Source organism: Populus nigra, chromosome 18 (assembly GCF_951802175.1).
Source record: "Populus nigra chromosome 18, ddPopNigr1.1, whole genome shotgun sequence".
NCBI classification, from domain to species: domain Eukaryota; kingdom Viridiplantae; phylum Streptophyta; class Magnoliopsida; order Malpighiales; family Salicaceae; genus Populus; species Populus nigra.
This window is the reverse complement of record NC_084869.1, coordinates 3,372,256-3,500,126: the sequence shown is the minus strand read 5'-3', so window position 1 is coordinate 3,500,126 and position 127,871 is coordinate 3,372,256. Positions and strand designations below refer to the sequence as shown.

General features: G+C 33.1%; 13 protein-coding genes across 19 annotated transcripts; 7 read left to right on the top strand and 6 right to left on the bottom strand.

Annotated features, from left to right (window-relative positions):
- Positions 1-14,673: 14,673 nt before the first annotated feature.
- Positions 14,674-15,544, top strand: LOC133678826 (strictosidine synthase-like). Its single transcript, XM_062101342.1, has 3 exons — positions 14,674-14,921; positions 15,075-15,344; positions 15,496-15,544. Exons 1-3 carry the CDS (start codon positions 14,674-14,676, stop codon positions 15,542-15,544), a joined length of 567 nt encoding a protein of 188 aa, XP_061957326.1.
- A 12,109-nt stretch (positions 15,545-27,653) lies between these two features.
- On the top strand, positions 27,654-32,731 carry LOC133678273 (uncharacterized). 4 transcript variants are annotated; one of them, XM_062100550.1, is made up of 3 exons: positions 27,654-27,928; positions 28,272-28,497; positions 32,522-32,731. In XM_062100550.1, exons 1-2 carry the CDS (start codon positions 27,697-27,699, stop codon positions 28,493-28,495), a joined length of 456 nt encoding a protein of 151 aa, XP_061956534.1. In that variant the 5' UTR covers positions 27,654-27,696; the 3' UTR covers positions 28,496-28,497; positions 32,522-32,731. The 4 variants fall into 4 exon arrangements, with proteins under 4 accessions (XP_061956534.1, XP_061956533.1, XP_061956531.1 ...); XM_062100549.1 differs by lacking the exon at positions 32,522-32,731 and adding an exon at positions 29,368-29,670; XM_062100547.1 differs by lacking the exon at positions 32,522-32,731 and adding an exon at positions 29,326-29,670.
- Positions 32,732-34,479: 1,748 nt separating this feature from the next.
- LOC133677971 (uncharacterized) lies at positions 34,480-37,203 on the bottom strand. The gene is made up of 5 exons (XM_062100116.1): positions 36,988-37,203; positions 36,841-36,890; positions 36,338-36,464; positions 35,341-35,445; positions 34,480-35,240 (listed from the first exon to the last, which is right to left on the bottom strand). The coding sequence occupies exons 1-5, from the start codon at positions 37,094-37,096 to the stop codon at positions 34,618-34,620; spliced, it is 1,014 nt and encodes a 337-aa protein (XP_061956100.1). The 5' UTR covers positions 37,097-37,203; the 3' UTR covers positions 34,480-34,617.
- Positions 37,204-44,170: 6,967 nt separating this feature from the next.
- LOC133678171 (DEAD-box ATP-dependent RNA helicase 21-like) lies at positions 44,171-46,792 on the bottom strand. Its single transcript, XM_062100402.1, has one exon. It carries the CDS (start codon positions 46,630-46,632, stop codon positions 44,491-44,493), a length of 2,142 nt encoding a protein of 713 aa, XP_061956386.1. The 5' UTR covers positions 46,633-46,792; the 3' UTR covers positions 44,171-44,490.
- Positions 46,793-53,559: 6,767 nt separating this feature from the next.
- LOC133678257 (uncharacterized) lies at positions 53,560-57,665 on the top strand. The gene is made up of 4 exons (XM_062100521.1): positions 53,560-53,799; positions 56,019-56,464; positions 56,545-56,770; positions 57,010-57,665. Exons 2-4 carry the CDS (start codon positions 56,033-56,035, stop codon positions 57,516-57,518), a joined length of 1,167 nt encoding a protein of 388 aa, XP_061956505.1. The 5' UTR covers positions 53,560-53,799; positions 56,019-56,032; the 3' UTR covers positions 57,519-57,665.
- A 1,273-nt stretch (positions 57,666-58,938) lies between these two features.
- Positions 58,939-60,319, top strand: LOC133678182 (uncharacterized protein At3g17950-like). Its single transcript, XM_062100414.1, has 2 exons — positions 58,939-59,389; positions 59,662-60,319. The coding sequence occupies exons 1-2, from the start codon at positions 59,306-59,308 to the stop codon at positions 60,163-60,165; spliced, it is 588 nt and encodes a 195-aa protein (XP_061956398.1). The 5' UTR covers positions 58,939-59,305; the 3' UTR covers positions 60,166-60,319.
- Positions 60,320-65,252: 4,933 nt separating this feature from the next.
- LOC133677962 (uncharacterized) lies at positions 65,253-66,186 on the bottom strand. The gene has a single exon (XM_062100107.1). It carries the CDS (start codon positions 66,019-66,021, stop codon positions 65,524-65,526), a length of 498 nt encoding a protein of 165 aa, XP_061956091.1. The 5' UTR covers positions 66,022-66,186; the 3' UTR covers positions 65,253-65,523.
- Positions 66,187-67,860: 1,674 nt separating this feature from the next.
- LOC133677785 (signal recognition particle 19 kDa protein-like) lies at positions 67,861-71,465 on the top strand. Its single transcript, XM_062099906.1, has 5 exons — positions 67,861-68,034; positions 68,414-68,606; positions 68,700-68,799; positions 70,352-70,507; positions 71,250-71,465. Exons 2-4 carry the CDS (start codon positions 68,427-68,429, stop codon positions 70,480-70,482), a joined length of 411 nt encoding a protein of 136 aa, XP_061955890.1. The 5' UTR covers positions 67,861-68,034; positions 68,414-68,426; the 3' UTR covers positions 70,483-70,507; positions 71,250-71,465.
- Positions 71,466-78,615: 7,150 nt separating this feature from the next.
- LOC133678532 (uncharacterized) lies at positions 78,616-87,318 on the top strand. Of its 2 annotated transcripts, XM_062100865.1 has the most exons (11): positions 78,616-79,226; positions 79,555-79,812; positions 81,530-81,772; positions 81,959-82,108; positions 82,423-83,810; positions 84,639-84,712; positions 84,824-84,905; positions 84,991-85,116; positions 85,289-85,395; positions 86,127-86,284; positions 86,645-87,318. In XM_062100865.1, exons 1-11 carry the CDS (start codon positions 78,627-78,629, stop codon positions 86,891-86,893), a joined length of 3,435 nt encoding a protein of 1,144 aa, XP_061956849.1. In that variant the 5' UTR covers positions 78,616-78,626; the 3' UTR covers positions 86,894-87,318. The 2 variants fall into 2 exon arrangements, with proteins under 2 accessions (XP_061956849.1, XP_061956850.1); XM_062100866.1 differs by lacking the exon at positions 86,645-87,318 and having other exon boundaries at positions 85,299-85,395; positions 86,127-86,265.
- Positions 87,319-89,986: 2,668 nt separating this feature from the next.
- Positions 89,987-95,246, bottom strand: LOC133678078 (surfeit locus protein 1). The gene is made up of 6 exons (XM_062100262.1): positions 95,010-95,246; positions 94,794-94,894; positions 93,031-93,269; positions 91,260-91,434; positions 90,897-91,180; positions 89,987-90,283 (listed from the first exon to the last, which is right to left on the bottom strand). Exons 1-6 carry the CDS (start codon positions 95,173-95,175, stop codon positions 90,214-90,216), a joined length of 1,035 nt encoding a protein of 344 aa, XP_061956246.1. The 5' UTR covers positions 95,176-95,246; the 3' UTR covers positions 89,987-90,213.
- A 5,631-nt stretch (positions 95,247-100,877) lies between these two features.
- LOC133677927 (ABC transporter G family member STR-like) lies at positions 100,878-104,080 on the top strand. The gene is made up of 4 exons (XM_062100067.1): positions 100,878-101,576; positions 101,669-101,848; positions 101,947-102,215; positions 102,326-104,080. The coding sequence occupies exons 1-4, from the start codon at positions 101,220-101,222 to the stop codon at positions 103,956-103,958; spliced, it is 2,439 nt and encodes an 812-aa protein (XP_061956051.1). The 5' UTR covers positions 100,878-101,219; the 3' UTR covers positions 103,959-104,080.
- Positions 104,081-104,263: 183 nt separating this feature from the next.
- On the bottom strand, positions 104,264-108,871 carry LOC133677925 (TPR repeat-containing thioredoxin TDX-like). 2 transcript variants are annotated; one of them, XM_062100065.1, is made up of 10 exons: positions 108,721-108,871; positions 108,582-108,620; positions 107,635-107,781; positions 107,443-107,530; positions 107,278-107,358; positions 107,081-107,145; positions 106,796-106,936; positions 106,614-106,727; positions 105,845-105,875; positions 104,264-104,880 (listed from the first exon to the last, which is right to left on the bottom strand). In XM_062100065.1, the coding sequence occupies exons 3-10, from the start codon at positions 107,761-107,763 to the stop codon at positions 104,552-104,554; spliced, it is 978 nt and encodes a 325-aa protein (XP_061956049.1). In that variant the 5' UTR covers positions 107,764-107,781; positions 108,582-108,620; positions 108,721-108,871; the 3' UTR covers positions 104,264-104,551. The 2 variants fall into 2 exon arrangements, with proteins under 2 accessions (XP_061956049.1, XP_061956050.1); XM_062100066.1 differs by having other exon boundaries at positions 108,587-108,615; positions 108,721-108,832.
- Positions 108,872-112,484: 3,613 nt separating this feature from the next.
- On the bottom strand, positions 112,485-116,674 carry LOC133678697 (protein TIFY 6B-like). 2 transcript variants are annotated; one of them, XM_062101146.1, is made up of 7 exons: positions 116,396-116,674; positions 114,496-114,698; positions 114,025-114,329; positions 113,835-113,925; positions 113,397-113,703; positions 113,217-113,277; positions 112,485-112,889 (listed from the first exon to the last, which is right to left on the bottom strand). In XM_062101146.1, exons 1-7 carry the CDS (start codon positions 116,481-116,483, stop codon positions 112,766-112,768), a joined length of 1,179 nt encoding a protein of 392 aa, XP_061957130.1. In that variant the 5' UTR covers positions 116,484-116,674; the 3' UTR covers positions 112,485-112,765. The 2 variants fall into 2 exon arrangements, with proteins under 2 accessions (XP_061957130.1, XP_061957131.1); XM_062101147.1 differs by lacking the exon at positions 116,396-116,674 and adding an exon at positions 115,068-115,134.
- Positions 116,675-127,871: the final 11,197 nt, after the last annotated feature.

Here is a 127,871-nt window from a genome sequence, read left to right as displayed (position 1 = left end):
CAATGATATTCATTTGCAGCAACTCCATGTGTTGGACATTTAAACTTGTAGCACTAATGTCTCGAAAAAATACTGACAATTCAGTTAATGACTCCCACAGTGGTTTAGGCAAGTAAGGTCGAAAAGCAATTGGAAGAAGTCTTTGCATAAAAACATGACAATCATGACTTTTCATGCCTGAAACCTTACACTGTGCCTCTTTTACACACCGTGAGATGTTTGAAGCATAACCATCAGGAAAAGACAATTCTTTCATCCATGACAACACTTCTTGTTGTTGTTTCTTGAAGAGATAATAAGTGCCTTTAGGTTTGTAAACCCGACCACTTGCATCATGTTGCAAATGTAAGTTTGGCTTCTTACAATACAACTGAATATCCAACCTAGCCTTTAAATTGTCCTTGCTTCTATCAGGACAATCCATTACTGTATAAAAAATATTGTCAAAGAAATTTTTTTCAATGTGCATAACATCAAGATTATGACGAATTAGATTTGTATGCCAATACGGAAGCTTCCAAAAAATGCTTTTCTTCACCCAATTATGCTTAACACCAAAGCCTGAAATTTTGTCATTATGAGATGAACTTCTAATATGTCCCATTGTCAAATTAGACACTTCAAATAAAATTTCTGAACCAGATCGACGAGGTAAAGGAGGGAGCCATTCTGTCACTCCTTTCAAAAACTTATCTGATTGATATCTATATGGGTGATCCATAGGTAGGAATCGTCGATGACAGTCAAAAAAGGTTATTTTCCCCCCATGCTTTAATCTAAAGGCTTTGCTATGCTCCATACAATAAGGACAAGACAACTTCCCATGAGTACTCCAACCCGATAACATACCATAAGCTGGAAAATCACTAATGGTCCACATCAAAGCTGCCCTTAATTGAAAATTTTCCTTCCTATATATATCATAGGTATTAACACCGTCAAGCCATAACTTTTTCAACTCATCAATTAACGGTCGTGGGAAAACATCAAGCTTTTTCCTCGGATTCTTTGGCCCAGGAATAATCATTAACAAAAACATGAATAGTCGAGTCATACACTTCCAAGGAGGCAAATTATAAACAGTCACAATTACTGGCCAACAAGAGTAGACATTTGAAGACATGTCAAATGCACTAAAACCATCAGTGCATAATCCTAATCGAATATTTCGTGGATCGGATGCAAAGTCTTGATGATCTTCATTAAACTTCTTCCATGCTTCCCCGTCAGATGGATGCACCATAACTCCATCATCTGACCTATGAAAATGATGTCATGTCATATCTTTGGCATGATGTGGAGACATGAATAGCCTCTAAAGTCTTGGTGTCAAGGGAAAGTATCGGAGTTGTTTCTCTGACTTATTAGAACCTTTACTAGTGGGATTTCTAGGTTTGTATTGTAAACTTCCACAAAAATCACAACTTGTTTTCATTGCATCTACCCCATAGTACAACATGCAATAATTAGGACACACATCATATTTATCATAACCAAGTCCAAGTGGCCGCATAAATTTCTTGGCATCATAGAAATTTGAAACCAAATTTTCATTATCAGGCATGCAACTTTTTGTAAATTCAGTGAATTTGTTGAAGGCAGTCTGAGTCAAATTTAGAGTTGACTTCATATTAAGCAATTGTACACAAGTAGATAGTTTAGATTGTTTGGTACACCCATCCCATAAAGACTCCTCTGCAGCTTTAAGTAATTTATAAAATTTATCTGCCTCCGGATTTGGAAGTTCCTCTGCTACCATAGGACTAGAAACCATATCATTAGAGTATGCATCACCAACCCTCATTGCATGCAGAACCATATTCCTATATGAATTTTCTTTAAAAACATCATTCACAACATGACTACACCCAACTGATGAAGGTCCAGCTATTATCGGTTCTGAAACATAAGGCTCTCCATGTACAGTCTAATTTTCATAATCAGGTAAAAATCCTCTTGAAAATAGGTGCTTATAAACATCTTCTTCCATTAAAAACTTTTGATTTTTGCACCTAACACAAGGACATCTAATTTTACCTCCAGATACATTTTCATCAATTGAAAATGCAAAATTAATAAATCTCCGTACACCCGCAATAAATTCTGGACAAATATGACCATCCCTATGACGACGATACATCCATGATCGATCGTCCATATTAATCTAATTAACATAATTAAAACCAAAAAAAGAATTAGAATATTATTTAATACATTTCTTAATCTATATTTAAAACTTTATATAATAAATTATCAAAATAACTTCATTAATAACTAGCTTATAAGTATCAAAGGGAAATATAATACGTTGTTTTGATTGTCCATTGGATTAGTAAAAATGATGTAGGCAAAATAGCTAGCTAAATAGGATACACTAAGCAATTGCTCTGTTTATTATTTCTCACCATAATTTTTTTTCTTCAACTTTAGTAATATAGACTATTCTATTGGAAAAAAAATATAATCGTTTTCATTGTCAAGTAATATTGTAGAAATAAAGTTTGCATGCAAACATATGCCATTATTATTATTTTTTAACCAACTATTAAATATTTATTTCATCAATAATTTATTACTTAAGATCATCACATTAAACAAAGAAATACTAACAAACTAAAAACACTTTGGAGACAAATTATACCATTATTAGCAAACAAAGGCTAAGATTTAATTACAATGCAATTTTTCTACAAATCAAGTTATCTTCCAAAATTAATAAAAAGTTTTAAGCTACATTGACAAACTTGGAGGACCAATATGCACAACCCAAAAACTTGGCAACTCCAAATGCAGATAAGTAATGTGATGATGATGGGTTCAACAATCTGAAATTAAAAAAATAAAAATAAAAATAAATAAGAATAATAGTGTTAAAAAATTAAAAAAGGAAATTAGCATGTAATGAGCAAGAATAACATTGAATAATGTTTCCAACCATTTTATTTATGATTTATCAGGACTTTATAAAATAAAAGTTATTTAATAGGCTAGATAATAAAATCATTTAATAGGCTGGAAAGAGAATCCCAACACTGCCATATCCTTGCCCACCCAAAAATAAAGTTAGAAAATAATCATTTAACAGGCTGGAAAGAGAATTGACAATCACTGGGGAATGGAATTGGAGTAGATTTCATCAACTCACCTTTCCGCTCAACCTCAGGTAGAATTGACAATCACTGGGGAACAGAACTATGATCTTGATCAAGTTAGATGTATAACCTAAAATTAGTATTCTCTGCTATACAGTTCCTGTCACCCACTTGTTTTCTCTTATTCATAACTCTTAAGCTTGTAATTGCAGACAGTAAGAAAATTACTTTATTGTTATTCGTGTGTTTTTGGGTTTAGATTAGATGCTAGAGATGTCACTGGTTGATTGGTGCACATTTTTTGTGGATAGATAAGAAATTAGAAAGCCTATTTCATGGGCGTTGGAAGATTACAAGAATGGAAGTGGCATTTCTGTACACATTTTACCTTTCTAGCTTTCCATAATTTTCAAGAGAAAAGGAACGATCACCATCCTCTGCTGAGTTGGTTTCTGGCAGTGTACATTAGTTATCTTCCCTTTTCTGGTGCTTGATTTCAATTGAGTGATGGGAGTAGGATGAGTTGAGGATGGAAAGAGGTGGTAGTATCACAGCACACTTGGCTTCTCCAGATGTACCTGCAGTAGGATGTTTAGAAGGACAATAACTATGATAATGAGCTGTCCTAAATTAGAGCAGTGTCGATGATTGATTTGTCTACATCCCACATTGTTATTTTGTTCCAATTTCATGTTTTTAGGTTTTGAGTCATTAATCTTCTCCCTGAACTGAAAACTTTAAAATTTCTCCTCTCTCGGCATGCTTGGACGTTTTAGTTCATTAAGTGTGCATGTAGTATCGATAAAGCTTTGAAATTAAAAAAAAAGCCTTCAAATATTAATTAAATAAAAAAAATCAAATTAACTGATTATAAAATCCAAAAAAACTATTATCCAGTTCATTTTTAATTTCAAAAACTTGAAATTGATTCAGCCAAAATTAAATCTAAAATAAAAAAAATATTAATATTTTTATTAACTCAAAATTAATCAAACCCACAGGACCAATCAGCCCTCTTTTGCATTTCTACTGCCTAGCCAACCTTCCTAAGACACATTACCCAAACTTTGTATTGAGAAGTTGGGAAGCTTTGCTAGGAAGCCGGCTAACACACATTCCCTGCTGTCATATATAGTTTTTACCATAAATTTTGCACAAACTCTACCATCTTTTCTAAGACACATTTCCCATATTTCTCCCCCAAAAAACAACACACATACACCCAGTAAAACCCAAAAACCCAGAACCCTATAAAAAGTCTCACTACTTCAATATTTAACAAATAATTTGAAATAGATCTACAAAATTATTCTCTCTAAATTACAAACATAATTTTTTAAATATGGGTTTTTGATTATACCTGCTATCACACCATGTTTTCTCCCTGCAAGATTGAATTTTTGAAAGCATAAAGCAACTCTAAAGTAACTGGAGAAAAAGTTAAGAAAACCACAAATTATGTTTGTGGACGCATGACAAGGATATGTAGATTTGAAAAGGACATATGGATTTGGCTCCTGGAAAAGGAATAGAAAGGAAGAGAAATGGGTTAATTAGATTTTTGAAGAATTATAGAAAGGGACAGAAGATGAGGTTCTTTCGGAGAATGAATAAAGTTTGCAGCTGTGGGGTTTTTAATTCTTTTGTTGTTTTCAAGGTATATATATATATATAGACCAATAAAAAAGCGACACGTAATTATTATTATTTTATAAAAGTCAAAATTTAATTTGTTATTTCAACAACTATATTAGCAACGGCAAATCCGTTGCTAATTCTTAATATATTAATTTTTTTTTCAGTATCTGATTTTTTGTTGCTGAATCTGTTGCTAATATTAAAAAATTAATATATATTTAATCCGTTGCTAATCTGTTACTAAAATTGCAACTAAATTATTCTGATGCTAAAATCTGATGCTAAATACCCTTCTTTTTAATAGTGTAAAAAGCTCTTTTCCACCAGTAAGTTAACTCGTGAGAATAATTGCATAATGTTCTGGTTTTATCATACAGGATCGATCTGGCAACAAGAATGGTGGTGGGAATCAGGCACTGTGAGAAAGGGCTCTATATTATTGACTGTGGCCACACAAGTTTCATGTCAAGTATTTCTCTAGGTTGAGTCCTTCTCCACGACATGCTATCTCATCTCCCCTAACTAGTTCTTGATGGCAAGACTCCTGATCATGAGATTTTATATGGTAAAATTCCATCTTATTCTTTACGTACTTCCTACATTTGGTTGTTTTTTATTTCCTTTTTTACATTATTATATGCCCCATAAATTATCACCTTGATCTCTTCCTTGTGTTTTTATTGGATATAGTCATAAGGGTTTTCGTTGCTTGGATAAGAAAACCAACCGAGTTTATGTGTCTCGCCATGTTTAGTTTTTTTAAAATTATTTCCCCTATGATAACTCCTCTATTTCTTCTTTGATTGACACTGATTATTGACTCATGTGACAGTTTTGTTCCTACTGACAGTTCTTTTCCTATAAGTGTGACCCCATCTCTTAGTTCAGCCTTCACCTCTTGTGTTCCTTGTGCTGATTCAATTCCTTTAAATCACACTCTTCCAGCCTTCTTCGTCTGAACTACCCTTGGAAATTCCTGCACCTGCTTCTTCTGTCACTGCCCAACCGCTTACCTCTACTCACCCCATGATTAACTGTGCTCGAGATGGTATATTATTAATAAAACCCACATTATAATTCATTATTGTTGGTGGGAGGAACCACTGGTGGTGGTTTTGCAACACTCAGAGGGGATAAAACACAAAGTTTTATTTCAAAAATAACAAGCTTACAAACAATGAAAAGCTTACAATACACACCCTCTCTTTCTCTCTTTCTTTCTAGTGTTTCTCTCTATCATCTCCCACACAGAATAGCATAAGTTTATTTCAAAAATAACAAGCTTACAAACAATAAAAAGCTTACAATACACACCCTCTATTTCTCTCTTTCTCTCTAGTGTTTCTCTCTATCATCTCCCACACAAAATAGCATAAGTTTAGCTACCTATTTATACATGAATTCAAAACAAGATAATTCAATATTTAAATGTGAAGGCGGCTATGGACGATGGTGTGAAGGAGACTGACAGCTGGTGGCTGGTGGCTGGTGGCTGGTCGGTGACAGCTGGTGGCTGACTGGGCAGTGGTTGCCTTCCTTGACCTTCTAGATTAAGTTTATTTCAACAAATTCCCCCCTTAAACTCAATCGAGGGATGTCATGCCAAGCATGAATTTCAATCTGATAAATACTTCTCTCTTCAATGGCTTTGTAAAGATATGTGCAACTTGATCATTTGTCTTGCAGGATATCAGCTCGACTTCTTTGTTCTTAACATGTTCTCGGATAAAGTGATGACGTGTATCAATGTGTTTACTTCGTTCATGATATACCGGGTTTTTTGCCAATGCAATCGCGGATTGATTATCGATATAGAGCTCTGTAGGACTTTCTTAAGGAAATCCCAAAAACTTCAGCAAATTCCTTAACCATATTAAATGGCATACAGATGAGTTGGTAGCAACATACTCAGCTTCACAGCTTGATAACGTGACAATCGATTGCTTCTTGGATGACCATGTGAAAGATGTATCTCCCATGAAAAAGACAAACCCTGTTGTGCTTTTTCTTTCATCTAGATCTCTACCCCAATCACTATTCGAGTAACCAGTGAGATTGAAATTTGTACTTGAGGTATAAAACATACCTTTATTTATTGTGCCTTTGATGTAACGAAGAATTCTCTTGGCTGCATTCAAGTGAAACTGGTCTGGTGTCTCCATATATCGACTGATAAGTCCAACTCCATAGAGTATATCTGGTCTGGTACATGTCAAGTACCTTAAGCTTCCTACTAAGCTTTTGAAGTAAGTTGGATCAACATTTCCAACTTTGCTTTTCCTCAATTCTACTCCATTTTCAACTGGAGTTGATACAGGATTGCAGCTTTTCATCTTGAACCTTTCAAGAATATCTTTGGCATAACTGCTTTAGGATACAAAAATCTTTTCTTCTTTCTGCACCACTTCTAAGCCAAGAAAGTGTGCCATCAGACCAATGTCTGTCATCTCAAACTCCTGTACCATGCTTTTCTTGAAGACTTCAAATATGGTAGGGTTGTTGCCGGTGAATAGCAAATCATCAACATATAAGCACGCAAATAATATTATGCCATCTGCTTCTTTCTTCACATACATTGCGTGTTCATATGGACATTTGTCAAATCCATTTTCTTGAAAATACCTGTCAATTCTGGTATTCCAAGCACGCGGAGCTTGCTTCAGACTATAGAGAGCTTTCTTCAACTTGTATACTTTGCCTTCATTTCCAGCATCAATGTATCCAAGTATAGATCTCTTCTTCTAGGAAGCCATTCAGAAATGCTGACTTCACATCAAGTTGATATATCTTTCATCTATGTTATGCGGCTAATGAGATCATCAGTCTGATTGTCTCTAGTCGGTATACTGGAGCAAATACTTCTCTATAGTCAATGCCTTCTCTCTGTTTGTAGCCTTTCGCCACTAATCTTGCTTTGTATCTTTGCACTTCTCCTTTTGCATTCTTCTTTGTCTTGTAGACCCATTTGACACCTATTGCTTTCTTGTTTCCTGGTAGATAAGTTAGCTTCCAGGTATCATTCTTCTCAATGACATGTATTTCTTGATCCATTTCTTTTCTCCACTTCTCTTCTGTGATAGCTTCATTGAAGCTAAGTGGGTCACTATCTGCAAAGAAACAAAACAGAGTTGTATCTTTCATGACTTGAGTGGCGTCATACATCTCTTCTAGATTTCTCATCCTTCTTGGTCTTTCTGATGAGGATGCTGATGATAGTGTTGATGATGATTCTGGTGTATTCCTCCTGTTGAATATAGGGAATCTGTGTTCCAGACTTTGTGGTGGCTCTGCTGGTACTATTGTACCTTCTGCAAGTACTGGTGGTACTTCCACTTCATCTTCAAGGATCAAATTAGTGTTGATCCATCTGACTGCTTCTTCATCATCAGTCCATTGCCAAGATTTATCTTCTTCAAAGATAACATCTCTACTCATGATTACCTTCTTTGTGATGGGATTATATAGCTTGTATCCCACCCTTCTCTCATCTTATCTGACAAAGATGCATTTCTTGCTTTTATCATCGAGTTTGGTCCTTCTTGCATCTGGGATCTTTGCATATGCCACACAACTAAAGACTCGAAGATGAGTAATACTTGGTTTGTGACCACTACATGCTTATTGTGGAGTGACAGCTTGCAAACTTTTGGTTGGGCAGTGATTCAGTAGATACACTACACATGATACAGCTTCAGCCCAGTATTGTTTGGGCAACTTCTTTGCTTTGAGTAGACTTTTTGCCATGTCAAGAATCGTTTGATTCTTCCTCTCAGCTACACCATTCAGCTGTGGTGTATAGGCTGGTGTTGTCTGATGTCTGATGCCTTGTTGTGTATAAAAGACTTCAAAATCACTTACTGTATATTCTCCACTTTGATCAGATCTCACAGTTCTGATCTTATAGCCACTTTGCTTCTCAACCATTGCTTTAAAATCTTTAAAACAATTTAATACTTCTGACTTCCTCTTCAGAAAGTATATACATGTCTTCCTGCTGAAATCATCAATGAAAGTAAGGAAGTACCTATTTTGTCCATTCGACATAGGCTTTATGGGACCACACACATCTGTGTGCACTAACTTCAGTTGCCTTTTTGCTTTCCAGTTAACTTCTTTGGCAAAACTGGATCTGTGATGTTTGCTGAGGACACAACTCTCACAGACTTCATCTGGATTGTTGCTACCCAATTTTTGACCCATATTTTGATAAATTTTCAAATAAAATAATAAATAAAATAATAATAATAAGGGTTTACATGTGGCGATAACATAAAGCATCAAGGCTAATATCAAGGAAGCAATATGTCAAGGAGATAATTACTGAATCATATATAATTATTGCAATATAAAATACCATAGATATATGATTTGATTCGTGCTGGTTATGGAAAATAATCAATGCAATATAAAATACTATATATATGGGATTTGTTGGTGATGGTTATAGAAGACAATCTCTGCAATAATTATTGCAGTATTTCCTTAAATAACACACATGTAGAGATTTTCTATATAAATGAATCAAGGCTAATATCAAGGAAGCAATATGTCAAGGAGATAATTATGAATCATATATAATTACTGCAATATAAAATACCATATATATATATATATATATATATATATATGATTTGATTCGTGCTTGGTTATGGAAAATAATCATACCATAGATATATGATTTGATTCGTGCTGGTTATGGAAAATAATCACTGCAATATAAAATACCATATATATAGGATTTGTTGGTGCTGGTTATAGAAAACAATCTCTGCAATAATTATTGTAATATTTCCTTGAATAGCACGTGTAGAGATTTTCTATATAAATAAACCTCCAGCCATAATAATAGGGGAGGGGAAAAATATTGAGAATGGGGTAATTTTTCAGAAAAGAGAGAAAACACAAAGAAAAACCTAAACCTATCCTCTCTAGCAAAGAAGCCGTAGCCCTCCCCCCTTCTCATCTTTTTAAAAAAATGAAGCAGCCACCCCCTTAATTTTAAAAAGAAAACAGAGATCTCTCTCTCTGGCCGGACACTGTCCCCTCTCCCTCTCATCAACATAGACCTTTTGCCCTGCTGGTCTCCGCTCACTCTGCTCTTTTGAGGACACGGCGTCCCTGAGCCGCATCCGTAAGGCTGCAAGAATGTTTCTCACCCTGGATGAGAAGAACCAACGCTGAATTTTCGAAGGTGAAGCCTTTCTCCGCAGGATGAACAGGTTTGACTCCCAGAAACACATTGATTTTTCTCTCATAAGTCCACTTGGAGGTGGCGGTCCTGGAAGAGTGAAGAGAAAGAATCAGAAGGCTACTGCCTAGTGGATGCTTGAGGCGAGAAGGCAGAAGCTCTGTCCATCAGTTTGCACATCATCTTCTACATTTAAAACAGGCCATATCAGCAGGTATGAGCCTCAGTTTTTTTCTTCTTTGCCGTATGTATATTTGGGGTTTGTTGTTCGTTCTTTTCAAGAACTTGTTTCTGTTTTCTTTAAAACGAGGTAGCTGCCATTTATTTCTTTAGTCTTAGTCTTTAACATACGGGGAATAGAGCATGCTGCCCAGGTTCTTCTCCTTTCGCATGAAATTAGTATGGCTGCACTGCATCAGTTTTTTTTAGCTCAAACTTTGGTGTCAGAACCTTGGCCCCCTTTGCGCATACAGAAGTATTCATTTTCCAGTTATAGCATTTTAAGTTAGTTGGCTTTTGAATGGGTTTTTATGAGTTGTTTTAAGTTTTTTTGTAAATCTTATAATATATATGATGGCTTGCTATTTTTTTTATCGTAATGTTTGCGTTAAATTGCGATGCTTGTGATTTGGGCTGAATACAAAAAATGTTTTTTTTTGTGTGTTGCATACGGCCAATACTCTAACATGTTTTGAACGCTCTTTTTATATAAAAAATATTGGAAGTTTCGAAAATGTGTTTTCGCATGGATTTCTTAAACACAACAAAAAATTATTTTCTTGTATTTCTGGATTTTACAACATGTTTGTAAAACTCCAAAGGGTATTGGCCAATATTCCAAAAAATATAAAAATCTTATTTTTGGGGGGAATTAATCTATTATTCACCATTAATGTTTGGATAAAGAAACCCCAAAGGGATGAATATCCAAAATATTATTGGGAATAACTTGTTATTATTCACCGTTAATGTTTGGATAAAGAAACCCCAAAGGGATGAATATCCAAAATATTATTGGGAATAACTTGTTATTATTCACCGTTAATGTTTGGATAAAGAAACCCCAAATGGATGAATATCCAAAATATTATTGGGAATAATTTGTTATTATTCGCTGTTAATGTTTGGATAAAGAAACCCAAAGTGGTTAATATCCAAAATATTTTTCTAGGAATAATAAGTCATTACACATCCTTGAAAGAAGCCTTGATTGTAATCGAGGACATTTCAATTTTTTTTACTCCGCGGTTTACGAGCCGTAAGAGTATGAAATACTAAGGGAAAAATGAGCTTTTAAAGCACATGGAATCTCCTTGGATTTCTATCTTAATAAATTTAGTTTGAATCAAACCTAGGAAAATTGATGGGATTAGAAAACACCAACACCATAGCAATTATAAGACAAACCAAATTAACACCAAGCAGCTTACCTTAGGTAGGGCGTACTAGGGGTGCTAATACCTTCCCTTTACGCAACTAGTCCCTTGCCTTAGAATCTCTGAAAGACCAGTTAGGTTTCCTAGTGACCATAATACTAGGTGGCGACTCCCTTTATCCACAATAAACAAACAAAGATCCCGAAATCAATCGATGGTCACCGCGATGCCGCGCTCCGCTCGCGAGGGTGCGACATGGATGATCAATGTGGGGCATACCTTTGACCATCTTTTTGTTTGCTAGCATCTTCAGACTTGTGAAATTCAGATGTCCAAGCCTCAGATGCCAAAGCCACTCTTCACTATTGGTGATGACACTCAAACACTTTGCTGCATCATATTAAATGTTTAAAGGAAACATCCTATTCTTGGACATCTTCACATAGGCAATTAATCTCCCATTGTAGTCTGTAATTGTCAAATGACAATTCTTCATGAAAAGTGTATAACCTTTCTCCAAAAGTTGACTTATGCTCACCAAGTTCTGCTTTATGGCTGGGACATAGTAGACATCGGCGATGTAGCTATGATCGCCATTCTTCAACTTGATTGGGATGTTGTCTTTACCTTTGAATGAAACTTTTGAAGTATCTCCAAAGGTGACTTGACCTTGTATGGTCTCATCTAAATCACCAAATAGATATCGTTGGCCACACATGTGATTGCTGGCTCCAGAATCTAGATACCAAATATTATTTTGATTCTCGCCAAGTCCTTGTTCGACAAATAATGCAGCTGCTCCTTTGCTGTTGGTATCCTTCTCTGCATAGTTGACTTATTCACGTACCTCTAATGGAGTTTTCCTTCGACATTCAGTGCTATCATGCCCAAATTGATTGCACCTATAACACTGGATGTTTCTCTTATCACGGTTATTGTAACCGCCTCCTCTTCCTTTAGGAGTGAATGTTTGTTGTCCTCAGCTCTGGTGGTATTTCTGCCACCTCTTCCTCTGAAACTTGTATTCTAAGATCCTCTTCCTTGGAATTGCTGAAAACCTCCTCGTCTTTGTGGACTTCTTCCTTGAGTGGTATATCCACTTGTTGAAGTCTCTCCTTGCTCATATTTGTCTTTGAGAGACAACTTTGCTTGTAAGGCATGCTCAATTGCCTTATCTCCATTTCTTTTCACAATCTTTTGCTTATGAGCTTGCAAAGAACTCATAAGTTCATCCACTGTCAACTTGTCCACTTCTTTGGACTCTTCAATAGCGACAACAACAAAATCAAATTTTGGATCTAGGGATCTCAAAATTTTATCAGTAATTCGAGCATCTATGAGGGCTTCTCCATTTCTTCTCATCTGATTGACTATCACCATAATTCTTGTGTGATAATCAGAAATAGATTCTGAGAACTTCATTTGCAATAATTCAAATTCACCTCGCAAAGATTGGAGACGAATCTTCTTTATTCTGTCAGCACCTTTGTATTTTTGTTGGAGAGCCTCCTATATTTCTTTTGATGTTTTTGTGGAAGCAATAATCTCGAATGTAGCTTCATCAAGACCTTGATAGATGATGGTCTTTGCTTTGTTGTCTTTCTTTCTATTTATTTTGAGGACTTGCTTCTGTGCCTCTGGTAGAGCATCTTCTGATTCTTTGGACTCTAGTTCATCATAACCATATTGCACAATGTCTATACACTCTTGTGAACCAAGGAATGCCTTCAATCTGATACACCAACTATCATAGTTGTCTTTGGTCAGCTTCGGGATAAGTGTTTGTGCATTTTCTGTAGTCATTTTACTCTTTGAATGACTATATCACCTTCTGGGAGTTGAATTTAGCAAAACGAACACTGTAGATTGATCCGAAATGGTTCAAATAGTAGGGAACCGGTTTGACTTTGTAGAAATCGGGTCAGCAAATGGGTGAATCGGTCCAAAAACCGATTTTGTACGTCGGGCGGTTCGCTGGGGTTGAATCGGGAATATTCTGGGGAATATTCTATTGACTCGGCTGCGGCTAATCTTTCGGCTCGTCTTGAAATGGGAATATTCTTGGGAATATTCTTCAGCGCGGCTTACGGCTCGGCTTTGTGTCGGCTTAGGCGGTTTAACCAGCTCAAATATGGCGCGCGTGGACGGCACTCGTCTTCTTCCTCGGGGCGCGTCGTCTGCGCGTGGGCAAACAGTGCAGAATCTTCAGGAGGAGCGTGTGGGCTACCTCCGTCTCCGATCAAGCTCTGTTTTCTGACGAACGGGGCTCTGATACCAATTGTTGGTGGGAGGAACCACTGGTGGTGGTTTTGCAACACTCAGAGGGGATAAAACACAAAGTTTTATTTCAAAAATAACAAGCTTACAAACAATGAAAAGCTTACAATACACACCCTCTCTTTCTCTCTTTCTCTCTAGTGTTTCTCTCTATCATCTCCCACACAGAATAGCATAAATTTAGCTACCTATTTATAAACGAATTCAAAACAAGATAATTCAACATTTAAATGTGAAGGCGGCTATGAACAGTGGTGTGAAGGCGGCTGACAGCTGGTGGCTGACTGGACGGTGGTTGTCTTCCTTGACCTTCTAGATTGAGTTTATTTTAACAATTATGTGCTTTCACTGCCCCGCTGTGGTGTCAGGTTCATCTTGCGGTTAAAGAGCCTCGTGGCTTTAAATCAGCTGTCAAGCATACAACATGGCTTTCAGCAGTGGAAGATGAAATTAGCACTCTCAAGCATAAGAACACATGGCAACTAGTTCCTCGTCTAGCTAATCATAATGTTATGGGTTGTAGATGAATTTTTAAGACCAAGCTTCATGCCGACGACGGATCCATTCAGCATTCACAAAGCTCGTCTAATGCAAGGATTTTCTCAAAAGCATGGCACTGATTTTGACAAAAATAGTTTGTTAAAGCAATCTAAATTAACACAAAAAAATATAAACATAAAAGAAAAGAAAATTAGGGTTTATCTTGATTCAGAATTTTTTATTTTAACCTAAATATAAATACAAAAAATTATATATAAGTTAAAAATACTATTTTACATTTAACAAATAAAATAAAATAAATATATTTCTTCAACACAGCTAATTAACAAAACAGCTAACTTTCGTTGACTTGATCCTGTATGTGGATAACTATTTTGGATCAGCAAAGATTTTCTAACCGGTCACCGAGCTTCTGCCACTTTTTCGGGTAAAGTATTCTTGGAAGTTTTTGCACCTCCATATTGCAGCCCATGTTAATGGTTAGTGCCATACTCCGGAAAGGACATGGTCTTTGATTCTCAAATCTCTTTCTATACGAGCTGTAAGCCTATAATGCCTATAAATACTAGAGCACAAGCATCATCACTCTTCATTCCAAACAATGGCTATTCCCCCTAGCTCTGCAGTAGCTGTAGTATCAGTACTATCCATTTTTGTCTTCTCTTTTCCTGCTACTGCTCTCTCAGAAACCTTCAGACAAATTTTCTTGCCCCCACCTGCCTTCGGTCCTGAGTCCATTGCCTTTGAATCTCCTGGCGGAGCATTCTATACTGGTGTTAGTGACGGTCATATTTTTAAATATCAACCACTTACTGGGTGGACAGTTTTTGCCTTTACCTCTCCAAACCGGTACACTCCCACGTCAAATACACCTAATTAATTGGTCACAAGTCTGAAATTTTATTGATCAATCTTTCTTGAATATCATAGCACTAATATTTATTTCATTTTTACAAAAAAATCTTGGAATAAATGCTTATTAAGTGTTATTTAATTCTGCAGGTCTGTAGCGTTTTGTGATGGCACGACCGATCCCAATAAAGGACCTATCTGCGGAAGGCCTTTCGGTTTGGCATACAATAGTTTCACAAGATTGCTCTACATAGCTGATGCATATTATGGACTCCTAGTTGCTGATTCAAATGGAAGGCTTGCTAAACAAATTGCCACTAGTGCTGAAGGGCAACCCTTCGTCTTTCTTAACGCCATAGATATCGACCCAGTAACAGGAAATGTCTATTTTACAGATGCCAGTGCGGTCTATGATCTGAGGTCAATTTGTTAATCTAAACTACATGTGTAGCAGTGTTAATTCCTTTTGTTTTTTCTGCGTGCGTTCTTTCTGTTAATCCTTGAAATGAATTAGAAATCATGACCAAAACAGAAATGAAGTTTTAATTTGCATCTCAATATTATTCTGCAGGAATTCGTCGAAAGCTGCTCAGGTTAACGACTCAACACAAGGTTATTGAAATATGACCCGAGAACGAGTCAAGTCACCGTGTTATTGAGAAATCTTTCAAGGGCAGTGGGGCTTGCAGTCAGTCCTGACGGTTCATTTCTCCTTGTCTCAGAGGCTATTGGTAATAGGATTCGAAGATACTGGCTGACAGGACCCAAAGCCAATACTGCAGAAATTTTCTTAAGCAACATTAATGTTGTGAGGCCACAAAACATCAAGAGGACCCCGTCGGGTGGTTTTTGGATAGCAGCTGCAAGTGTTAAGCAAGATTCACAAACACTAGTTTCCATAAGAATTAGGGTTGATGGTGTTAGGATACTAGCATGCAAACCCGACAAGATAAAAGACAAGAGATAGGATAAAATGAGAAATGAGACACACAAGAATTTACGTGGTTCACCCAATTTGGCTACGTCCACGGGCAAGTATAGAAGGATTTTACTAAGTAATGTGAGAATTACAACCTCTCTCAAATAATAGGAGAACAACTAAGAATCTCTCTATTACTAGGAGAAAACACCTCACTTACTCTCTCACAAATACCTCACAACTTTGTGGGATTACTCTCTCTTCACTCTCCTCTTCTTCTTCTCTAACTTGGTGTGCAAAATAAGCTTGAAGGCATTGCCTATTTATAGGCAAGAGTGAGGGGACAAATGCCATAAATCATGGCACCAATTATGCCACAAATTATGCCATAAATCATGGCACCTAATTATGCCAACAACTCCACTAATATTTGTCTTCCACCAATTAATTAAGTGGTGGCTTCACATTCTCCCACTTGAAGACTTTGATGATTTAATCAAGTCTTCACACTTGATCATCTGTGATTCTTCTATCCTTTCTATACTTGCCATCTTCATGCTGCTTACGTTTCTGCTAGGCCAAAAGAGGATCTACACCATATATACTTATCAGTGTTGACTGGTTTGGTCAAAGCATCTGCTGGGTTTTCCTTTGTGTGAATCTTTTGAAAGTCCACACTTCCATCTTCCACCACTTCGCGAACAAAGTGATACTGAACATCTATGTGTTTTGTTCTTGAATGAAACGCTGGATTCCTTGCAATATGCAAGGCACTCTGACTATCACAATACAAAGGAATCTTCTCTTGTTTGTGCCCGAGCTCCTCCATAAGTTTCTTCATCCATATTGCTTCTTTACAAGCTTGTGTAGCTGCCATGTACTCAGCTTCTGTTGTGGACAATGCTACAACAGTCTGAAGTTTAGAGATCCAGCTCACAGCTCCTCCTGCAATTATGAACACATAGCCTGTAGTGGATTTTCTTTTCTCAAGGTCACCAGCAAAATCTGAGTCAACATAACCTCTGACAGTAAATTCTGATCCTCCATAACATAATGCAACATCTGAGGTACCCTTGATGTATCTCAAGATCCTCTTAATAGTATTCCAATGCTCTCTACCAGGATTTGCCATGTATCGACTAGCTGCTCCCACTGCTTGTGCAATGTCTGGTCTTGTACATATCATGGCAAACATTAAACTTCCCACTGCTGATGCATACGGTACTCGAGACATCTCCATCCTCTCTGCTTCATTGCTAGGAGACATACTTGAGGATAATTTGAAGTTAATAGGAAGTGGGGTGGAAATTGGCTTACAATCTTGCATGTTGAAGCGACGCAAGATCTTCTTCAAATAATTCTTCTGAGAAAGCCAAATCTTCCTCTTACTTCTGTCTCGGTGAATTTGCATCCCTAGAATCTTGTTTGCTGGTCCCAAGTCCTTCATATCAAACTCCCTAGCCAACTGTGCCTTCAATTCTTGGACTCGATCTTTGTTGGGGCCTATCACCAACATGTCATCCACGTACAACAACAGAATGATGAAAACATCATCTTCTTCAAACCTCTTGTAATACGTACAATGGTCTGAACTGAGTCTGTTGTACCCAAGGCTAATTATGAAGGAATCAAATCTCTTGTACCAACACCTCGACGCCTGTTTGAGACCGTATAGAGATTTGTTCAACCTGCAAACCAAGTTCTCCTTGCCTGTTTCAGCAAAACCCTCTGGTTGGAGCATATAAATTTCTTCTTCAAGTTCTCCATGAAGAAATGCAGTTTTCACATCTAACTGCTCTAGGTGAAGATCAAATATAGCACACATTGCCAAGACTACTCTGATTGTAGTAAGTCGTACCACCGGAGAAAATATCTCATTGAAGTCTATTCCTTCTTTCTGAGCATATCCTTTCACCACCAATCTTGCACGATACCGCTCCACTTGATCATTGCCATCACGTTTTATCTTGTAAACCCATTTGTTGCCAATGGCCTTTCTTCCTTGTGGTAGCGGAACAAGATCCCAAGTGTTATTCTTGTGCAGAGCTTCAATCTCCTCTTGCATTGCTGTCATCCACATAGATACATCTGTGCTTTTGATAGCCTCATGGAAAGTTGATGGCTCTCCATCCTCTGTTAGAAGACAATATGCAATATTGCTCTCAGTACTATATTCTGAGTGCCAAGCCGGTGGTCTTCTTTCACGAGTCGACCGCCGAACTTCATGAGTTTCAGACTCTATTTGTTCTTGCTCTTCATGCTCTGGTGCATCTTCAGAAGAAGTATGATTCTGAGTATTTTCAATCTGGATTGCTGTAGTCTCCTTTAGAATGCTATTATGTTCTTCCATTTGCATTTTACCTTCTGCAAATATGACATCTCTGCTGATGACTACTTTGTGGGCAGTGGGATCCCACAAGCGATACCCCTTCACTCCATCAGCATATCCCAAGAATACACATTTTCTGGATTTTGAATCCAGCTTGCTAACTTCTTGTGTATTGTACATCACGTACACAGGACTTCCAAATATATGCAATCGAGAATAATCAGCTGGCTTCCCAGACCACATCTCCATCGGTGTCTTCAGCTCAATTGCAGTTGATGGAGATTGATTTATCACATAACAGGCGGTATTGACTGCTTCTGCCCAGAATGACTTTCCTAGACCTGCAGCCTTCAACATTGCTCTTGTTCTTTCTAATAGAGTTCTGTTCATCCGCTCTGCCACTCCATTTTGTTGTGGAGTGTATGCCGTTGTGAACTGCCTTTTGATACCTTCATGTTGACAGAAGTTATCAAATTCATCACTGGTATATTCTCCTCCATTGTCAGTCCTCAAACACTTGATCTTCTTTTCAGATTCAAGTTCCACTCGCGCTTTGAAAGTTTTAAAGACTGCGAACACATCTGCCTTCCTTCTAATTGGATACACCCAACATCTCCTGGAGAAGTCATCTATAAATGATACAAAGTATCTTGCTCCTCCCAAGGATACAACCGGTGCTTGCCAAACATCAGAGTGAATCAGGTCTAAGATGCATTTGCTCTTAGTTGTTGATGTGCCAAACTTTAACCTGTGTTGTTTACTTGTAACACAGTGCTCACAAAAGGGTAAAGTAACCTTTGTAAGCCCAGGGAGTAACTTCTGATCAGAGAGAACTTTCAAACCTTTCTCTGACATGTGGCCTAGTTTTTGATGCCACATCATCGTCTTCTCTTCTGCAGGATTGGCTGATGCGATTGACGCTTCTGCCCCATGATGTGTTTCTCCCATTAATACAAACATGTTTGCAACTGTCTTTCTTGCCTTTAAAACCACCAGCGCTCCTTTGACAATTTTCATTATTCCATTGTCTGTTCGGATCTTACAGCCAAGACTATCAAATTGTCCTACGGACAAAAGATTCTTCTTTAAGTCTTTCACATGTCGCACTCCTGAAATAGTGCGAATCAAGCCATCATACATCTTCAATTTGATGGTGCCAATGCCATCAATCTCTACAGCATGATTATCACCCATGAACACTTTGCCTCCAGAGATGGGTTCATATGTATGGAACCAATCTCGATTAGGAGTCATATGCCATGTTGCTCCTGAATCCATTAGCCAGACGTCAGTAAGCTCTTCTTTATCTGTAGAGATTGTCGCTGCTTCACTATATAAAACCTCCCCATCTTCTGAGGTGCTCGCAACACATCCTTGAGGTTTTGATGACTCTGCAGTGTTCTCTATACCCTTTTTAAACCAACAATCCCTTTTGAAGTGCCCTTTTCTGCCACAGTTGTAGCATTTCACAGTCTTCTTACTTCTTGATTTGGACCTCCCTTGCCTTTGACTCCCACTGGAGCCACGCTCCGTTAATCTCCCTCTTGACACCAATAATGCCTCTGCTTGGTTTGAACTATTTCTGTCTCCTTTATTTTTGCGCCTATTTTCTTCTTCCAAGATGGCGGCTGCAACATCATCAAAGACTAAATAGTCTGTGAGGATATTATTGGTCAAGTTGATAATGAGTTGATCATACGAATCTGGAAGACTTTGAAGTAGAAGCTCTGCACGTTCACTTTCCTCTATTTGTTGACCCAACGTAGTGAGTTGTGAAAATAGAGTCCTTATTGTGTTGATGTGGTCAGTCACCGCCGTGGTTTCTGCCATTCGAAGGGTATAAAGTCTCCGCTTTAAGAAAATCTTATTGTGCAAAGACTTGGACTCATATAGCTTTGTTAGAGTCTCCCATATCTCCTTAGCTGTTTTCTTCTCCGCCACACTTGATAATACTTCATCAGCTAATGCTAAATGTATGTTAGCAATAACATTGCCATCCATCTCATTCCATTTTGCATTATCAGTGATCTCCGCGGGTCGATCCCCAATTGCTGCCAAGCAATTGTCTTTCCTTAAGATTGCCTTGATTCTCATTTTCCACAATGAAAAATTGCTCCCCTTGAACCTCTCAATCTCGTACTTTGCTGCCATTTTATTCACCGTGATCTATTCAGCTATCACCGTTTCACCGATCTGTAACGTATATAGAACTAGTATCGTGTAAATAATACTTCACTAAGTAAGTTCCCAGGAAAGATTGGAGGGGTCACAAATGGTCCCGCTTAAAACCCAATCTCCTTAGACAGAACTTCCTAGCCTGTATTTATTTACCGCACTGATTTTCTATAGCGCCAACAGTATCGTATGTAAACAGTATCGTATGAATGAATAGTGCCGTAGACGTGAATAGTACCGTATACACGAATGACTTTTGTGTATTAACAACACCAACCAAGAAGGCTCTGATACCACTTGTAAGGACTATGGACACCACCTATCTCCACATTGGTATGATATTGTCCACTTTGGGCCTAAGCCCTCATGGATTTGCTCTTGGGCTATACCCAAAAGGCCTCATACCAATGGAGATATTTGTCCATCCTTATATACCCATGATCCTCCCCATTTCTAGCCAATGTGGGACTTTGGTTGTATACCCAACAAAATGTGAAGCCACCACTTAATTAATTGGTGGAAGACAAATATTAGTGGAGTTGTTGGCATAATTAGGTGCCATGATTTATGGCATAATTTGTGGCATAATTGGTGCCATGATTTATGGCATTTGTCCCCTCACTCTTGCCTATAAATAGGCAATGCCTTCAAGCTTATTTTGCACACCAAGTTAGAGAAGAAGAAGAGGAGAGTGAAGAGAGAGTAATCCCACAAAGTTGTGAGGTATTTGTGAGAGAGTAAGTGAGGTGTTTTCTCCTAGTAATAGAGAGATTCTTAGTTGTTCTCCTATTATTTGAGAGAGGTTGTAATTCTCACATTACTTAGTAAAATCCTTCTATACTTGCCCGTGGACGTAGCCAAATTGGGTGAACCACGTAAATTCTTGTGTGTCTCATTTCTCATTTTATCCTATCTCTTGCCTTTTATCTTGTCGGGTTTGCATGCTAGTATCCTTACAAGTGGTATCAAAGCCAGGCCCCGGAGTTAGCCATGATGGATGAATCCTCGGAATGCCGAACAAAAGGTGGTGGGCCCCTAATCACGATGTAATCCATGGATCAGCTCTATTGGATAGGCGGTGTGCTCCCTTCATGGACGTGTCCTGATCCCAACACGGTGAAGAGGAGTTGATCTAGAAAGAGCAAACTCTCAAGTCAGGTAGTGCTCTCCGGATGCTTCATGGACGTGTCCTGACCCCAACACGGTGAAGTAGAGAATGAAGAATCCTGGTTGGTTGAGAGTGGATGGATGAATGATCGGTTTGAGGGGAGGCTCGGTGGTCCTTTGTTTGAGGGGAGGATTGTTGGGTATACAACCAAAGTCCCACATTGGCTAGAAATGGGGAGGATCATGGGTATATAAGGATGGACAAATATCTCCATTGGTATGAGGCCTTTTGGGTATAGCCCAAGAGCAAATCCATGAGGGCTTAGGCCCAAAGTGGACAATATCATACCAATGTGGAGATAGGTGGTGTCCATAGTCCTTACAGATGGATCAGGCAGAATTACGGCAATGGCGTCTCTTGAGGGACAATATGGCAGTACTCTTATAAGCGAAGTTCAAGAGTCCGGTTTGTCGCTATATGTCAGTTCAAGAAATGCAAGTTTTATTGGTGTTTATGGTCCTTAATAACAAGGCCCTCCCTCGTATAATTAACACCAGCTAATTGATAAGAGCATGCATGCACGCTAAGTGTGATGCAGATATCAGTCTATCTATCTTCTAGCTGTGTACTGTATTGTTGTTTTTATAATAAAAGCAAACCAATAATAAATATATATATTGGTTTTCACTTCTTGTTGATCAATGGTGCTTAATTTCTACAAATAAAATCCCCTTTTCATGTTGTCTATCTATCTCCGTACGTTTTGTGTTAACCATGCTTTAGTAAATATGTAATTGCAATTACCCAAAACAACTAAATAAACTGGATTCTTCTTCTTCTTCAATTTAATATATCTTTAGTCTAATGGGATGATGGTAGTTTTTAATCCTCATCTTCCCAAAAAAAAAAAAAAGATTAGAGCTTGAAAAGATTTGTGGTCTCATTTTAATTATTTTTCTATTTTTAACCTATTTTCTATACTTTAAGAGCACAAGCAAGGTTATTGAGGTTTGTTGAGTGTGTTTTTAGGGTGAAAATAAATTATTTGGTTAAAAAACAAAAGCTCACTTTTCAACCTAGTTCTTAGCCACTTTGAATACCAGAAACTAGACAAGGGATTGTGATGTCTTTCTATGGACACGGACATGTATGACGTAGAAAACGACTTGTCCTTTGCTTTAGTTTTTTTACAAAAAAAGGGTAGAGGTAATAAAAAATTTAAAGGAAGGTCAAGAGTGTGGGGCTTTTTCTGTCTTTTCCTTTTTTTTTCTTTGGTTTTTTTAGCACTAAAAAAAAATACCATTCTAGGTTTTTAAATAATATTATAAAATTTTATTTGAATTTTAATAAATTTTTTCAATTATAAAAATTTGATTCAAATAGTTTATTTTTGTTTTTTAAATTTTTAAATAGATTTTGAACATGATTTTATTACATGCATGATTTTTTAAACTTTCAATCACACTTAAAATATGAACATGCTATTTTGATAGCTTTTTTTTATAAAATAAAATTGCTTTTAACAATCATACTTTTTTTTAATAGAAACAATAATTCTAGTTAAAAACCTTGCATTTGCTAAGATAAAATCATCACATATAAAGATTTTTTCATCAAAATCTTCTCTTTTAATCATTTTCTTTATTCTCATTGAATTTTGGTGGTTGATTTCAATCCACGAAAAGATTGCAATCATAATAAATTTCAGTTTCAACATCATATTCATTTCGATGACATCATATTCAATTCGATGAAGAAGTTGTCTACTCACTTATGCTCTAATACCAAGTTATGCAGATAGAAACAATATAAGAAAAACAATAAGGTTTCGCAACACAAGATTATGCTAAATAGAATCACCAAACAAAAACTATAATATTTTCTCTTCAAGTAGTTTCTTGAAATACAAATTACACAACAATAACAATCATATTTATACTTGCCTAAGCCTAAATTTAATAAGAAAAAATAAAATTCCTTAACTAAATGATTCCTAAATTGAATAAGAAAAAAATAACTGAGGAAAATAAGATTCCTAAACTAATCAGGAAAAAAAACACCATAAAAAATATATTTTCCTAAACTAAATAGGAATAAAAATAACTAAGAGAATAAATAAAACTCCTTAAAAATCCTTCTACACTGGTCTTTATGGGTTTAAAGGAACTTATCATTAAGTTTAAATTATTTTTGTCTTGATCTCATGGATATCCAATCAATATCCTCGAATCTCTTTTCTTTCATCATTTCAAAAGTATAACAATTTTGATGATCAAATGATTACGAGTTCTAATCTTAATATTTTTATTTATTTGATAAAAATTAAACACAAATAATTTAAACCTGTATAAATTTCAAATTTAAAAAACTTTTATATTAAAAAATTGATTAATATAGCAGCAATAGCATATATCGACAGCAAAGTGATTAACCTACTCCCAAAACTTACGCATCATTCAAGGGTAAGAGAAAAGGGTAAACCAATTTAACTCGTAAAAATCCATCATAAAACTGAAGAAACAAAACTCTGCTTCAGAAATGAAAAGAGAATAACAGCATGAAGATGTTTAAAGCATATTAATTACAGATCGACCATAGGGAATTAACAATGGCTGCCTTCTAATGTAATTAAATATTTAAACAGGCTTCTTCTAGTTTTATATTTCTTAATTACATCTAGAAGTATAATCAAAGAAATTGTATGATGATGATGTTATTGTTGATCATCAGAAAGCTGCTTTGCTGTCTATAGGAAATCATAATGTTGGAAATTGGAAACAACAAATAAAAAAATTCACATGACACAATCCCGTAAGATCGACGTTATTTCATCAGGAGTTAATTAGCTTCCCTTACTGATCGGAAAGTAGTCTGAAGCACAACATTCCGTTCACCCAAGACATTCCGATCCCCTTACCGGCTTGAATATCTCTAGGCAAAGCAACCTGATCCCAGTCCTCCAGTCTGTATCGCCCGTTTTTCTTTCTTACAAGCTCCATGTTATACCTACGTTCCTTCTCAACATCATACACATCAATGACAGTCCTTCCACAGTGCTTGCTTAGTCTTTCACTCTTATCAGCCGGCAGTCTTGGCATGATGTAGTTCTCAACATCATGAACAGACAAGATGAGTCGTCCGCTGGTGACATCCTCAGCTGTTAGTTGTTTCTTGATGGGCCAATTATGCAAGGCGTTCAAATCCAGCAATTCATCAAAGCGACTTACGTAATTCATTGTTCAAGAATAATTTAAGTCAAATTTGGAGAGGATGCAACAGAAGCAAGGATGAGATGAGTTTAGTTGTGGGGAAACATTTCTCACTTTATGATTATATTTATATGCCAAGCCTTCTGCTGATTTCTTGTTCAATAACTTTTTCTAGGTTGTTTTTGTTTTAATGTTTCAAAAAATTTTAAATTTTTTTTTATTTTTTTAATTTTTTTATTTAGCACTTATAACGAATAATTTTAAAAAATAAAAAAATATATTATTTTAATATTTTTTAATAAAAAAACACTTTAAAATTTTTTAAAATAACATCAATCACATTTTTAAACAATTTCTAATTTCAAAAGATTTTTTTTCCCGTTTGGCTTCAAGTTTTTCCTATTGAGTTTGTAATTGTGGAAAATGAATGTTGTCTACATAGATTATTTCATTTATTTATTTTTTCTCTTTTTGGCTTCAATTTTTTTCCTATTGAGTTAATTAATTATTGCGGAAAAATTAAGTTGTCTGCGTAGATTATTTCATTCATTTTTTTTCCTCAAGTGGGACGATCATTTCTAACCTTCCTATTTTAATAAATATTATTCAAATTAATAGAATTCTTACGTGACATCCTATACTTAATGTTGTGCGTGTAAATAATTGAATAAATAATCATCTTTAGTAGGTCCATGATAAATTCTAGTCAGGAATAAATTAATAAAGATTCTAACATCTATATATATATATATATATATATATAGAAGAGAAAAATAATTACTTTTTAGATCTAATAATTAATAAAATCTCACCAACTATATATTTTTCTTCATTATAACTTTCATTATTATTCCTTGTCATTAATTAATATAATTCAATCTACGGTAATTAATAAAAAGAATTTATATAATAATCATATGTTTTTTCTATATTTATGATGAGAGTTTAAAACTTAGGCCATAGGTTATAATTGACCCCTAAACAACCCTCTATTAGCTAATTATAAGATTATTATTTTTATCGAAAAATATATTGTTTAATTAATTCTTTTTCCTTCAGTTAGAACTAAACCTACGTTACTTAGTTTTATTTTTTTTTCCTTATATTAGTTTTCGTTCATTTTTTTCTGTTTGGCTTCAAAAAATTTTCAAATTGAGTTCATAATTGTGGAAAAAGTTGTCTACGTAGATTATTTAATTTATCTATTTTCTCTCTTTTATTAGGATGATCATTTCCACCCTTCCTATTTAATTAAATTATCTCAACACTCCCTCTCGTGCAAATATTCAAAATAGAATTTTTACGTGACATTCTAGTTAATGTTGTGCATGCATGTAAATAATTGAGTAATTAAATTATCTTAATTAGTGGGTGCATGATAAATTCTAGTTAGCACTAAATTAAATAAAAAAAGTAGAGAAAAACAATAAGCTTTTAGATCTAATAATAATAATAATAAAAAAAAGATCACCAACTTTATATTTTCTATCACTATAATTTTCCTTATCATTTTGTTTCTCTCTGGCTTCAAAATAAGAGATCGTTCCTTGTTAATAATTAATATAAGTTAATCTATGGTAATTAATAAAAAAAAAATTATATAATAATCATATGTTTTTTCTATATTCATTATGAGAGATTAAAACTTGGACACGCACGTAGGTTATAGACCACTAACAACCCTTTATTAACCAATTATATGAATATTATTAATTTTATTTAAAATATATATAGTTTAATTCATTTTCCTTTAGAACTAAAATATACGTAATATAATTGAGAGTCTACAAGGTATTTTAAATGCCGATAAAAATTTAATCAATGATTTAAATGTCGATAAATGATTTAAATGATAATATATTGATAATATATTATTTTATGAACAATGATTTAATCAATGATTTAAATGTCGATAAAAACACCAATAAAATATTAGTAAAAAAATAAATGTTGATTATTTTTTTAGTGGTCAATATATTAGTACATATTACGATGGATCATCAATAGATTATCAATGGATTAACTACCGATAATAGATTGTGTATCACCAATAGATTGATTGATAGAATTATTAACACACAAGTTTTGTTAATACATTCGTCGGTTTATATTATAATAGTTTACAACTCTTGTAATTCTTTGATAAAAATAAATTTATATTATCAAAAGAATTAATAATAATTTTGTTGGTATTTAATTTTGAGAGAAGCAAAGAATAAAGAAGAAAAAATAAAGATTAAAAGTTACGTTAATCTTACTCGATATACATTATTATTTATATACAATTAATCTCCCACTAGCTAACAATTTCGGCTAACTCGTTGAATTGCTTTTAACTGATTCTTATAAATTTAATAGTTATTTTTAAAGTATTTTTTACTTGAAAATATATTAAAATAATATTTTTTATTTTAAAAAATTTATTTTTAGCAACAAATATATCAAAACAATCCAAAAATATAAAAAAATTAATTAAAAGAAAACTCAAACTTTTAAAAAAAACACCATTTGAGGCACAAAAACAAACATGCACTTATCCACCTGTTAAGCAAGCTTCCCAACTCAAGCTAACTCTAAGAAGCTGCTTCCAATATTAGCCATCCTATTCTGCATTATCCCTTCTTGATTGATGAACTGTAACACTTTATTTGCCCCCTATTTCTCTTCTGAATTTTTATATAACAATATTCTTTATAAACGCAATTGTCAAAGTATTGGTAATTTATTTAAGACCCGATAATGCTTTCACCATTAGTAGAAAAGAAAGATTAAATGAAGTTTTGATACATGCACATACTCGGTTGAAAAATGCAATGAAAAATAAAACAGAGAAGAAAAGGATATAATGTTATTTGTGTGAGGCTGGGCTTTCATGCCTAGTTCTCACGTAGCTTTGTGAAGTATAGCACCCAAATTTTCGAAATTGAAGCTAGCCCAAGATTTAAGACCCACAATACTAGAGTCATATATTTTTAAAAAACCCTTAAATTTGCCTGAAAGCCCTAATTTATTGTGGCTCCAAAATACCCACCATGAAGAGAGCTCTGCTGACAAATCTCTCTGTCTGCACTCGAAAGCTCCTTCTATCTCCTCCCAGATTAAACCCTAACCCTAGCCCATCACTTGCTCAACTCACTGTCCCCACTCGTTCTAGACTCAGCAGGTTCTACTCTTCTGAGTCTGACTCATCCTGTGAAGCAAGATTTACCCAGACCCAGAAGTCAAATGGCTCCATTGAAGATGCTGATGAGCTCAGCACTCAAGGTAGGGTAAAATTGAAAATGGGTTTTGCTTTTTGTGGAAAAATGCTGGAGAAGGAAAAAAAAATTGGACTGTAATTGTACGTGCATGAAAATATCTCCTTGTTTTAGTTTCAAAAATATAAAGATTAGACTTTTAGGCTGAATTTTGTTAGCTTTGTAATCTTGTGTTTTTGCATTTTCAGTTCAATTTTCATCGATGATTTTGAAAAAGAATGACTCTTTTATGTGTTCAATGTTGCAAATCTGTGACCTTTTGAGAATGGAATGCATGGCCATTTGTTTTGGGTTTGTGGATTGAAAGTCATGTTGTCAAAAACTGAAGTGTGAGATTATATGGGTTGCAGAGATAAAAAGGCTGGTGGAGAAGTACTACGAAGGTGAAGATGAGTCACTACCATTGATTTTCGAAGCAATTATAAAGAGGAAGCTGGCAGGGATCCCGGATGAGAAGTTGATAGAACAACTTAATCTAGAATCTCCTACAAATGGTTTTGAGGACAAAGAGTTTGATTTTGATTTTGAAGATAAATGGAGTGAAACTGATGAGGATGGTGATGACTTAGATTGATGGTATGTTAATGCTGTTATTGCGAGAATTATAAGTAATGAATGACTAATGTGCCTATTTCAGGGAATCTTGTGGTTGAAAATTTGTAGTTTCTTGTTATGCAATGCCTACAACTGCAGGAGCATAAGAGCATAATCATAGTGATGTAGGAGGTTATAAGGAAAATTATTTTCTTTAATAATTTTTTTTTCTATTTAGTTTAGGAAATTAAATGTTATGTTTAATAATTTTGTATTATTTAATTAAGTATAGGAATATTTATAATTATAATAACTTTATAATTATTTATTAGTTTATTTTTTTGTCCTTAAGGTAGACCAAGATTTGGTATAAATATGGTTGTTTAATTTGTATTTCTGCAAACTACTCAAAGAGATAATATTTAGGATTAAAATTTTGAATTAGGATTTTTGTGTGGTGATCTTATTTGGTAGAATTTTGTGTTGATTGTGTTTGCTGTTTTTTTTGTCATTTTTGTCATTGGTTGGTATTAAAGTCCAACGATTCCTGGCGGTGCAGTTTGTGTTGTGTGTTGAAATAATCATGGCTGAATTTTGTATAATAACTTCATAATTATTTATTAGGATCTTTTTTCCTCTTTAAGGTAGACCTAGAACTAGTATAAATATAGTTGTTTAGCTTGTATTTCAGCAGATCACTCAAAGAGATTAAAATTTTGAATTAGGGTTTTTGCGTGGTGATCTTATTTGGTAGCATTCTATGTTGCTTGTGTTTGCTGTTTTTCTTGTGTTGTTTTTGTCCATGTTGGTATTAAAACCCAATGATTTGTAGTGGTTTGTGTTGTGTGTTGAAATAATCATGGCTGGAAGATGACGGAAGATGACGCAAAACAAGAAGTGCTTGTGCTGTAGGGATGAGGAGATTTCCCCTAGGGAAAGACATTCAAGAACTGGCGATAAAAGATATGCAGAGATAGATTGTAAAATTAACCCATCAATTAGTGGAAGTGATTAACCCGAGGGATCATGTGGAGAGTAATCACGGATCCATGGTCAGCTTTGAAAACTATTTTAGAGGTGAGAGCAGAGGTATACTATACTGATAGGTTCAAATCATGGGATTTCTTATAATGGATTTTGATCTCTGGTTGTTGCTTTTGGTCTCTATTCTGATGTGGATTGATGTTCTCCAATAATTTATGATGTTTATTTTAATGGTGATTATGATAGCATAATAAACAACAAGAGTAATGGGATTGATGATGTCATCAATAATGTTCTTCTTGATAAGTGAAAGGTTAAGTGAAAGGTTGAGTGTAAAGAGAACAATGAAGGAGCTCAACAAAATAAATAGAATTGTATTTTTTTTTTATTAGGCATCCAGTAGTAATTTAAACTAGAGGGTGAGCTTTTTCAACTTGATGACGCTGATGTAGGAGGTTTCAAGGAAAATTATTTTTCCTTGGCTATTTTTCAACAATATATAATTGAAATGAAGGATTTTGTTCACATGAAAGGCCTGAGGGCAGAGCATATGTGCAAAGTGTTGCTGCAAGCTTTGGTGCTTTGATAACTGAACTCTTTGTTTGAATCTCAGTTGCACTACAGTTCTAGTTGCAGGATGGAATCTCTCTTTTAGAAGTTTTCTTTTCATGTATGTTCATTTCATCCTCTCTTCTTAAATCGGCAAGATCATTGAGAAATTTTATATTACTTCATAGCAACTACAATCACTTAATGAGTCCATTTAAAAAAAATACATAAACTTGAAAGAAAAAATCACATCAGGTCTGTTGTTTAAATGATAAAAAAAAAGTCGTCGAAGGCAAAATCATCGAGATAATAGATATATTTTACTAGTGAAATGACATCAATATCTTTCTTAAACAAAAATAAAATTACTTGTTTTTGAATCAAATGTATTTTTATCTTTTTAAATGATGCATTATTCATTATAGGTTTATTTAAGAGTATTTTTATCTATTCCATATTTTTATAAATAATAAAATAACAAAAATACCTTTAAAATAAAAAATAAAATAAAATTGCCAGACGGGGTGTTTTAATCCCTTTCTTTTGTTGTGCATAGTTAAATCACACGAAAGCCCCTAGAGCCACACACACACAAAAAAAAAATTTAGGGAATCACGGTTATTATGGTCTTTTTGTTGTGGGTTTTTTTTGCTAATTGTTTATTTCCTTAGGGGTAATAGTGTAAATTACTATTTAATTTATATTTTAATTGAGAAAGATGTTGACGCGTGCTGTGCTTACGTTAGTGCGAGAAAGATGTCACACTCTTTAGACAACACTTGTGACGCCTCCTAGTGGTTAAAAAAATGCCACACTCATTTCATTTTATTCTTTGATGTCTTATCTTTTGTTTTGGATATGTCATCTTATGTTCATCGGTGGCCTTGTTTTCTTTTTATTTCTCTCACTTACCTAGAAAAACGAACTATAATTCGCATTGTTATTGGTGTTTTAGATTATCCTTTTAGTTTTGATTTTTTTTATCTTTTTTTTATTAAAGTTTTATTTGTTTCCAATTTTAATTTGTATATATAATTTTTCTCGATTTGGTCTTACTTTTTTTTTCTTTTGCTCTTTTATCAAAGTTTATGCCTTTCAATTTTATCTTTCAATTCAAGTTTATGGTTTTTGTTTTTTCAATAATGATATAAAAATAATAATTTCAATTTAATCATTTTTCTTTTAATTTCTTATTGTTTTCTTTGCCCTTTTTATCAAGTTTTTATAGCTTTTAATTTTATTCTTTATATCAAGTTTATGGTTTTTGTTTATTTAACAGTTGTTGTAATAATAATATTAGTAGTCGTGGGGGTGGGGTGGTGATAATAATAATTTTTATCCTTACATTGACCTAGATTAATACTAGTGACCCTCTTAATCTGTGACCCGGGTCTTGCCCAGATTGACTTCCAAATCAAGTTTTAAAACTATAATAATAATTTTTTTTATTTTATATTGACTTAGGTCAACCTGGATTTACTTTCCTCATATGTGACCCTAGCCTTACTCGAATCGACCTTTGAGTCGGGTTTGAAAACTATGATAATAATCATTTTTGTTCTTGTGTTGACTTGAGTCAGCGGTCAACCCCACTCATGACCCTGTCCATATCCCGGTTCAATTCCTGAATTGAATTTTAAAATTATGATAATAATCATTTTTATTTTTATATTGACTCTAGTCAATCTAATCCATGACCCAAACCTAAGGATTAGGTCCTTATGGCTGAACGGGACGGATACTTTGCGGAGAATAAATGCTGCTTGCTCGGAAATTTGGTTGCTTGGTTGCAATCACAAGAGTAACACCGGCAGCGAGGATAAGAAACAAAAGTATGGTGGATTTTGACACAAGAAAAGGAGGTCTCTTGAAGATACTCATCATGGTTTTGATTTAAGTTTCAGAGAAGGATGTGAAATATATTGATAGCAAGGGTTTATATGGGGTTCGGCCAAGGAATTTTGTGTTCTGTAAGAGAGGCATTTACTGATATAGCCCCATTGTGCAATGATATTAGAATTACATAAATAGTCAGACATCCAAACGTCTGATTTTGAGGGACCGAACCTCGTACTCGCATGGCTCCAAAAAGAAATGCCATGTAATTCTTTTTCTTTTTCTTTGCCCCGATCTCCCAAAAATTTGTCATAAAACCTTGCAATCCCTTCATTGAAATTCATCACTTGAGGCTAATTAAGGTGTTATATACAGCCTCGCCTCGCCTAAGTTGTATCAACTTGCATAAATTAACGCGTTTTGACAACACATATATCTTAATGAGCACAATTAACATCTATAATCCTTCTCTATAGAGTTTAAAGGTTATAAAAACGAAGAAACATTGAAATAAATTCATAGATAACATTGAATCCATACACATATATCATTCTTAAACCACCAATTGAATCCATTACTCCCTACAAGTTGGGATGAACAATATATATAGTAGATAATTATCATTTATTAACCATTTAAGAGGTGGTTCAGTGGTAAGATCTTGGGACTAATAGATTTGTTTTCTCTGTAATTTCAGGTTCGAACCCTGTGGTTGCTTATATGATGGTAACTGGAGGTTTACATGGTCGTTAACTTCAGGGCCCGTGGAATTAGTTGAAGTACGTGCAAGTTGGCCCGAATATTCAAGTTAATAATAATTAAAAAAAAACTATCATTTATTCAGACTAATACTTGTTTATGATCCCCTTCTTATCGACCTTAATTAACATTTACAGTATTGAATTAATTTTCCTGGCTTCAGGGGCTTAGCCCATCATTGTCGGATAGAAGTTTAAAAAAGAAAAAGAAGAGATTATTCAGTCTTTATACTTCATTTTGTTGCTGCCTTGCTGAGAAATTTTTTTTTTTTTTTAGTTTAATGTGAGTGTCCGGGCTAGCTTGCGCGCATCTCGACTAATCCCAAGGGCCTTGAAGTTAACGACCATGTAAGCCTCCAGTGGTCATTATATAAGCAACCACAGGGTTCGAACCTGAGACCACAGAGGGGCCACTACCTAGATGGTTGAAAACATCTAATAAAATTTTTAAATATATTATATGTGCTTTTAGGGTATGTTACTGTGTGGTTGTTTTTTTAAATATTTTATACTTAAAATTATATTAAAATATTTTTTTTAATAAAATACCATTTCTTTAATTTAAAGCAATAAAAAAAATAAAATTTCCGAAAATTTCAGCATGACAGAAAAGACAAAGAGACCTTTATATAAATATATAATTCATCATAAAAGTTATTTAAAAATTTAAAATTATGTACAGCAGTCAGGGTATACTAATTCACTCCTGCTTCTTTTGGCAGCCCATAACTTAAATCTTGTGAAAAGAGGTTTTTTTTTTTTTGCCAGTCACTGCAATCAGAACTCTAATCTTTCTAATAGAATGAAACTATATAATTTTATTGGTTTTGGGGCCAATTTTCCTCTTAAGTTTTCTTTATAAAATCCATTTTAGCTCTATTAATTTTAAATTTGCTCCTTTTATTTTCTGGACATTGGCCCTCTATATTTTTTAAACTTTTTTTTGCCACCAGTTTTGAATCCCAGTTTTCATATTTATCAAGCCCTTTCTTGCCTGTTTGATCCACTTATCGTGTTTTATTTCAACTATATGCTAGTAAAGAAAGCATAGTTAGAAAAGGAAGCCCGACAATCTTTTCGGTTATTACACCACCAATGTGATTATTTGAAAGCTTCAATACTCCTAGCTTAGTGCAATTAGCCAATGAAATAGGAATGGTTCCCCCAAGAAAATCTGCAGCAAAGGTGAGATCTTGTAACTGACTCATGCTTCCAAAAGTTTCTGTGCGAAAACCTCCTATAGACTTTCTTCATTTCCGTATAGAACTCTTAAATTGGAAATTTCTCAAATAGAATCACGTATACTCCCTGTGCGAAAGTTTCTGTGCTAAGCAAGACTTTCAAGCTTCTTGAATTTCCAATATCTTGAAGATTTTGTAGTTCTCTTAGAATTCTTTTGCACAGGTCCTTTCAAAACATGGGCTCCTATATCAAGTTGAACAAGTCCGAAGGAATTTGCTGAGGATATAGTATTGCTTTTTGGGAAGGGTGAAGCCCAAATCAAGTGAGAGGATACCAATCAATTCACTGAGTACAAAAAAAAATATTCGATGAGATTTTATAGAGTTGTTCAGGAGCCATACCTGACAGATTGTTGACAGACAACTGTAGAATCATTTGTTTGGAGAGATTTCGAAGTTGTAGTTCATTAGGGATGATTCTTTTGAAGTTGTTTCTATATAGACTTAGAAGTCTAAGACAGTAGAGGTTCCCGAATAAAGGCGGGATTGAACCTATCAAATGGCTTTTGGCAAGAACAAGTTCACAGACCTGACGCAGCGAGCCAAGCTCGCTCGGGATTTTCCCTGTAAAACTATTTTCACGTTGATGAGGCCAAAATAAAAGGCCTGTGAGCAAGTGCGATTGATGATTGATAGGCCTGTTTAAAAAATACATAAAGACTTGAATCTCATCATTTTATTATCTGGGGTGATATATTAGATGGGCAAAACACCAGGTTTCACACTCGTTGGTAGTCTGTAAAACGTAATTAATTACTTATTCTGACTTCTACCCTTCAACGGGCTATTGTTTCTCACTCGATTGAAAACTCGAACAACATGGTGTGCTCATACTTCTCGCCGGGTTGAATAACCACCGACGGGAAGTTTGGTTGGTTGATGGCGTTGGGAAATCCCTGTGTCTCCAAGCATAGTCCTGAGTGCTTTCCATAAACAGCACCTCCTTTACCAACAATTCCATTCACATAGTTTGCAGTGTAAAACTGCATCCCGGGAGCATTAGTCCACAAATCAAGGACCCTTGAACTAGATGGATCCTTGACTTTTGCAGCATGCTTCAAACCTTCCTTTTCCTCCCCGCAGTCGAGCACATAGTTATGATCATACCCTAAACCAACCTCGTGAATTGAAGCACCAACCTTCTTTTCGGTGGTGAAGTCAAAAGGAGTGCCCTTAACTGGCATGATTTCACCTGTTGGGACTATGTTCTGGTCTACAGGAGTAACATGAGATCCCCATATCTGAACTGATTGGTCAAGTATGTTCCCCGAGTTGTGGCCAGCTAGGTTCCAGTAAGTATGCTGAGCTAAGCTCACTGGAGTGGCCTTAATCTCAGCCACTGCTTCCATGTCAAGTCTCATTGTCATGCTTGAAGTTAGTGTGTAAGTTGCAGTTACAGAAAGATCCCCAGGGTAACCTGTTACAGGAGAAAGAAAATATCAATATCACACACACAACAAACAAAAATATATTACCGGAGAGAGGGGGAGAGAGAGAGAGAGAGAGAGAGAGGATACCTTCCTCTCCATCACGGCTGTGGTATTTAAAAGTAATGGATGGTTTTTCTCCTTTCTTATACTCTGCTACCTCCCATACAACTATATCAAAACCTTTATGCCCACCTAAAGCAGAGAAAGTAGGAGAAATGCTTTATGCAAGAAGACAATTTAAATAGGCATTTTATAGATACCAGACAATCAAATAGTAAATAACACAAAGCTTAAGAAACGATCCCACCATAGCTATTAGACATTAAAATCCATAAGAAGAGAAAGTTGTATTGCTGATGTAATTTTTTCTATATGCAGATTTCCTGACTCTTAAGAAAAACAATGCAATCAGAAGGAGATATAGAGAACAAACTTAAACTCAAATGTTCCATCCAGAAAGAAAAAGAGAGAGATGCTGAGACCTCTTAGTTGATGAAACAAAGAAAACACGGAATTCTTTTCTACACTTAATGTTAGAAGAATTCATTTATGTCGTTGGTTGTAGCAACTAGAAAACATCAACCAGTGCAATTGACCTAGAACGGTTTCATCCGTAGATTAGAGAGAAGAAAAACAAGGGGAAGAGGAGCCACTGAGACAACCATGAGGAAAATCCGAAATCACAAATCTTATGCATCGTGTCTAACAGTGGTTATTAGTTACCCATTACACCATTCGTCTCTTACAGCCAAATATGTTTTCTTTCCTCCAAATACTGTACAGATATAAGAACTGTGGTGCCGGTATCATATTTTTGCATAAAAACTTCTGTCTACTAAAATTCCTTTCACATACAAATTCAGTCTGTTTATAGTGTAACATTTACTGATGGATGTTACAAATAAAACTTCCATGAACAAAAATGATTTTGTCATGTTAATAAAATTTTCCAAATCAAATAAGAAAATGGTATACAGGACTAGATAATCTAATCTAATAAAATTACAAATCAAATGACTGATTGGCAGACATGGCTGATCAGAATAGCATCAAAGTTCACAATAATTTGGAATTACAAGCATACCATGAAGACTGTTTGGAGGCCTGTTGACGGGTAAGGTGTAATCTACCCCATTAAGAGTGAACTTCCCATCTTTGATCCTGTTCGCCACTCGACCCACAATGGCACCAAAATAAGGTGCAACACGATTCTGATCAAGCATAAATTTACCCAGAAAAGGATTCAGGCACCAAATATAAACACAGGAAAAGAAAACTAATCACGCGAAAATTAGTAAAGGTTATTAATACTATCATTCCTCCAAACTGACATACCAATGACATATATGGCAAATTAAAAAAAATCAGATAAGTTTGCAAACAAAAAAAAGTTTTTTGGTGATGAATTGCAAGCAAAGTTGACAGGAACAATAATAATTCCAGAATACAAAATTTAGATGATGAACTATCAAAAAAACATACATGGAATGCAGAAAACATCCAGTCAAATCATAAATGAATACAAGAAAGAACCAAACTTTGCATTAGATCACAACAGATGACAGAAAATCAAGTGACTAGAATTACCAAATATGGCTCAACAGAGTCAAATCCAAGAACCACATCAGCCAAATTACCTACAAAAGTCAAGAGAGCCCAACAATCAACAACACCTTAAGAAACAACAAAAAGCGAAACAGATTGATCGATCCATCATTCATAAGAATTGGTTACCATTTTTGTCAGGTAAAGACAAGGAGGTAATGGTGCAACCCAGATTGGTGATTTTGACCTGCATGGTCCCATTGTTGAGTTCAAAGATTTGTGGCTTCTGATCTGCCATCACTCACTCACTTAACACGAAACTGAGACTTCGAGAAACAGTTTTTCTTTCGCTTCTTTTGTTGTGGTTGGCTTTGCTTTGTTTTAGAGTACTTGCTAGTTTTTTTCTGTTTGATTGTCCTTTTATTGTAGTGCACAACTACAGCTGGTGCGCACAAGGTTAAACTTTTTATAAAATAAATAAAAATATCTAAACAATAATAAAATTAATTTACATTGAATAACACGTGAATCAGGATATATGAGATGAGAATAATTTTATAAAAAATTAAAATATAAATTATTAAATTTAAAATTTAATAATCAAATATCAAATGATAAAATAAAAAAATTAATTTAAAAAAAATATATTAAAAAAATACTCAAGTTAAGTTTAATTAACTTTACAAACTCATCAAATATAAAATCAGATCCGGATTTAAAAGTTAAATTTGTTGAAAACAGATCTAGAAAACAAAAACTGAAATTCAATAAAAAAAATTATAAAAAAACAAGCCAGCACTAGAAAATGAGTAATAAAAAAAGGATCAAAATTGAAAATAAAATAAAAAATAAAAAAAATGCAAATGATAAAAAATAGCAATCAAAAGAATAAATACTAGATTGGATATAAAGATTAAATGAAATTAAATATTGAGGGATGAAATTAAAAAAAAAATTAAAATCAAAAGAAAATAAACCAAATACAAAACAATTACAAAATAAAGGACACCACTGAATTTTTAAAGGCTTGGCATGAATACCAAGGCCAAGGAGAGAGAAAAGAAAGGGAGGAAAAAAATTCATCGTTGTTAAACCGTTGCTAGCTTGACCAAACGCGTCACTCCAATAGCTATACCACCACCTTACAAGTCAGATAAGATGGCGGTCGGTAGTTTTTGGACACTGGAATACTCATGTGCCTCTAGAATGACACAGGAGACAATGACGTGAGCACGCATCAAACTTTTTCATTGATTTATTAATATTTTAATAATACAAATTACTAAACCAGCCTTAAGGGCATATGAATATTACAAAAAAAAAAACCATGTTACAAAGATGAAAATATCCTCATAAGCCACTCTTAGATTTTTTTTAAGTCAAATATTAAATATGCCATTTTACTATACAAAAAATATGTAAACACAACAAAACCTCTCTTTGCAAGGTCAATATTTTTTACCTTTAAAGGATACCAACATTATTTTACTGTGCAAATAAATGGAAAAAGACACAAAAGTGCCTAGAAGAAAGGCTTTTTTTTTAGCTTTCAAGGGCAACAGAGTATTTTTATTGTACATAAAAAAATAATGAATGACTAAATTGTTCCCGATCAATTGACAAAAAGCATTTAGATCCCCTGAAAAGGATGATTTATCCTTGTTGCCAAAGCAATTGTTAAGTGTAGTGAAGGATAAAATGGTCAATATACTGTTTGAATCCACAATGTTTCTCCTCACATGCCGCATGAAAACACTAAGGCCTTTTAGTTTTTTTTGTAATAGAGGGGTGGCTCGTTAAGGTTTTTTTGCAGCATAAAAAAAAGATCAAGAAAAATAATAGAAATGTTTTTTAAAATTTTTTTAATGAGAATAGGATAATTGTATAAAAGAAAAATAAAAATAAAAATATGAATCTTAATTGCCAACAAATAAAATATCAAATAAAGAAATTGAAAAGAAAAAAAATTAAAAAAAGAAAAAAGAAATTGATATGAGTCTATCTAAACCAACACACCAAATTTATAACATCGTCGTGAGACCAAAATAACCTCGTGGAAAGTAAATTGAATAAAATTCTAAAGCTCAATTCTCAAACCAACCTAATAGTAAAGGGAGAAATTAAAAATAAAATTAAAAAAATAACAAAAAATAGTTTAAATCAACCTTGGTGAACCCACCAAGTCCATGATGACATGTGATTGAAATAAACTCACAAAAATAAAAGTTACAAAATAATGAATGTCAATCTCTCATCGCCAGAATCATATTATGTTTCATTTCTATTAGTGGGATTAGAAATGACATTAGGCCAACATTGAAAATATTAAAACCTATAACACTTATACAGGTGTTTGATCAAGCAATATGGCAAGAGAAGTCGGATCTGGCAATATCAAGGAAGAATAAATTTATTTCCAGGGCATCTCCTTCTTTTAGTAGTGGTAAACCACCAGGTAACCCTTCTTTTAAAACTTCACATATGAAAAACGATTTACTACTTAGAAAAAAAATATATGCCTAAGACATTATACGAATAAAGAAGAAGGTTAGGTTAGTGTCTCAAGTGTGGAGAGAAGTTTACACTAGGTCATCAAGGTAATAAAAAAGAATTTAAATATGATAAATAGGGAGGAAAAAGAAGGAGAACAGTTTTTAAAAGTAAAAGAATGAGATAATAATATGATAATGGTAGAAAAAGAGCAAGTAGAAGAGTATAGGTTATCTTTTAATGCATTGACTGATAATTAGGCACATAATATTAGGGGTGTTCAAAAAAACCGAAAAACCGATTAAACCGAGAAAACCGGAAAAAAAATAACCGAAAAAACCGAACCGTGAAAAAAAACCGATTAAACCGATTAAAATTTTGAAAAAACCGACCGGTTCGGTTCGGTTTCGGTTTTTTAAGTCTGGAACCGGAAAAACCGAACCGAACCAAACCAAACCGAACCGAAACCGAAAAAAACCGGGAAAAAACCGAGCCAAACCGAGCCAAAACCGAGCCAAACCGAAAAAACCGAGCCAAACCGAGCCAAAACCGAGCCAAACCGAGCCAAACCGAAAAAACCGAGCCAAACCGGTTTGAACCGGTTTTTGCTCTAAAAAACCGAACCGAACCGAACCGAACCGAAACCGGTCGGTTTGAACCGATTTCGGTTCGGTTTCGGTTTTTTTAAAAAAAAAAAAAAATTTCGGTTTGGTTACTTTTTTTGATAAAAACCGAACCGAACCGAACCGTGAACACCCCTACATAATATAATAAGAATTGGAGGAAATTGTCGGGACCTTATAATTCTTATTAATAGTGGAAGTACATATAGATTTATAGATGGGCAAGTGGTTAAGAAGATTAGGACCACCATAAAAAAAAAAAACATTGTGTTGGCAATAATTGTGGCTATTGGAAGTGTCATAAAGTGTGGTGTATTTTTTTTAGGGCTTGCATAAACTTCAAGCTAACTTAAAAATTTTGATGAATGGGGTAATACAACATATCATCAGTCTGTTTGCATCCTCAATATTATTAGTTAAAAAGAAATACAGTAGTTGGAGATTTGGTGTGGACTATTGACAATTAAAAACAAATTTTCAATACCTCTAATAGATGATCTTATGGATGAGTTGCATGAATTACAATATTTTTCTAAACTAGATTTGAAGTCTAGATATCACCAAGTTAGGATGCAAGCATATGACATTAAGAAGACAACATTTCATACTCACTATGGAAATTACAAACTCAAGTTTATGCCTTTTAGTTTTATAAATGCTCTAGCAACATTCCAGGCTCTAATGAATAATGTGATGGAACCTTTTCTCATAAATTTATATTGGTTTTTTTATGATATTCTGATATATAGCTCAAGCTTGAAGCTACACATCAATCATCTTATAAATGTGTTACAAACATTAAGAAATCATCATTTATTTTCTAGAAAATCTAGATGCTCTTTTTATGAGTCTTAAGTGGAGTATTTGAGATATATTGTATCAGCTAGAAGGGTTGTAATAGACTCAAATAAGACTGCAGCAATAAGGTATTGGCTTACTCCACAAACAATGAAAGAGGTTAGAGGATTCCTAGGGTTAGCAGGATATTATAGGAAATTTATAAGAGGGTTAATATCATAAGCAATTCATTGGTTGATTTGCTAAAAAAAAATAGTTTTAGTTTGGATAGCACTGCCCAAAAGGCTTTTAAAGAGCTTAAAATGGCTTTGTGTGAAGCTATAATCCTTGCATCACCTGATTTTACTAAGTTGTTTATAGAAGGATTGTCAAAATCTGAAGGGAATGATATTATTATGTTTATTGTGGATAAGTTCACTAAATAAAATCACTTCATTGCTTTATCACACATCTTCATTGCCAAGACCATTACTTAGATTTTATGGAATGATTTCTATAAGTTTCATGGCTTGCCCTTTATCATTATTGCTAACAAGGATAAGGCTTTTATTAGTGTATTTTGGATGGAGTTATTCAAGCTCTACGTGAGTATTATCTATCACCCTCAATCAGATGGACAATCAAAAAGAGTAAACAAATGCTTTAAGGCTTACCTAAGATTCATGACTATGCATTCCCTAAACAATGGCACATGTGGTTATCTAGGACGTATTGGTGGTACAATACAAATTTATATCCAACACAAATGAGCTCTTTTCAAATAGTTCATGGCTATCCATCTCTTGGTGCAAAAACAGTTCGATCTAAGATGATTTATATTGTTGTTGTGGAAGATATGTTACAAAATGGGAAAGAATTGGATCATAGTCTATAGAGGCAACTGGATATGGCTAGAAACAGGATGAAACAAATGGTTCACAAAGGCAGAATAGAAAGAGAATTTAAGGTGGGAGAATGAGTCTTTCTTAAGTTATAACCATATAGACAGACTATTATAGCCCTTAAAAATAATATAAGGTTGAATCCAAGGTGACCTTATAAGATAATTCAGCGAATGAGGACAATAGCATGCAAGTTGCTGCCAGAATGAGTCCCAATTTCACCCAGTGTTTCATGTCTCTTTGCTGAAGAGAAAGATTAGTGACCATTTAAGGTACATGCTATAGGGACGTAGCTATTACAGCAGGGCTAATTCGATGGTCAAATTTGTTTGTTTGATGAAGATTCTATCTGGGAAGAACTTTAGTTGCAATTTCCACTTTGAAATTAGTTCCTGAGGTCAAGAATTTGTTAAGTAAGAGGAATTGTTATGAATAGTTGGATAACGTGAGAAGAAAGGAAGCTTCAGCAGGGGTGGAAAGAAGAAATAATTGTACACATTTTTTGTATTTTACAAACAAAATTCTCTCTCTTTTGTTTTCTTCTATTTCTCAGCTTATTTATTGCATTGTCAAGAGAGATTTTAATAGTGTGTATATATTAAAAAAAACACTATATTTTGTTGAGAAATGTTCCCAAAAAAAAAGAAGCAAAGGCACTGTCAAACTCGAGCAAATTTGATTTATCGGCCTCGGAGTTGGAACGACAGATCCTCGGAGTTGCTGCAAGACCTCGAAAACCAATTTGCTTCACAGAAGCGGATTTGGCTGTAAAATTGGCAAGGCCAGTTGCTCCAGGCTGTAGGATTCTGCATTGGCTAGAGTACATTTTCCCAAACCTGGATAGCAATTTTACAATGAGGACAGCCAAACATCTACCACGCTAATTGTCAGCTTTAAAAACCAAGCCACAACGACCTGTGAGAAAATTAACAACAAATACTGGGAGGTAAACCTTGAGCAGTGACATCATTAAGGTGCAGAAACTGAAACAATTCAAATCCATATATCTTCATGTGATTTTTGAAGATGGACAAACCTAACTCTAAAGCCAGTATGCTTATTTGGCTAGACTTTGGGACTTCCTAATTGATGGATCTTGGGGCGTAAACTGTCACGGGCAGTTCTGTGATTGTCTTAAACAGGGGTAATTTGTAATATTGACCATTCAACTACTACACTATTGACTACTTGAAAGCCCAGCTGGCTCCACCTTTGGAGCACCTCCTTAGTGCACCTCTATCAGGGTACCCCCAAATTAGTCTCGTATACGCTAGTAACCCCACACTTTTAAATGAATTTATCAATGAATAAGAATTTCAGCATATGTTTTGAGACAGTGTGGTGCAACCTATCTTAGGTGTGGAGCAACTATATTAGGTGTGACGCCAAAGAACCTTAGGTGTTATGCGGTTTTCTATCGTCTAGGTATTCTTCATTTATTTTACCTAGTTTAATCACCCTGCCCTTAAAACATACCAAAACCTTCATCTATAACCTATTATCTGAGTTCCAAACAATCATATTTGATGCGATTTGTAATCAGATTTGGGTGCTGTAAATTGATGTGAAAGGGGAGATATTCTTTGAGCAAGAAACTAATTGATTAAATACTAGAACAATTCACACATCACTGTAGTAGTTTTACCGAAACAAGCTGTTGACAAGCTGCATCCAAAAGTCGAAGAGGAACTCAAGTGATTTGGCTATTTCCAAAAATTGAAGATTGCATGAAGTATTGCATAATAGATGTAAGCAAATGCTTAAGACCCCACAGATTAATTCAGATCACTTGAGCATCAATATGGGCTTAATTAATTTGGAAGCTAGTGCAACAGTCATATTTGCCATAAGAAAAAATCGATAGGTCGAATGAGAGAACTGCCAATGGCTAGAAAGAACATCATATCTGAATACTATGAAAGGATACTAAAGGTACCAAATTTGAATCGCATAAAATATATATCATCTTAGTATAACTTACCAAATTTTGGACCAAAGTACCATGGGATGATGGGAATGAGCTTTGGTATCACCTCTCAGAAACTGGGGAACACAAGTCTCGAAGACCCTGCATCCATGGAACAATTACCCCAAATTGCCACAGCTCTCCAAAACAAATACAAGATTATGATGTTATTATATAAAGTAAGCACAGCAGTCATAAAGACATAACGGGCAATACCAAATAGATGGGAAAACTAACAGATAAGAAACTACTTTAAAGAAATTTTACAAAGAATTGAAAATTCTGGCTGTCCCTTGTCAGGAGAAGGGAGAAGAGGGAAGAGGAAGGGCATTTTCTCTCCCTAGAACATCTGGAACGAAGACACAATTCAAACGTGAGTTTGCACTAGTATTCAGAGGCCCAGTCTCAACAAAAACCTCTTTTTCTTAACAAATATAAACATTTAAGCTCCACTGGTAGAATTCAAGTTCGGCGCTACAAAATTGTACATTGAAGTTGTTAATCTACTTCAACCTAGTCTTTCATCAAGCTCAATCTCCAAATAAAACCAAATTATCAAAGTCGGTGTATTCAATTACAGAAAATAAATGCAAGTAATCAAAAAATGCAGCAGCTAAAGAAGTAAACATCAGAAAATGCAATATTTTAAGAGTGTCAACGCTTCAAGCTGGGTACACAATTATTCAGGAAAAAGAAATGAGAGTTCAAATATGACACTCAACTAATATCAACGTGAAATCTTCTATTACCAGATAAAGGCAGAAACTCTGTATCAAGAAAATATATGGAAACGGAAGTTTGTTGAATAAATTGAGATTGTCAAATCCCCGACTTAAACTCAGTCCCATTGGTAGAGCAGTAACCACCGACGTTTCTGATACCACTATATTGCACATAGATTTTGTTACATGGTCTTCTGAAACTCCCAAGTGCCTCAGTGAGCAAAAACAGTGTCATTTCGTCTAGGAGGTCTATCAGGAATTCCTCCTGGCTTGAATTTTGAAGCCTCGTGCTTTGCCAATTCAGGAGGCACGGGACTGTTATTCTGAATAAGCATTTGCTTGAGATCATAAAAGACATCCGAGTCCCCATGAGTCAAGAATGTTGTAGCCACACCTGTCTTTCCAGCACGGCCTGTTCGTCCAATACGATGAGTATACATTTCAATATTTCCAGGCATATCATAATTAATGACATGGGCCACATCAGGTATATCAATACCACGACCTGCAACATCTGTTGCGACAAGCACGTTGTATCTTTTGGTTCTAAAACCTTCAAGGCTAATTTCCCTCTGCTCCTGGGACTTCCCACCATGCAAAGTTGTGACACGAAAACCAAGCTTGTCCAAATTCTTGGCCACCATATCTGCATTCTTTTTAGTATTAACAAATACAATTGCGGTCTTATCTCCAGCTTCCTCAAGCAATCTATTCAACCTGTAGGACTTCTCTGATTCCTTCATCATTATCACATGTTGAGTTATCAAGTCGGTGGCCTTTCCAGCAGTACCAATAGTGACCACAACAGGATTTCTCAAGTACTTCCTAGCAAGTCGCTCCACAGCAGGTGGCATAGTAGCACTAAACATATACGTGGTGCGATAAATCTTTTTCTCATCAAGCTCTTCATCCTCATTTTCTGGCTTCAAATTACTCGATGGCATTGCATCCAACACACCCATAACCTGAGGTTCAAAACCCATATCAATCATCCTATCAGCCTCATCAAGCACCACATAATTACACTGATTCAACACTGCATAACGCCTCTCCAAACAATCAATCAAACGACCTGGAGTAGCAATAACCACCTCACAACCTTGCCTAATCCTAAACCCCTGCTCTTCAATAGACTGCCCACCAACGATAGAAACAACTTTAATACCCAAATAATGTGCAAACTTAACAGTCTCATCCTCAATCTGCTGTGCCAACTCACGCGTAGGTGCCATAACAACTGCATAAGGCCCTTCAGCCTCATTCTCCTCACTCATTGGAGGCAACCTAGAAATATATGTCAGCATAGGCAAAACAAAAGCACAAGTCTTACCAGAACCAGTCTCAGCAATCCCAATAACATCCCGCTGTTGCAATCCCAAAGGAATCGCTGCCATTTGAATAGGTGACGGCTTCTTATACCCGGCTCTCTCCACTGACTTCAACAACTCACTACTCAACTTACTCTCTTCCCAACTCCTCATCGGCCGCGGAATCTTTGAGCCCTTATAAGAAATATTATAATCTTCCCTAAATATCCTCCAATCTCTCTCAGTCATTTCTTCAAGCTTCTTCTCCGACCAATGTCTATCAACACGCATATCAAAAGTATCATACATATCAGCAGCTTCTTCCTTCAATTTTTGAGCAGCCGCCTCTTCTGGCTTTTCGTCTAGGCCTTCTTTTTTCCGAAATTCATTTCTCATGTCCTTCTCATTCTTTGCAGCAAGTTTTTTCTGCTCTCTCCTATCCATACCAGCCCGAAACCCTCGACCGAACAAAAGCTGTGCCTCATGAGGGTTTTGATACAAAACATTCATATCTCTAGAAGTATCTTCCGTGTTTTCCCAATCGAAAGAGAAGCGAAACTTCTCACTAGGTTTTATTACTCTCTTTTTAGGCTTTTTGGACCCTAAATATTGCTCTTTAATGGCATCCAGCTCCTTCTCTCGCTCTCTCTCGGCTAATTTCTCCAATCTGGCTTGTTCACGCGCCTTTACATCCTCTTCACGTTCGCGCTCTCTGTTGCGCCGCGAGGAGCGCTCGCGCTCGCGCTCTCTTTCTCTTTCTCTGTCTCTCTCCCGATCGCGCTCTCTGTCTCTGTCCCTGTCTCTGTCTCTGTCTCTGTCTCTGTCACGGTCTCTGTCCCTGTCACGGCGGTCAGAATCGGAGGGAGGTTTTTCAGTGTCAGAACTGGAGGGGCGGGATTGGGAGAGGATGAGTTGTTGGCGTTTTTTCTGTTGTTCGATTTCTTCTTGGCGGCGCTGAAGGGCTAATTTTTCACGTTCAGCTTTGGTTAAGAAGACGGGTTTGCTTTTGCTTTTGGAGACGCTAAAATCGTCGATTGAGCGTTTCATGGTGGTGGCGTTGTCGGCGGCGGTAGGGTTTAAGAGTAGAGATCGGGGGTTTGATTGATCGAAAAGCAAGTGATTCTCGATCGATCGAGACGAGAGATATTTCTCTTCTAGAAATTATTCTCTCTCTCTCTCTCTCTCTCTCTCTTATAATCAATATTTATTTAAAAACCAACTTCGTGCCCTTGTGCTGCTTTATAATCAAGTTTCACTAAATTTTAATTTTTTTATTTTAAATTAATTTTTTTATATACTAATATTTATAAATAAAAATTATTTTTAAAATATAACATCAACTACACTTTTAAAAAACTCACAAAAAATTATTATGTTTTTTTTACCATTTTAATATTTAAAATTTGTAGTTTTTTTTTACCATTTTAATATTTAAAATTTGTAATTTTTCTAATTCAGTCACATCACTTTATTTTTCAATTATATATCTTAAAATTATATTTTCATGATTTTACTTATTTGAATATATTTTTTTCTTTATCTTGCTTTTTTGTTGTATTAGCTAATTTTATGAAATATAATTTTAGCTTCTTTTTAAAAATAAAAATTAAGAATTACAATTAATACAAAAATAAACAAGCTTTTTTTTCTCATATGACATGCAAAAGTTTTATTTGAATCTCTCAGGTTTTTTTTATTTATTTTCCAACCTTGTTCTTTTAGATTATTACTTTTTAGTTTTCATTTTATTTTTATTACATTTTAATTTTTAAAAATTAAAAAATAAAAGAATTTCTAGAAAAGTTGAAGAGCTAAAACTCTTAGATAATCAGACCTCAGCCATTTATAACTTTGATTTTACTATTATAAATGCTGTTTAAAATTAAAAAAAATAATGAAGATGCTATTTATTTTTAACTATTTTAGAAAAAAAACAAATCTTTAAAATTTTTTAATTTGATTTTAAGTTTTTATGCATTTTGGAGTCTTTGGGTGTTTTCTAGTTTGATTTTTAGGTATTTTTATGTGAAAAATGAGTTTTTAGGAAAATCTATGACAATTAAAATAAATATTATTTTAATTTCGTTTGCTGAAATTCAATTTTTCAGAAACTTCCGGTAGCCAAAGCTTGAGCTAAATGATGACAGGTGGTCTACCCCCATTGAGCATGTATCCTCTCCTGCTTTTTTTCCCCTTGAAAAACATGTTGTTCCCAACTTAAAAATATATATATAAGATAAAGAAAAAGAAAAAGAAAAAGAAAGGGCACTTTAACTTATAGTGTGGTTGAAAATATAACTTGGTTGTTTTTTAAAATATTTTTTATTTGAAAATATATTAAAATAATATATTTTTTTATTTTTTAAAAATTATTTTTAACATCAGCACATCAAAAATAATCTGAAAATACCAAAAAAATATTAATGTGAAGTAAAGAAAAAATTTAAAAAATAATTTTTTTAAAAACACTTTTAAAATATTAAAATAAACATGACCTAGTTTGTGGGGGACAGGTGCCTAGCATTAATCTTTTTTTATTTGTTTTATAATATGATTTTTTTAATTAAAATTATTGCAATAAAATTTAAAAATTCATTCAAATATTGCTTTTTTAAAAATAATATTTGGGTTTTTTTTATGGTAATGTTGTTAATTAATTTATAAAATAATTTATATAAATCTAATATGCAGAATTTTTTGAAAAGAATTGCTCATGAATATTAATAAAGAATATTTTTTTATTATTTTTTAACTTAGTTTTTTATATAATTTTATCAAATTAATTATTTTATATTGCTAGGTCAAAATTTTCCTTTTATTATTTTTTTATTTTCTTATTAAGATTTTCTTTTTATATGAGATTAATTTTTTAAAAAAAATCTTCTAATAAAAAAACATTTTTTTTGCTAGAAATTTTAAAAAAAAAAGAATAAAGAAGGACGGTTTTGGTAAAGAAAATATTTTTTCTCATTTATCTCAATCATCTTATTTTTTGTGAATATTTATTTTAATTGTTTTAGATTTTTATTCAAAAAATCATGTTACTTTTAATATATATATATATATGTATGTATGTATGTATGTATGTATGTATGTATGTTTTTGTCAAAAAAAATGCATTTAAAAGGAAATAAAATTTATATTTATATAATATTTTATATAATTTTAATTGTTTGAATTTTTAAAAAAATTATTCTACTTACTGTATAATTTAATAAAAATATATTTCAATAATTATCACATGGTCATGCGCAAATATAAAAACTCAAACATAAGTTAATTTGAAATGATTATAATTGTTTGCAACACCCACGTTAAACTAAAAAATATATAACGTATTAATTAACATAAAAAAATTATGGATTTTGTTCAAAATAAAATAATATTTAAATAGATATTAATAATGATTTCGTAAAATATATATATTTATTCATTATATTATATTTAAAAAATAAATTAAATTTTTAGATTAAAATATATATTATAATCTACACTTTAAACATTAGATAAGATAATGATATTATTATCATTACAATATATAATTTTATCTTGTTCAATCTATACCAAACACAAGACATGATATTTATTTATTCAGTTCAATTCAGTTACATCTAGTCTAATCAAGTTAATATTACCCAACATACTAAACACTATGAAATATACCTTGTGGATCACTCATCACCCTCTTCAACATGAGGGAAAACTTTTTACCTTTGGTAGTGTTGGGAGTGATAAACAACCAGGATGTGGGAAGGAATTAAGGTGTCCATCAAAGTTATGAAAGGATAAGGATTCTCATGGTAAGTTTGTTTTTCAGCCATGAGTTGATATCATAGCTTTATGTTTCTTAAAATAAGGAAGAACATTTCATGATTTAGAATTTTAGCATTTAATTCTATTTGAAGTCTCTTATTATCATCCTCTCTAATACAGTTAACTTAGACTCGGTGGATGCAATGTGTTAATTTTTCTAATTAACATTTTCTACTATAAATGTTAGTTTAATATATTTTATAGTCAATCAGTTGGTTATACGTGACATTATTATATTAATGTAAATACATGTTTATTATTAATCAAGGCTTAATTTATCTTAAATATTCATATAATATTATAGTAATGAATCTAATATTTGATTTATGAAATTTAAAGTAAAAATAAAATTCATGAGACAAAAATGATTTGCAAAGAAAATTATAAAGTTATTATAATTATAGGATTTCTATTGCATCAAAACATTATTTCTAAAATGTTCTTAGTCGATGCTCTCTTAAATATTGAACATTCATTAAAAGCCGTAAAGACTAGTACATATTATGTTCTTTTTTTTATGAAAGGAAGCAGTTGTTCCTACAAATTAAGGTACAATAGATATTTAAAACTAATATATAGATTCTTATCATAAGACATGTACACTAAACTAGCCCACATGAGAATTTCATATGGAGAGATTACATATGTCTATGGTAAAATTCATGTTATGGTTATATAAGTGACCTTAGACTTGAAATCATCAAGTTATCTTATATAGATAATGTTATGTTTTGATCATGTTGCATGTTATCTTAATCGAGGTAACGAAAAGGCATGTATTGAGTTTAGCATGAACTATATGAATGTACTTAGAGTAATTAAAAGAAGATTCACCATTATAGGTATTTGAAGAAAATGTTACATTTGTTTTCAAATAGTATTGACTAAGAAATTCTTAGCAAAAGTGAAATGAGATTTGAAAAAGGATTTCTAATCTTATTCAAACGATTAATGATTATTATGTAGAGAAAAAAGATGATTTAACATGACAAATATACTTCATGCTTTAATTTTAAATCGAAACATTATTAATGAAAAGATTTTAATTATATTTAGAAATCAATCACTAAAAAGGTTTAAGTTAAGCTACTAATAACTTTTCTAATATTTAGAGGATTATGACACGTTGCTAAATGATACACCTGATCTTTAAATATAAATTAATCAATTTTTGAATTGATAATAAATTAAATTATTTAATTTATTTAATTATAATTTATATTTGGGTTAACATATTAGGAACTCAATTGGTCATATACATTAAGAACCATTAGTCAGAAATTAAAATGAGATGATTTAATAAAATATGACTTGATTAAAATATATTTTAAAAATTAAGGAATAAAATATAATTAATACAAGGATATTATTGATGGGGAAAATTCATATTTTACCAATTTATAGGGTTTTTTAGATTTCAGGTTTTTTTAGAATTGTTGATTGCGGACTTTTTTTTTTACTTTTCATATACTATTAAACAATAAAAATATTTTTTTACCCTCCTAGGATCAAACAAATGTTAGGCTGTCGGACAAGGTTTTTTTGGTTATTTTTCATGTATAGTTAAAATACGTATTTGACCTTAAAAAAAACAAAAATAAGATTTACATATGAGGGTGTTTTTATATTTTTACGCGGGTTTTTGGGTTATAATTAGGGTCATGAGAGACATTTTGAAAATTTTCATGTTGACTTTTAAATTTTTTAATCAAGAAAGCTGCTAACGCAAGCTAATCACGTGTTAGTGAGTGGGTGACGTCTGCACCTTTTAGATGATGCGTTCAACACCACCTAACGACCAAACCCGACATTCCAGCATATCTTCGAATGCGCCACCATATTCTCTTTCACAAGGTGTGGCACGTGATGATGTATGGTGGTTAAATTGTCGCTAATTCTTTTTTTCTCATGCCAAATAAAGTGTACAATTATTTTATTTGACTTTGGTTTTTTAATTTAATTTGATTTTTTATTTTGTTCATATTACTTTCATAAAAATTTTGTTTATTTTCAATTTAGTTCTTCAATTACAATTTCTCATATGTTTTTCTTCATTTCAGTCTTTATTCTTTTGATTTTGATTTTTTTTCTTGGCCCTTTTGTTAATTGTTTCTTGGCTTTAAATTTCATCATTCAATCAAAGTTTTTGTTTTTTTTTTATTTAACCCTCATTATTTTGATTTTTTTTCTTTTTGTTAAAGTTATTTTTCAATTCAATTTAACTGTCCAATTGAAAATTTTTGTTTTCCCTCTATTTTTCCTTTAATTTTCACTCTTAATCTTTTAATTATTTTTAAAATCCTTTTGTGTATTTTTTTTTTAGTTTCATTTTTGGACATTCGATTTGTTGGGGATTTGGCTTTATAGGATCTTATCATTTTACATTACTTATTTTAAAATATTAGTTTTGTGATTATCTTCAATTTCTTTTCTAGGAGTTTATCCCAGTGTTATGGCTTAATTCATGGGTTTTACATGTTTTTTTTAAATATAAGTTTTTTTAAATTGCTTATTTATGTTTAATTTTTTAAGATATTAATCCGATTCATCTATAATTTTTATTTTTATTTTATACAAATGAACTTCATTTTTCAAAATAAAAGTATTTATTTTTAAATAATATTTATGATATGTTTGGCGATGTGTAATACTTGTTTAGGGTGTGAGTTTATTCAATCAGTTTCATTTGTATTTGTATTTCTATTATCTTTTATTGATTTAAATAAGTAAGTTCAATAAATACAATCGGATAAATGTTTCTTTTGTATAATTGAATATTTTGATCTATTTTGTCTCTCAATTTTTTCAATATTTCTTTTGGTTATTATTAATTATTTTTTTCATTTATTAACATAGACGGTTATAATATTTTTAATTAACTACTTGCATAAATTTTTAATTTATATTTTTAATTTTTTTAAATAAAAAATACATCGAAGTAGTTTGCATACCCGAGTTAGATAGTTAATTTACTTTTATTTTATGTATGATATTTGATTTTTTTTTCCTTGCATTAATTCCGTTATTTTTCTTTAGGATCTGAGATGCTCATTCTTTTGCTCTTTCTGCTTCAGCCCCGATCTATCTACTATTATTTGACTTCACTGCTTCTTTTTTTGTTCTCCCTCCATTCCAGTAGTTTTGGCTAAGTTCTTGTTAGATTATGTTTGTTTTTTTTTGTAATTTTTATTTACCTTGCATGGAGCGCGGGTAATAAATAAGCTTAATTTATTAAACACAAAATAAAAAAAAAAGAAAAATTTGAATGCTCCTATATTCTGTTGTAGGCCCTAAAAAATATAATATAAATATTATATAGTTTCAGTATAGCTTCTAAAATATTTGTATGATTGAATGCATGATATTTAACCTAATTTTAGGAACCATATGTATAAAAATTTGAGAACTACACTAGAATTATCCATGCAAAACCTTGTGATCTCTTTAGGGATCTCCACAATTTTTTAGAACATTCCATTTTATTTTCTATTTTTAACAATTTATTGAATTTTCATTGTCTAAAAAAATTAAAGAACACTTTCTACTATAAAAAAACTGAAATTATTTTTGAAAGTGGATTTAATTTTCATTATTATCTATAAAAACAATTATTTCAAATTACCAAAAAAATTAATTTTTAGTGTAGAATTTGATCCACAGTCAAGGTTTAACCCATTAATATAATAGTTAAATTAAATTATGAGGCCAATATATAGAAAAAATTATTGATTTTTTTTTTCTAAATACACAAGGCAACAAGAGGACGCGCTCCCAAGATATTCCAAGGAGGGAAATTAGAGCATATTTATTTTTTTATTTTAAAAATATTTTTTAAAAATTGAATTGAAAATTTTTAATTAATTTTCTTTATTTTTTTAGTGAGTTTTTATGTATTAATATAAAAAATAAATTTTAAATAATTTAAAAAATTATTTTAATATATATTCAAATAATAAAATACTTTAAAAAATAATTTTTACCGTTTATTAATCATGGTTGACATGCAAATTGGCATGAGATGCCTTAGAATAATAATAAAAAAAGAGGCCAATGGAGGGACAACATGTGTCCATAGTTTGATCATTGATGACATAATTGATCAAATTGATAGTATAAGTATCAATATTCACAAGCTCAATAGTTTATGGGTGAAAACTTACATTAAAACCATCTCCAACAGTCGCTCTGCCCAAAACTCTGTCAAGTGGCAATAGGCAGTAGCTAAAAAAAAACCTTCAAACTCTTGAAAAATCCCATTCTCGCACACAGCACAAAGAGAAGCGAAGACGTTGCTAGTCATTTTCAATCCCCTCCTTAGTCACTGATAGATACTCTCCTCACCAATTCTCAAACGGGAGCCGCACGACTCGTCGTTTTGAAGCTTGAACTCTACGATTCCAGGTATGGTGTCTGTCAAGTTTTTTTTTTTTTTTGAATTTTGAAGAGTAAATAAACTGTTTCTAACACATTATCAAATGAGAAGATGTGAAATTGAATTTCAAAATCGGGTTCTTAATTTTATATTATATGAATAAGAATTTGATGTAATTAACTGTAATGCAGGTGATTAGTCTTGACGATTTTTATTCATTTATTAATTATTTTATAATGAGAGAAATTTGATTGTTTGTGGGTTTTACTTGTCAATGCTTAAAACCCATATCAATTATATCAGTTAATTTTTTTGAGGATCATTTTATTTTGCTTTGTTTAGATGGTTTTACGAGGACCATTTTAATTTGGTTTGTTTACCTTTTGATTTTTTTTCTTGTTGGTTTCATTAGAAAGCATTGTTAAAGTTTTCAAGGTGTTAATGACGATGAGAAAATTGAATTTAGAATCAACTGTAATGGAAGGCTACTATAGCCTCACATATTCTTGCAATTTTAGGCTAAACAGAGATTTTCACGACCAATGTGAATGAACTAATTAAAGGGGATGGAAGAGGTTGGTGAGTTGGATATTGATTGCTATAATAATGTTATTGAGATATGCATTGCATGTGTTTCCTTTTATTTTTTCTTCAACCTCTATTGCCTGCCCAAGCCATTTAATGGTGATTATTATGTCAAATATTGTTGATATGAACATTCCTGTGTTGTAGTGAGTTCATAGGAATTTGGCTTTGAGCTGTGGAAAGAGTATCGGATAACAATTCCGTTTTAAGATATTGCTGTAAATATTTTGTACTGGACGTCATATCTAGGTCAGTGTTTAGACCTGGCCTCTAGAGCTTGTGATTCAGCATTGCCCCTTCAAGCACATTGTATACCACTTCCAATGAACATAGCCACGAAGCATTTATTTCTCGTTCGTAAAAATTGCGGGTTCAATAACTTTTTTCTGTAATAATAGGTTTTTGTTTCTCACTCAAAAGACTCTGTAACTCTTTAAAGTCGGATTTTCTTTTTTCTCTATCAGTAAATGAATTTCTTTACCCTTTCGGCTTTGCATAAAATCCACCTCAAACTTTGTGATAAAACTGAAGACATGCTCAAAACACTCTTTTTTCGTGAGGTTTGAGTCTTTGAGATGTGTGCCTTTGGATGTGAGGCATGGAACTTCTTCAGTATATTTTAAATAAAAAGAATTTTCATTAATAGAAGACTAACATGCCAACATAACTATTATATGACACTATTTGCAAGATTTCTGAATGAGGTGACTCCTGGGATTGTGATTTAAATCTATAGCATCTGTTTAATAAAGGTCTCTTTAGATCAGTTTTTCCAGACTTCAGCCAGAAAGAAAAAAGGGCATGGAAAAGTTGGAAATGACAAATATCTTGTTTCTGTGACTGCCTCAGTGTCTCTTGCCACTACCCATTTTCTGCAACCTTCTAAAGTAATACTCATGAAGCTTTTTCATAGATCCCAGGGACATGAAAGGTTTATGCCTCCTGGGGGAACACACATATCATATTCTCTTTATTTTTTTTCAATCATTCCTTTTGTCTAATGCCTTTTCTTATGATACAATTTCATAGATCACAGGATGTTTTACAAGCAAGATGCTGTTGCATGGTACAATTTGAGCATGGCATTTGTGTATTCAGTAGTAGATTTTTTGATTTCATTCCATTTACTTTCTGGTAAAACAGGCTTGTTGTTGAATCTATCCTTCATCTGGGTTCGCCTATTTTCCAACTTATCATGGATAATTCAAGATGACTGACTCACCTGCATCACGTTCTCTTTGTAATTTTATTCTTCTTCTCAACTGAGTGTGCTCTATGTTAAATTGGGGCTTTGTTGTTTCCTATTTCCACTATTGTTTTGTGTTGTCTTGTTTCTATCAAAGAACTATATATTCCCAAAAGCTTAAGTTGTTAGGTTTGGACTTGAAACTTGCATAGACCCATTATTACCTTGTGTTTAATTTTATTAATTAGAATGTGGTGGTGAGATTCGAATTCATGACCTTTTGGTCATTAAGACTTTGATACCTTATCAAATAATTATCTCAACCTAAAAGCTTAAGCTATTATGCGAGACCTCAAGATATAATTTATATTATTCTCTAATAATTTCCTCTATGCTTTGTCCTGGTTTGTACAGTAATTAAGTGTATGGTTTCTTGCTTTTCACATGATGAGTCTGATCAACATATATTGAGTGCAGAGGTTGATTTTGCCATGGAGAACTCTGATGATGAAAAGGATGGAGTTTTCAGTAACTATATGCCCAAAGAACTAAGTTTACCTAATGGTACCAAATTTGTAGATGAGGTTCTAAGCGGCCAAAGTGACCGCTGTCTTGAAAATTTTCGTATGGATAAGCAGGCATTCTACAAGTTATGTGATATTCTGCACAGCAAGGGCCTGCTACGCCATACGAACAGAATCAAGATTGAGGAACAATTAGCCATATTCTTGTTCATTATTGGCCATAATCTACGCACTCGTGCTGTTCAAGAATTGTTCCGATATTCAGGAGAAACCATCAGTCGCCATTTTAACAATGTTTTGAATGCTATCATGGCAATTTCATTAGATTTCTTTCAGCCTCCAGGATCCGATATTCCACCAGAAATCTTGGAAGATCCTAGATTTTATCCATATTTTAAGGTAATCCTAAAGTAATTTGAGTTCAATCAATATCTTTTTTTTGGGTGACTTCGATCAAAATATAAATTATTTGCTGCCAGGATTGTGTTGGAGCGGTAGATAGGATACACATTCCAGTGATGGTTGGTATAGATGAGCAAGGACCTTTCCGTAATAAGAATGGACTACTTTCACAAAATGTTCTGGCTGCATGCTCCTTTGATCTGAGGTTTCATTATGTTCTAGCTGGATGGGAAGGCTCAGCATCAGATCTGCGAGTTCTGAACTCAGCACTCACGAGGCGGAACAAGTTGCAGGTCCCTGAAGGTATTTTGTTTCTCTCACATCTTAGCTCACTAGAAGTTTATTTGTCCACCCTAGCGAAACGCCATAATTATGCAGCTTTTGAGGGTCCCTTTTTTTTATATATATTATATGACTTTTACCTTTTTCCTTTTAAAGTGCCTTTGAGGATTTCTGATGCCAATTTATGTAATCATTCTTATTTCTTCAACTAATTTAGTACTCTTTTGCCCCTATTGCTGGTTGAAAAATTGACAATGTAGGGAAGTATTACCTTGTGGACAACAAATATACTAATATGCCAGGATTCATCGCTCCATACAATGGGATCTCTTGTCATTTAAATGAGTATTCTGGTGGTTATCCTCCTCGAGATTCAAGAGAACTATTCAATCAAAGGCACGCAGTACTAAGAAACGCCACTGAGCGTAGTTTTGGGGCTCTAAAGTCACGTTTCCCTATACTGATGTCCGCTCCTCCATACCCCTTACAAACACAGGTTAAGTTGGTTGTAGCAGCATGTGCGCTGCACAATTACATACGTAGGGAGAAACCAGGTGATTTGATTTTTAAAATGTATGAACATGATACTGTACTGCAAATGGAGGAGTCCTTGCCCCCATTAGAGGTGGAACATCCACTTATGCAAGTTGAGAACCCAGCTTTGGACATTGCTTTTGATACAGAACAGCTAGAATTTAGTTCTCAGTTGCGTGACTCAATTGCAGGTGAGATGTGGGATGACTACATAAGTGATTTATCAACCATGTAGATGGATTCATTGTGATTTGATAGTTTCAGGGTAGGATTGGATTCTTTTCAAGATCACTGGCATATAAATTCTTAAAACTTGGTCTTGATCCTGATGTTGTACATTGGCGCTTTGTTTATAACAAAGAAGTATATAGGTCGATCAAAATCGTTAGATGTCCTTGTTGCATACAGTAGTTTTTTGACAATTATTGCAATGCATGGTTCTTCATGCCCCCTTCACATTAGATCTGCTGATGAGCTGTCCAGCCCTGAGTTGGCTTTCTAGTCGATTATAATCTCTCGAAGGGGTGCCAGCAAAAAGTGGGTAAAATCAGCCCTAGTTGAAAGCTTTCTAGTTTGGTTGCTCTACTGCAACCCAGTCTTAAATGGTGTTTTACTGTTTTTGTTGCCGGGTGGGTGCTGTATCTGAAACATTGCTTGCTATCTGGATAACACCATCCCTCTTGCCTAGTAGAATGACAGGGGTGGACGTACAAAAGCTTTTGAAAAAGAAAACGAAAGTTTGCTTTCCAGTTGGGAGTGCACTGCCAAAATCAAGTGCACTGTCCAATCTGCCTGCTATGCTTTTATTTGAAGCTAAGAGTGTGTTTTGTCGACTGGTGTCTTCTGATAAAAAAAAAGCAGCATCCCCTTCTCCTCTAGGTTCTAGAAATACTTTGACCGGCACCCTGAGCTCTGCCTACAGTCGGATGTGTAGCCATATTTTGGCCCCTTAATTCAAGATGCCAACCGGAAAGAACTGCCCGAGCTATACAAGTATATTATGTAGAAATCTTTTCGAATCATCGACTTCTATTAAATGCAAAAAACACATTCACTTGGGCTCAAGAATATATAAACAATCTTACCCTTAAGGCAAGTCATCTTTCTTTCTTTTCTAGAGGAGAGGAAAGAGATGAATTCTTTAGTTTTGCTCAACCTTGAATGTTCTCTACAACTTGACACATGTATACATAGCTTTATAAAACCTTTTTAGAAAATTTGCTTTGCATGTATTCCAATTGTCCAAACTTAGTCTCCTGAACCTTTCCATCCCAGAGAGATTATCATACTTCTTGAAAGGTTTTCAACTCGTGACGCAAGAATCTTCATAATTTTCTTCCATGGGGCATCCGTGTACTGCTTTTCATGAAACATCCTAGTCAATGAATGGTGTCGGCACCACTAGTCAACAGAAAACAAATGCGTGGTAAAGTGGGGGATCTTCCATAGTTTATCAATTAGTTTACTTGGATTATTATTAGGTCTATTTCTCCAAAAAAAAAAAAAAACATGGTTTATTTTCAAAGGGACAGATGTAGCCAAATAAGCTACAAATACCTACGAAATCGAACATTATCACAGAGAGTATTTAAAGATAATGATGACATTGAATCTGTAATAATCATGGTCTTAGTAATTGGTTAATAAGACATTTGAAGTGAAAGAAACAGTAGCAACCTCCAGCAATCATCAATGTCTTAAAAATTGGTTAGATTTATGTAGATAAAGGAAAGGATGTGTTCATTAGTTTATAAAAAGTTGTGAAATCTTGTTCTAACATACACATAAAATATTAGAAAAGCCAAAACAACAATCAAAGTCTTTGTTAAATTTCATTTCAGAAACACAGCTCTAAACTCCCATCTATCACCATCTCTCTAATCTTGCAGAGTTGCAGCCTGTCCTCTCGTCGTACTTCAAAACACTAAACTCGGCTCCTACAAGACAGAAATATATGACTGCCGCAGTATAACTTACCCAAACGAGAGAGAGAGAGAGAGTAAAGTAGGGACTTGGATAAAAATGTTGGATCCAACAAACGATATCCTTCCACCTCCATCTTCCCCCACCAACTCCTCCATCTCCTCCTCCGATCTTGACACCGAGGTATGCAACCACTTTCTCTCAATATTCAGTCTTCAAGATTTAACCTTTCTTTGATTTTTACCATTTCTTTGCCTTTCTTGCTCTTGTTTTTCTTTTCTTTAATTGTCCCATTACTTTAATTTCTTTGCTTCTTTTTTTTATGCATGCACTCATTTCTTGATTTTCTTGTTTTTGTTTTTGTTTGATTTAGCATTTCTTGCTCTTCGTATTCTTGTTCTCCTTTAAGTTATACCATTTCTTGATTCTGTTCTTGTTATGCTGTTGTTATGCAGTCTACAGGGTCCTTTTTCCATGATAGAAGCACTACATTAGGTACTCTAATGGGTGTCACATTCCCTGCCATCACTTTCAGAGCACCGTCCCAGCACCGTCATCCCGCTGCAGCCTCCTCCACGGTAACCGCCTCCGCGAACGGTGGAAACCCCAGGAGGAACACCAAGAAGAGAAGGAATCTGGCGGCTTCTTCGGTGGCGGAGCGGAGGAGGCGGAGGTGGTGGAGCCTGTGCCGGGATGGAGGTGGGGCTAAGCCGGCCTCTCTGGGTGAATTTCTGGAGGTGGAAAGGAGGTTCGGTGATGCCGCCGCGGAGCTTGAAGGCGTGATGGTGGCAGAGCAGCCGAGGAACGGAGGAGTGAATGGACGGTTGTTATTTGCTGATGGCAGGGTTTTGCCACCTGCAGATGTTGTTGATGATGGGGGGTCATCATCGTCGACGGCTGGTGCTCTTTGGCGATTTCCGGTTTCACTTACAGGGATCTGCAGTGGTGGCACTGGATAATACTAGCATTTAAAAATTATTTATTGTTTTGCCCTTTTCCTTTGGCTCCTGTTATTTAGTTTTATTTTACTTTAGTCCTTGTCTAATTCGATTTGTCCCAAGAAAAAGAAAAGAAATAGTAATTTTGGCCCTTTGGGGCTTACATTTGTCTCTATTCCTTTTGGAAATATTCAGTTGGGATATTTTTCTTCTCGAGATATTAAAACTAATATGAAAAAAAATTCAAAGTGTTTAATTCAATTTCACTAATTGAATTACAATTCATTAAAATGGATGGTCTTGGGGATTTATTGTTGCACTATGGCTAACATTTAATTTGCATAGAAATTAAAAAAACATGGAATAACTTTTGGAAAATGAGTATAAGAATTAAGACATGTACAAGTTTTTAAAATGTTTTTTTTAATATATTAAAATAATATATTTTAAATTTTTTTAATATCAACATGTTAAAATTATAATTTTTTATAAAATATATTTTATAAAATTATTTTAGCAAAAGCTATTACAGTGCTATACATGAATCACATGGTTAGTACCTGCTAATGGCAATGACGAGATATTTTTGCTATTTAAAAAATTAATTTTTAATAGTCTACTAATGTTAAAATTAATTTTTAAAAAATAAAAAATATTATTTTAATATATTTATAAATAAAAAACACTTTGAAAAATAATAATTAACGAATTCTCAAAACACTTTTAAATGTGATCCCATGAACATGGAAGAAATGCTAAAACATATTTTAGTTGAAGCTTTTGTTCATGGATGCCCTTTGATTGGTTTCAATAGATCATCTTGAAAGACAGAAAGTTTACACTGTTCTAATTATGAATTAGACGGGGCAATGTCATTAACTCATAAAGCAGGTCACCGATTGCTAATCAAAGGTTAACAATATTATCTCTGTATTATAGTTTATTTTTATGTTTTAAAAATATTTTTAATTTTTAGATCATTTTAATGTTTTAATATTAAAATAAATTTTAAAAAATATTATTTTAATATATTTTCAAATATTCACTCATATATATATATATATATATATATATATATATATATATATATATATATATATATATATATATATAAAGCAACATCGTCGCTGTGAAAAGAACTTTGCCTTTGTTGGTGTGGCTTTAAGCATCGCAAATGACCCACGAACACTGACAGCTCGTCAAACAATCATGATTATATTCTCATCGAGGCGAGGCCCCATAATGTCTTCAGCACAAGGTTCCTGTCAATTCCTAGGCCCATTTGGCTTGAAAGCTCCTCACCGGAGCCGATGACAGAACGGAGGTTTGATGAAAACAGATCAGGAAGGGGGCTATGGTGTTGTCTTTGTATGGGTTGGACTCTTCAAGGAAGCACAAAATATGTACGTGTCATGGAATTGTACATCACTATCTATTTTATAAATGTTTTTTTTAAATACTAGATATACAAGATATTTTAATATATTTTTTATATACAAAATTTCAAAGTGAAAATTATAAATTTTATATAAGCATCTAATTAAATAAATTGATACTTATTTTTTTAAATAAACAAAAAAAGTCCAACAATAAAAAAAAATTAAAAAAATTGAGAGATAAATATTGATCAAGATATTCAATCATATAAAATAAAACACTCTCTCAATTGTGTTTATTGAATTTATTTATTTAAATTAATGAAAGATAAACTTACATCCTAAAAAACCAATGACTTAAAAGATAGATATAAATGAAATTAACCAAATAAACCCATGTCATAAAAAAATTATGCAAGGTTGAACACATCAGTAATATTATTTTAAAAGAATATTTTTATTTTAAAAAATAAATTTAATTTGTATAAAATAAAAAATATAGATGAAAAAAGGCATGAAAAACCCGTGATTTAAATCATGAAATTATAATAAACTCATAGAAATATTTTTTTGAAGATAATCACAAAACTAATACTAAAAAAAACTAATCCAGAATAATGAGATAATAGGAAGTTAAATCCCAAAAAAATCAAATGTTGAAATATGAAAATAGGAAAAAATAATTAATTACACAAAAGGATTTAAAAAAATCAAGGTGAAAAAAAACATTAGTTAGAGGGTTAAAAATTTTCAATTGAAGAGTTAAATTGAATTGAAAAAGAGCTCTAATTAAAAAAAGAAAAACAAATCAAAAGAGTGATGGTTAAATTGGAAAAAATAAAACAATAAAAATCTATTGAAGGATGAAATTGAAAGCTAAAAAAAATCAACAACAACACCAAGAAAAAAAAAGTACCGAAATGAAAAACAAAACATATAAGAAATTGCAATTGAATAGAGATGATAATTTAATCTGAAATTGTGGATGTTGAACCAATCTGACTTAAATAGATAAGTATTTTTCGGACCCGATGGATAATAGGTATATATGAATATTTTCAAACCAAACCTGAAACTCATCTGAATCTAATCCAAAACCTACCTGAACCTAACTTAAAATAGATATTTATATTATATAAATATAGTTGTATAATATTTAGATTTTTTTTAATACAATATGATATATACATATCTTAATATTGACATAAAATACACATATATTTATTTGATATTTGGTTAAAAAATACACATAAATTCATCGATCTGAATGTTTGATTTCATCTAACATTTTAGCGCAGAAATATTACATCAAACTATTGAAAAGTATTTTATTTTTTATTTGGTTAAAAATACAATCATATTCATATTTAATATTGAAAAAAATGAAGTAAAAAGGATCATGCATATCTATTAAAATCCTCATAATTAATTATTAATTCAAAAGCTTTAACATATCCCTAACATTCAACACGACTCAAGTCCGAGAACATTCAACACGACTCAAGTCCGAGAATATAAAAGGAATATTTAAGAGCGTAGTAGTTTTTCAAAATACTTTTCGCTTGGAAATATATTAAAATAGTATTTTTTTTATTTTTTAAAAATTATTTTTGACATCAACACATAAAAAATTATCTAAAAATACAAAAAAAAATTATTTTAATATATATATATATATATCATAATAAGTTAATAACTACCTTGAGTTTTTATAAAATTATAAACGATGATCCAAAAAATTAATCTGGTGTTGATGGATATATCATAATCTATATATATATAATTAATAAGTTAATAACTTCCATGGCAGAAACCTGCAACAAATTAATCTCTAGTGTTGATGGATAACTACTATATTAGCTTTGCACCTTTGATTTGCTTTCTACAGTTGTGATTGATTGTCAATATTGTATTATAATAAAATCACTTCATATGATCACCTTGTGAGTAGAAAGCGTCCATAGAGTTTTCTATCTATGCATGATACTACGATGAGGGATAATATATAATTTTATTTTTATTATATAGATATTCATCTGACCTAACCTGAATAAATAATAAATTTTATTTGAATTCAAAACCTAATCCAACTTGACTGGAACAGACTGTCATGTAGATGTGATAAAGAAAGGGAATAAAAATCTAAAGCAGGAAGTAACTGAAACCAAGTAAAAGAAAGGAAACCCATGAGTAAGTAAGTAGGAGAAAGGGAATAAAAATCTAAAATTTAGAAGAAGAAGAAGAAGATTGAAACCAAGTCAAAGAATGGAAACCCATGAGTTTATTCATGTGAAACTTAGGTTGCTTTTGGTCTAGAGTTAAAAATTGAAGGTTAAATTAAGGGTGTAAAAAGTGATTGAAAGGTAAAATGTTGAGGATATTTGATTAACATATTAAAATAAGTATAATGATGGAGTTCAATATATTTTAATTAAGAAATAAAATTAAATGAGGTTGTAAAATAATAAATATATAATTATACATTAATGATGGGATACTAGAGGCCGTTTGTTTATGCGGCTGCGGTTGTGTTTAAATTAAAACGCAGTTTGCAGCCGTTTGACAATAAAAAAAAATGATTTACTGTGCATGGGTTCCACATGATTTTTGCATCCAAAACGCTGTTAATGAAAAGCAAGAAAATCCTGCTTTTCACGCACTATGCATGCTAATTGCACTGTTCACTGAACAGTGCAATTAGCATGAACAATGTATATTGGTACACTGTTCAAGTGAACAGTGAAAGAGAATTGCACTGTTTACTTAAAAAACAATGAACAATGCAATTCACTTGCACTGTTCATGAGTGAATTGTATTGTTCACGTGAACATTTTTTTTTTCCAGTGTGTTAATTTTATTAACAGTTTTTTTTTAAAAAAACTAGTTTAGAGTGAATTAAATTCATTCGTATTGTGATGTGAACAATATTTTTTTCCCTGAAAAACTAGTATAGAGTGAATTAAATTCACTCGCACTGTAATATCAATTTTATACATGATAATATTTTATCTAATTTTATTACACGCTCAAAAAATTATGAAAACTGTAGTTTTTATCGAATGAATTTTGTACGTAATGGAATTATAAATAGTTTAATGAAATAATAAAAAATATTTTATATAAAGTATTATTTATTTCATGATGTAATAAGAGTAATTAATTCTACAATATTTAAATTTAAAACCATCAATATTAATATATATTTTTTTAAATTATTTTATAACCTCAATTTCAAAAGCATTCTTAACCAAACACATTAAACTACTTTTTCTTTAACTTCAATTTCAACCATAATTTTAATCAAATACCTATTTTTTCAAACCAACCTCAACTAAAAGTACTTTTTATAAAACAACTTTTTTTCAAATGATAACCATAACAGTTACCGCAATAACAAACACACTCTAGGTTAAATGGGAAAATGAGTGACGAATTTGGAAGAAATAATTCAAACAAAAAGTAAAGCACAATTCTCCAAAAATTTCCTCTTAAGATTTTGTTAACCTACCCTCCACTAGGTTAATACTAGGTTAAATGGGGGGAGTGCTAATCCATTTATTATTTACATAAAACCAAACACAATCTTATAATTAAAGATTAATATCATAATTAACTTATGGTTAATGAAATATGTTTCAAACCTCATGAGGTTGTGAAAGTAAAATCTACGTGATTTCTCTTTAATCAAGTATGGAAAGTCTACTTCTTAAATTGAGTGGTGAATTGATAGTTTACATTTGAGAATATTTAAATTTCTACAAACCCGAGATTTTACATTATATATAGAGCAGCAACATTTAAAATGCATCAGGTTTGTTGTAATTCTAGCGCAATGATCTTCTCTTTGTTTTGGAGGATAAACAGCTGGAGAATTTATACTACAATAATGAACTTGACAGGCGCACATGTTGCTAATAATCTACTCATAATGTCAGCAAAAAAAATCCTAAAAAAACAAAAGAAGGAAATTGAAAGAAGAAAAAGAAGAACCATACACGCTGATCAAGGCCGCCTACAAGGAGTTTCAACAATGGTTTCCAAGGCAGGCTTCCATGATCTTTGCTTGGAATACCTCTCCATAGGCTGTGGCTCTGTGGCCATACTATCCGTTGTTTTCCCTTCTGAAGGGAAAATGCAAAACTCACTGAGGACTGGAAAAATCTTGCCAAAATTGTTATACTTCAGTGCCTTGGTAGCCTTATAAGTGAGAGAGCTCAGTTCCTCATGTGTTAGCACCGAGTAGAGAAGCTCCGTGGGCAAAACAAATAAGTAGAGTTGGCGCCTCTCTAGCTCATCATTAGCTGATAGACCATGAATTCTATAACCAACTTTTAGACTAGCAGAATCACAAACAAATTGTCCAGGGTTCTCTAGCATGAGCTCTATGCTGCTTTTAACTGGCTTCGTGTAGATTTGCAAATTGCCATTATCAGAGAACAAGACTTTCACTACTCCATTTGATGAGATGATTGACGGAGCACAAGATGTTGCATTCCCCATTAGATACAAAAAACAGAGAGGAAGAGAGAGACTGAAATGAAAATGGGTGCCTATTTCTTTAACATGAAGTGATCAAATATGTAATCAAAGGTGATAAACAGATGGAGAAGTTGATCATTCGAGGTTGATGGCGTCTCTCAAAATTAGCCAGTTTGTCATGCATGATGGTAGTTGAAAAGGAGAGGAAGCGTCCATATATGTCCATTGTTGGTTAAGTTGTCGTAATATTCAATGGAAGATCACACACTTCCCTCATAGGGAAGCAGGAAGTTGCATGAATTATTTGTGCTACATGAGGATTTGAGGTTTGAAAAGGGGACACGTTCTTGCAAGGAAATGGAAAAAAAGGAATATGAACAAACCTGTTAAGCACAGTCAAGTCACCCTAAGGGAAGCCCTTCCATTTGCTTTTGTTAGGGTTTAAATAAATGTATCCATTTTTCTTCATGAAGGAGTACAGCACATAAAGAGCTGGGAGAAATGGAGCAGAGCTCACTGAAGACACCACCAAACTAATGATTGGACATTAATTGTAACAAGCTAATTCTTTGATCCAATTCCTTCCTACAGGTCACCTAACTCCTTCAAAAACATGCAAATGCTCTTCTTTATTTATAGTTTTTCTAGCTTATCCTCTCTCCCTCTTGAAAACACATATGCTATGTATTTATTTATTTTGAATTTTTTTTTTACTAACGTGAGTGTCCGGGTCAGCTTGCATGTATTTCAACTAATATTACGAGTCCTAAAATTAACGACCATGTAAATCTCTAGTAGTTCTGAGGTTCGTGAGATTTAAACTAATAAATTTTAAAAAATAAACTCAGAATATATTTTTTATTTTGTATCTTCTCCTCCATAGAAAGGGTGTGTGTGTATACACACTTTATTAATATAAGAAGAGTAATTACATATCTATGCACCAAGATATGAAAGAATATATGTACAATAAATAATTGCAGTTTCAAAATCTTAGCTTAATGCATGGTTGGTATATAGTCGCTGTCATATGTTAGCTATCAAAATATTCCATAATTTATTAATAATTTGCTCACAAGGACTTTTATCCTTTTCGTATGCCACCGCATGTCGACCGGAAAGCTGAGAAACTCCTGGTAGTTTAGTTTTGCCGGCGTTCACAATTAATATAGCACACAATTGTTCTTAAGAAAAATAGAGAGGCACTCCATTTTTTGGCCATGTTAGGCCATCAATTTAGGTCAAGTTCATAGGTTAGAGCTACCATGGATGGACGTCTAAATTAGTTATCTGACATTATTTCGCGTTGGATAAGCATACTGACATCGGAATATTCCTCCATTTTCTCAGACTTGCTTCCGTCTTTTCATATATTTAAAATGTCTAATTAAATATCCACTTATTCATGTCCAAAATATCTAATATCACACAATATATATTCTAAGAAAAAGAGTGAAGAATAAAAGCAAGATATATAGGTTTTATATTAAAGCACAATTTATTTTTGTATTTGAAACTGTATTTCAATGTATTTTAAAAATACATTTAACTTGAAAAAAACATCAAAAATACATTCTTTAGTGTTCTTCAATAGTTTTAATATAATAATGCAACAAATAAAATAAAATCTGAAAACAAAAATTATTTATTATAAACAAGTTTGGTGGGTTTTGTTCAATTTAGACAACATTATCCCTTTGGAGAGATTTAGGCTTGTATTTGATTTGGGAGGCTTGGGTAATCCATGTTTCTTGGGCTTTCATTGCCTTGTATTTCAGACACGGGCATTCTGTATTAGCTGTTCAAGGTTTTTTTTTTTTTTTTTTTGAATAGTCCTATTGCTGCAAGAGAAAAGAAATTAGCTATTTCTTACATTGGCCTCAAACTTCCTGACTTGAGGGACTAGACTGCAATTATAGGAAGAAAAGAAAAGAAAAAGCTGAATACTACAGAGTTTCTCATATCATCGTCCTCCATCACCAGGGAGCGCTACTAGATCTCACACGACAAAACGCGAAGCCAGGGTCTCAATTGGCGAGTCCTTTTTTTTTTTTTTTTTCTCTTTCACTTCTAATAACGAAGCCCAGTTTCCTTTTCTTCTATCTCTGATTTCTCGTTTAGGTTTTACGCCATAGTTTTATTTTTTAGCTGTAAATAATTGTGATTCCACTCCTGGTCAATGTTTTTTGTGTCGATTGTAGGATTAGGGATGAAAATAATGAATCAGAATCTTAAAATTAAAACCCCCATTTCATAATTTTCAATATGTGCTTGTTTGGTTTGTTAAAGTCTTGATTTTTAATTCTGGGTATGTAAAATCAAGAGCATTTTTTTTAAAAAAATTGAGATCAGCATTGGTTACTTGGTTGAACTGTATGATTTTATTTTTTATGGAAAATTGTTTTTTTAACAGGGAGAGATAGGTGATGATGGATGGTGGAGTGCCGAATATAAAGAAATGGGTGGTGTTATATCCTGTCTACATTAACTCAAAGAAAACAATAGCTGAAGGGAGGCGGATTAGTGCAGAAAAGGCGTGTGAGAACCCTACTTGTGTTGAGATTGGTGATTGTTGTGGCCATCTCAAACTTCCATTTGCAATTGAGGTCTCTTTTGCAATCCACAGTTTTTTCTCTTTTATTATTAAAGCTTGTGATTGCTGTTTGTTTGTGATTTATGATGCTTCTTGGATGTTCTAGATTGATAAGGCGTATCCACGAGATTTCATGCAAGTAGGGAGAGTGAGAGTATTGCTGAAAAGAGAAGATGGGAGTTTATGTAATCCAGCAATTCCTTCCCGTAAGCATACTTTACCGTTGTTTCTGTTTATCATATGATTCTGATATTTCTTTTGGCTTTTTTTTCATTAATTATGTTTATCTTTTTCTTTCTGAGATCTGCGTAAATTGATGGACTTGTACATATAGTTTTTTCAACACTTAAATTTAAGCGTATTGGTATTGATCAAGTGTGATTTTGTCAATCTTTTTTGCCTATTACATTGAATTACGCCATTCTTCTTCTTCCTCTCCCTCTTCTTTATTTTAACAAAGAGAACTATTTTCATGAGTTGCTAGTGTTGAAGTAATTCAATATTTGTTATGTACAAGGATTGTTATGGCTTTCAATAGTTTATAGCCTCTTCAAATAGTGGCTTGAGATTTTGGGTTAATGCTTTGACATGGTATAGAACTGTGCCATCATTGTGTTTTGTTTTGCTGTAATTGATTCACAGGATAGGCTCATTTCCATTAAGTGAAGCAGCTTTTTGGTTAGAGACTATGGCGACGAACATGTATCAAGCTGCCAGTGGCTAGTCTTGCAAATATATAGAAGAATCTGACATCTTTTAAATGATAATATATATTTTAAAATCTTTTAGTTGATTTCCTCTTACAAGCGAGATGAACTTGGAAATCTAACCCACTCCTTTTCCCATTCACTCCCCTTCTTTTCCTTTTCTCATTTTAAGATCCAAAAGAAATCAAAATTCCTTTCTGTTAGTTCTGGTACTCTCCTTCCTCTTCCATGAATCCATATGTATTGGTGAATTCAACAAAACTTATATAAGAGTTTTCTTTATACTTCCCATATGACAGTTTATTTTTATATTTGCCACATGCTCATTGGCACCTCCACCTGTCTTGTAGACACCTCTTTATTTTGTTCTCTAATAATCCTTGAAGTGAAATATTTGTAATTAATTCTAATGCGGATAACATGTAGGTGACTCAATGGTATCATTTAAGTGGTCCTAATTTCCAAGGGACAGTAAATATTGATATGCGTATTGGTTTCTGTTACTCTGCACAGAGACTTTTCAAGAAGGGATATTGACACATAAATTTAACTAATCCAAGAATGTATATTTAGTATGTTATGGTGTCATTGACATCTAGTATTGCATAAGACTAGTTTCTGCTAGGGATCCATCACTTGAGAGCTGAAATAACCTTTATATTGGTGTTGTTTTAATTGATGATTTTGTAGACACCTCTTGCATGCTAATGAGTGGTTAGCAGCATTTACATGAAATACCAGTGCTCCACTTGGTGATCTGGACTGTTTGATGATTGTTCCCTTTTAGTTTAGTTGAGAAATTTGAGAGCTGCCTCTCATCGCGCCTGATATGCCATGGCACTGTACTTCATTGACCTGGAGGAATAGGGGGGGGGGGTAGAAAAAAGGAAAAATAGGGGTGTATTTTTGTCACATCTATCAAGAAAGTAAAGTATAAGGTGAAAAAACAATTAAAAATCAGCTCCAAGTTGGATGGGCTGATGCCACTTATATATGAGTGTCTGTCCTCCATTTCATATGTAATGGATTTGAAACTTCGACCTTATTGCAGGAAAACAGCTTATGTTCCATGTTGCAGAACTGGTACCTAGACATCCTGGGAGGACCAAAAAGCAGGAGCCTGCATCCACGGCAAATGTTTCGACATCCAAGTCTGGGAAGGGTGGGAGAAAGAAAAGATAGCCTTCTTCATGAGAAAAAAGATGAGGTTTGGTTTGCAACTAGCTGGTATAAATTTGACTTTTTTCATTCTTATCATGAAAAAAATTTGGATGAGAAGGGGGTCCTTTTCTGATCAATCAAAGAGCTAAAATTCCAGAATCTTGTGTCACAACAATTGTCTGTTCATGCACACCCTTTTTACCCAAGTCTTTCCACAAAGTGAATTTGTATGCAAGTCTTTTCCCATAGTGAAAAGTGAGGTCTTGATTCAAAGTAATCTGGGTTTGCTATTATATTGTATGCCTTTATTTTGTTGGAGTTGTTGGTTTCATCGCCTTGCTTAGCATTAAGAAATATCATGTAGTGTAACCATAAAAAAATGTCATAGAACAGACTGCCCACATTCTTGGTCCTGAACTCCTTGCAGTCCTTGAGGAGAAAATGTACGATCAACTTGGTCAATGTAACCTGACTTTGTCACAGAAAAAGTATGATCGATTGTTTTGTTTTGGGTATTGGAATAGTGATTGGTAGATGGCCAAAGTATCACAGCTATGACATGCTTATTTTAAAATCTTTTCCTAAATTACATCTAGTTGGTTTCCAGGTATGAAATCTTTAGCTTTGCTGTGGCATGCAGTAAAATGTTTTTTTTAGCTGAAGATGACCTGCTATTGACTCGTTAATTTGGTGTCATGTTGTGGTTCTAGTCGTGTTATAATGCTGAGTCTAGCGTCGCCATTCCTCTGAAGCTGGTAATATGCATAACAGAGCTTTGTCTATTGCAGGAACATCGTTCATTGCAATCGGTGAACCTGGAATACAGAGCATGGAACCTTCACATAACTCATGTTGATCTGTGATTGTACACAGTTTTGAAAACCCCATTTAAGGATCAGAGAAACTAATCTGGTGTGACTGAGCTCTTGGATGTGATGATACTCGGATATCACTGAAATGTCTTGTTGCCCCACTTGGCTAATGAGAACTTTGTTTTTTTGGTATCTTGCTCTTTTGTGCTTTTGGATTATCACTAAGCTTTTATACAATCAGAGAGCAGCATGCACGTGAGACGATTTTCCTACCTTGTGATCTATACTGTAGTGGATATTTAGCTGCAGCTGTCTTCTTTTCTTATCTTTTCTCTGCGTGTCCACTAATAGAGCAGTCGAAAACAGAAGGCCACCTTGTGTTCTCTCGTTCCCTGCACCTCCTCCTCCTCCTCCTCCTCCTCCTCCTCCTTTATCACTTTGACCAATTGAGCATCTATTTTCGATTCCATCCAGTATACAACTCGTCAAAATCGAAAGAGGAAAACAAAATCCTTATGTAGTACAAAAAATCCGAGCAAAATGAGCCTTTTATTTTTCCTCAGTCATTAAACCATGATGATGAAAGTTTCGTTCTTACCCAAGGTGTATTAATATATATTTGCCGACTTTCTTTCCTCCCCATAGTCATATCACATGATTTGCATGCTTCATTAAAACCTATTCCATGTGCCATTCGAAGTCCAACATTTCAAGCATGTTAAGTAATGGATTTTTACGCATTCTATGTTTGGTTACCATTGCCACACCCAGTTACGAAAAGACACTCTCTTACGTAAATAAATAATCCAATGAGAGAATAAAAAATTAGTTTTTAAACCAAATCATTTATAATTTTTTTAATATTTGAAAAAGTATAAAAATTATTAAATGTAATCTTTAAATATAAATTAATCAATTATTGCATTGATAAAAAAATTAAATTATTAAATTTATTTAATTTAATTTTATTTAAAATTATTATTTATAATTTATTAGAGAACTTAATTGGTTATACACATAAGAATTATTGGTCAAAAATTAAAATAAGATGATTAGTTAAATGTGACTTGATTATAAATAAATTTTAAAAATAAAAGAATATAATGTAATTAATATATGAGATTATAATTATAGACTTAAAAAAAATGAAATAGAAACATGTTTGAATAAATTTCTAAAATTATTTTAAAATATTATATATTTAAAAGGCATTTTGTTACCTAGACGGTTTGATTGAATTAATAAATACCAGAGTGGTGGTGGAAAGAATACCAGTCACCAAAGGCATGAAGATGAGGGTAACATGAAGCAACGAGAAAAAAGAAAAAAAAGAAAAAAAGAGAGAGGATGGGCTTAGTGCTCTTCATAGAACCAGGTCTTTCAAATCTAAAAATTCATTTTTTTCTGGATTACTATGCATCAATCACACACTCCTCCTGGAGCCATGCTGGTAATGTTTCAGAAGAAACCTGGCTGCATATACACAATTTCTCTTCAACTTTTCCTTGTTAATTTATATCTGTTTTACTGCATGCGCAGAACTTGCCCCGATGGTTTTAGCTGAAACACTTGCCAAGGAGTAAAAGGAACATTATCCCTTGTGTTCCAGATGGCTGGACTGCATCTACTCTAGCAGATCATCTGAAAGTTGGTGATGTTTGTGTCTTCGAAATGATGAAAGTGGTGAGGGCACACTTAGAGTTCAAATTTTCCGAGTGGTCGCCCCTGACTAGGTGAGTCATACTTAGTCTGTGAATGCTCTAGTTTTTTTTGACTTGTTAATGCCTTGGAGAAAAGACTTTAGGCCGTGAGTTATCTCCATCATATTCATATTGATTTTTTGAAGGCTAAAAACACTGTTAAACCAATTGATCCTTGTAGAATGCTGTGCTTCAGGTTGGAGATTCCATGGATGAAGGACCAAATTGGAGTGGGAGTAAGTGCATAGAAATCACAAAACCTGACAGGTCACCATCTCCCAGCAACCATCTCTTGACAGAGACACAGACACATATTAGCAATGAAGACTTTCAGCCCACTTGCTGCTCCTCATCTTTGACCTCGTATGATCAAAGATGAGGAACAAAGTGAGCTGAAAGTCTTCAGTAACTATTTAAGCACATCTGGTATGTCTAAATTGCAATTTCACTTCTTTGGTGATTCTCTTTCAATCATTTGCTAGGTTTTTTCTTTCAATTTGTTTTGTCAATGAGTTGTTCTTGAATTGTGATGCCTTATAAGACAAGCTTCTTGGTACTGGTGCTTCAAGAAAAATCTTCTGTGAAAAGACCTCTCCTTTGTGTCAATGAAAGCTGACAATCTTGTACAATCTAGGAGATTTGCTTTTGTAACTTACAAGGGTTAAGGAGGTTTCATCTGGGGGACCACATTTTGTTTGATATGAAATAAATTTTTTTGTCCGTTTTTGGTAATGATAAGTGCCTTGTCAATTCTTGAGGAAATATGAAATTCAAAGTTGTTGAATTACAATTAAAACTGAAAAAAAATAATCTAAGTGGTGTGTTCTTTTTACTGTGGGTGAAAACATTATGCATCTTCTCGCAATTCGTCGTGGGTTAAAGTAGTGAGATTTTTTTTCATTTCGACTATTAAACTTTTTGTTTTTTTTTATTTTATCTTTCAAAAAAAAATTGATGGTCAATTATTTTTAATTTATTATAAAAAAACAAAGAGAAAAAATTAAAATGAAGAAAAACAAAAAAAACATGTGGCACTTTGAAAATAATCTTGAAAAGTTCACTTTGATTCTTCACTTTTTAATGGACACATTTGTTGCTTTTGACATTCTAGACATGCTCTCGAGGGTCGGATAAGTCATTATAGTTATCCAAGTTTATCTTGGTAACTATAAAATCTATGTGGCTATGAGAGCTCAATATGCTGTAATATAATGGTGAATCTCTAATCTGACTTGAGTCTTTTTCATCTCCGATTATACTAATCTTTTTAGGTTTTGAAGCGCTTGAGTGAGACTATGAAGGAGAGTGAGATCGATGATAAAGGCTATGGCCATAGGCCTTGCCTCTTGATTTGTTAAGGTAATGCCTATATGAAGCTACATGAGAAGATTCTTTATGTTGACGTGATCTACTCATAGTAAAGGTAAAAGTATGGCGTCTATTTTTTTCCTACCTTGTTTGAGGTTGTTTCTTCTTGAAATTAGAGTTGTCGTTGCACAAGAAATGCAATTGGTATAACAATAATATGAGGAGTAGACGATTATACAACAGCCTAGATGTTTTGTGGATAGACAGGGACAGATCAAAGCTACTGTTGAGTAGCTAGTACAACCTCAGTAAGTGCTCTCATCTGTTATGTGAGTTGTTGGAGGTCAACAGGAGTTGACGAAGATGGTCGAAGGTTAGTTACTCTTCCTCTTGGTGTTTCAGTATTGTCTGCCTTGAAGATTTTAGGATCAAGTATACAGGATGATAAGAAAAATATAACAGGAAATGAACACGATTTTTGTTCGGTTTCTTATAAACAACGCTACTAATGAAGCTTGAAACTAACTACACTATATTGAATTTGAGCTTCCTTCGATGATGATTGTTGTATGGATGACAGTTATTACTTGCAAAAAACCCTTCGATGCTAAAATCAATTTAGGGTTTTTAGGCAATGATAATGGAAAAAAAAGGTGAATAGAGAGATAATGATATTTTTTCTATCTCTTCTGTAGAGGAAGAATCCCTCTTCTTTTGCTAAAACTTGGCAATTTATATCTAGAAAAACATGAAAATATCTAGAAAAAATCTTTCATCCTAAGGTCAGAGCTCTATTCCATTGTTATATCTCCGAGTAGAGTTGTCTTAAACTCTTAACTTGTTATTAAAAAGAGACGAAGAAAAAGAGAAAAAAAAAAAGAACTTTGTTGGGTTGCGACCCAACTGGGGTGTTAAACCTTGGTTGGGTCATGACCGAACCATGGGTTGAACCTTTGCTGGGCCCTAGGCCAACCAAATATGGGGTTTGGTTAGGCAACGACCCTACTGAGTATTTATTATCATAATCTTAAACTACAACTTAAGAGATTACAAGCTACTGGTTACAAACAATAAGATTACACCATACACTAGGTGAAATTACAATTTACATTTGCATTGATTATATGTGTACTATGTTTGTGTTGTAGTTTCCTTATCTGCTCTTATACAATTGTTTTAATTTTTTTGTTTAACTATTTTTTTTCATCACATTCAACCATTAATATAACTATGCTCTTATTTAAATTATAAGTTAGACTTTTATTTATTGATGGATTTGATACTATGTCATATATTAATTACTAGTTCATTTGCTCGTGTTCTGCCACGGGCCAAACTATATTTTTAAAAATGTAAAAAAGAATATTAATACTATAAACCAAGACAAGAAAATAAATCTTTAAATCTCTTATCTTGGATCTTTGTTTGGCGCGAGTTTCCAATAAAATATATAAGAGAAACCTAGATGGCTATTTTTTATTTTGAAAAACTAATTTTAAACCATAAAATCAGGAAAAAATAATAAGGCAAAAAATAAAAGAGGATGTCAAGCCGCGTAAACTTTTCAAACCAGTAATTTGGGATATTATATCAAAAATACCATATATAGAAAAGTGATTAAACTCAATTTCCAACAAATCTAACATCGAATGATGAATTATCACTATTATTATTATAACTATTATTATTCTCATTGTTATTATTATTGTCGCTACTACTGTCATTGTTATTACAGCTATCACCATCACTACTATTATCAATAAGTAATATCATCATCATCATCATCATCATCATCATTATTAGTATTATTATCGTTATCACTATCATTATCATTGTTACCATTACTATTATTTTTATTTTTATTATTGTTATAATTATTGTCATCACCACCACAACAAATATTATTATTTTATTCTTATCAATATTATTGTTGTTGTTGTTGTTGTTGTTGTTATAATAATAATAATAAATATTACTACTACTACTACTCTTGCTGCTGCCGCCACCACCACCATTATTGATATAACAAAAAGTATAAACTTGTTTTGAAGGATAAAATTAAAGACCATAAAAACTCTGATAAAAGGGCAAAGAAAAAAAAAAGGACCAAACTGAAATATATATTATAACTATTGAAAACAATTCATAAATTTAATTTGAAGTATATAATTAAAAACTATAAAAACTTTGATAAAAGAGTCAAGGAAGAAAAAAAATCAAAAGTAAAAGGATTGAATTGAAAAACATCATATACACAAATTAGAATTGAAGGATTAAAATTGAAAAAAAAAACATCTATAAAAGGAATAAGAATGAAATAAAAAACTAAAAGAATAAGGACTGAAACTATGAAAGGAATACAAATGAAATAAGAAATGAAATGAATGAGGACTGAAATGAAAAACAAAACCTATAAAAAATTGTAATTGAAAGACTAAATTATAATAAAAAAACTTCTATAAAAGGATTAAGAATGAAATAAAAAATTACAAGAATAAAGACTGAAATTGAAAATCAAACAACAAAGAGAACAATGATGTATTTTAGATATTAGGAGAGATAAAAAAAGTAAAAAACTAAAACAAACACCGCCAACAATTTGACCACCACAAGCTTATACATGCCACATCATGTGAAAGAGAAGACGATTCCACATCTAATAAGACGACAGATGGCTAGATTTAGCAACTGGGTGGTGTAACACGCGCCAATAGATTTCTAAATAAAAAATTGAAAAGTAAACATGAAAAATACTAAAACGCCTCAACTGACTTGTTAAAATACGTATGTGAAAATATCAAAATACCCTCCAAAGGCAAAAAATTTTTTTTCTAAGGTTATAAACGTACTTTTATTGAACATCGATTATGGAAAAACCATAAACACCAGTGCCCAGGCGCTCAACAAATTTTTGATCTCGAGAGAAAAAATATTTTTACTGTTAAGAAGCTTGTGAAAAGTTAAAAAAACCCTTGATCAATAATTATAAGTTTTTTTTACTCTAAGGTCAAAAAATATTTTTGTGGTATAAAAAAATAAAAAAGACTCATTCACCTCAAATAATTTTTTAATGACTTATAAGCAAATGAAAAATACCAACAAACCTCCAGCTTCAAGACTTATGTTTTTCCCACTAAAAGATAAAAGAATAATTTTGGTTGTAGCAATTCATAGTAAATTATGTGCAGAATTGGAATGAAACTCAAGTCTTTTAGCTCTTTTTTATATATGTAGATATAAAAAATAGTGAAATTAGAACTTTAGAGACGAGGACGCTACTATAAAATATATAAACAAATAATGGTCATAAAATAATAAATAATTTTTCAGGAGGCCAAATGCATATTTTATACGAAACAAAGCCTTAAATTCAAGGATATATTAAAAAAATTAAAATTCGTTGGTACTAAAATTAAAACTTTGTGAACACCAGGGACTAAAAGGAAAGCTGAGTAGTGAGGAATAATTATCAATGAATAAGAAAAAGCCAGAGTCTTCAACTCTCAATCATTAGACCTCAATCAAGGTTGTCAATTCCGTTTCGGTAGGTGTTTCGTTTTTTTAATTGGAACGGAATGTTTCAGTTTCGGAGTGTTTCGGCGTGCCGTTTCGGGGTTGTACTGTTTATATATATATATATATATATATATATATATATATATTCAACAAACATAATTCAAATTCAAGATAAATTAATTATAAATTATGCAATACAAACACAATGCCAAACAAATATAATTTCAAAATTTAAAATATTTCTAAATAGTTAAGATTAAATAGATCTTTAACTTAAAGTAATTCAACTTAAACAAAATATCAAAATATTATGAAAGTAAAATGTTTTAACACAAATATTTTAAATATAAAGTTAGGTCAATGTTATTAAGGCTAATGAAATCTAAAGCATTCCTTGTTTTGCTCAAATTCCTACAAAGTATAAACATGAAAAAAACAACATGAATATAAACCATATATATTAGTGATAAATCTAATTTTAAAAAATTAATATCATTATTAATGAAAATAGTAATAATAATTTTCAATGTTATTATTAATATCATTGTTATAGAAAATAGTAATAAAAAAGAGCTTTTTATAATTGGATGGTTTAATTAATTAAATTGAATAAGGTTCAATTTGATTCAATGGCTTTTCAAGAGCGGAACGGAATATGTGGAATGGAACCGGAACGTTTCGGGCGGAATTTAGCCGAAAAATCCGGAACGAACCGAGATTTAAAATGAGATGAAATTTGTTCCGTTTTGTTCCGTTTTTTGAATTGGTATGGAATGTTTTGGCCATTCCGGGCGGAACGGAACGGAATTGACAACCTTGACCTCAATGAATGCCTCAGCCCTTCTCTTCAAACGCAAACAGACAAACGAACAATCTCCCTCTCCCTCTTTCTTCACAGAGAAACCATGATACCCATTTCTCCCTTCTATTCAATCCTTCCAAAACCTCCTTTCTCTCTCTAAATTCACTCTTTCTCCCTCTCTCTATAATGGCGATCGTAACAGGAGATCGTTACCTGGAAAAACTAGTCAAATTCGTCGAAGAACAAGCCGGTCCGTTAATTGACGGAACCCTAGTCTTGAAGCTCAACCCAGCTGGTCTCCACTACGTGAATTCGCGACTCGAATCACTACACGAGCTGGAGAATTTGTTATCCGGAGCTCCGGTCGATTATCTTCGCGCTTACGTTTCTGACCTTGGTGACCACCGTGCTCTCGAGCAGTTGCGGCGTATTCTACGTTTGTTGACGGAGTTGAAGGTTGTTTCGGTCTTGCCTCTTCCGACGCGTGATCCCACGCCGGTTTGTTTGGTTCCGTTTGGGAGGTTGAGGGTTTTGGAACTTAGAGGTTGTGATTTGTCTACCTCGGCTGCGAAAGGGTTGCTTGAATTGAGACATACTTTAGAGAAGATTGTTTGTCACAATTCTACTGTGAGTATTTTTTTTTATTGAATAGGTTTTGTGACATTCACTCTGAAAAATATAAAAAAGAAACAAATTAATCACGATTTTTATACTAATAGTGGCATTGATTAAAGGAGATAGTCCTTGAATTGAAGGATTGAAGGAAGGGATTGGTATTGCAATTTAATTAGAATTTTAATATAATTAAGTAAAGAAACAACTTATTTAATGTGCATTAATTTCTTTGTGCTGTCTAAATTTTATTTTATGATTTGGTTATTTGTAGTTGCCTTCTGTTTTGGATATTGGAGTGATTTTTTTTTTATATTCTTTTTTGGTTTGTTGGGTTATTTAGGATGCATTACGGCATGTATTTGCAAGTAGGATTGCTGAGATAAAGGACTCGCCACAATGGAGTCGGTTGTCATTTGTATCTTGTGCGTGTAATCGATTGGTTTTGATGGATGAGTCTTTGCAACTTCTTCCTGCAGTGGAAACTCTTGATTTGAGTCGAAATAAGTTTGCGAAGGTGGATAATTTGCGGAAGTGTACCAAATTGAAGCACTTGGATCTTGGGTTCAATCATCTGAGATCAATTGCACCCTTTTGTGAGGTAGGGATAAAAGCCATTAAGCTTCAAATCCCATGCTTAGTATTTGGTTGCTTTCAAATTTCAGAATGCACTATATTTTAATTTTAAAGTATACTTCTAGTTTGTTGATTGGTGGATTTTTCTTTTCTTCTCTCTCTCTCTCTCTCTCTCTCTTTGTGTAGTTGATGCTGTATCCATTGCTTTGCTTATTTTATATTTTCCAGCTGATACTGCTTTGTTGATGGCAGGCATCATAATTGCTATTCTGATAGTAACACTTAAGCTAAAGTAAATTATTAAAGATCACTGCTGCAAAGGAACATATCTTCTTCAAGCATACTGACTTTAATTGACCTAGGCACTCTCATTCAAGCTTTCTTGGCAACTAAATAAGCCAAGCTCAAATTTCGATTTTGCTACTCAAATCAATAACTTGACTGCTATGCAAGTAAACTGTAATTGTGCATAGTAATGAAAGTATATTTAGAGGTGCTGAAGTTGAACACGCGACATCAAGTATATGCATGCATGTATGTAGGAGTCTAGAGTTTCACATGTGGAGGATACATGGAAGGAGTGGATTAGATAATGTGGAAGTAGTGGATTAGATAATGTGGAAGTTTATATTTAGAGGTACTGAAGCTGAACACATGGCATCAAGTATATTTATGAGTTTAGAGTTTCATGTGTGTAGGATACATGGAAGGAGCGGATTATATAATGCGGAAGTTCCATAATCCAATTGTTAATGTTTTTGGGGCAGGATTCTAATCATGCATTAACCATCTCCAGAATGATCCTGGGTAAATGAGGATGGGTATTAGAGCTTCTGTTGGCAGTCTGATAGATATTGGAGCTAATAACTTGGCGAGGGCAAGAGGTGCAGTATGGAACATGATAATGTGGCAAGTGGTGAGGCAACAATTAAAAAGGTGATGACTAATGAGGGTTTCAAAACTATTTGGTCTCTTGGAGGATCTCCTAGTTGTAGGAATTTGTTGTGGATTTATTGGGAGAGGTTGTGGTTGTGGAAATGAGTGCATGTGAGATGAACAACAGAAGAATGTGGCTCCAAGGTGTGAATGTGCATAGGTCGATACCCAAATTTGGTATAAAAGAACTAAGATTAGGTTGTCTGTTAATATGGCAATGTAAACATGTAGTTGTTACTGTGTAGTTGATAAATGTGGAACATATGCAATCCAGTGTTTATTTTGGGCAAGTGTGTTCCAACAAATGCCAAATGTATCATCTTCTTTCCAAGAATTCTCTAGGATTTCAGGATCACTCAGAGTCTACCTTACATGCAAAACCCAGGGAGGGAGTTGTCTGCCTTTGAAACATTTCTACTTTATTTCAAAATTCAATTAGCTATCAACATAACTCTGATCCAAAGGAAATGTTATTCAGTAATGTAAAATTGCTGAGGAAGAAACAATTTGAGAATCCCTGACAGATATGTCTCTCATCTTTCCATCTTTTGATAGACAGTTAGGCAGATGATACACAAAATGTTAATAAGGGAAATTTGCTTTTGCTAGAATAGCTCTATCTAGAGTTGCAACCGGTATTTTCAAATTTCATTGGTTCTCATTGTATAAGTCTGGAATATATACTGTTAAAACTCAATAGCAGAATGATTCAATTAAATTTTTTCTTAAAGATTTATTTCCTTCCACTCTAATTTTTTGTCTTCAGAATTAGCTTTAGACCCATACACTGATGTTTTTCTGTGCAGGTGTCCTGTCACATTGTTAAACTTGTTTTGAGGAACAATGCTCTAACTACATTACATGGGCTTGAGAATTTGAAGTCACTTGAAGCACTTGATGTATCCTGCAATATAATTTCCAATTTCTCAGATCTGGAGTTCCTTGCTAGCCTCCCATGTCTACAAAACTTGTGGTTGGAAGGAAATCCTTTGTGTGGTGCCCGATGGTATCGAGCTCAAGTATTCAGTTATTTTGTTCATCCAGATGCTGTAAGTGATGATCCAGGGGATTGTGTTTCTTGATTTAAGATAATGCAAGAAATACAAGAGCATAACCTGTGGATGAGTAGAATGTAATGTGATATTTAAAGGATACTTTTCATAACTCCATCATGAATTGTGTAGTCCTAGTAAACTAACAACTTTTTAATTGTTTCCTGATGCATGGTTGCTTAGGTGAAGTTAGATGACCGGGAAATTAGCACAAGGGAGTTTTGGAAGAGGCAAATCATAATTGCCAGCAGGCAGAAACAACCAGCCAGCTTTGGATTTTATTCTCCTGCAAAAGGAGATGCTCACGGAGTGGGGATTATGAACAGGAAAAGGGTGAGAAATATTGATGTGGATTGAGCCAGCCCTCATATTAGTCAGTCCTTTACATATTGACAGCATAATATTTGTGGGATGATTTATTTAGCCGTCTTTTTCTTCTTGTATTTCTTTCCACTACAGTATCATGGTAAACTGAATTCCTCCCAGCATCAAGTGTGTATTATGTTTTTTATTTCACTAAATATCTGCCTTTTGTTTAATAACTCGCAAGTCTTTCAAATATAACACTGTATTTCTCTCTACGAGTCAATTAGATTATTAACATTAACTTGGAGAGGAATGACATCTCCTTATATTACATTTTTCAGGGAAAAGTATCTCGTCTTGCTTCAATTGCAAATAAAGAAGAGAGCATGTATTTTTCTTCTGACCACGAGTCTCCAACTTGTGATTATGAGATTCAAAGCAAAGAGGAGAATGCCATGTCTGATGACGAAGCTGAAATAGTCGATCTAATTAATAGAGTTGAGCTCATGAAAAAGGAGCGTTCTATTCTTTGGTTGCGAGAATTTAAGGAGTGGATGGATCATGAATCAGAGAATATTGTGGATTGCAGTACATATTGTGGGGTTACATTGCATCATGCCAAGGAAAATCATCCAATAAACAAGTCAACACAGAAGGACCACTGTGATAGTTCTAGATATTCCTTGGATGCGCTTCAAGCTTCAGGAGATGAGACCAGCACAAATCTCTTTGAGTCTGATAGTTCATTTGTTGACACTGGTTCATATGGTGGGGTTGCTTTACCAGGTATGGGGAACATGAATCTAGGACAGAAGCATCAAAAGTCTTATTCAAATGAAGGGTGTGATAGCATGTCTATGCAAGGTAAAAGTTCTCACACAGATAGCTCTACTGTCCAAGGAGTCCATACAATACTTGAAAATGGAAGCATATCACTGTTAACCGCTCATTCATCTTCTGCTTATCCTAGGTCTCCTCCTCATTATGAGGAGGACATTTTGCATCGACGCCACAACTTGGTGGAAGAAATTCTGCAGCTACCTGCAGAGTCCTATTCAGTGGCATCATCCGATGGTAATACAAGCTCTAGTGATGATGATTTATATGAACTTGGGCCTTCATCATATGAAGTTGATAAATCAGAGAATGGAGAGTACTTGAATCCCGGGGCTGGAGGGCACTTATTTTCCAATCTTTTGAAGGATCAAGGACATGGAATTCATCATGTGAGGAAAGAGGACAATTATCTATTTGATTCACAAACCCCTAATTCACCAAAACTCTTAAATTCAAACTGCAATGATATTTCCTCTGGTTCCCATGATATTGAAATTGCTAATTTTTCCAACCAAGAGGCTTATTTACTGGAGAAGAAGAAAAACAAAAGGAAATCAAGAAGAAGAGTCATTTCTCTGTTAGAGAATGTGGTTGGCAGGATAGGGAGACCAGAAAAATCAGATGGAAATGAGGATACCTGTGGAGCTGATTTGGTGGAAGAGCAGAGGGAAATAGTTGTTCATGGGAGTGGTTTTCATGAAATTATTGATAAAAAACAGCTGTACACAAACTCTATTGCAACCTTGGATGCTGCAAATGTCACTGGATTCTCTGATGATTTTATTGAGAAATATTTTAATGAGAATGTTGCCGATTCCAGAATTAATGAGAGCATTAGGAGTTATATGTGTTGTGATTGTGTACTTGAGCCAGAATCCTTGTGCAGAGAAAGGTAAACATCTTGTAATCGTTAGAAAATGTGGCCTATGGAAGAGCTTACTGTTTTGTTTATTTCCTAAGCACAATAACCATTGCTATTGAATTCTGGAATGGCTATAAAATTTGGGTCAGCATGTTGCTAATTGTCACTATGCTTTTGCATTAGTTTTTCTTCCCTAAAATTGGTATTGATTTTTGTTCATTATCATCAGTGATGCAGTATTGTTTGTCCATTGTTTAGCATCTAACAGATCTGCTGTTGCTTATTTAGCTCTTTCCATAAACTGTATATTATGTTTTCTAGAAGCTCTAGTTAAACAAGATATCAGTGAGTTGATTCCTTTTCAACTTTCTTTCTTCCAAGGTCTACCGTGTCTTACCAGCTGAATGAAAAAAATTTAGATTAGTAATTAATGTGAAATAATAGTTCACTTTTTTTTATCCACAGTTGTATACAGACAGAGGAGGATGATCCTGCCTCAATTTTGCTTAGATTACTAAATATAAAGAATTAAAGTATATTAGATTTTAGATTGTGAAGGGAATTTTTTTTGTGAACTTGTAAACACTCCTTTCAATGAAAATTACAATAATAGGTTAAATCTGAGGATGTTCCCTGCTAGCATCTAGTATATATAGCTTTGCATCTTCAAAGGCTGATACTTGATACTAGATTTTCACTTTTTGCATAACCAAGCACTCCCAGGTTTCTGGACTTATAATATGAGATGCAAGCTCATGCTGACCTTAGCATATCTGTCATGTCTTCTTTTTATATCTTATCATGAATATCTAAGTATGTTATTGTAAAAATTCTATTTGTTCTCTTTTTTACTTTCAGAGAAGTAGTCTTGTTGCTGAGCAGTGAAGACAAGCTGTATGTACTGCTCATTGATGTAGCATTTGATGGATCAGGTTAGTTGTCAAGTCTGTAGGAGACACCTATGCTTCTGAATGTTGATTACATGGAAATTTTCTTATCTTAATTGCTGAATTTTGGAAGTTCACTTAAATGACATATTGCAGGAAGCATTTTAAGTTTGCTGGGTTGGTATAGGGTTGAAGATGTTAGGGAAGTTTTAGTTGGTATAGGACTTCAGGTCGTGAGGTTAGTGTTTTCTTTGGTACTATTAGTAATTAGAAGACTGATCTTTTATAAATCTTGAAAAATGTATTTCACTCCTGTTGGTTAGGGTATACATTGAGAGGGGAGCAACCTACCTATTTCTAACACGGAGCATTGAGAAGTCAAGGCAGTTACTCCATATCTTGCAAGTTTCCAGGGCATGTTCAACAAATAATAAATGTTTGTTAAAAAGGTGATCTATCTTATGCCCCTTTCATACATGGATGGGAAATTTAATGCCAGTGTTTTGGCTTACACCCATCTAAGATGTTTTTTTTTTAATTTTTTTTTAATAAGTGCTCTCTATTTGTATGTACTTTATCTTCTTTGTTGTAAGACTCGGGTGTTGGGAATTTATATGGCAGTTTGGAGCAGGTTCAGGTCAAGTTGTTTGATCAACAAATATGTAGAGGTTCAAAACTGAGCATATTCCAATATTCTATGGTGCATCTTTGGCACAGGCAGGATGAAGGTATGCATCTCATTGGTTTAAGTTGATGAAGTCTTATTGCATAAAACAGGTAAATGGTCCCTCAGATTGTTGTGATGTACAGTTGGATAAAATGAGGCAGAATAGGTAACTGACTTTGGAAGTTTATTCTTATAGCCACATCATCAAAAGCATGATTTATCAAGCCCACTGCATTTATTCTGGTTTTTCTGGCTTTCATGCTTATGAAAGATTAAAAACTGATAAAGACCTTAGCTAAGCTTGTTTCATGCAAATAATTCCTGAGGGCTTCTTGTTTAGTTTGTTAATTTAGGTATTATTAGTATTGGTTTTATCTGAAGAATTAAATGTGAATCTGTATGATGATCAGATTTGTTATGACCACTGAGAAGCCAAAATGTTGTTATGAGGTTTACATAGCTATGTTCTTAGACACATAGTTGATCCCATGCACGATAAAGTTTAATTGCAAATGTAGCTTTATGATTAACACTCTAATCAAAATGCTTGGAATCTCTCTTAATTTGATTGAAATACAAATTTATATCATAATACTTTCCTAATTTGATTGAATAATGTGAAACTTTTCAAACAGTTGTGGATCAAACTATTCTTAATTGTTGTGGCATGCTTTCAAGCAGATGCTCTATGATGTGAAAATAACGTGTGGATTTATTTTATTTTTGAAATTCTTATTTTCCTTCTTACTTAACCCAACCATTGGCTATTTATACATGATGATTTATGGACAGAGGATTCATGGCTTCCCAGATCACTTTTTGTAAGTGGTGGGCATGTGCTTTTGTGTGTTGAAGATTTTAAGCAGTTCAACAGTCCTTCCATGGATGCATCTTCACCTCCATATTTCTTGTTTGATTCATGTTGCTCCATCAGTGACGTGTCGGAGCTGGTATGTTTCAGTTTGCTTAAGCTTTTATTAGTTCTTTCGTTCATAAAATTGCTTGCTTGTTAGGGCAGCCTATTGATTATTCATCCAAAACGTTCAATAGTCATTTTTTGCTTGATAATTTGCTTGCGTCCACCCTTTACTGTGTTGATGAGATAATTATGACTAGCTAAATTAGGCACATACAGGCTGGTTTTCTTTTCCCTCTTCTTTTTTGCTTTTTGGAGTGCGTCTAAGAAACTGCTTTCCTCAAAACTAAAGGTCTTTTGGGCACTGTATCTGCCTCCATTGTTTTGTGCTAGACCGGTTCTATTGAATGTGCAAAAGGTTATATATCTGTTAAGATCATAATTCCATTTTCAGGTCATCGAAGCCAAGGAGAGTTGGTTTGTGACCTTAGCCCTTCGAAATGCCACAAAAAGCTTCTGCCTCGCATCCATATCTCAAAAGGATGTCAAAACAACTAGCAATGATAACGCAGCTTCAGTTTCTTTGACATGGAAGCTTAAGTGGTTCTCGAAAGAGAGCCTATTAAATTTTGTGGCTTTGTTAAAGGCAATTCATGCAGCAGGGGCAGCCACAGCACCATTGCTGGTGACGCATACTTCATGAGCCCGGCCCGCATTCATGTTTTTGTTTGTCATATTCATTTCATTCTTTTTGATTTAGGGTTTTCATTTTCCTTGTCTGGTAAATGCATTTAGTATCCTGGACATGGTGAGTCGATAGCGTTCTTATTCTTTCATTTGTATTCTTTATGGTTGATCCTTTTTCTCCTGTACAGATTGTACGGTATAGAACATCGAGGTAAATTGTCATTAGCTCGGTTTTGATTGTCCATGGATTGCCTTTCTTGTATTTTTTTTGTTCATATCATCCTGTAGGTGTCTATTGTGCCACCATTTAAGAATGTGCAGCTGTTAGATCGATGCATTAGACATTGTATGATTGAAGGAAATCGTGAACAAAAAGCCTGGGGGTTCTTTTGAAAATCGATTCTTTTCCTGAAATAACAGAGATTCTACTCAAAATGCAAACGCCACTGTCTCTCTCTCTCTCTCTCTCAATAGATAGATAAATATGGGATGCCCTTTGATTTTTCATTTATGAGAGTGCATGTTTACTGTGAGTTTTCAGCATTATTGACCTAAAATAAGCATCTTGCTTCAGTCGTGCCAACGAGTTTTCAGCTTTGACATGGTAAATGATCCCTGATACGTAAATTCCTTAAAATGGCAATCTTTATTTTCTTGCATGTGAGTTCACGTAAAAATTTATGTAGTTTCTCACTAGTTCGCCGGGATGGATAGGTTTTTTCCCAGCACAAAAAAAATGAACATGTAAGTTTTTTCAATGTTTATATATATATATATATATATATATATATATAAAATCACAATTGTAAATTGAAAGGTTGATAGGATGATGCATATTAAATAAATCAAGAATTGTTTATACCAATAAATTTAAAATAAGAAAGTTATTAACTATAAATAAAGATTAAAATGGAAGAATTAAGAGATAAATATAGATTAAGAATTTTAATTTTGTAACATGGACAATATATCTAGTTATGTTTAATAATTTTATTTTTTAGGAATTAATGTCTTATTGAATAAATGATAATAAAAAAAATTTAATAAAGTGATTGAATAAAAATGTAAGTATAACTATAAAGAAAGAATGCCTCCTCGTATAATAAAAAAAAATATATCGAAATCTTATTAGTAAACAAAGTAAAAATTAAATAATATTATATTACATTAAACATACAAATATGTTAAAATTAAAATGTAAAAAAATCAATAAAAAAACAAAAATAAATACGATAAAACTAGAGGAAACAATAAAAATAAAAAGAAATCAATGAATAAAAAAATGACCTAAACATATGGGCCGGGTCTGAATGGCCAAGACGTGCATGGGCTTAAAATGTCCAAGCACTTGGTTTTGTTTTTTTGTTTTTTGTCTAGGTTCACACGTTTAGATTTACTTAATTTTTTTTAAGTTTTAAAAGTGCTGATGATAACTTCAATTTTTTTTAAAAAAAATAAATAAACAAGATATTTCTCTCTAAATTTTAACTACTGCGATAGTGGAAAATTAAGGGTGATGAAATTTTTACACAGAAAACTTAATTTTCAATTAATTTTTTTTTTACCCAGAATACTTGTAAAATACTTCAGAAATCCATTAATGATTTTAAATAACCTAAAACCAGTTCATACATCCAAAATTAACCTGAAAGAGAAAAACTTCCCGAACTAGATTGTTGTGGGATATCGGGGAGAAAAGGAGCATTCAAACAGGATGCAAGAGTGAGCGTTCAAATAAAGACAAAGCCGGAGAAAAAGATGCGGCTAGTTTAAAGATAGAAAAGGTAGTAAAAGCCTACGTGGAAATGGGCTCAGGTTCAGGTGGAGCCCACAAGGAGGGTCAATTTTTAAAATCCTTCACTAGAATGCCATGGACATCAACATGTACTCAGCCTTATGTTGATTGTTCGTTGTCTATTTTTCATGCTTTTTTTTTTTATTAATTTACGTGGGGATGTCCGGGCCAGCTTGTGCGCACCACGACTATTCTCCACAGCTCACTGGACATCCTGCAAGCCCAGGAGCAGGTAAGGCACCGCGGGGGTGACAGGCGTGTACATAGAGGGTCGAACCCGGGACGGGGGCGGAACAAGTCACACGGTTGACCACAGCAACTAGACCCTCAAGTGCTTCATGCTTTTATTTTAACTGCACTTATTATGGTTGTAACTTCTTTATGGTTTGGATTATTTATGATTTGGATTACAGTTTTGATAAATTATATATAATATCTATTTTTATTATTATTTAACTTTAAAAAATATGCTTAATTAAGATCATTTTCATTACCTGAATTATAAATTTTATTGATTAATTCAAGTTGATTGAAGTTGATATAATATGATATATTTTTTAAATTTCATTTCTAATTTTTTTATAACTCTTTAATTTAATTCTATATTTAGATCAATTAAAATTCAATCAACGCTTAACCAGAAAGGAATGAAAAAAAAAAACATATTGTTCAACTAAATTAAGTTATTGTGATCGTGTTTATTATTATAATTGTAAATTTCATGTGTTAACTCAGGTTAATATAACCTGTTTTTTTTTTCATTTCACTTCATTATTTTTTTTATTTAATTTCTTAATAATTTATGGTTCATATTTAAGCTAGGGTTAGGCAAATATTAAAACAACAGCGCGTGATTTTTTTAACTAAATTGTCATTTGAACGTAGCTACTAGTTCGCTCTTGGCTTACTATTGAGCAAGCCACACCAAGTATTTTTTTTTCATTTATGAACATGTAAGGTGATTGATTTATTTGGTCTATACACCAATCGAGTTTTTAACCATTATTTCATATATTTCATCACATGCAAATAAAAATAACAATGTTCATAAAAAAAAAAAAAAGAGACTGACAAAACTACCGAGAATTCAAGGTCCTGAGTTAGGAAAACTACATTTTATTTATTTTTTCATCGACTCCATTTTTCTGATGGATCATTAACTTCAAATTTTATGCATAATCAATAAAATTCAAGAGATCTTCATTGGCAAAGGCTATCCAATATTAACTATGCAATTTCTGCTTTCCCTTTATCATGTATTCAAATCACTTTTGAGATGGAATCACCAAAGTTTTCCAATATAGAAATAAGATGCAGGAAATGACTGATCTATTAAGATTTCTTATGCCAATAGCTGGGATTCCTGCACCACCCAATGTTGCACCATATCAGCTGTTAAACCACAATGGATATTCATGCACATTTAGTTAAAATAAAAGGGAAAAACAATCAGAATGCAGTTTGCACCAAAATTTTCAGACATTTTCTTCTCCGATCAGCAGTTCCAATATCCAAGTAAAATCTCTCACAGTAAAGACTAGCTATCTTCGGCTCTTTTTTGGCCTTAGTCTCTTAAAGGCCATGAATGTTACAGCAGCAGAGAGAGAATACCTGCACACACAAAAAAGGAGGAAAAAAGAAGAGAGATAGAGAGTGAGTTACTTCCAAAATCTGTTGATGCACTGAAAATTGCTCCATGAGAGACTAAAAAGTTCATGCTACACTAATAGGCATGGTCACTTATAATCTCCCCTCCTGCAGTCTCTTCCACCTTAAAGAAAATTAGGTTTAATACCAGTATTTGGTATGCTCACCTAGATACTCTGACAAGCTAAATTTCTTTTATGACAATAGCATGTCATAGTTTTAGCATATTTCCTATGAAGCAACTTAAGCGCATATTAGACTTCAAAAGTTTTAAAGCACACTACACAGTCACAAACCAACAACATCAACTTTTTAGAAAAGGATCTAATTAGGGAAATATTAGGAAATTTCTGTGTTTTAATCCAACTTTTTTCTCTATTTAAGATGCTGGGAGGTGGAGGATCAGGACCTAGCACTGCCATGCCTCATCGGCTGCCCGTCTAAACCTTGGGGCCTTCTGAGCAGAATGAAAACTTTATATAAGGGAACAAATTTATACCGGATAATAACATAAAATATCAAAGCACATGCTGGCAGACAGACTTCAAGTACACAGAAATAGCTCGAGAGAGCATACCAGGTCAGTGTATAATTGAGATGGTCCTGTGGCATGACTGAACTTCGAATCAAGGCATTAACATCCTTGGGTACAGGGTAAGGACAGCCTGAATTAAAGTTTTCATTAATGTCTTCCACATATATGGTATTCTCAGGAAGCCCACAAACACGGGCAATTGCAGGAACATCAACATAGAACCACTGGAAGGAGCTTGGATCATTTGCAGGAACAAAAATGCTGGGTTTTTCACTACCACGAACGACTCCAACAACTTCTACAGGAGAGATGGAAGGGATTTTTTCCTGTATATGCAATAAGTTAAGATTGTATCTTTGGTGGTGGGTCTCAATACCCAAAGACAAACAGAAGTACAGGAGACACCTCAATAGTTTTTGGCTTTTTGGACCAAAATCTCCACCAAGAGCTTTTCTCACTCCCTTGGGCAGATGCCATTGCTATATCTGAAGGTTGTTCATCATCTTGTGAAACTTCCAAAGAATTGTCTTTCCAGCTACGGGGTACCCATCCTCTATTGACAAGAATCGGTGACTGCACACTGTAGGAAAATTACATCAGTTAGCTTAAAGAGAAACAGACATCCACTTACGAGTTCATAAATGTAGAAACACAAATAACATCCACTTATGAGTTCGTAAATATAGAAACACAAATAACATTGAGGAAATGCATAGTGTGATTATGCAAAAGTCATATCCATGAATACTGCACGGGAAAGAATACATTGTTGAAATGTGCTCTCTCTCTATATACATACATGTTTTCAGAAGCCTACTCCAATATTCATGTTGTCAATGAATGCTTGATGTCAAATAACCACAGGAATAGTGTACAATCTAACCAAACATAACTTCAAGGTCAATTTGGCACTATCTTAAAGTTGGGAAGACGTCGAACAGTCAGTATATCCCTTGAAAAAGGTTTCTTGATGAGAGATAGTAATACATTCTTTGAAATGCAAAGGGAGATCAAAAAATTTGAATATGGCTGTAAACCACCAATGGCAAAGAGAGTGTCACATACAAATAAACTATAGTAGATTAAACTATTTACCATCATTCAACAATTTTTAATGCCAAGCTAAATCAGTGACACTAGCCCTCAGAACTTTTAGTAATTTGTGCTCAAATATTATTCATTTCAATAGGAATCAATTGCTTCAGAAATTTCTAGTCTTACCTTCTGCTGTGCTTAACAGAATAATCACTACTGTACTGATCATTTTTTTTTCCTTTCCCATAGATGAGGTACTGAATTGATCTACTATGTTGTGTATGATATTATTGTTATTTTTATACTGTTAACATTGTCAAACCATATGAATCAAAGTTTTGTTATGATCAATGTTCAGAGTTCAGATTGCCTTGTGAAACAACACGATAAAGACAGTAACACTAGAACACTATACACAACTTTCCTTCAGAGTTCAGATTTCAGAGCCTTCAAGGATAAGATAATATAGTAATTACTTTCTACAACAAATTTCACAATCAGTTGCTTTAATACCCCAAATGAAATTAAAACATGACTCTGTTTAAGGTGTTACTTAAAAGAAAAAAGCCAATCAGGATATCAGGTAAATAGTTGATTGCATCTCTGGTGCTAACAATAAAACTAACAATGCAGGAGATTAAGAGAAAATGATTTCACTCCATTGAGTCAAAAAGAGAGAGAACACCATTAACTTCCAAGAGAAGGTAATAAGGTAGAGAGTCAGGCAATCAAGCAAATGTAATATTACAAGAAGAAAGAGAGAAAATATTGGCTTGATAAATGAAAGCAACGATTCAAATGCATAGATCTTTCACCATCAGTTCATATTCTACTTAACTTTGGAAAGCATCCATATTGGTTAATACCCATAACAACCTTGGCGATCCCAGAAACTTGAGAGCCTAGAAGTCAATACTTGTAATGTCTATGGTTGATATTTCAAGAAAAACTCAGAATAAATTAGGACATTTGAATGAGTTTTAGTATACCTTACACGTTACAGCTTGGTGAATTACCATGGAAAAAACAGGAATATGACATATACAGATAAAAAGCAGGTGCAAATTTGGCAATCTAGTTGGCCTCACAGAGAGACATGGCAAGCTGCCTGTATTTTTGTCAATACTAAAATTATGCTTACCACTCAGGGTTTTTGGAGACTGGCATAAGTGGTGTAATGATATAGTAGCCATTTTCAGTGATTCCAGAAATATTTCTAGAACGTGGCCCCACATAGATTGACATTTTATCATAAAAAACTCCTTTGCATGCCACTCTCCTGAACTCTAAATCATCCAGCTGTTCAATAGATGGAGATATATCATTGAACTTCATCGGTTCCATTGCCAATCTCCCCTCTCTATATTCCAGCATTTTGATCTATAGGGGCAGAAAATGACAAACATATTAGTTAAGCAAGCAAGACTGTAAACAGCCTTTATGATTAAATTTAGCAAAGTGGCATTATCTATATGTGGAAAGGGATAAAACTTGTACTCTCTACGGTTTGCTGTGTTACAAGCAAAGGCTTAAAGTTACATATAACATTTACATCCAGTTTGTTTGTCAGAAAGTGTCCCCCTGGAAAATACTTTCCCAACTTCCTAATGTTTGGCTGCATTTTTTAAAACTGTTTAATGTAATTTACTTTCCAGTTGAAAAAACCCAAGCTTTAGAGGGAGGAAAGTGTTTTCAATGGAACATCTCCCATGAAGGGCCAAAGAACTGATGTGGCACACTACTTCATTGTCCTTGTATAAAAAAACATTAACATATTCATAAAAATATTTTAAAATATATCATATTATTGGAAAATAATAAATTTTATATATATATATATAGAGAGAGAGAGAGAGAGAGAATACATCATAATAAGATACCATAGAAAAGAAAGTCATTATCAATGTGCATTGAAAATGTTTGACAGTACCATCTAAAAAAGGGTAATAGCTCAAAATTCTTAATTTCTAATTTATTTTTTATGACACAAGCAAACACCAAAACATGGTTTCCGACTCATTTCATGATACATCCAAAAATTGAAAAGTGATCCATTTTCTTGGAAATCATTTTCCGTTGAATTCACTTTCCGTCAAACAAGCAAGGTATTAAATGCATTTTCTTCCTACAATAGCTTTCAGCCACCTTATATCAGAGAAAGAATAGAATTAATATTAAATATAAGAACTCCCAAGCTAATATCATGATAAGAACAAAAAATGCAACGCTCAATGTTGTACTCAAGCTCACAAAATATTCACTAATCTATCTCTTTGCCATCAATTTCACAAACCCTTAGCTTCCATCCTAGTTTGTGAACCTGCAACCATTATGCTTTATCACAGCCAATATCCTAAGCCTTTATGCAAGGAAGGTTTCCATTGTTCTCATACTTGTTTCCACTTCAGTATTTATTCTAATCCAAGAGAGCGATCACATAGCCATGGGCGGGTCTTAATTTTGCTAGTAAGCAATAAAACAGCTTCTGAACTCAACCTTCCTGGAGAAACCAAATTGATCCTTGGAGAGACTAACATTGGATACCCTTAAGATAGTTTCTTCCACAAGTATTTCACAATATACATATTGGACCATCTTGATGCTAAAACAATGAAATATAAGTAACAATAAATTCACCAAACCACTGTCATGGTGTTGATATTCGAAAGCAAGCATTACTAATACAATTTGTTGCAACCTATATACACCCACTTAAACTTAAAACCAACACTTGACAAGCAGTATAATATTCAAAAACGAATTTCAATGGAATCAAGAGCCTACCAAAAACAAGTTAAGGAAAACATTAAAGCAATAACTAAACAAACAGACAGATATTGAGAATTGATTAAAGAACCCAAATTAAAAAGGCAAGATACAAGAAATGAAGGAGAAAAACAGAACCTTGTCCTGCCTTCTAAGAACCTGCCAAGTTCCAAGGCCAAAAGTGATAGCTCCAGGTAAAAAGAGTAACCATTTTGACAATCTTGAACCACTCTCTTTTTCTGAAAATAAAAGGAACCATTTGGAACTCCCATAACTAATCCTTGAATTTCTTGATCAACCCAGAAAGAGAGGAAGAAAGTAGAAAACCACAAAATATATCTACAATGCGCATACCTGGAGGCTGTGCAGAGATGGTGGCAGCAGAAGCGGAGCTACAAAAGGGAGATGATGAAGATGAAGACGGGATCCAATATTTCGGAAGGGAGTCGAGGGACCCGCCACTTCTAAGCTGAAGAGCGTTACGGAGATTCCTTGTTAGTGGTCTGGACATGGAAGCCATATCGAGGAGTCTTGCATTTGATTGATTGTTGCTTTCGATAAATCCGTGTCTCTAGCAGTGAGGGCTTACGGGGTTTTGACCGGAAGGAGAGATAGAAGTGGACTTCCTCTGAGGCCTAAAAGGCCCAGTGGGCCTTATATTGAAGCCCAAGAAATTCAAAAAAAAAAACTAGGGTTTTACTCTACACCCCTCATCTCCTATATAAGCAAAGCCCTTCTCCTTCCACCTCACAGTGGCTCTTAAACTTTCTGCTCCGCTGCAGAACATGGCTGGTGGCGGTCTTTCTCTGTGCTTGGCAGTGTGATTATGCAGCTGGTATTATATTCACCGGATCCTTTTGTTTTGTTGAAAGAAAAAGGCAACGCGTCACTGATGTGCTAATTTAGATAGCGCAATCGGTCCTTTTAGTTGCCCATATTTATTTTCTTATAGCGAGTTATCATGCTTGCAGTTGCCGTCTTCACCATACGGTCTTTTGCATTCAGATGCTCGTACATGCTCTTTTCCTTCTATTTTTCCTCCGATGGGTTGTTTTCTGGGGTTGATTTGAGGTTTTTTTGATTGACCCGTAAGCTTAAATTCTTTCATCACTGTAATTTGAATTAGAATATTGTTAATACTTACGTTTTAACATGTTATTTTTTTCAAAAACAATTGAGTTTTTCTTGTTTCAATTTATTTTTTTAATATTTTTGAATTGTTTTATATATTGATTTTAAAAAATAAAAAAATATTATTTTAATATATTTTTAAATTAAAATTATTATAAGTAGCATTATTTTAACACAAAATATTTTGAAAACGTTCATTTTTTTCATTTCTCTTCATTTTAAGTCTAAATTCTTAAATTTGGTTTCTACTGGAATATTTATTTGGATTTGAAATTGACTTTCAGAGTGGAAAAATATTAAAAAATTAACCTGAGCTACGTGGCATATGCGAATCACGCGCTGGTCAGGTGATTACCTAGGAATTACATGCTTGTGAAACACACGTTCCAAATAAAACCCGCAAAAAGAGAAAAAGCCTGACTTTAATTTCCCAAACCGAAGTGCCTCGAGTTAGGGCTGGTGGCTAGATGGAGAGAGAGAGAGAGAGGGATGCGATTCGGGTAATTAAAGTTGATTCGTCTCAAAATCTAATTTAAAAGTTGAAATTAAAGTTGATTCACTCATTCTAATTTATAAATTGAGATAAATATGTTATTTTTTTTAAAAAAAGTTTGATTAAATTAGGATAATAGATGATAATAAATTAATATTTATTTTAATTTGAAATTAAATTCTTAAAGTTTGATTAAATTAGGATTAAAAACTTAAATTTTAAAATAAAAAAAATACTCTAATAATAATTACTATTATTATCTATAACTTTATACAAGTTACCGAAACTAAGTATTGAGTCAATAATATTTTCTAATATGGTCTCATACAGAACATATAATTCTCTATGTATTTTTAAAAACAATAATTTATTATTTAGAAAACTTATATAGAATAATAATAACAATATTTATTAACAATATAACAATTAATTCAAAGTTTAACTTTGATAATTAAAAATAAATTCACAACCTAATAACCAATTATTATTTTTGAACAAAAATGTAATGATGTGTCAAAATATTAACAAGATAAATCCAATTAACAAGTAATTAATACCCAACTAATTATATATTATTTGTTCAATTTAAACTTATTCAATTTAAATTAATACTATTTATTTTTATCAATTTCATAAAAATTTAATTTCTCTAAAATTTTCAGGATAAGAATAAAATTAACAACATATAATTATTACTCATTAAATAACCCATCATTTTTTTGAATATAACACATCTAATCAAAATAATTTCCAAGATAAAAATAATTTCAAGAGGTTGGCGGGGGGAAACGTTTTCCTTTCCATAAACCAAATAAAAACTTGCTGAGAAAAAAATGACCAAAGATTGTATGAAACAATATCTGATTTTACGGTGAAAAGCAAGAAAAATCCCCTTCCAAATGATCAAACTAAATTTTTTGAAGAAAGGGAGAGAGAATATAACATTCTTTTAAGAGAAAGAACACAGTTTTTTTACGGGATCGGCTTAGGGATGAGGATTTGTTTGAGTCGTGTGAAGTAACCTGTCTAATTAAGCTTTGATTCCCAGAAATACCATATCAGAACGTTGTGAGCAAATAATCATATATTGATTATGATGATTTCTACATCAAATTAAGGATCTGTTACCTTCAGATCTCATGCATTCTTAATTCGCAGCAACAAATTAAGCAAATATATACAAACACCACCACCCTTTGTATGAAACATCATCTACAGCTGCAGGAAGGAGACAAGCAAAAAATGAAAGAAAGAAAGAAAGGCAGTGGCACACAGTATGGCGCGGCTCAATCCAACCATAGATTTGAACCATTCATCAAGGCCACTGTGAGGATGAACTGTGCCAATATCTTGAGTTAGTTTGCAAGTGATTCTAACTCTGAAATCAACCAATATTTATAGGGTTTTTGCATAATTGTTGGTAACGAATTTGTAATATACAAGAGAGAGATTGATGGTTAATTTAAGGGGAAGCACATGGAGACTTTTCCAAGAACATATGCCGATTGTCTCTAGCTTTACATGCCGGCCTTGTTCTTTAGAAATTAGTTGGCTGGACTAAAACATTCAAACAGCCACCACTGGCATTTCTCGTTAAGATAAAAGCATTAGGTGGTAGTGGTGTATGCCTACATCCTCATTAATTTTAAAGAGAGGTAATATTATATCTTTGTCAATTGAATCTTAGCAAGTTTCTTCCATGTTCGATAAAGAGCTACTCTCATTTTTATCAAAATCTTTTCCATTGAATATACCAGTTTATTCAACTGCAAGTTAGATTGATCACTACTAGAAAATTATATATATAAAAAAAAAAAAGCACCAATAAAAAAATATTTTATCGTTGTTTATCAATGAAATTTATAATGAAAAATTTCACTTAATAATTTCGGATGAAAATGACAATAAAATAAAAAATAAAAGACTATGTTGGCATAATTAACTTGTATCATGAGATTTTCATCGGTGATTTTAAAAGAAATTAAAACTTAAAACCAATTCGTTCTCTCCTCTTGTCATTGTCATTTTCTTTTCTTTTTCTCCTACTACCCCCTCACAAATATGGTGTCAGCATCTCTCCTCTCATCTCATGTATGATATCTTGGCTAATTAATTAGTTATTAATTCCTTTCTTTTATGCCGCTTAATTCTAATTATTGTAAAGTTGATAGTAATTTAATGGTTGCATTTATTAACATCATTACATAAGATTACATGTATATACAGAAAATAAGTAGTTGAATAAGGCTAATGAATATAGTATATTGTTGGATTTTATTCCTTGATGATTCTCAAATATTCAATTATGCTCGCGTGTCTTTTTGTCTTAGGTTCTATTACGCAAGCACTTTGATAAATTATTTATGTTTATAGTTTTTTATGTTTTATTTATCTTTATTCTCAAAAAAATTTCTTTTTTTCTTTTTTTTTTTTAAGTTTGTTCTTGATTTTTCATCTTATTTTAGATTTCTTTCCAATCATTTCACATTTCTTATAACTATCAAGTATTGTTCTTGTTGGTTTTTTTTTAATACTTATTTTCTTTCTCCTTGATGTATATCTAATGAAATTGTGAAAATTTCAAACTGAATTAGGCTTTCTGCAAACTATGATCCCAGGCTAGTAAAGTGATTGAGCTTGTAACTATTTTGGTGGGTTGACAGGGTGAGTATGTCGAGCTTTCTTGTAAAACAAGTTCTTTATCAAAACAAAGCACCCTCCAATATTTAAGTTAGGAAACATATAGGAACGAAACAATGCGCAGGGGAGTAAAGAATGTAGAAAAGTGTATATATGAAAGTTTTGTGTTCTGTCTAAACTTTTTGGATTATTGAATGGTTATTTTTGGTTTCAAGAAATGTTGTATGGTTGCTTATAGTTGTTAAAATTATTGTATGGTTACTTGTTGTTGTTGATATTATATGAAATTATATGGTTTGGCCAGAATTGTCTTAGCTTGACTTGAATATTTTACATGGTAATCATATATATATTTACATACCTTGATCACACTTACCTCGTGGAGCATGATGTTATATATATCTCATGATATGTAGAGTTGCAACTTACCACGAGTTTCTAGGTTTTCATATAAACTTTCTAAACAAATGAATCTTTTTTGGCATATAATTTTTTTTATGTAGAACAAGTATCATCTTTCGCGATAATAACACTATTTATCACTAATATTTTTATTAGTAGCGCACGTGGCATGAAACAATAATCAATGTAATCACCATGGCTAGTCAATGATAGTTCATGTTCTATTTGATGATGAGTACTTTAGCTTACTTTAATCATCCTCTTAAGTAAATAAATTTCTTGTGCTCATTTGAATGTAAACATGTCTTTAAGGAATGTAACATTTCTTAGTTCTATTATTTTATTAAGATAAATATCATCAATATTTAACTTGTGTATATGAAATCAATATGCATTATTATTGTAAGTATATCCAATAAAAATACAATACGTAATTTTAGTTGTATCTTTAGGGATCAGGTATTGTCACTTTTGCAAAACACCCTCACACTTTTGAGATATTTATTAAAAAAAATATTCTACCTTTCCACAATTCATATGATGTCTTCTCTAATTTTTATAGGGTATTTTTTTAATTGTAGAATTGACAGTCAAGGTTCTACGCTCACAAGTTCTAAAGTGCTTCCAAACTTATTAACAAGACATTCATTATTTTTTTAAAGCGTGGTTCTTTGTTTCAACAATGCTATTTTGTTAAAGTAAATAAATAATAGTAGTTTGGTGGATAATAACATATTGGTAACAAAATTCATCAAAAGGTGTTTTTCACTCTCCATCATTATCACTTTTTATTACCTATATCCTTTGTTAAGTTAATTTTCAACTTCTAACAAAATATGTATAATAATTCAAGATTAATTAATAAGCATAGGTATAACAATATCTTGTATAATTGTTTATAAAAGTAATGCAATATTTTTTCCACTTCTAGTTTACATAAATTTTAATAATCAATATTAGAGAAAATTAAATTTAAAAATTCACTACTTTTAATTATTTGAAAAAAAGTTTTTGTGAATTTTAATTTTACAAAAACTCTCCACTTATGCTTTTTTTCAAAAACTTTCAAATAAGGTTGTGGTATTTTTTTCTAATATTAGTACCTGTTTTTCTCTTTGCAACCTTAAATAATATTGTTTAATTTAATTTTATTCAATTATTTTTATGTGCATGTTTATTTTTATTAATATTTAATTAGTAAAAAACCAAAGTTATTAAATACAATTAGATCAATGGCCTATTTTGCAATATTAGATATCTTTATCAATATTTATTTACATAATTGACATTAACAACTATTTTTTTCATTTAATTACACATATATTTCAAGATTTATTTAATTATATGAATACATTAGCCATAAAATTTACCCATCTTTTTGAAACTTAGCGAAACGACTTCCAACTGTTGCTTGGGGTGCATTTGTAGGACATAATTAGAAGTTTGTTTCTTAAAAAAAAAAACAATAAACACAATTAGAAAAGTGAATTAAATTTATTCTGTCTGGATCTTATTGGTCTGTCCATGACCCCCACCAACCAGTTGTGTCACAATTTTGCTGGCTCTGGCTTTTATTCTTTGAAAGGCCAAAGGTGATGAAAAAGAAACATACAAACAAACAGAGAACGAAAGAAAAAGGCTGGTCTCTAGCGCACGATGTAACGAAGACAGAACAAGCACCGGAAACATCAAGGCAAATTAATGACGAAAACAAGGGAGGTTAAATCCAGAAAAAGAAAGGCTGTACCATCTCGATTTTGTCTGCAATCCACATGGTTCGTCCCTCACCTTTTTATAGCATACCAGAATTCCAACTTCAGTTCTCAAAGAATTCTTGAAACCCATCTTTGGCTAAGCCAAAAACAAGATCAAAAGGTGCTCACTGATCTCCATCGACGATGAAGAACCTAGGCCGGTCAGATGCAAATAACAATCTTGAGACTCTCTTAGACGTGGACAAAACGGCATTACGTAAGAAAAATGGAGTGCCAGCGGAACCCCGGAAGATGATGGCAGGACATGGCCTGGAGTTCAAGAACCTGTCATATAGTGTCATGAAAAAGCAGAAGAAAGACGGGGTGTGGATCACCAAAGAAGCATGTCTTCTCAATGATATCTCTGGACAGGCTATAAGGGGTGAGGTTATGGCTATTATGGGGCCTAGTGGTGCTGGGAAGTCCACTTTTCTTGACGCCATTGCTGGTCGAATTGCAAGAGGGAGTCTCCAGGGATCTGTTCGGATAGATGGAAAACCGGTTGGTGTTATCTACTATACCTCTCATTCAATCTTGAAAATATTTTGATTTTTTTCAACAACATGGTTATATATAAGGCATCTTATGTGCAGGTAACTACAAGCTACATGAAGATGATTTCATCGTACGTAATGCAAGATGACCAGCTCTTCCCCATGTTGACAGTTTTTGAGACCTTTATGTTCGCAGCTGAAGTCAGACTTCCTCCTTCAGTTTCCAGGGCTGAGAAGAAGAAAAGAGTCCATGAGCTCCTTCACCAACTGGGTTTAACGGTATGACTTCTTCTTCCTGATCACACACACAGTCACCGAGACATGTACTACATTATGTGAGCATAAACTTGAAGTTAGTAGCATATTTGGTTCTGCAGAGTGCAACACATACGTATATTGGAAACGAGGGAAACAGAGGAGTGTCAGGAGGGGAAAGGCGAAGGGTGTCTATAGGAATTGATATTATCCATAAGCCATCCCTGCTGTTCCTTGATGAACCTACTTCTGGTCTTGATTCTACAGGTGCTTACAGTGTGGTTGAAAAGGTGAAGGACATTGCTCGGGGTGGTAGTATAATCTTGATGACCATCCACCAGCCATCTTTCAGGATTCAAATGCTCTTGGACCGTATCACGATTCTTGCAAGGTAAAATGCTTGAAAAACTCAATTCCTATAAAACCCTGGAATTGTATCCATCAGATTCTCCGCTAGTATTATTACATCTTGCTTGCTAAGACATCAAATTATGCAAACAGGGGAAGACTGATATATATGGGAAGCCCAGTTGCTCTTCCTAACTATCTTTCTAGATTTGGAAGGCCTCTTCCTGATGGTGAAAACAGCATTGAGTATTTCCTGGACGTGATCAAGGAGTATGATGAATCAACCGTGGGACTTGATCCCCTTGTGTTTTACCAACGCGATGGTATCAAACCGGATCAAGCGGCACAGACACCAGTCCGCAAAACACCAAGAACTTCCAGGACACCACGTACTCCTTACATGAAGACCCCTCTGTCAAAGTATGCCATCAGCCTCCGAAGCCAAGGATTCTCGGGTACAGGGGATATGACATCTCAAGCGGACTCTGGTCAATTTGATTACTACGACGAAGATGATGATGAGGAATTTGACAACTCCCTGGAACGGAAACCTGCACGCACACCAATGCAAAGTGGTGTTCATAATCCTCGTTTGGCTTCTCAATTCTACAAAGAGTTTCCAGTCTGGGTCTACCATGGTATCAAAGGAACTCCTCGCCGAGCACCGTCATGGACTCCTGCGAGAACTCCAGGAAGGACACCCGGGAAAACACCATTGACTGGGCCAAGAAGCCAATCTTCAAGCCGATTCTCAACACCACAGCATGTTGTTTCTCGTCCAAAACCCCCAGAATTTTCTAACCCCTCGCTGGACCCATATTCCCCTTCTTATGAAGAATTCAGTTGTGAGGAAGAGCTTGATGAGTCAGATCACGGTCCTAAATTTGCAAACCCATGGCTCCGGGAGGTAGCAGTTCTTTCATGGCGCACAGTACTTAACGTGGTTCGCACTCCTGAGCTTTTCCTCTCGAGAGAGATCGTATTAGCTGTTATGGCACTCATTCTATCCTCACTTTTCAAGAACCTGGGTCATCCATCTTTCCAAGACATTAACAGGCTTCTCAATTTCTACATCTTCGCAGTTTGTCTTGTTTTCTTTTCATCCAATGATGCTGTCCCAACTTTCATCCAAGAAAGGTTCATCTTCATCAGAGAAACCGCCCACAATTCCTACCGCGCTTCTTCCTATGTCATCTCCTCACTCATAGTGTATCTCCCTTTTTTCGCTGTACAAGGCTTGACTTTTGCTGCCATCACCAGATTCTTGCTTCATCTGAAAAGCAATCTCTTCAACTTTTGGTTGATTCTTTATGCATCCCTCATAACTACTAATGCCTGTGTGATGCTTGTTAGCGCGCTTGTCCCGAGTTACATCACAGGTTATGCCGTCGTGATTGCGACAACTGCTCTATTCTTCCTGACCTGTGGGTTCTTTTTGAAGCGCTTGCAGATACCTGTCTACTGGAGGTGGCTCCATTACATATCTGCAATTAAATATCCCTTCGAGGGAATGCTATCAAATGAGTTTAAAGGCTCAAGATGCTATTCAGGGAACCCTTCAGAACTTTCACCAGGCCCTCTCGGAGAGATCAGACTCAGCCAACTGCATAATGACTCAAAATTAGAGCCAAACTGCATGCTGATTGGGCAAGATATTCTATTCTCTATGGATATTAAGATGGACAGTATTTGGTATGACATTGCTATCTTGTTAGCTTGGGGAGTTCTTTACCGATTCTTCTTCTACCTGGTTCTTAGATTCTACTCCAACAATCAGAGGAAATGAAGCTGCCTTTTTTACTGTTGTTCTGCCGTTTGCATTTGTTTTTGTTCGGAATCAACGCATTGTCTTAAACTCTAGGCCATGACTCATACAATATATAATCCATATACTATGACCATTATGTAGTTGAATGTTTAGGGATTTCTTGTTTGCTTATTTAGAACATAATTGGAAATCATGGAAGCATGCAAAGCATGGTGGGATTTTCAAACAACGAAGCTCTTTGTTTTTTGTTGCTCTTAGAAATGGAAATTAAGGCAATGACAAATGTAATTATTCTTATGAACATAAATAAACATTTTTCAACATGAACAAAATGTATTCTCACTGCTATATCATTACCATACTTAAATCAGGATAGCTTCCATACCAAGTTCCCAACCTTATTTGGAGACTCAACTAGGACTTCGATAGAAAAACCATAATTATTATGCTTTGTCCGTACAAACAAGTATAAATCCCAAAAGAAGCATAGCTTGAGCATGTCAGTTCTATTAAAAATATAATAATCTCATACATTTCTCACGTCTTAATATCGTTGTTAAGTTTGATTACCGAAAACACATACAATGCTCTCGCAGTAGATTAGCTCGAGACTAGCCTGCATGTTGTTCAATTTTCCTTTCCAGTCCATTTTTATCAGCCCCCACAACCTTGTCAATCTCCTTGCCATTCTTTGTAAAGTAGAAGGTAGGAACACTGCTGATATTCCAGCTTGAAGCAACATCCCTTGCCTCGTCTATGTCAACTTTCAAGAAAACAACTTTCGGGTACTTTGCAGCTAAGCTTGTGAAAATGGGAGAAATCATACGACATGGCCCACACCATGTTGCCGTGAAGTACAAGATTGCAAGGCGAGAAGTTTTTGATGCAGCATTCAGTTTGGGATCTAGTTCCCTAGCAGAATGAATGCCTATAACTTGCCCTGTTCATATAAAAAAATAAAAAAACAATGATAAGGTGACCTATAGACACCATTCTCCTTCAAACACCATAAAAATGACAAGTATATCTAAGAACTTTATCAGGTGATCTCCTCCACTCAGAAGGTTACAAGAGATATCCTTGTCTCTTTTGACTCTTCAATAACTATGGTGGTCAAAAACATAACAAATGACTATCATTAACTCTTTTAGATAAACATACTTAAGAGCAAGCAACGGCTTCTCTATGTTCACATATTTCACCGCTCCTGGTTCTGCCCTAACAATGTTACTATGATTATTCTCTCACCCTTCACTGTACTTTAACTTATGCATGACAAATATACGTAAGTTATTGATGCTGGACATCAAAAACTGATGAAAAATATACCAAAACACAGACAATTACAGCAATACACTAAATGACAGAAGAACTACAACACTTGACACATACATAAACCAAACACAAGAAAAGAAATGACATAAGAAGACTGGAGACATCTGGCAAAGAGCAAGTCTGTTCGCTGTTAACATTCTTTTATGCTATTTAATCACTTAAAGAAAAAGGCCCTGATTATCCATGAATTTCTTCTTCCTGGTTGCACCAATACAAACCACCCTCTGCCCCAACAAAGAAGAAGAAGAAGAAGAAGAAATAAATGCCCTAAACTGAGGAGGGACGTGTGATGTTTCAAAAAAGGTAGGACTGACCCAGAAGTGCTTAATCTAAACACTGGCTAGATAAGTACTCGGTACTAAGAGTAATAATACCAAACTACCATCCGCAGAGGAATGATTCAGGGAATAGATATTCCAATGCCTAAAAGTGTGAACTCCATTCTGTGAAATCATGTTAAATTTAGCATCACTTGATCCAAAATGAAAATTTTGTCTGATGCACTGCTGGATTGCTTGTGTGTGCACGCGCACAATGCAGACGAGACACAAGAGAATAGAAACCCATACCTTCATTCAGAGCAGATAAGGCTTCTCTTTCCTGCATTGAATCAAGGGTATTTCAGTACACAGCAATCAAATACAAACAAACAATAATTTAGAAAACCATGCGGAATAAGAGAAAGCAGTGTTGGTTGTATAGCATCAGTTTCTATAATAACTGCCAAAGAAGTCTAAGCACTCGTGAGCATGCATGAGATAAATCTACTAATTTGAACTTATGTTATTTCTATTCAAATGCCCGTATTACAAACCTAGAATATACCTTTAACTCTATTTCCCTGCATGATAATAAATCAAAGTGATAGGTCAAATCAACTTTGTTGATTAATCTTGCTGATCTGACTAGCATTTGCTTGTCCTATAAACGAGTATCTAGAAAAATTTCATGAAATCATAAATAGAAAAACTTAGATAAGAATCAATAATTCATATGAATAGGGGATAGCCAGCCATATTAAATGATGCGAGAATATTATAGACTAATTTCAAGTTTTGCCTGAGTATTGTTTCATTGGTGACTTTGGGTTGCCAGTTCTTCCAATTAACATCAGCTATAACTTGACCCAAAATGCTCATGAATCACTCAAGAGCAGCCGTTATCTTTTCACTAAACTTGTGAACTGTCATATATTAGCTTGAATGAAGCATATGCATCATAAACACAAACTTTCTGATAAGAAACAAGTGTAGGTTAACAAAAAGAGTAATTATTTTTCATCCCAATGAACAAGAAAAGTACAACTATTAGATTTTTTAAGGAAAAAAATAAACTTACTTCGGGTTCAGCTTCTTGTTTTCTTTCACGTTCAGCTTTCCTTAGCTCCCTTTCTTTCTGCAGGCGTTCATATTTTATGCGATGCTCTTCAATTTTGCGTGCATTAGGTTCAACCTGTGGATTTAATTGTACTATCAGAAAACATTTACTGTACCAACTCATGATACAGAACGGCAGATTACCTTTTTCAGCACTGAACCAATCTCATCATCATAATCCAACTTTGATGCCATTTGCAGCTCACTTGCTGCTTGTTCCCATTGGCCTAACATGGCTCTGGCCATACCTCGTACTTTATATCCTTTTGCAGAGTCTGGATTGATCTAATGAATAAAACTCACCTCTGTAAGTCATGTTTTTCCAATGGGATAAATACAGACATATAACAACTGATTAATCTAAAATCTTAAAACTTTTCAGCTGCCTGTACAAAATAGGTTGTGGAAAGGACTCAGCCACAGACTTACTGCCAGAGCAGCATCAGCGTCACGAATTGCAGCATGAGGTTTCTTCAGTTTAACAAAGACACTAGCTGGAAAAATAAAAGGCATCTTAGGACATTGAGAAAACAATGAAGTAACAGGGTAAGGCCAGGCATCAAATGAGAACTGAAAATTGGATTTCAAATTAGATAACATATCATTTTGTAAAAAAGAAAACGTACCTCGCGTGGCATATAATATAGCTGAAATTGGATTCAACATGATGGCTTCTGTTAAATGATCTATGGCTTCATCCAGGTTACCTGGAAAGTAAGACAAAACTTGGCAAGGAACACTATGGGATAAATCTCAATCAGAAAATCTAATTGCGAAGGCCTATGGTGTACCTTCAGAAATTGCATCCATAGCTTTTGCCTTTTCAGTTTGAGCAGCATCCCGCTTTTCTTCTGTAACTTCAACTGCAGGATCTCCCATCTGTAATCACAAAACATGTATGCTTAGCCGATGTATAAGACATTATAAAGGCCTCTGTACCAACTAAATATGAGTGGTTGAACTCAATAGACACTTTCCATCACCTTTTGTGGAGGATCATTATCAGGTTCCACAACATCAGTATTATCCAAGTCAATATCAGACTCAACAATATCATCATCATCATCTTCAATTGGTCTTTTGGAATCATAGCATTCCCCAGAGTCAAACATGTTAATATCACCTTTCTCCTGCATAAGAGCATGCTTCTATCAGCACATAACTATTTCCATATGAACAAGTAAAAGGCAAATTACCCTTCAAGCTATTAAAAAAAAAAATCTTAAAAAAAAAAGCTCGATAGTCATAATAAAAAAGAATGAGTGCTACTGATCTCTCTCTTGTGCCAAGTAAGTTATGGACACGTGAACTCATAATCCACAAGGCTAGAGTCCAAAACCCAGAAGCACTATTTCTGCCAGAGAATCAAACAGTATAGAAAAAATACTAAAGAAGAAGACATTCTTTATGAAATAAAAGACAGCGTGATGTTCCAGAGTAAAAATCGCAAGGAAAGGAAGAGATTAATGAAATGTTTCAACTACAGAATACTTCACTTTTTCCTCTATTTTAATAACTCCATATATTATCATTTACAGCTCAATATTTCATCAGTTACGAGAAATTTCTGTAGTACATTGATTAGTTTGTATATATATTCTGTTCAAAAATTGTAAAGTTTGTATATATATTCTGTTCAAAAATTGTAACTTTTCTCTTTTTTTCCTCATTTGTTTCCATTTCAAGAAATGATCATAAGAAAATGGAAAAGACTCCTCATCTTCCCAGTAAATTAGTATAGAAAACCATCCTTCAAAATACTTCAACAATATGCAACTACAAGAGATGAAGTTACAGCTCATTTCCTGTGACAACAATATAAGTCGAAATCCTATGGAGCCAGAAGATTTCTGCATTATTACATAACCCAGAAGCAAAAGCATGCTAAAAAAAAATAAAAATTTATAAACTAGAAGTGAAGGAACCATGCCTCACCGGTTTTGTCTCTGGAGGAACTCGAGCACCTAGGCTGCAAACACATCAAAATAAAACAAAACACTAATACATCCTCAAGACAAGAAACAAAAAATACTAAGATGATTAGAGAGATAGAGGTAGGAAATTCATACCTTTGCAGAAAACAAGAGATGGGGAGTGGAGAATTGAAGGGCAAGTCTTGCACTGATCAATAAAGTGTTTGAGTTCTGTTATTTTAGCGGCATCCATTTGGAATAATATTATATGCTTCTCTTTCTTTCTTTTTTCTTTATCAACGGAGAATCTAGAAAGCGAGTGAGCACTTAGAACCTTCTACTGCTAAGGCAGTGCTTTGCACTTCGAAAAAGTATTTTTAAAAAAATTTAAATTTATTTATTTATTTATTTATTTATTTATTTATTTTTAAATTAATATATTTTTTATGTTTTCAAATTATTTTAATGTATTGATGATAAAAATAATTTTTTAAAAAATATATTATTTTAATATGTTTTTGAATGAAAAACACTTTAAAAAATAACTTCTACCACACTTCCAAATTCCGCTTTTGTTTTAAACATGTTTTATGTGTATTTAGCAGCGTAATAGTAGTTGTTTTTTAAAGTGTTTTTTATTTAGAAATATATCAAAATAATTTTTTTTATTTTTAAAAAATTATTTTTAATATAAGCACATCAAAATGATCTGAAAACATAAAAATAAATAAATTTAAGCCAAACTTTTTAAAAAAAATTTGATGAAACATGGTTTACATCACATTCCCAAACATTTTCAAATCATGATAGTGGGAAACAACAAGCAGATCCTCTACCTATTTCTTGATTCTCAATTTAGTTCTCAATTGAGTCAAGATAAAGTAGGCTAGGGAGTGAATGAGAGTCTAATAATGGTTGTTTTTTAAAGTGTTTATTTGAAAATGCATTAAAATAATATCTTTTATTTTTAAAAAATTATTTTTGATATCAACACAACAAAATAATATGAAAACATTAAAAAATATTAATTTAAAAAAATTAATTTTTTTAAAAAATATTTTTAAAACATAAAAACAAACAGACATTAAATTACATTGCCTGACATTGGGTTCTAGTGGGTTTGAGGATTTTTTTTCTCTTAAAAATAAATAATGCAACTATTTTATAAGTTTATATATATATATATACACACACATTGTGATTTGTAAATACATTGTAGATTTATACATGATAAATAATTAAATTTAATAAAACAAAGACACATTAATTATAAGATATTAAAATAATTGAAGAAAACATCTAGGTTTTAACACCATAAAATAATCACAAATTAGTTCATTGCATGGAAGAAAGTAATTTTTTTCAGTGAAACCTTAAATGAAATAATTCATATGAACTTAAAATGGAAAATAATAAGTGATGCGATTTTAAAAAAAAAGATTATTGAATTTGTATAGAGAAATCTAAGAAGTTAATCGTGATGAAACATAATTCTTAAATTATAATACTTTTGATATATAAAAGAATATTTTAGAAAGACATGCAAAGTAAGTAATTTAACTAACGGAAAAATCACATTGAGTCTCTTGATTGTTTTTTCGTTTTATCTCCGTTATTTGAAAAATTACATTTTTAATTCATGTTCAACTATCATGTATAATGACATTATTACCCTCGTATATAATATATTGCAATCTCAATGAACATAATACTCGCTCTCACTTCTTATGTGCATTGAGTGAAATAACCTCAAATAAAATTATTTTTAAAAAAATAATGTTATTAAGTTAACTCGTAGTTCTGATTAATTAAAATTGTTATTTTTTTATATTTTAAAAGATTTACTTTGTATATATTAATTTTTTAACTCATAATAAAAAATATTTCCAGCATATAGAAAAGATATTAACAACATCCATGTATTTTTAATTCTTTTTATATTAAAAAAAATTGATACAATTTACAGAAAATTTTATGAAATCGAGTAACACCAATAGCCAAATCTTAGCATGACTGTATTCCTTTTACGTCATTGGGAGATGACAAATGATAATTACAAGTAATGGAATAATAAAGTTTGTCATAATCGAATTTTCAAAAAAAGTGAGAGATTGAGAGTTTATATATATATATATATATATATATATATATATAAACATCATTCTATCAATTATAACATAATTAAGTGTATATTCACTAATATTGCATGATAAAAATGTTTTTTTGACACCTTTCATTCTAGCCTAGAGAATGACTCATGATAAATTAAACCCCAATAAATTGGTGGTGATTTAGATATCATAAGAGAGTTATTTTTTTTATTATTATTATTAATATAAATATTTGAGTATATAAATTTATATACATCTTAACTAATTTTACGAATCTTCAATAAAAAAGCCATCTTCATTCTATAGACTATAGCCTAAAATCCTTTTACAATTTTTGGTAATGAAAGAGGGCAAAGCCAAAGGCTCAAGACACAGCAACACCCACACAATACAAACACTATGAACCGTTGGAAGCCTCGTATTATCTGCCCAAAACAAAGAGAAATCATGCCCAATCAAGTTATTTTAAAAATTTATTTTTATATTTTAAAAATTTTTATTTTTTTATTTTAAATTAATATTTTTTAATATTTCTAAATTATTTTGATGTATTGATATAAAAAGTTATTCTTAAAAAATAAAATAAAAATATTATTTTAATATAAACAAAAAAAATATTTTAAAAAACAATCACTACCATTTTATCTTAATCATTATCCGTAGCAGCTGCATATCTAGCAAGCCGATCAGCACATGCAGTACCCTCTATGTATACAGTTGGTGAAGTGAATTTCGCAAAGAAGGGGAGCATTCGAGTCTCCAGACCAAGTTTTTTAAAGCAACAGGCTAGCTAACTACTGTCTGGAAATCACTTTCCTGTAGCCCTTTTCCCATGCTAACTCAAAGCCGTGGATAATAACCCCATAGTTATGCCTTCACGAAGGGGCAAGCACCTCTTTTGCAGGCAAAAGCCCTAAAAATTCTACCTGTGGATTCCCCTTGCTTCCACCATCAGTATTCACTTTAAAGCCTAAAATCCCTTTTAACTATAGAGAGTTTGATTCGATTCTCTCCCCGACCCAAAATAAATAAAGCTTCATAAAGGGATGTGTTTGAAAAGATTTTAATTGTTATGTATAGAAGTACTAAACACCTTTCAAGCGGAAGTGCGTCAGAAACTAAAGATGGGAGCTCATGGGAAAGAAATTGGACTTGCATTCCGTGCCATACCTTGCCCACCAAAACAAGTGAATCCTGATGAAGCCATGCAGCAGGTATATACATCACCATCTTCCTTGATTCTGGGGAAGATTGTGGCTCCTGCTGGATGCGATATGAAAATGGTTTCTTGGTCGGCATCTTCTGCATTCTTCATTTGCTAACAATGGCGTCAAATCGCTCTAGTGTAGTCCCATCCGAAATTGACAGGCATGCAGCAAGTGGCCACGCCGTCCCAAAAGGGTCCCTCTCCTTGGCCATAAATTTAATGGTTGAAATTCGAAATGATCAAAATATCCCGTAGGTTAGCAGTTGAAATGAAGCTGATTGTAACAGATATTGATGCATGTTGAGAAAAGGTGGTAATGGTCTGCTAAAATATGAAAAAGCTAAAACGAAGGAAAAACTCTTCCTCTTTGGCTCATGAGATAACGTAATTGGTCTTGAACCTCTTCCCCACTAGAAAAGAAAAGAAAAATCTTATCAGAATACAATGTGGAAGATTGCAGCTTGCAGTTGCTGATTTAATGATGAACCTCTCCGCTTGCAGTTGCTGATTTAATGATGAACCTCTCCAGTAGCTTTTGGGACATCTACTGGAAAAATGCACTGCTCCATTGAAATGTAGAACTAGAAATAAAGAGACGGAAATATAGAAATATCTTCCACTATGAGAAATGCTACTTTTACAGCATAATGGAAGCTAAGACAAGTTACAAGTGGTCTAGGGTGTTGTCGGATTAAAACATTTATCATAAACAAAATTTACCAAATTTCTACTAATAATAAGAACCATATATCTAAAGTAAAGATTCTATCTCCTTAAAAGAATTGAGCTTACAACTTAGAACAGAAAATAGACGTTGAAGATCACTCTTTCTTATACTTCGGTTTCAATCCCTTCGGTCAGAGTCCCCGGCCTGTTTTCACTGCTAGTTGCTGGCTGGGAGAGGGAAAGAGCTAGAGAAATTCATAGATAAACTTGCACCATCACATCCATGGGAACCACTCTCGGGAGACTTCTTGCTTACATTATATGGCGAAGTTTGCGTCACCCTGCATGCACCCACAGAATATCATTTTAGCATGAAACTAAGTACCAGCACCAAAGTGACAGAAAAAAATATGAAAAAACTCTATTATTAGTTAGAATCAGATCCTAAAAGCATGATTTCTCATTTTCCCCCCATGATATCCTCAATGACCATGTCTTTTCTTTCACATCGTTTCAAATTATCTTTTCTGCCAACATTGCCCCTTGGGGTTTGACGGCCATCAAAAGCATTTTATTTTTTTAATAGTTCCCTGATCAAGACGAGCCTTTAACATCTGATGGAAAACTGAGTCAAGTTATTGCCATAGATTGAAGTCACAGCTACAAACCTTTCCTTGCGCTTCTCCAGAAACCGAGCCAACGATGCTTTACGAGCCTGAGGTACAGCCACTGCAAAGAGAAAAGCGATTTTCCATCATAATACTATCAATTTATCATAAACATACTCAATAATTGTATGAAACATAGATTTTAAAAGTAAAGCATGGACAAAGCCAACAATGTCATACCTGCTGGAACAAGCGTGGCAGAAGTAGGCCCTGGTGAATTAAGTGGTTTGGGGGGTTCTGTTTGTTTAACAGAAGAAGCTAAAGATACTACTGGCTTAACTGTTGCTAAATCGTTGGTGTTACTAGAGGTCACGGAAATAGGGCTGGGAATGCATGAGATTGGAGCCGTAGTGTTGTTTTTGTTCCCAGCAAAAATATCGCCGACAGGTGGTCTACGAATTGGTGCCTGTGCTTGAGGCGTAGAGATTGGCTTGTTCAAAGTTCCAGAAGACCCACCGTTTCCAGCCAAAAACATAATGGCCTGAGCCTGGATAGACAGTAAATTATTAATGAAATAAATAAATGAATAATAATAATAATAATAATAATAATCCACCTCCGCTGGAAAAAAAAAATAAACTTCAAAGATTCAAAACGCTCTGATCAGTGGATAGATACCTTCTCAGGAGAAACATCATCATACACGCACACTGAACCAGCATAGAATATGGTCAACTGAGCAGGTGCTCCAGAGGATTTAGTACCATCCCTACAAAACAGATTCAAGTTTAACTTTCCAGTTCCGGCCATGTCCAAGGGATTATTGAATAAAACAGCACGTAGAAAAAAGAAACAGACTTTGAGATACCTAAGATCAGTGGTGCCAATGATCGAACTCGGAGGGGGAAGAGCAGATGGAGGGGTTATGACTGGAACTCCTCCCAGAGGTTTTGGGACTACTGAATTAGTAAGAATATTATGTCCTGTGGGAGGAAAATGGGACTGCAGGATGGGGGAGCTCATAGAAACGGTGATTGTTTGATTTTGTTGGCCGGAGATTGAGAACATCCTCGTATCCTGTGGCCGATTAACAGAATAGGCATCGAACTGCTGTGTACCATAGGTTGTCACAGGATAATGGTTTCCAGGTTGTTTATCAATAGCCAAGTTTTTCTACAATTTGTAGAAGGAAGGCAATGGTCAAACAATCAGCAAAACAAAATAAAAACATATATTGATCCTGAAGAAGGTTAAGACTTTCACCACTTCATATCCATTTACTCGGAAGAAGGGAATATAAGTGGTCTTTATACCCTGAAGAAGGGAATTAGCAACAAACCTGAACCAAGCCAGAGTATGTTTTCTGGTTAGAATCAAAAGCATCAGCAGTTGAAATAGACATAAGGCCAGAGGAAGATGCTACAGGATCATGAACAGCCCTTCTTGGTTTATCTTCCAGAGAAGACTTGAATGACAAGAATTGAGGAATGGCAGAAACCTTGTTTGAGAAAGACCACTGCATCCCTGAACCTCTCATGGCTACTGCAACACCAAAGAAATTTGGCAAAGATGTCCTATTAGCTGTGTTAATGATTGTAATCTCCAATTAAACTTAAGATCTGATCTGATAAAATAAATAAAATATATTTTAAACACTCAAAACCAAGAACCGAATAGAAATTTGCCAGCCACTGTTCATTGAAATAGAACTGTAGATTACATTAACAATATGGCTATAAAGAATCTTGATATAATCAAAGAGAAATCGTATGCGGGCGAGGTTGAAAAATATTATTAAAACTTTTTACACGGAAACAACTATAGACAGGCACACGACACAGAGCACACACATGAATAAACAATAATTTAAATCCAATAATTAAGCATCTAAAGGGAATTGTTTAATGATACCTTTCAATAAAGACTGTGAAAGAGAAGAATTGATGATCTCACGAGCTTGCATTCAAAGTAAAAAATAAAACAATGAAGCCTCTAAAATATTCAAAACCATGGGCTACAACAATTAAGCCTCATGCCCCATGTTACATTTGCGATTATTTTAATGAACAAGTTGGTTGCACCTGAGCAAGCACTGCTGCTTATCAGAATAAGCACATTTTAAAGTTATAAAAACCAAAAAAAAAAACATTTTAATCCCACCTGATACGGACATATTTCAATCACATTGTATCTGTCTGCCACTACCATTAAAAACACAATTTTTTTATATTTTTTTTAAGGCAAAACTGAAGATGAACCTTTATATTATTACATTTAACAGCTCATGTGCATGTTATCAAAAACATTATCTTATTCTTATTTTCTTACCCCAACACAACCAAGCTTGAAAAGTCAAGAAAGTAGACTGAATATGATAATTACTATAATAATAATAATAATAATAATAATAATAGAAAAGCCATGTTTCAACAACCAAGTCTCCAACTCCAAGCAATACAAGAACGCCAATCAATTTGACCCTCTGACCTGACCCACAAGTGAAACACACCGCCCATACGCAAGTTAGCACTCACCACAAGTTAATGGAGAAAAATCTGATTCCAAGGCCACCTTTGGGGAAAAAAACGAGCAGTAGTAAATTAAACGCCTAAGTACTCGTGACTTTAATATTCCTATATTAAAAAAGAAAAAAAAAACACCACACTCCCTTTAAAGTGATTGTACCATTCGCTTCTAACATTTGTACCATGTGCCCTAAACTTTTAATTTTTATTTTTTATTAGTTTTCACCACGAGGTTTCTTCTTGAAGGAAGAAAAAGCATGTGCTTAGCCCTCGTTTGACTCCTCAGAAATCTAAAATAAAAGAAAACAAACCCCAAAAATTAAAAAAAAAAAAAACGAAAAGAAAAGGGTTAATTGCAGTTTCACCTCCACATATAACTAGTTCTCCAAGGAAAGAGAAGAAACGCAAAACCCATCTCGACATGGAACTCAAGAAACCAAACAAACGCACACCGAGATAGGAAAGATAAGAATTAGGTCGAAAAGAAGAGAAAAACACTCCTTCTCTCTTTCATTTTCTCTATTTATGAGCAACCAGGAGAGCAAACTCAAGAATCACAATATATCCAACAAAAAAAAAAAGAATATAAGGATATTGCTTAGGGTTATTATTAAGATAGAAATATCAGTGCACGACACAAGGTTGGATATAATTTGGAATAAAAAAGAAAAGAAAGAATTCAACAAAAAGAGACATGAAACTATGGTAGCATACCAGAATCCTTGTTGGGAGTATCAGTGGTCGCTTCTTTGATTGTAAGAGGATTATTTATCGTACCCAGACCTAGGAAATCTCTCTCCATCACTGAGCCAATCAAGAACTTACACAACTTTCCTTCAATTCAAACCAAATAATTAATTCTCTCAACTACAAAGAAGAACACACGAGAGAAAAATGATGTTTGCTTGCTTCTTTAAGCTGAGAAAGCAAAGAAGGGAGAGAAGGACAAAAGAGTAACAGATGGGGACACAGACTGGTTTTTTATGGCAACTTTGAGTGTCAGAAATAGAAGGGTTTTTTTTTTTTTATCTATCAAATCAGTTTCTTGCTTTGGATCAACTTTCAAAGCTGTCACCAATTTCTGAAGGACTTGCTAAGTCAGTCCTATAACTTATAGAGCCGTTTGTTTTAGCAGCGTTACTATGTTTTTTTAAAAAAATTAGAAAGTGTTTTTATTTTTTTAATTTTTATAGATTATTTTAATATATTGATATTAAAAATAAATTTAAAAAATATTAATATGTTTTCAAATAAAAAATCACTTTAAAAAATAACTGCTACTACAATATCAAACACTACTACATTTAAGTATTATATTAATCTTGTTTTAAAATTTTTCAAGATTTTTTAACAAGGTATTAAACAGCTTGACAAATAAGATATTCATAAATGTCCTTTTAAAAATTATATAATGAGAAGTCAAAGATAACAAAGTAATTAATTTTCATTTAAGCCTAACTTAGGATTTACAAATAAACTCCATAAATTCATAGGGTTTGTTTGGTTATTAATATTGGTTGAGGATTTGAGTCTATAGATATTAACCCTTTTTTATTTTTATTGGTCCTTAATTAAAGAAATGGATATAATTACTGTAGATTAAGATTAATATAATCCATTAATATTTGTAAGAAAGACTCCATTTTCATTTTTATTTTGCAAGACTTGCCCGTAATATATATGGATTGAATAATTCGAATCAACACCATCGTATTTATATTTAACTATTACATTATTGTATGAAAATTAAATTTTAATATAAATTATAATCATTTTAATTATTTTAAAACAATCAATTTAGTCAGCACAACTTCTTAATTTCTTAAATATGATTTCAACATTGAAATTAAGTGAATATTACAAGACTATGCTATATATATATATATATATATATATATATATATATATATATATATATATATATATATATATATATTAAAAAATAAATTTATTCAACACAACTTCTTAAATAAATTATAATTTCACCTTTAAGTTGAAGGACTAACTAGCAAGACTTGGAGTTCGGATGTTGGGATTGGTAAGCCATTGAAAAATAGTATAGTGATTTGCATTTCTTGTAACTTTATGCTTCACACAAGATCTAGGCCGTTGATCAAAGATTCCTTTCTACAGTAAAAAAATTAAGTTCGATTGGGACCACCTGGTGTTGCCGGTGAGACACCACCTGCGTCACCAAAGTCATATTGGCTGCTTTGAGTAACACGTGGCTGGCTCCTGATTTATCTTAGCTCTTGTAATTAGTTGTTTGTGACTTTGAAATATCAATTCACGAGAAACATTTTTAAAAAATATAATTTCAAGAAGAATCTTTTGTTCCCTTCCTCTCTTTTTTTTGGTACTAGGATATATTATCCTTAACAGGTGACACGGGGATCTTCTCAAGGCGCAATAAGATTACACCACGTGGCTACATGGTTAACTTATGCACGGGCTTCAAGTCGGTGTAGGGGGAAGTAGTTTGGGCTATATGGTTTAAAAAAAATTAGGTTTTGTTAATGTGCAGATGTTTAGTTAATTTTTCTTTAATTAGATTTTAAACAGTTAGTCCAAGCATCACAATGACTCTTTTTTTTTAATCTTGCATCCCCGTTTATTAAGCACAAAACCAGAACCACATAAATCTTCCAAATGCCCAATAATAATAATAATAATAATAATAATAATAATAATCCTCCTATAATTAACCTCTCTTGAAAAATAAAGCAGATTTGTTGATCATAATACCTGCATTATGGGATTATAAAATATGTTCTGCACAAGGAGAATAAAAGGATGGCAGTAGAGACTTGGTCATGATGCATAATCCGTTCAAGAATAATAATTATATATTATATATTAACTAACCAGAGAAGATCAAGAGTTTATCATTGATGCCTCCACTTTCGTATCATTTAAAATAATCTTGAGAAGTGATTAGATCCTAGATTTACTCCTTAGAAATCATCAATTCGAGTCTCACAAACCTCAGAATTATTGGAGACTTACATGGTTGTTAGCTTCAGGATCTGTAGAATTAGTCGAGATACGTGCAAGTTGGCCTATATAACCACGTTAATAAAAAAATATATATGTAATTAAAATATTTTAAATGTATATGCATGGAATAGAAAGAGAAAATAAAAAAAATAATCAATTATTATCCCCTGCTTGTTTTAGCTTCCTGGGTGAAGAATGGTTGGATTATATGTTCAATAAAATAAAAATAAATAAATAAATTTTGTGCTGCATGTATTTGAAGGAAACTTGATCATAATTATATAAAAACTAATATTTAAAATACTCCCAACAAATAAATAAAGGCAGTCATATGTTAATATTTAAATAAAATACCCCCGGTCATGGAATATTATCATGAAACATTATGGAGTAAAAACGAAGAGCTTGATTATAATTAACTAATAATTAAATGCAATAACAATCTTAATTAAAAGAAAAGTTTATCGTTGACTTGAGGAAAAATTGAAGCCATCATGCTCTTTATGATCGGAGTTGCTTGGGCAATCAGCAGCCATGAAATTAGTAAGAGCAAGTTATTCTTCAGTCCTTAAGTTTAGAATATAACTTAATCTTTCGAATTTAAAAACATATATTTCTTTGACTTTTGTTAGCCTATTTTAATTTAAACACTAATTAATCTCTTTCCACTCAACCTCAAATGTTCCCTTTAGTAATTTATTAGTGGGTTGGTGTCCTCACTACATCACTCCATGAATTATTATTTTTCTAATAAAATATTTAAGTACTACTAAAATGTTATTTTTAAAGAAATCCAATAATTCAGGTTAAAGTCCCCACTTGCTAAATAAGGTGTCTTTATTTAAATTATATGAGGAAAAAAAACAACAATAGCAAACAAAAAAACATGTAAATATAAAAAACATTTAATTTTAAATCCGAGTTAGGTAAGAAGTCGAGTCGGTATGTTTTTTATATCAATCTCATTATTATTTTTCTCAATACATTGTTAGACCTTTCTTATTGGTCGGTCAGAATGTCTTTGGACCGTTCAAATTGACTGAATTATATCAGACAACTCCCACATAGTTTCATTTTAAATCCAAATTAGGCAAGAAGTTGGATATTAAGTTCTTATGTCAATTTTGTTATTTATTTTTATCCTTATGATTATTTTGTTGGTCGATCAAGTTGTTTTTGGACTATCCAAGTCTACTTAGTCACATTAACCTAACTTCTATGTACTTTAATTTTAAATACAAATTAGATAAGAAATCAGACTAAAAGGTTTTAAAATTAACTTCTTGGATCATATTTAATTAAAATATCAAATTATTTCTTATAATCTTGATTTTTTTGTTAGTTTAATATTTTTTTTAATAATATATACATCATAGCGTTTACTTGGATAAGAATTACATGAATAAAGTATAATTAGAGGTATATTTGGATACATATTTTGAAAACGATCGAATTGACTTTCCAACTCGTTTAAGAAAAATGTTTTTTGAATAAAGAATTGATTGATTAAAAATTCTATAATACGAGAAAATGATGTGATTAACCATATTTTAAGTACTCAATTTGTTTCGTCTGCAATTGGATTTTTTAAACATCATTTCAGAGATGCAGCAAAATAAAATATTCCATAAAAAGGACAGCTTTTTTGGATCTTTCGGTCAGGACAGAAAACGTTTGAACTTCAAGAAAAATAATTTCCTGACATTATTTACAGGTTCCTTTATGAATATCCATGGACCGATTCATATTTTGTCTTCTCTTCCTCCTCATACACATACTTATCTCTAGATTCTATTTATAGTCATTAATCATATCTACCCTGTCTATTTTAGGTATGAAAACATGCGGCTTGCTAGCTCTGTATGAAATTCTAATTCAAAGCCAAGTTTAACAAATATTAATTGAAAATTAAAGGATCAACAGTGCAAATGAAAAATATGTAGTCAAGAATACTGTAGAGATATTGATGTCACACCCACCTTCCTCTCGCCCTGTCGGGGGGTCAATTTTATATATATATATATAAATAAGTGCGTGTACGTGCGTGTGTGTTGTGAGAGAAAAGGCTGTATTGAATTTTTTTAGTTTAACGTGGATGTCCGGACCAGTTTACATATACCTCAATCAATCCCACAGGTTGTATTGAATTTTTAATCCCATTCCTCGTGCTCATGTGTTTTTTTGATTTATACGTTTATAATGATAATGATTATTTTTAAAAATATTTTTGTTTAAAAATATTTTAAAATAATATATTTTTTATTTTTTAAAAATTATTTTTAATATCAGCATATCAAAATAATTTAAAAATATTAAAAATATTAATTTAAAATAAAAATAATTAAAAAACTCAAATTTTTTCAAAAACAAATACTAACTTCAACTCATCAATTATCAAAGCTTAAAATGCAGCTTCCAAGGTGTAGGTATAAAATGGGCGAGCCTCCGGATGCACTGCATAATATGATCGGTGCGAGGCATGACCAGGTTATTAGATCCAATAATCCAAAGAATGCGATATTTAATAGGAAAAAAAAATCAGAAAACACTAATAATTTTATATGATTAAGTTATTGTTACATTTATAATCAAGGAAGGTCCATTTCTCTATAATTTACTATTTATATAGAATATATCTTAATTATAATGGATGGTAAGTTGACCATAATCTTAATCCTACAATAATTTCTTTGTCAGGAAAAAAAATATTCTAAATACATAGGTTTCATTTTGAATCATAGTGATCATGAGTTATATCCTATAAAAAATTATAATAAAAATCATCTAACTCTATTTTTATTATAAAAAATTATAATAAAAATCATCTTTTATCATGTATCTATAGCCTAAGAAATTTTTTTTTTAGGATAACATGGCTTTAGAGAATTTGGATCAATACTCAGGTGATGTGTGCATTCAAAATTCACTTGTTTTAATCAAAGAGTTGAAGTATTATGATACAATATTTGTTGAGTATTTTTTAAAGTATTTTAAAGAATTTGAATCATAAATAAATATAGAACTTTGACTTACAATGAGATTATTAATTTAAATATGAAGTGGAACCCATGTAATTTTTTTAAAATATATTATTTTATAAATTTCACAAATTATTAATTTATCGTTTTTTATTCATACATGCATACAAGATAATGATCTTTCTTGATGGATCCGCGCACTGGTAAAGGAAGAGAGGTGGAGGTTAAGAATAGGGAGTTGTGTTCTCTCTAACCTAGAGAAGTAACCATCATTGATTTTGATTTTGATTTTATTTTATTTGTATTAAATCAATTAAATACGACTCTCCACTCTTATTTCGGCACATCGTTTTCATTTTCATCTTCAAAAAACCATCGGACATGTAAAGTGACAACTCGTTAATTTGTGCACTCGACTCAGCCGCCACTCAATCAGAATTCCTTTTCACCAGGAACACCCCCTCTCTCATTCAACTCACTTCCCTTGTAATAAAATGTGGCGGTTTGTGCTTTTTCTTTAAATTATATATATTTTTTTTTCTGGTCATGTGGTCCTGTTTTTATATCTCTATCTTCTATTTTAATTTTTAATTTTTTAATCTTTCAGTCTTAATCAATCGAGTTGAAAATGGCACAAGATTCTGTAGCGTGTGGCACTAACTTTAATTATATATTTTTTTAAAAAATAAAGAAATATAAATTCACATTTTTATTCAGATAAGCGTGCATGTGGATGCCACGATGAAAAAGCAAGCCAAGCGCTACTGTCCATTAAAAACCATAGAGGCTGGGAAAAATTGTCCCTCCTTTTGATTTTTCAAGAACGGCCGACTAGGGCTTGTATTTTCCTGCTAACAGTGGCTCATATTGCGAGGATCATCGAGTGCCAAGCAAAACCCCACGTTCTACATGCTATATATAAGAATTTTGTATTCCTTTGTGCGCCCGCCCACCTGTCACAATAAATAGTTTATTTTCTCTCGATGATTGATGGTTTATATTTATATTTATATTTATATTTTATATGTGTGTGTGTTCTTGAGAATCTCCTCCACGACAAGAATTCAGCTTTCTCCCAAGTTTTTATATTGCATGAGTGATTTTTTAATATTGGATATTTTATGTGTTGGTTGAAAAGGGTGATGATTTTGCTTTTCTTGTTGATATTTTAGATTTAAATTCAAATTCGTTTACCTTCTTACGAGAGATTTTATATATATATATATATATATATATATATATATATATATATATATATATATATATATATATATATATTATAAGGAGTGGGATATCATAAACTCATCTAGATTTTAAGATTAAAAACTTGTTTGTTTTTATTATTATTATTTTAAAAGTATTTTTGAAAAATTTTATTTTTTCACTTCAAATTAATTTTTTGTGTTTTTAAATTGTTTTAATGTGCTGATATAAAAAATAAATTTTAAAAAATAAATAAAAATATTATTTTGATACATTTCCATGCATAAAATACTTTTCAAAACAACCGTTACCACAATACTAAACAGATACTTAAAGCTATCAACTCCACATGTTAGGCTAGCTATGAATCACATTTAATAGATATTTGGTATTGCATTTTTAATTGTATTTAGATGTGTTTAAAAAATATCAAATTAATATTTTAATATATTAATATTAAAAATAAAAAAATATTTTAATATATTTTCAAACAATCCCGTACACTTATTCTTCTGTCAATTTCTAGAGCTAGACTCTTAAAAATCATCAGCAATACGTGTCAAACACCACACCAAAAAAAAAAAGCAGGAATGATAATTGTATTCCCTGAATGGAGCTCTGCCTCTGATTATCAAAATGAAGGCAGGCATGTAAGGATTTTTTTTCCTTCGCAAAAAACAGAGATGGAGGCAAACAAAAAATATCTGATTTATGGAGGTGGTGGTGGTAGCGTTCAATCCAATAAATATCTATACGGGAATTTATATATATCTAAATAATTTGCTGCATTTATAATTTTTAATATATACTAGAATAATTGTGTATTTTTTTTTCTAATACTATCATAATTGACTTTGTTTGATAAATGCAAAATATATTAAAAAATAATATATGTAAATAGTTGTGGCCTTTGGTTTGCACGAAGGGGGGTTGGCAATAAATTAAAGGAAATTCCAAGAACCAAGGTTTAATTGAACTGTGGAAGTTGGAAGTGGTCCAAGATTGCAGCTATCCACTACTCTCTCTCTTTTCTTTTCTTTTTTTTTTATTATTATTATCCTCTTTTTTTTTAAAAAAAAAACATTATTATATTGAAACTTGTACTGCAAATCGGTAATCACATGTCGACATCACTTTTCTGTTTTTGTTGCATGTTACTCACAAGACTCCATTGTACTTCACCAATAATTCACACATCAAGATATAAAATAGCATATGATCATTTTTACGTTATTCAGGACATGCAGTTCAAGCCCACTTTTAAGCCCAGCACGCATCAAAACCTCTCAACTTCAAAGCCCTTTTACATCGCACCGTCATGTAGAGTGGGCTAGGCCCGAGCTTCATTTTATTATGGATCAGATCAAAATCCAATAATTGTATTAAAAAAAATATGAACGTTGTTGTTTTTTTAATGCGATAAAATATTTAAAATAAAGATTGAATATTTTTCTATTTTATCATATAAAATTAATTGAATGAAAAAAAATAAGTTAATGCTTCTTATTTGTAGAGTTTTTAAACCTGGCATGGTGGTTTTGTCCGAGTTATCAGGTTTTGATCGGGTCATAGAGTCATCCAGATCAACCACAATTTTTTTAATAAATCAAACCAATATCGTTTTGGTTATAAAAAAAAACGTAGTCAGCGAGTTGCAACCGAGTCTTGCTAAATCAACTGAGTTTTTGATTTTTTTTATTTTTTTTAAACTCAGCCCGATTCTATTCCCGAATTAGCTGGGTCAATCTATCATGCCATGCCAGACCAGGTTAGTTAAAGTTATTTCCTCCTCTGAAGGCAAGTTATTGCACTATAATAATCACAATAATTTTGCCTTCCGATTTGTTATTTACCTTGTGTTCTAGAGAACACATCTCGGATTCGAAGTTGTAATTTTGCCCTTTTTCTGTTTTCAAATAATGTAGGGATGACAACGAAGAGATTTTTATGTATCTATGACAATCATCTGCAGATCGAGTTGGATGGAGGGATTTCTTCACTCATCACGTGCCCCCAAGTACTCAGATTTTTAAAGTTTCTCTCTTAAATTATGTGTTAAAATTTCTTGTAGCACTTCACAAAATCACATTATAATAAATCGATGCAAAACATTTCATATTTAATAATCTTATTTTTTAAGTTACGTTCAAGGTATTGATAATATATAAAATATTAAAATTATGCCATTAAACTTTACTAGTAATACATCTTTAGTGACTAAGAGGATTAACATATGAATAATTCAAAGATCTTTTTATGTTTAGAACTTGTTTTATATAATGTTGAATTATGTGATGATTATTTGTTAAATAATTTATTTCTTGAGAATAAAAACAAATTAATTATCTAACTTATAATATATAGTATATTATATAATACATAATACTGAGATGATGGAAACCTCGTGATCATGTGCTCAAGCAATGTAACCCACATGCAGAAGGATAAATTTTAGAAAGCGTAAGAATCAGGTTTCATAGGAGTGTGATATACTGAAAACTTGTTCCAAGAGACTAGCATTATTGGAATAAGAACCCTTACCTTACGAATATCAATTCACGAATGAGAAGTATAAGGAAGAACACCACAAAGTCAGTTATTTTTTAATAAGTTCTATTGTTCTTTGTTTAACCAAAGAGAAAAGTGTTGCATTACGCAAAATACAAGTTTATTCAAAATATCATGGCTGAAAGCTAAAAACCTAAGTAGAATCTAAATAACCCTATTTATAATAGGTGAAAAACATCCTAAACAATTCTGAAAATAATAATAAAAGAGTTACAAATAACATAGGAAAAGAAATCCTAAATCAATTAGGAAACTAAAATAAATCTCACACAGTAGCTTCTAGACTTTATCGCAAGGCCTTACGATGTTGGATTGATCTGAAATATTAACATAATATAAGACAGAACCTCTGGAAATGTTTGGTAAAATTTTAGCTTGATCCAATAGTTGAATTGAAAAGTAAACATGTTAGCATAAAATTATACAATAGGGACAATCAGACCAAGAATCCTTGTAAGAAAAGGATTTTGGAACATTGAAGGAATTATGAATACACTTAAAAGCTATATTGTTGCCCATTAAAGATCCATGTAGAACTAGAAAAGATCTTAAAAGTAGCTATTAATATACTTTCATTATTAGAAAAAGAATCATCTCCAAATACAAAGTCCACAAGTCAAAAGACAACAAATAATAAAATTCATATTTCATGTTCTGACCTCTATCTCAATGCCTCGTAGAATTTTGATTGCCTTGAAATTTTACCCAATGTAGAAAAATATGTCTTAAAAGTCTTGGTTAAATTTCAACCCGATTCAAAGATTGGATTTAGAGTTATGCTCGATTGCGTAAAACTTGATAGTACGCACAATTACGCTAGAATCCAAATTTTCTTGTTCGAACCTTTCTTATATTGTATCATAAGATGTTGTTTAGGACTATTCTCTAATGCAATTGAATTCAATTATATTGTTTGACTTGAATTCAATTGATAAATACGTTATATTCATATTTTTGAAAGAGATAAGATTCAAATCATTTTGTTTCCTATATTACCTTCATCTTATTTCTTCAAATATCTTTTTTTTAAAAAGATAGATGAGTATTTTGAAAATTTTAGTTTTAATATTAAGTTTCTACTCTTTAGAATTGTAAATTAGAGGTCTGATTTACTTTTGGAGTATTTTTAAAGATTAAATTTCATTTGGAATTCAATTATTAACAATCAAGAGGGTTTCAAATATAAGATTTCATTAAAATCTTTGGATTGAATTCAATTTAGAGGATTTCAAACATGTTATGAAGGATAGTAATATACTAGTTATACACATTTTTAATTAAAAAGCATTAGTTATTATTATTATTATTATTAGCATACATTCATAATTATAAATTAGATTAAAATTTTAAAGCCAAGTTAGAATCTTAGATTATTTTTTATAGGATTTATAATATATTATTACATCAACAATTATGTATAATTAAAAAGTTCAAGAATTTTTTCATCATGGTAAAATTTTATTGAGAATTAAAGATTGAATGATTAATTTATTATGAAAGGTTTATAATATTGTATATCTTAACAAAAAAATATACTATGAATACATGGTTAGATACATATCAGATGATAGGATTATGGATGACAGTAGGATAATATACAACTCAGCTTATATACGAGATTAAATTGTCATCCCCTTTCCTTCGGTTTAAATTTTCTCTTCTTCAACAAGCTATGCATAAAATTAAAATTGTTGAATGTTCCAAACATGCTGGAGAGGAGGAATAAACATTGTTGAATTACTTGTGTATAAATGACGGGTATGTCATATTGATGAATTGTGTTTTGTAGATATTTATTAAAAATAATAATTTTTTGGCCAACCTACTATATTTATTATTTTATTAGGAGGAGGGCAAAGGTTGTAAAGGTGAAGCCTAGCACAATTTTGGAGTATAAGCTTGAAAAATCACCAGAATTAACTTAAGAAATCTAATGGGAGAATCAATATAATAAGTCACCCCCAATTCTAGAGAAGGGACATGATTAGCCAGCCAATCCATATATAGATTAATTTCTCAAGGCTTATCTTGAGTAAAGATCACTATCTCTCATTGATGAGTCCTAAAATTCAAGATGCTTAGAAAAAAGACTGATGTGTTGGATAATTGGTTGATCTCTTAGTTTAAGCAATCTGATTTATTCTCCATAGTCAAGGCATCTAATAACTTGATATAGAAAGTCTGAAGGGTTGATAACTGATAGTAGGTGATGTCTAGTAAGCCAGGTGACCGATAACTGTGGTAATAGTATGTGGTGCCAGGTATGTTAGTGACTGGTAGCTGGTGCCTACAAAAAATCGCTTTTGATGAATGTGGGGACTCTCTGATAGTAAAGTTAGTAACTTTATAGAGAGAAAACGCAACAACATTCTAGAAAGAGATGCTATGAAAATACATATGTAGTAGAGAATGAAGAGATAGTGAACCTTTGACTTGAAGGATTC

Coding starts and splice junctions, on each gene's coding strand:
- LOC133678182 (XM_062100414.1), top strand. CDS start 59,306: ATGTTGGATCCAACAAACGATATCCTTCCACCTCCATCTTCCCCCACC. Junction 59,390..59,661: donor CCTCCGATCTTGACACCGAG/GTATGCAACCAC, acceptor GTTGTTATGCAG/TCTACAGGGTCCTTTTTCCA.
- LOC133678171 (XM_062100402.1), bottom strand. CDS start 46,632: ATGAAACGCTCAATCGACGATTTTAGCGTCTCCAAAAGCAAAAGCAAA.
- LOC133678697 (XM_062101146.1), bottom strand. CDS start 116,483: ATGGAGAGAGATTTCCTAGGTCTGGGTACGATAAATAATCCTCTTACA. Junction 114,330..114,495: donor CATACTCTGGCTTGGTTCAG/GTTTGTTGCTAA, acceptor TACAAATTGTAG/AAAAACTTGGCTATTGATAA. Junction 113,278..113,396: donor TGCCACGCTTGTTCCAGCAG/GTATGACATTGT, acceptor TTCTCTTTGCAG/TGGCTGTACCTCAGGCTCGT.
- LOC133678257 (XM_062100521.1), top strand. CDS start 56,033: ATGGAGAACTCTGATGATGAAAAGGATGGAGTTTTCAGTAACTATATG. Junction 56,465..56,544: donor GATTTTATCCATATTTTAAG/GTAATCCTAAAG, acceptor ATTTGCTGCCAG/GATTGTGTTGGAGCGGTAGA. Junction 56,771..57,009: donor CAAGTTGCAGGTCCCTGAAG/GTATTTTGTTTC, acceptor TTGACAATGTAG/GGAAGTATTACCTTGTGGAC.
- LOC133677925 (XM_062100066.1), bottom strand. CDS start 108,817: ATGGATGCCGCTAAAATAACAGAACTCAAACACTTTATTGATCAGTGC. Junction 108,616..108,720: donor ATCTCTTGTTTTCTGCAAAG/GTATGAATTTCC, acceptor TTTGCAGCCTAG/GTGCTCGAGTTCCTCCAGAG. Junction 107,359..107,442: donor TATGGATGCAATTTCTGAAG/GTACACCATAGG, acceptor CTTACTTTCCAG/GTAACCTGGATGAAGCCATA.
- LOC133677927 (XM_062100067.1), top strand. CDS start 101,220: ATGAAGAACCTAGGCCGGTCAGATGCAAATAACAATCTTGAGACTCTC. Junction 101,849..101,946: donor TTCACCAACTGGGTTTAACG/GTATGACTTCTT, acceptor TTGGTTCTGCAG/AGTGCAACACATACGTATAT. Junction 102,216..102,325: donor CGTATCACGATTCTTGCAAG/GTAAAATGCTTG, acceptor TTATGCAAACAG/GGGAAGACTGATATATATGG.
- LOC133677785 (XM_062099906.1), top strand. CDS start 68,427: ATGATGGATGGTGGAGTGCCGAATATAAAGAAATGGGTGGTGTTATAT. Junction 68,607..68,699: donor AACTTCCATTTGCAATTGAG/GTCTCTTTTGCA, acceptor TGGATGTTCTAG/ATTGATAAGGCGTATCCACG. Junction 68,800..70,351: donor TAATCCAGCAATTCCTTCCC/GTAAGCATACTT, acceptor ACCTTATTGCAG/GAAAACAGCTTATGTTCCAT.
- LOC133677971 (XM_062100116.1), bottom strand. CDS start 37,096: ATGGCAGATCAGAAGCCACAAATCTTTGAACTCAACAATGGGACCATG. Junction 36,891..36,987: donor GTCTTTACCTGACAAAAATG/GTAACCAATTCT, acceptor TGACTTTTGTAG/GTAATTTGGCTGATGTGGTT. Junction 36,465..36,840: donor ACTCTGTTGAGCCATATTTG/GTAATTCTAGTC, acceptor ATGCTTGATCAG/AATCGTGTTGCACCTTATTT.
- LOC133678273 (XM_062100550.1), top strand. CDS start 27,697: ATGAAGAGAGCTCTGCTGACAAATCTCTCTGTCTGCACTCGAAAGCTC. Junction 27,929..28,271: donor TGATGAGCTCAGCACTCAAG/GTAGGGTAAAAT, acceptor TATGGGTTGCAG/AGATAAAAAGGCTGGTGGAG.
- LOC133678078 (XM_062100262.1), bottom strand. CDS start 95,175: ATGGCTTCCATGTCCAGACCACTAACAAGGAATCTCCGTAACGCTCTT. Junction 94,895..95,009: donor CATCTCTGCACAGCCTCCAG/GTATGCGCATTG, acceptor TTTTATTTTCAG/AAAAAGAGAGTGGTTCAAGA. Junction 91,181..91,259: donor AAAAGCCAAAAACTATTGAG/GTGTCTCCTGTA, acceptor TTGCATATACAG/GAAAAAATCCCTTCCATCTC.
- LOC133678826 (XM_062101342.1), top strand. CDS start 14,674: ATGGCTATTCCCCCTAGCTCTGCAGTAGCTGTAGTATCAGTACTATCC. Junction 14,922..15,074: donor GCCTTTACCTCTCCAAACCG/GTACACTCCCAC, acceptor TTAATTCTGCAG/GTCTGTAGCGTTTTGTGATG. Junction 15,345..15,495: donor AGTGCGGTCTATGATCTGAG/GTCAATTTGTTA, acceptor ATTATTCTGCAG/GAATTCGTCGAAAGCTGCTC.
- LOC133678532 (XM_062100865.1), top strand. CDS start 78,627: ATGCCTCAGCCCTTCTCTTCAAACGCAAACAGACAAACGAACAATCTC. Junction 82,109..82,422: donor GGATTATGAACAGGAAAAGG/GTGAGAAATATT, acceptor TACATTTTTCAG/GGAAAAGTATCTCGTCTTGC. Junction 83,811..84,638: donor GAATCCTTGTGCAGAGAAAG/GTAAACATCTTG, acceptor TTTTACTTTCAG/AGAAGTAGTCTTGTTGCTGA.
- LOC133677962 (XM_062100107.1), bottom strand. CDS start 66,021: ATGGGGAATGCAACATCTTGTGCTCCGTCAATCATCTCATCAAATGGA.